General features: G+C 40.0%; 7 protein-coding genes, 1 long non-coding RNA gene and 1 other non-coding gene across 12 annotated transcripts; 5 read left to right on the top strand and 4 right to left on the bottom strand.

The window, feature by feature from the left end:
* Nucleotides 1–5,074: 5,074 nt before the first annotated feature.
* Nucleotides 5,075–10,785, bottom strand: cryz (crystallin, zeta (quinone reductase)). The gene is made up of 8 exons (XM_020660945.3): nt 10,534–10,785; nt 8,962–9,114; nt 7,686–7,849; nt 7,558–7,609; nt 7,320–7,469; nt 6,995–7,096; nt 6,236–6,331; nt 5,075–5,990 (listed from the first exon to the last, which is right to left on the bottom strand). The coding sequence occupies exons 1-8, from the start codon at nt 10,639–10,641 to the stop codon at nt 5,829–5,831; spliced, it is 987 nt and encodes a 328-aa protein (XP_020516601.2). The 5' UTR covers nt 10,642–10,785; the 3' UTR covers nt 5,075–5,828.
* Nucleotides 10,786–10,896: 111 nt separating this feature from the next.
* On the top strand, nt 10,897–24,056 carry dars2 (aspartyl-tRNA synthetase 2, mitochondrial). The gene is made up of 17 exons (XM_020629808.2): nt 10,897–11,222; nt 12,969–13,068; nt 13,455–13,521; nt 13,618–13,713; nt 14,521–14,616; nt 14,722–14,845; nt 14,948–14,994; nt 15,636–15,742; nt 15,908–15,977; nt 16,287–16,466; nt 17,295–17,402; nt 17,553–17,615; nt 18,961–19,113; nt 19,685–19,903; nt 20,882–20,992; nt 21,096–21,171; nt 23,389–24,056. The coding sequence occupies exons 1-17, from the start codon at nt 11,045–11,047 to the stop codon at nt 23,583–23,585; spliced, it is 1,992 nt and encodes a 663-aa protein (XP_020485464.1). The 5' UTR covers nt 10,897–11,044; the 3' UTR covers nt 23,586–24,056.
* Nucleotides 24,057–26,501: 2,445 nt separating this feature from the next.
* Nucleotides 26,502–36,040, top strand: bpnt2 (3'(2'), 5'-bisphosphate nucleotidase 2). Its single transcript, XM_020629785.3, has 8 exons — nt 26,502–26,998; nt 27,834–27,906; nt 28,560–28,706; nt 30,841–30,997; nt 32,121–32,216; nt 32,505–32,666; nt 33,220–33,354; nt 33,592–36,040. The coding sequence occupies exons 1-8, from the start codon at nt 26,856–26,858 to the stop codon at nt 33,732–33,734; spliced, it is 1,056 nt and encodes a 351-aa protein (XP_020485441.1). The 5' UTR covers nt 26,502–26,855; the 3' UTR covers nt 33,735–36,040.
* A 6,643-nt stretch (nt 36,041–42,683) lies between these two features.
* Nucleotides 42,684–78,612, bottom strand: LOC136179095 (protein NLRC3-like). The gene is made up of 12 exons (XM_065954384.1): nt 78,554–78,612; nt 77,156–77,482; nt 76,596–76,819; nt 74,441–76,325; nt 67,991–68,164; nt 63,233–63,406; nt 56,494–56,667; nt 53,363–53,536; nt 51,848–52,021; nt 50,372–50,545; nt 48,441–48,614; nt 42,684–43,586 (listed from the first exon to the last, which is right to left on the bottom strand). The coding sequence occupies exons 2-12, from the start codon at nt 77,422–77,424 to the stop codon at nt 43,577–43,579; spliced, it is 3,606 nt and encodes a 1,201-aa protein (XP_065810456.1). The 5' UTR covers nt 77,425–77,482; nt 78,554–78,612; the 3' UTR covers nt 42,684–43,576.
* Nucleotides 78,613–84,310: 5,698 nt separating this feature from the next.
* LOC136179094 (uncharacterized) lies at nt 84,311–87,354 on the top strand. Its single transcript, XR_010666380.1, has 2 exons — nt 84,311–84,459; nt 84,697–87,354. It is a non-coding gene; the product is annotated as an uncharacterized lncRNA (long non-coding RNA).
* A 97-nt stretch (nt 87,355–87,451) lies between these two features.
* ankrd45 (ankyrin repeat domain 45) lies at nt 87,452–90,228 on the bottom strand. Of its 2 annotated transcripts, XM_065954383.1 has the most exons (6): nt 90,008–90,222; nt 89,764–89,925; nt 89,066–89,233; nt 88,882–88,967; nt 88,424–88,562; nt 87,452–87,610 (listed from the first exon to the last, which is right to left on the bottom strand). In XM_065954383.1, exons 2-6 carry the CDS (start codon nt 89,876–89,878, stop codon nt 87,573–87,575), a joined length of 546 nt encoding a protein of 181 aa, XP_065810455.1. In that variant the 5' UTR covers nt 89,879–89,925; nt 90,008–90,222; the 3' UTR covers nt 87,452–87,572. The 2 variants fall into 2 exon arrangements, with proteins under 2 accessions (XP_065810455.1, XP_029132523.2); XM_029276690.2 differs by having other exon boundaries at nt 89,764–90,228.
* A 253-nt stretch (nt 90,229–90,481) lies between these two features.
* On the top strand, nt 90,482–90,553 carry trnaq-cug (transfer RNA glutamine (anticodon CUG)). The gene has a single exon. It is a non-coding gene; the product is annotated as a tRNA-Gln (tRNA).
* Nucleotides 90,554–92,242: 1,689 nt separating this feature from the next.
* Nucleotides 92,243–100,764, top strand: trnau1apb (tRNA selenocysteine 1 associated protein 1b). Of its 2 annotated transcripts, none has more exons than XM_020629616.3 (9): nt 92,243–92,402; nt 93,377–93,474; nt 93,926–94,025; nt 94,835–94,887; nt 96,423–96,551; nt 96,972–97,088; nt 97,846–98,134; nt 98,350–98,392; nt 99,859–100,764. In XM_020629616.3, the coding sequence occupies exons 1-9, from the start codon at nt 92,367–92,369 to the stop codon at nt 99,993–99,995; spliced, it is 1,002 nt and encodes a 333-aa protein (XP_020485272.1). In that variant the 5' UTR covers nt 92,243–92,366; the 3' UTR covers nt 99,996–100,764. The 2 variants fall into 2 exon arrangements, with proteins under 2 accessions (XP_020485272.1, XP_020485265.1); XM_020629609.3 differs by having other exon boundaries at nt 98,347–98,392.
* Nucleotides 100,765–102,664: 1,900 nt separating this feature from the next.
* fitm1l (fat storage inducing transmembrane protein 1, like) lies at nt 102,665–105,951 on the bottom strand. Of its 2 annotated transcripts, none has more exons than XM_065954381.1 (3): nt 105,322–105,951; nt 104,648–105,014; nt 102,665–103,574 (listed from the first exon to the last, which is right to left on the bottom strand). In XM_065954381.1, exons 2-3 carry the CDS (start codon nt 104,824–104,826, stop codon nt 102,911–102,913), a joined length of 843 nt encoding a protein of 280 aa, XP_065810453.1. In that variant the 5' UTR covers nt 104,827–105,014; nt 105,322–105,951; the 3' UTR covers nt 102,665–102,910. The 2 variants fall into 2 exon arrangements, with proteins under 2 accessions (XP_065810453.1, XP_065810454.1); XM_065954382.1 differs by having other exon boundaries at nt 105,553–105,951.
* Between the last annotated feature and the right edge of the window lie 14,163 nt (nt 105,952–120,114).

Genomic DNA, 120,114 nt, shown 5'->3' with positions numbered 1-120,114 from the left:
AAGGAAACATTGCTGGTATGAGTCATAATTGAATGTTAAACTCTTGTTTTTATTGCATCAATCATGTATTTGTTTGATCCAGAAACAAGTGAAGCTGCATCTAAAAAAATGTGAAAAGGGAGTTCCTGCACCTTGCCTGGTTGTTCTATGAAGCTGGACAAGAAGGTGGCCAGCTCCAGCAGGTGACAGGAGCAGTTCCATGTGTTGAGGTCCAAGTTGAGGTTCGTCAGCCAACCAAGGTAGTTGAAGGCATCAACAGGAGCAGAACTCAGACGGTTTCTGGACAGATCCAAAGTGTGCAGGCTCAATAACCCATCAAAGCTAAAATAAAACGACAGGATCAGGACAGTGAAGAGATCATGTTGGTGTTGATTAAACACTTCTCTTTCTTTCTCTAAAAGATTACAACCTATAAATGATATTGTAGCAAGAAATGAGAATAAATAGAGCTCAGTATGTAACCTGTTTCTATCCAGATGATCTATCAGGTTATCTGATAGGTCCAGACTCTTCAAATCTGTGAGGTCACTCAGAGGGAAAGATCCAGACTCGATGCTGGTGAGCCTGTTTCCCTCCAGTTTCAGGATCCGCAGGGCCTTGTTACCTTTGAGCCAGCCACCTTGGATCTGTGAATCAACACAGAGAATCATGTCAGAGGTCAAACTAGGTTCCAATTCACTCCCTCAGAGGATCTTAAGCAGTGATGAAGAACACCCACTGGATCACCCAAATCCCTTTGATACAAAACAAAATAACCATTTCAAATATAATTCCAGATATATTTCCCTGGACAAGTACACACCATGCTGATGAGGTTGTGGCCCAGAGCGAGGACCTCCAGCTGGGTTAGATTGGTCAGAGCTCCCTCCTGCAGTGCCAGGCTGGTCAGGAGGTTGTGGTCCAGCAGTAAGGTGTGGAGAACAGGCAGCTTTCTGAAGGACTGTTCACCCAGCGATGAGATGTGGTTATGACTCAGACCTGCATGGTGAACATTCACACTACAGGTTTATTATTTCTACGTTCTACACACACACACACACACACACACACACACACTGACTGACCTATGACTGTAATGTTGCTGAGGTCAGAGAGAGAAGCAGGCTGGACTGTAGAGATGGATCCCTCTGTCAGCAGCAGAGCTTGGGTTGTTTCTGGAGCATCTAGACACACACACACACACACACACACACACACACACACACACACACACACACACACACACACACACAAAGTTAAAACATACAGTATGTAAGTACCCAGGTCTCATCAACAAAGATGGCTGTGACCTGTGTGCAACATAGTTCTGCGATAAAATACAATTACTCTCATTTAAGACGGGATTACAAAAACAAAAACTGTCCGTGAGTGTGTGAGTGTGTGTGCAGTTTACCAATAATATGAGCCAGTCGATGGCAGATGATGGCATCTTCAGAACAAACCACACAGGAAGCAGGGCATGACGGGACAGGAGACACTATCAGAGCTCTGATTACTGACAGCAAAAACATCAGCAAAACCCTGCAGACATATTGTCCATAAAAATACAAAAACAAAACAAGAGTGTGAAAATTAAATAATCACACAATGAGGGGAAAACGTATTTTATTAACGAACGGTACCTTTCTGTTTTAGCCTGCAACAGACTGAAATGATTGGTTTATATGTTAATGAAGAAACATTGTTTTTAGAACTTACTGGTCATGTTGGGTTACAAGACAGGTAACATGGCGATGAGGTGACATCTTTTCCATTCTGCTGAAAGCTGATGTAGCTGCATCACGGGCATGATCTTCATCTGTTTGGCCAATTAGAACACATCATCACAAATATTATCACCTGCTGTGTCCTCTGTGAGGCTCTGTACAGGTCAATATAGACCTAGGAATTTCCCTGGGGATGAATAAAGGATATCAAAATCAAATAAAAATCAAATAAAAAAAAGGACAGCATCTGCTGTTTCTTCTTTTGGGCTAAATTCAAGTTTAAAATACAGCTTTAGTGATGCTGTTAGCCTGGCTCAGGAGTTCAGTAACAATATGGAAATCTGCTGATGTCTTTTATTTGGGCCTGTGAACTTAGTTTGTGAGGATGAAAATAAATGAATTGAACTCTTCTTCAGTGTTTCTGGGGGGCCATGAGGAGCTACATCGGGGACCTCACAAGTCCTTAGACCAAGTTTACAAACCTCACAAGTGAGCAAGTTGTCATGTGTGTTCTTTGTTTGTTCTGAGTTGCTAGGCGAACTAACAATGGTATATTTACTGTCACCAAGCTATTGTGTGTGTGTGTGTGTGTGTGTGTGTGTGTGTGTGTGTGTGTGTGTGTGTGTGTGTGTGTGTGTGTGTGTGTGTGTGTGTGTGTGTGTGTGTGTGTGTGTGTGTGTGTGTGTGTGTGTGTGTGTGTGTGTGTGTGTGTGTGTGTGTGTGTGTGTGTGTGTGTGTGTGTGTGTGTGGGTGTGTGTGGTGTCATCAGAGGAGGTGGAGGATGCTGACTGATGGATGGCAGCCAGACATTGTAACAGAATGAAGCCTATCATGTTTCTGCTGAAGCTCTTCTCCTAATGGACGTGTCTCTAGTGCACTGTCCTCCTCGATAAACAACATGAGATCTCCACAGCTGTAAATCCATGAAGCATAATCAGGATTTAATCATGTTTACTGTCAAAGAACAGAGGAACGATCTGCAGGAGTTCAAACAGACCGAGCAGTTTGTTGTACTCTGTTTGGGTCACATGACACAGATACTATATTCACTGAATTGAAGAATCCCATAAAGCAGGTCAAACCAGACATTTAAAGCAATCCAGCATTTCAAGGAATATTTGTGATGGTCAAATGGAGGGGCTGAAATCATCAACTACAACGTTAGGTTATTTAAGGGAACTCTATTATTGGATGGGTGAAATCATCTCCACTCATGGGGAATTAAATCGAGAGTTCAAAGACATCTGAGGGGTCGTGATGTATAGCTGACAACGCGCTGCTGACCCCAAACAGCCAACTCCATCCTACAAAGATCTAAACTAGACGATGTTCAGTTCAGAGTTCTTATAAGAAAAATCTGAAATCTCAGAATTCGGAATAAAACGTCTGACCTCATTTTTTTTCCTTAATCAGTGGCCTTAATCCTTTTCTGTGGAAATCAGTGATGCAGCAGGTTTAAACTCTTCAGCGGGTCAGAGCTCAGTTTCAGTACCAGGGCTCTGCTGGTTACTCATCAGCCTTGTTGGTTTAGATACGAGACAAGAGAACTCTTGGTAAGTTGAGTCATTATCTACAGCTGCTTATGACTCAAACCATTTCACTAGTGGCGCTCTCACAAAAGTACTGAAGTGTAACGGTAAATGGACTTGAGCTTGTTTGACATTTTTCTAGTCTTCTAAATACTCATTTTTACACCTCAGGTCACACCTACACATTCACACACTGATGGTAGAGGCTGCTGAGTAAAGAGACCATCAGAAGTAACTAATCCCATTCATGCACATTCAAACACTGCAGACAAAGCAGCGGGAGAGCTCCGTCATGTGGGGACTCTACCATTGAGCCACAGCCGCCCCACAAGTGTCCCATTATCTCAAGAGCTACAATGTGATTTGGACATATCACTTCATTTTTTTATGATTTACATGTGTGTTGTTAGTTTGTCCAATAATAATTTGGTCAATAAAAATCAATCTAACCACCTTGTCATTGGTTAATTAATTGTTATAGCACTTTTCTAGTCTTCTGACCGCTCAAAGCACTCTTTATACTACATGTCACATTACTGATGGCAGAGGCTGATACACAAGTGTCCCTATACCATTCAGATGGCTTCACACGCCTTCTGAGATGACGGACTCTACCACTGAGCCACAGCCAAATCAGCGTCTTCACAGCATACTAGATCCTTTCTTCATCCTTCAGATAAAGACAGGTAAAATGTTCTAAAGGAAAACTACCCACAGCTGATTGACAGTCACCACACAACACCAAACCTGAAAGCTTTTGTCCACAATTTCATTCTTCTGATTTCTTCATACACCTCTCGGTAACTGGATCACCTAGAGGTTATTCAATTGGAAGATCATTTGAGAACCCTTTACACACAATGCTTACCCCTCTTACTGAATCCAAAGGTTCACCTCTGCTGATGACATGATTCACTCCATATTAATCCATCAGGATGATCTGTAGCTCTCTGGGATGGTCTGCTGTCGGAGCTCCATCTTGAAGTGGTTGCCATGGCACTGTAGTAGTTACTGTGTCAATGTTTCTATCCAACTTCTGTTACCTGACCCCATCTGGAGCATGCTCAGTAGAGCCCGCTGTCACCCGAGAGGCACAGATGTCCTGTGGGACTTCATGAGTCAGGATTAAGCCTTCATCTTCCCAATTTTATTCTGAATGACTATTTTCTAAGCAAAGACGACTGCCACATAAACAATCAAAAACTAATATTTATTTAGATTTCCGTTATAGCCAAACATTAAAAAGGAGTTAATATTTGTGCTGTTTTGCTTTCTTTGGGATCTCGAACATAGAACACTTAAGGATTTTTTGATTATTGAACCATGTGAATTAGTTTAATTTTTTACTTGTCATAATGGTGTTTGTATTGCTTACCTGTCATCACATTGACATCAGTGTGTGAATGTGTATGAATGGATGAGTTAATACCGATGGACTCTTTACTCAGCAGCCTCTACCATCAGTGTGTGAATGTGTAGGTGTGACCTGTGGTGTAAAAGATCTTTGAGTAATCAGAAGACTAGAAAAGTGCTAAACAAGCCCAAGTCCAGTTACCATTTGTGCTCCATTACTTTATTTTTTCCTTCTGCCTGAGGGAAGGAGTTTGAAACAGCAAAGCAATGTTTTTCATATTTTTATCCCACAGTACTTGTATTTTTATCATCCATTGCTGTAAAATAAATGGTGGCATCTTGACTGATGTGTAATAGGAAAACATCTGTGTGTGTATGTTTAACGTTTGCAGAGATGAATATTAAACATTCTCTTTAAATGCTCTACTTCTACTGTTCGTAATGTGAACAGTTTGTTAGTAGATGAACCCACACTGCACTGCAGCATCTCTGTAGCCTTTTTTATTTTGTGTTTATGTTCCAAAACATTATTAGCCATGTGTACAAAAGCAGCAGGCTGATTGAAAAAAACAAAACAATTCCAACTACCTGCTCTGACTTAAATTTGATTTGTATTGTTATGTCATTACAGCACTAAAAGTTACTACGGATGATATTACTTTTAAAGGTCCTTCTGGATGGCCCAACCTACTTCGAGTCTAATCCCAAACTTACCAAAGTCAGACTCTCATGAACGTCTACGATGAACATGGAAACGTCCATAACTAACAAAGATAGCAGAGAACCAATCAGAATCAGTGAATAACATTATAGCCTAAGTTCTTCAAGGTAGCAGTTTTAATTCTGGAAAACACAAGACATCAATGATAACTTTGAGATTGTATATACTTTGTATATTCTTTTTTTTAAAGATTTATTTTGGTAGAGTTGGAAACCAGGGAGAGAGAGCGGGGAATGACATGTGAAAAGGGGCCACGGGTGGAGGCGAACCCAGGCCTACCGCTTGAGATGAGAGTCTCAACACATGGGACGCGCGCCCTACCACTGCGCCACCAGCGTGCCCCAATTCTTGTGCATGTTTTGTATATTGGCAGTGATGATTACAAAGGTTTAATCAGGTGTTAAAAGTGTTTAAAGGTCATTTCTGATATTTAATGATAACCATGGTTTGCTCTGACAGGTCCAGAGGGGTCTCGTGCTTTATGAGGATCAACACCTGACATGGTAACATGTGACAGGATCATATGATCAGAACCATCTTCCCAGCAGCCCCGGGTGACTCGATGATGTCGTGGTGAGCCTGGGCAGCTTTGTTGAGCGGGTACTTGGAGCCGACGACCGGATTCAGCCAACCAGCTTCCATCCCTGCATAGAGCAGCGCTGCACACTGCTTCGTCTCCTCCTGAAGGAGGAATATAAACATGAGTGTTGTAAGCATAGGTAGAGTCTAAACTTAGTGATAGCAGCATGCTGATTGGCTGTTGCTTGCAGTACAAAACAATAAATAATTAAGTTCTTCAACTTTTCATGGAGCCTTGATTTATGACAGCTTTTAAAATGACCAGACATTCGTCATCATGTTTCTGCTAAGTATGCATCCACTAGGTGTGTGTACATCGTCTCTCATGTGATGGCACTGCCTTGTACCGGTGTAGCGAAGAAGAGGACCACTCCAGTTACACTGCTCTCTTTTATCATGGTGTCTCTGGGGTTGATCTCTATTGGTCCTCTGGAGCCAACGATCTGAAAAGAAATAAAGATGAAAAAGAAGAATTTAAAAAATGCACTAAAATGAGCTACACTGCGATATGACTTCAAACAATACAGCAGCTGGGAGAGAGACAAAGTGCTACACTAGAGGCAGCTGTGATGCTACGAGCTGCTGTAGAAATCTGGTGTCTGATCCATAAAACTCCCAAGGTTAAAAGTAGCTGTACAAAAAAAGCAAACGGTACGAAAAAGTCAGCTAACAAAAGTGAGTTTTAAAAAAAGTGAGTGTGCCTGTCCGTGATCTCCAGGCAGGCAGATCCACAGCTGTGGAGCCCGACTGCAAAGTCTGGTGACTTTTAGTGACCACTCGAGTTTTAGGGACCACCAGCAGGGCCCTGGTGGAGGATCTCAGGCAGTGGTTAAGCTCATAGGCCAAGGTCAAGGTCAAGGTAACCTTTATTAGCAGATCACTGATATATTGTGGAGCCTGGTCATAACAGTCTTTAAAAAAACAAACAATAAGACCTTAAAATAATTTCTTAAAACGCCACTAGTGAAAGGGAGCAAGGACAGGTGTAATGTTTTTAAAGCTTGACATGAGGTCATCCATGAAAGCTGTGAGAATATCTCTAAAGAGAAAAACTCAAAGTGTTCAGAGGACTCCCGTTAAGAAGATCAGAATGTAACCACACAGACCGTAACACGACCCCCATGGGCCAGCATCTGGAGGTCTTTACTCAGGTTGACATTTGCCAGCATCTCCACAATCACATCTATGCCCCTGCCCTCTGTGGCCTCCTGTAACACACAAACACACACACATTAACACATCATATCCCAGCTGCCATTACTAAGATTAAGATTAGGAATAAGGAAAATAAAAAATATAATTCATTACTGTTAGCTTCTTGAGCTTCATTCTAGACACGTTTCTTCTTTCTGGTGTTCCTGAAGTGTGTGTGTGTGTGTGTGTGTGTGTGTGTGTGTGTGTATATATGTGTATATGTGTATATGTGTATACCATGATCTTGTCTGTGTAGCCCTCTTCTCTGTGATTAAAGGCCAGGTGAGCTCCGTTGTTGAGGACCACCTTCATTCCCTCTGGTGTCCCCGCAGTACCCAACACCTTCAGACCCAGAGCGCGGGACAGCTGGCAAGCTGCCACACCAACCTACTCAGACACACGCACACACAAACACTTTAGTGTGTACATGTGGTTAAAAATGAAAGACAGAGAAGAGGGGTGAAACAGAGCGTACCCCTCCACTGGCTCCATGGACCAGGACGGTCTCTCCAGCCTTAGCGTGGGCTCTGCAATGCAGAACACATCAGGTCAAAACATGTGTGATTATTACTAAACCAGACTTTCACAGTGTCTTGGTCTTACTTGTGCACCAGAGCTCTGTAAGCAGTGAAGTAAGGGATCCCTATGGCTGCACCCTGTGTGAAGTCTAAAGCATCGGGCAGTTTGTGCACACACTGCTCAGCTGCTACAGCGTACTCTGCGTAACCTCCAGACTCTGTGGCGGTGGTGAACACACGGTCTCCCGCCTGGAAAACACACATGTACAATATAAACATGTCTATGTTAACTTAATTCAATTCAATTCAATTCAATTCAAAAAAATGTATTTGTCCCCGGGGGGCAATTCAAAGGCACACAGAGCAGTAAATTAACAACAATGTTAATGTTCTTTACTTCACAAAGTGAATGTTATAATGCACATTTCTCTCCCCAGCCTCATATCTTTATCAGTGTCTCTAACTTAAAGGCAGGGTCAGGGTTGGTCATTTCCTCCAGATCCACTTTTTAAGATTTTGGTGTAAATTGTCTTTAGGTCCTGACAGAATAATAACTCATGTTCTCTGAAATAGGAACAAAGAAAATCCATCATCTGTATCAGTTTGTAAGTCTGTAAAAACTTTGACCAATGTCTGCCATGAGGTACCAATCTGATGAACCAATCACACACCTCCCTGTCTGCCTGCTCGTTCTCTACCACATGTGCGCACGAGTCCACACTCAAAGCATGAGCTGAGGTACGCTTCTGTAGGTCCGTGTATGTAATTGAGGGGAAGTGGCTTTAGAGGGAGCACAGAGGGGAGGGGGGGTGCAGACGGAGCACTGAGGGAATGCTACTTTCTAAATCATGCTAGTTTAAGATAATGACCAACCCTGACTTTAATGATAATAATCTGTTCTTTTGCATTCACATACTATTTTTATACTTTACAAATCAACATGAAACACAAATATTAGATTCATTGATTTACACAAGACTCATAATTGTTGCCGACCCCTCTCACCCCGGACACAGATTGTTTGAGACCCTCCCCCCTTGGTAAGAGGCTGAGGTCCATCAGGACCAAAACCTCAAGCCATAGGAACGGTTTCTTTCCCTCTGCTGACGGCCTCCCCCCACATAACACAGACTCTCATCCAGCCCCACAATCAGAGATCAGTACAGTAATGTGAGGGCTGAAACAGATTGTATGTGTTATATTAATGCTCACTACACTTGAGGATTTTCTGTTTACACTGCATACTCTTAATAACATCTTCATTATTCCTGCATAAACTGGTACATTTCAGTGACACATCAAAAGCTACACAGCATTTGAATAGTTCGAGTAGTTCCATGAACAATGATTTCCATTCACACCTTCAGAGCACTGACTCCTTCTCCTACAGTCTCCACCACTCCAGCCACGTCTGAGCCCGGTGTGTACGGCAGCGCAGGTTTACGGGAGTACGTCCCAGACCGGATGTATGTCTCAACAGGATTGACTCCACAGGCCTGGACACGGATCAGAACCTACCACACACACACACACACACACACACACACACACACACACACACACACACACACACACACACACACACACACACACACACACACACACACACACACACACACACACACACACACACACACACACACACACACACACACACACACACACACACACACACACACACGAGCTGTGAATCAAACCATCAAGAAAAATACAATACATCACTTACACACATATACAGAGATATGTGGAAATAATGAAAAAACATAATTATTAAAATAAATGAATTACTGTTCTAATCTTTTTTGGGCCCATATCAGTCATGGTATGAAACCCCCACACCCACCCCCACCTAACCAAACCCATGGCACCCCTGCACATATGGAAAAGGTATTCAAAATAGACAAATCATAGCAATAGCAACAGCAACAGTCCAAGCCAAGCACAATAAACAAAATCTTTACCTATATGTTTCTCTATTTTAACGTGGACAGTGGATGGTTTTTTAAATCCTTATCACTCGTTATACCTGACACTTTTCATACTCATTACATGTTCTGTGTCGGCTGTCCTGTAATGTTGTGGGCTGTGAAGCCGCCGATCACTTCACCTGCTAATTGTGGGGTCAGCCCTATGTTCCCACAGGGTAGGGTTATGGTGAGTTACCCTAACCCTACCTGATACACATTTATGAAAAAGGAAATGTGGGAACATAGACACACTCCCCTGTAATAAACCTCCTGCTCAGTGAGTTCCAGTCCAGTTTCAGAACAGAGAGGACTTTTGTGTTCAGCACAATGACTCAACAAAAAAAAAAACATGATCATCTTCCCTTTATTTAATCATACGACTCACTGTAAGCTAACAGTGAAGATGCATTACAACACCTTAAAGTTGTTTATGTTTACGTTTAGATCTTTTATTTATTCATTAAATGACTCACACCGCTCAGTTTTCAGGAGAAACATTTAATTGCATAAAAAAAACTTGTTGTACTTTGACCAAAATGAGACTAATGTGATTAATGACACTAATAAGAATAATACAATTGAATCTGATGTTTTTTTATATTCACAATAATCCAGACAGTTTGATTCAGAAACACTGTTAGATGAGCTCCGGTCAGAGACACTTTGTCCTACAAGAAAACCCGGACAGCAAACAAGATCCCATCCATCACATAATGTATAGTTCATGGATTTATAATCAGCCGGAATAATGAATACACATAATGAATTAATGCTGTTGATTAGTACAGAAACATCTCCTTTTGTTCAGAAAACGTGCTTTCAGTTCACTTTTGTTTGAGTTTACTTTGAAGTGACAGATTTTTCAATAACTTGATGATTTGAAAGCGATATAAAGAGCTTTAGAATAAAGTCTCTGCAGTGTGTACTGTGGCTGAACTTTAACCTGAGAGCTGTGTTTACACTCACCTGTCTGTGTCCCGGATGAGGGACAGTCACATCTGAGCAGAGCTTCAGCACCGACGGAGCTCCAAACTCACTCACTCTGATGGCTCTCATCAGCCTGCAGCCTGACATGTCTGCACACACACACACACACACAACGTGCAACTTCAAGAACTAACAAGACACTTCCTGGTAATCTCCTGGACTGGGGTAATCTCTAAAAGCACGACAGTTCAGTCCAGGGGAGCAGTGTTTTACGTCCAACGTAAGTAAGTGCCGCCCCCTTTAGGCAGTAGATGCTCCAGATCGACTACTTTGGTCTGAAGGTAGGCTGACGTCACATCCTCTGACGTAGAGAGGACTCATGCACACATGGATGTGCAACGACATGATGTAAGATGTGTTAGAGAGTCCATCCTTATGTTTAGAGGGTCAGTAGAGCCCCTCAGGAGGATCGTGAAGGCGGAACCACGACCAGAAGAACTGATTCAGAAAACACACCGGCCCGATCACACCTGTGAAGTCCGGACATCGGATGGCAACAAGAAGCAGATATCTGCTGCACAGGGTGCTGGCTGGAGTCAGAGCTCACACTGTCTGCTGTGACAGCTCAACTTTGAGCCCGAGCCAAGGACGTGTTCTGCTGCAGAGACCTTCACTCAGACATGTGAGCTGCTCACACAGTCTGAACAGGTCTAAGTCTCACACCACAGGTACTGAACACGACCCACTGATGTGATGATGTCATTACTGTGAGTTACTCTTTACAGATTGTATAGATGAACTTGGCAGGGGTGTGTCCAGACTTTTTTTTGACTGGTGTGGCCCAACTTCTGAAGTCTGTGTGCACACACTCAGGAATGAAGATCCTTTATTAACAGTTTCCATCTCCACTCATTTACTTTGACTGAAAAGGATGGAGGTTGTGTTACTTGTTGATGTTGTGTCAGCCGCTGCTGACAAAAGTATTATCTTGTCTTGATGGTGTTAGGCCTTACTGCTTCTTGAACTGTGTTTTTCCACCTCCAGTTCCATGCAGTCTTGGGTTTACCATCATTATAGTATTGCTTCTATGATTCAACACATAATGAAGTGATCCTGGTGGTGCTTATTCTTCCACTTTGCTTTTATTTAATTATATATGCATTGTCTCTGACAGTTTTGTAACGTTGTATGTGTGTGCTTTGCACTGAACTTATTCTTTCATGGCATCCTACCGTACCTAAACAAGTTCTGAAATAGTTTTGTGTCACAATATGAGTCGCTGTGTTTGTTTACATCTTAATCAGATGTTTGAAATGTGTCATGTGACCTTGACATCACATGACACCCTATTTAAGCACCTGTCTCATCTTTATCAATCATGTCCTGACGAAGCCCCAGTAGAGTCGACACATGTGGACAATCCCTGATGAATAAAGGATTTTTAATTGTTATCAGAGTGCCTCGGACTTTCAGTTTAATTTTTTCTCTTCTAAATCAGGACAGTCAAACTTTTTTATTAGCTATTTAAAAGTATTAACAAGTTCCACATTGTGCTGGAGATTATTTACATTTTTGATGAAGTCTCTCCTCTCATACGATCTCGTGTGGTCTTATGAAATTGACATGCAACTATTTTTTTCTTCACTAATAACTAATAAAATAGAAAATGTGCAACATTTAAATGCCATAACAACTACGAGCACTCTGCTGCACACAGCTCAATAGTTGATGTGAACACAACACCCTGCAGCCATGTGATGTCGGACACATCGGAAAAACTAGTTTCCAAGTTGGAAAGTCCCTGACTTGCCGACTTTATGTTATATTCGTCATCACATGGGGGGGGGGGGGGGGGGGCAAGAAATGTTTAGTTAATATAAAGATAATTTTTTTTATTGATTTTAGCTCAAACAAAACTTATAACAGAGACATTCCTCTCATCTTCCTTGTAGCATCTGTTTGTTGTTGTTTGTACTACATTCAGACTTTCTGAACTGAAAGCTCATGAACACACTGAAGTCGGAAGAGCGACTTCCCAATTCAGAAACTGGGACCATCAGAGGAGCTCATGAACGCAGCACAAGTCTCGTTTCTGACAATGCAATCTGTGTCTAGGATTTTGAGGTGGCGAATCATGCCACCTCTCTGGACACTCTGGTATTTAACCTAACCTAATCACCGTCCAGGCTCGTGCAATAGTTAAATGAAGATCAATTTAAAGTTGAACGTAGCCCAAGAACTCATGTAAAATAATGATTATGTATATTTATGAATCGAACCTTGACCTTCAGGTTAAGAGACGACCCACTCTACCAACTGATCCACAGCCGCCCCAGAAGACTTCAGTTGTTAACTTTACACACTCTATTTGGACAATAATGTGGAAGATAACCTTTGAACCTGTTGGACCACACAGTCACAACGATTAACAGCTTTCTTCACTGGTCATGATGTGGGCTGTATTTGTTTTCCAGGTCCCAGCAGTCTGTCGTTCAGGAGTCACACCTGTGGAGAACTCCGGACACATCATGTGGGGGAGAAGGTCACGCTGTGTGGATGGGTCCAATACCTCAGGTAATGTTTTTACTATTCTGTTTTCTTACTATGATGAGACAATTATATTTTAGACATGAAGTTTTAATACTAACAGGATGTTCCATAGTGTTTATGGCATTTTAATTTGTAGTGTTGTCAGCTGTGTTTCTTTATTGTCCTCTGTTATTGTTTGTCTAGCGTGCATGTTTACCTCTTTCCAGCATCACTCATAAAACAAAATAATCATTCAAATCAGTCGGCTTACTGCACGCTGTTTAAGTGTACACTGTGTATATCGTTGGAGCATTTTTATTCTTCACCTCTACAGATCGCTGTGTTTTCATTTATTACTTGCTGGTTGTTTTTTTTGGCAACCTTACTTTCTTACAGTTTAATATTTATTTTAATGTTTCTAACTCTTACAGGCAAGATCTGTTTGTCATCCTGCGAGATTTTAGCGGCTTGGCTCAAGTTCTGATTCCTCGGGAAGAAGTAAGAACAACAACAATTGATCACAACATTAAACGATAAAGCTCTCAATAAGCAACATGTGAACTCAAGGTTTTTGTTTTTTCTTTCTGCTTTAAGTCGGCCGGATCACACAAAAGTCGTGATCTCACAACTGAGTCTGTCGTCATGGTGACGGGGATAGTCAGACCGCGACCAGCTGGACAGGAGAACAAGGTTTGTGTTCATTAATGACTCCCTGTCAAAACCCAGACCATCTTATTTATATTAGGACATGGAGCACAGATAAACTTTGAAAAGGTTTGAGACATGTTGTGTTGTTTGTCCAGCAGAGGGCAGTACAGAGCTGCAGAACTCTGCTGTTAGTTTTTATGAGAAGGCGTAGGAAAGTAGACGAGTGTGACACCTTGCATGTTTTATAAGTCAACATAAACACAAAGCAGTTTGATGACAGTGTAGAAGTATAAAAGCTGTGGATCAGTGGGTAGATTCTACCTACAGGCAGGTTGGGGGTTTGATCCCCAGCTCCTGCAGCCACATGTCCGATGTGTCCTTGAGCAAGACACTTGGCGTATGAATGTGCAGCGTTTGGGGCACTGGTGGCGCAGTGGTTAGTGTGCGCCCCATGTATGGAGGCTGTAGTCCTCCAAGCGGGCGGCCCAGGCTTGAATCCAGCCTGTGGCTCCTTTCCCGCATGTCATTCTCCACTCTCTCTCCCTGATTTCCAACTCTATCCACTGTCCTATCTCTAAATTAAAGGCACAAAAAGTCCAAAATGTGCAGCGCTTTGAGTGGTCAGAAGACTAGAATAGCGCTGTACGAGTTGAAGTCCATGTACCTTTTATTTCCTGTATTAGTAGGAGAATCCTGATCCTCGCAGGTGAACACAAATCCTCATCACTAGACCATAAAGAAAAGTAAAGGGATGTTCAGTCGACTCAGATGCAGCATTTCGGCAGAGTTGTGAAAATGTTTTTTTGTTTACTCCTCCCTCCTCTCTCTCTGCTGTGTGCACACCAACAGGCCATGCCCACAGGAGACATCGAAGTGTTGGCAGAGAGTGTGGAGATTCTCAACGTGTGCCAGAAGTTACCTTTTGAGATTAAAGACTTTGTCAAGGTGAGTTTCCTATGGGGAAAGGAGTATGTATCATTTACAAATCTTATGCAATCAATATCATTCACGGCAATGATGAATGAATGTTTGTTTGTTTTTTCTGAACAGAAATCAGAGTCATTGCGGATGCAGTATCGTTACCTGGACCTCAGGTCCTCACAGATGCAGCAGAACCTCCGCCTGAGATCTGAGCTGGTGATGAAGATGAGGGAATATCTCTGTAAAGAGCATGGTAAAGACAACAAGGTTATCTTCCCTTACCAGTAATGATCAAACGTCTCCAGGGCCAGTGGCTCCTGAGTGTGGCTTTAATGAACTGTTTTCTCATTTACAGGTTTTGTGGATGTAGAAACTCCAACATTGTTTAAAAGAACACCAGGGGTAAGAAGGTCTTTACTGTTTTAATGGGCTCAGCTACACAGAGTCAAATATATAAATTAAATAAATTAAATAACACAAAATGTACAAAAGGTGCAATGTAGGAGCTGTGTAGTGGACTATGAGAAAAAAATCTCACAGTGCATGTGAAGAAAATACATTTTTAAAGTCCAGTGGATTTGTTTTTTACACATTATTATTATTATAATAATGATAATAATCCACTGGACTTTATATAGCGCCTTTCAAGGGACTCAAGGAGGCTTTGCATGGTGTTTGGACCAGACAAAGAACAAAAGAAAAATCAAACTGAGAGGAAGCAAAAGGATGGGAGACGGATGGAGGGAGGTTGGAGGCTGGGAAGAACAGACTGTGTTTGAGAAGTTTATTGAACGAGTCCAAAGATAAGGTGTTGATGTCCTCCCCTCAGACGTTGACTTAATATGACTTTGTCCCCTCCCCTCACTACGACCACATTTACATTTTGTTTTACTCTTAGATCACTTTTTCAGAATCAACATTGTGAAAGTACTCTATTGAACAGGCAATGTATGGTATCTTAAATAATCAGGGACAAATTGTTCTCTAGCAGCTGAAAACAAACTAGACACTGATGTGATCTTTGCTGATTTTCTGTGTTTCAGGGAGCCAAAGAGTTTGTGGTTCCATCCAGAGAGCCCGGCCGGTTTTACTCTCTACCTCAGAGTCCACAGCAGTTTAAACAGCTCCTGATGGTGGCTGGAGTCGACAGGTGAGCACTGGCACTAACAAAAGGAACAAACATGTTTTGTTATTCCAGTCATAGTAATAATGTGAGTGATGCTTGTGTTGTTATGGCAGTGACATGTTTTCCCTTCCCTGATTGACCATGCTTGTAGCTTAGAGTGAATCTTTGTCCTTCGCTGTCACTCTTCAGGTACTTCCAGATAGCTCGGTGCTACAGAGACGAAGGCTCCAAACCAGACCGACAGCCGGAGTTCACCCAGGTAACTTCATGTTTCACCCTCCTCCACTGTCAAAGAGCTGCTTCTCTGTGACTGTGGGTACTTCTAGACGTACTCAGACAGTTTCATATCCATGTTATCAGTGATAGATGAAATACTCTGACAAGGAAACAAGGTCAAAGTTGGTTCCCAAACTTCTACCCATTAAACCATGTGAATATATTACCCTGTTGGCTCTATCTTGATATCTGTCCTCTGATGTTTAAAATGGTTTCTTGTTCCTGAATGAGTTTGGACTTCTTTCAATTTTTCATCTGGTGTAAATGTTTGTCCTCTCGTCGTCTCTCCCAGGTGGACATAGAAATGTCTTTTGTGGAGCAGGCAGGGATCATGTCCCTGGTGGAGGGTTTGATCCAGTCCTCCTGGCCAGCAGAGAAAGGTCCCGTAAAAGTTCCTTTTCAAACCATGACTTATGAAGAGGCCATGAGGGACTACGGAGTGGACAAGCCTGATACCAGATTCACTATGAAGGTAACTGCAGCATACAGCATCTTCTTGAGGGAAATGAACTTTCACCTTTTGGGAATTTTAGAAACCTGATTTTAAGCCTCCCAGCCTCTGTTTGTAACTGTTTTACATAAGTCTGTTTATTTATTGCAGTTAATACTGTACTCATTTAATTATCTTAGTACATTTTAGACTTTTTAAACTGATTTTAGCAGTCTTGTATTATCAGTCTCCTGTTTTTCTTTTTGATTTAATGTCTGTTTTTTAATTATTTCTGTAATGACTCGATGTTGTTATAAATGAGGGTTTGCCCCTCAATGATCTTTTGAATATAAATAAAGGTTGAATGAATAATGGTTTTAAGTTATTTACTCCATTCATCAAAGTTTGATTGAATATCTTCATGATAGATTAAGATGGGCAGAAACTTACACAAAGCCAGTCTAGAGTTCTCAAACAGGTTATTTAATAAAAGATGATGTGAGACAGTTTGGAGAATAAATCCACGTGGAGTGGTTTGAAATCTGAGGCTAACAACATGCTTCACAAAGAGAGTTAAACTAAGGGGAACTTTAACATGTTTGTTTGACTAGTGTGAGTGCTCTGTACCGTTCTTAAGCATAGTGCATGTACTTAGCCTTGGCATGATTTGAAGAAGTGCACTTTGGCACGAGCACAAACACAGGAACACAATGTGGATGTGATGTAGGAATTTTAACCAGATTATACAAACTGTAAATATTCTGATTCCTCACTTGGAGTTTTTATCATCTTTGTGTTAGGTATCATCACATCTCTGTCACTCTGTCTTAATCCCGCCCTCTTCTTCTTTTTCTCTGTGTGTCTGTCCAGCTGATGGACCTCAGTGACGTCTTCTCTTCTACAGACGTTGAATTCCTCAGATCGGCTCTCAGCCAACCAGAAGGCTCCGTTCAGGCCGTCTGCGTCCCCAGTGGAGCGGTAAGGATGAAACCATTTCACCAAAGCAGCCTGTGCTGACGTGGTGAAGTACTTCACCTGATAATAAATGTTTCTCTTTGAGTAAACGTCTGAGAAGAAGCTGAGCCCATCACTTGGTGAATGATGTTTTCTTCTCGTGTTTGACTTCAGAAACTTTTGGCTGGGAAAGATTTGGAAACCCTGAAACAAACGGCAAAGACTCAGTTTGGTCAGGTACGTCTAGTATTCCTCTTTTTCACTTTTCTTCACTTCTATAGTTCAATTTTTTTTACACCATTTCATGTAATGTCTGTTTCTAATCATTTGTTCTCATAATAAAAAATATGATAATAGGTACAAGGAATAAGATTAAAAAAGAAACAAATCAGGATAATAATATATAAGAATGAGTGGACGCAAGACACAGAGATAGTTTCTCTTTCACCTGACTTCATGTAACACTTGTTAAAATTCTGCAAACCACTGCAGTCGACCTGTTACAAAAAAATACTTTTTTAAAGTCTGCATGAAATGAGAAATATATTTTCCCGGTTTCAGCGTTCCTATTAAATATTAATTTATCTGCCAAATCTATTTCAATAAAGACTTATCAGAGTATTTAAACATCATAATATCTGTATTTTATCGTCCTGTAAAACATTTCAAATGTTTGATGACTCATCCTGCACTCAGGGACGTTAACTCATTTTCAACCAATTATAAAACTGTCAAAGCTAACGATCCAATCAAATCCATCCCAACGACATTATGTCCCGCCTTCTGTCATTTGATTGGATCTCTCCCATTTCAGTAGAAAATACACCACAACACTGCAGTTAGTTACTCCTGATGTTCTGCTTCATGGAGACTTGAAGACCACAAAGATGAAAACATTACTCAGAGACGTCTGTGAAAGCCACAAAACATCTTTAGGTGTTAATACTTTTTAGCTTAAAGGCAGGGTTGGTAATTTTCAAAAACTAGCGTGATTTTGAAAGTAGCATTCCCTCAGTGCTCTGTCTGCACCCCCCCTCCCCTCTGTGCTCCCACAAAATCCACGCCCCCTCACTTACATGCACAAGTGCCGTCGGTCCAGAAGAGGACCTCAGCTCATGCTTTTGAGTGTGGGCTCGTGCATGCATGGTGTAGAGAACAAGCAGGCAGACAGGGAGGCGTGTGATTGGTTCATCAGATTGGTACCTCGTGGCAGACATTGGTCAAAGTTTTTACAGACTTACAAACTGATACAGATGATGGATTTTCTTTGTTCCTTTTTCAGAGAACATGACTTATTAATGTCTGTCAGGACCTAAAGACAATTTCAACCAGAATCTTAAAAAGTGAATGTGGACCCAAAATTGTGTCTCCATCTTTGGGATTGTGTTATGTGTGTCACATTTCTGAGCCCAGTCCTCTATTCAAACATAAAATGAACTAAACTACTCTGTCAGTAGCAGGGAATTGTTTTTGTTTCATATAGGACCAAATAAGTTTTATTGTAAACGTGCAGTATTATTTTATCCATCCACATATTCTCAGTGTGCCTTTTGTGTTCATCTGTGTTTATTTTCGTCTAAAGGAGCTTAGTGTGGTGCTGGTCAAAGCAGACGGGACGTTGAAGTCTCCTCTTAAAAAGCTGCTGTCTGCCTCGACCACAGACGAGCTGCTGCAGAGGACTGCAGCCAGCCCAGGAGACCTGCTGCTGGTAGCAGCTGGTTCCCTTCACACCGTGGTAAGACACAGACATTATGTTAGTGTGGTGGAATGTCTGTAGTTATTTAGATTCTAAAGATGTAAAGATGTAGAGATTCTAAAGATTGTAAAGATGTCACTATGTTTATTCACTGTTCTCTAATGTCAGTCAGACCTGACAGAGTTCAGTTGTTATTAGAACACCAAGTACAGCTTAGAGAGTGTCAACTGTTCTTCCTGATATCTCTAAGGATGTTTGGTAGACTTATTGTCTGCTCCAGTGTTATTGACGTCACAGATTAGTCTAGGTGGGTCAATGTGACCCTGGTAATGATAGTGTCTTTTTGGATATATGCGATGCCTTTCGACAAGTTCGGGAGATGTGGTTGAGCAAGACACGAGAACAGAAGTGTGATGTTGAATCATGTCTCCTCATGAGTATTCATCTTATCTATAAACTTTCATCAACGTAAGCCATCTGAGTCAACTGAGTCTTATTGTGTCAAGTCTTAGTCATTTCTTCAACAGTAAGACCGAAACATCAAAGTGAATGTAATGTTTTTTATTATTTATTCATTCCTTGTTTTGTCTCTCCATCTTTATCCTGTCAGCGGCCATTGCTGGGGCGTCTCCGCCTGCAGTGTGCACAGCTGCTGGAGTCTGGCGGCGTTTCAGTCCGTGACCCCTTGGCTTTTCACTTCCTGTGGGTTGTGGACTTTCCTCTATTCTTGCCAAAAGAAAACGAGCCGGAGCAGCTGGAGTCAGCCCATCACCCGTTTACCGCTCCTCTGCCGGAGGACGCACAGTTACTCTACACAGAGCCACACAAGGTAGTCACACACGCCCTGATCACACACCTGCACAAAACTCCTGAAGGACACAGCTGCATGTGTGAACGCAAACATCAGAAGTTATCACTCTGACTTTATCTAGAGTTTCTCCTCCAGCCAGTGTTATTCTGCAGAGTGAGTGAGTTGATGTTAGAACACAGCAGGATATAATCAGGAGAACTTGCATCGTGTGAGTGGGAGGGGGTGGTGGCGTTTATTCCCTGTAATCGCTACACCATCACAGATTGTCTGCTTGCTTCTGCTACGATTTCTGTTTGTCAGTATGTTTTTCTGTGCTCTTTTAGTATAATGGGATTCTGTTGAACTACACACAGCATTGGTATGAAGCTTTGTCTGCTGCTTCTGCATCGTTCTTTATAAACCATGTCTTGCCTCAGGAGACCCCCCCCCGCCCCCCATGTGACAGGCATAGACCCAACCAGATCAGGAGGATTTCAGGGGCAGTCCATCTCTAGAAATGTTTCAGAAGTGCATGTGTGAAAACGGCTAAAGACTCTCTTGTTTTTTTTATTTTTTTTTATTTGTAAATTTTATTTCATTCAAACAAACAATAAAGTTAAGAAAAAACAAACATAAAATCTCAAATTTTTAATGAAAAGGAGCCGAAAGAAGACTAATCTTATAATAGCTGCCCGTCTTTCACAAAGTATTCATTAAAACAAAACAAAACACTTAATTCAAAAACAATTAAAATTAAATTAAATTGGCTGCAGGCAAACACAGCCACCGTCAGCCCCATTGTAGATCCTCCTTAACAATTCATTTTACACCGTACAAAGCATATCACAATACATTTTTGTTACAGCATCACGAAACAGAACAGTAAATCTCACTGACATATTTCCACATATTTATCATCACTTATCATCTATGTGACCATGTTTTACATTTAGTAAGTAATAATCCGTCATCATGTGTGATCCGTTTAATCTTCTGGGCTGTATTCCGTCCCTCCAGGTGCGCGGTCAGCACTACGACCTGGTGTTGAATGGCTGTGAGATAGGAGGAGGATCCATCCGCATCCACAGGGCCTCAGAGCAGCTTCATGTCCTGAAGAATATCCTCAGGGTCAGTTGTTTTTTTATATTTTATCAGTGTGTGTTTTACATTTGGAATCACTTGAACAAATTGCTAATCATTACAGAGTTTGATTATTTTGATTCTGCTGCAGGAGGATCCCAGTCTTCTCTCTCACCTGCTCCAGGCTCTTGATTTCGGAGCACCACCACATGGAGGCATAGCTCTGGGTAAGGTCAACTCTGCAGCTGACCACAGCATGCAGCTCACTTTCACAATTACTTTATTTCTAAATGTGGTATGTGACATGTCATGAGAATGAGCTGCGACACACAAATAACAGAAGTTAGACTTTTATGTCCAAGTGGGAAACGTGCAATGGACTTCACAGTACTCTCATACACAATACACTCAGTGGTTTTAAAAGTGAAACCATCAGCCTGGGGTCGATTCCGTCCCTCTGCAGGTTTCTTGCATATCATTACCTACTCTCTCTCTCTCTCCCCCTGATGTCCCACTCTACCCAGTACCCACTGTCCTGTCCTCTAAATATAGAAAGAAAAAGCTACAAAAAAAGAAAAGAAATGGGGTGCTGGTTTATAGCTCAGTTGGTAGAGCAGGTGTCCAGGCTACACTAATGTTGCACTGGTCGCAGGTTCGACTCCTGATCGCTATTTGGTGCATTTAATTCCCTCCCCTCTCTCTCTCTCCCCACATTTCCTGTCTCTCTACAGCTGTCCTGTCAAAATAAAGGCAACCACCCAAAAATAATGAAAATAAATTTAAAAAAGAGTGAAGCCAATTTTGAAATGCCTTGAAGCTACATTCTTACTAGAGGTAATCAGGATGAGACTCCACTGGTTGCAGAAAAATCTGATTATTTGAGGGAAAAAAAGCCAAGATAATAATAATAATAATAATAATAATAATAATAATGATAATAATAGCTTTATTTATATAGCACCTTTAAAAACAAATGTTTACAAAGTGCTGTGACAGACAAAGCAAATACAGCAACACAACAACAGAACAGAGATCAACAGAGGGGCCAAACAGAGAGGGCAAAATTGTAAAAATGCAAATAACAGGAATAGGACAGATTCAACAGGCAGGTATGGAGAGGCAGTTCAGTACAGTGAAGGAAAATGAGTTTAAAATCAACCAGGAGAGAACAAAATTAAAATTGAGGGAGAGTGGGACGACATCACATCACAGGCTGTAAACACAGAATGAAGATATAAAGAAGGGATAAAGAGGACATTGGTTAAATGAATAAAGCAACAGAGAGCTGAAGAGTTAAATGATAAAAGGAGTAGGAATTTAAAAAGACTAAGAGAAGTAAAATAAATACAGGAAGGAATATATTTAAAGGCTAAAACATTTAAAGAAGAGAAAGATAAAAAGGTTAAAATCAATAATATTAATACAGGAAGGGATAGATCTTTAAAGGAGAAATCACAGAAAAGCAAGTTTATAAAAGTGAGTTTTAAGAAGTGATTTAAAAGATGCCACTGACTCTGCCCGCCTTATCTCCTCAGGCAGGTTGTTCCAAAGTCGAGGGGCTCTGATCACAAAGGCTCGGTCTCCTTTAGATTTGAGCCTCGACTTTAGTAGTTGTAGTAAGATTGTTGTGCCTTAATGAAAGGGATAAGATAAGCCCTTAGTGATCAAACCGCTCCCCCCTTATCATGACCTACAGATCAGTCACATAACTTACCACATGGCCTTTAGTGACCACCTCAACCAACACAGTATTAACCACTTCAACAGATCCAGGCTCTGTCTATGTGATCTTCCAGGTGGTGACTGATTGATATACTACCTGTTCTACTACATGGCCCCCAAAGGCCTCCACAACTCAAGCATGTAGATTGATGGGCAGTGAGATCCAGCACATCATCGGGGTTATCATGACATGAAAACAGATGAACCTATTGCTCGTCTGATTTGTTATCTCGTTAAACATTTTCCTCACGAGCTTATGGTCTCAATTTATAGTTTCAAGTCCTCTTCAATGCAGCATGATGTTCATTTTGTAAGTTATGTTCCCACATAAATCAAGGAGATGATAAAGCAGGGTATGCTTTAGGACATGGCTAACAGTGATGCCTACCATGATGACCATGATGACCTATCAACCAGGATAGAAACCTAACGATGCATATCAACTCTTTCATCCAAATATGGCCAAATAAGTGACGGCCAAAGACTCAACTTGAGGATTTGAAAGTGGGATTTGATGTTGATTTGATGACATTCTTTCCTCTCTAGACATTCTAGGATTTGATGTCAGGGATGAAGTAGCTCTCATGCACTGAGCAGAGCAAACATACTGTAAATCAAAGGTTAAGATATGTAGTTAGACTAGAGATAAGCACAGTTCTTGTGCTTTAAAGTTTGAATGATTTTGTATTTTTTCACACGTTTCCTGCTCACTTCTCTTCAAGGTTTGGACCGGCTGGTCTCTATCATGGTCGGCTCTTCCAGCATCCGTGATGTCATCGCCTTCCCCAAGTCATTCAGAGGTCACGACCTCATGAGCTGTGCCCCTGGCTTTGTATCAGAGGAGGATCTTAAGTCTTACCACATCTCGGTCAAATGGCCAACTGAGCGAGAAGGAGGAGGAGGAGAAGAGGGGAAGTGAGGGGGCAGAGAAAGGGTGTGATACACCAGTGGATGGGTTGCCTTCACAGACCTCTGTAACCCAGACGACTTCAGAAAGATTGTGAAGATGAAGTGACAGGTGAGCATGAGTACCAGCAGGCGGTCTATGAAGAGATCTGCCAGCTGGCCTGCGCATGTGAGCAAGAGAAGAGGAAGTGAAGAGGAAGTGAAGAGGAGGTGGTGTTGTGGCTGCAGAATAGAAATATAAAGACTGTTATGTCTGTGTTCAGTTACTGAACTCATGATATTATACAACCCTTTCTTAATACTTTCAAACTCTATTATAAAGATGAATGATGTCATGGATTTATTGACATTTCAAAGACACACATCTATACAGACTCTATCTCAATAAAATGATCATTTTGTTTTGGTTTGAGTGACATGTCTTACAAACTTTGTTCCAGTCTGTGTATTCTTGATCAGAATAAAATTCAGGAGAATCACTTCAGACCTGTCACTTATTGTACAAAGCTTATCTTCAGGGAGCTCTTTCATAAATACAGCCATTAGAAGCAGTATTGTTCTGCATATTCAAGTATTTTTGTTCTGGGTAAACACTTGATTTCTGAAGGGGAAGTGGGCACCCTTCAGCGTCTACAATGCCTCGCACCCAATGACAGCCCGCCTACAACCCCCAACAGAACAAGTGGTATAGATAATGGATCGATGGATGAACTTACCTCTACTGTTCTGCTGCATTTATGTGCTGCTCAGGTGGTCTGAAGTTTCCAAGCTGCGATGTCGTTCTTCTAACTTCAGTGTATTCAAGTGATTTCAGTTCAGAAAGTCAGAATGTTGTAAAAACTCTCCAACAGCGTTAATGCTACGAAGAAGATCTGTGGAATGAAACTGATAAATGTTATATTATAAATGAAAAAGTATGTTAACATTAACAAAACATATTTTGCCCCCCATGTGATGACGATTCTGACTTAAAGTCAGCAAGTCGGGCACCTAATTCTTTTCCAAGTTTCCAACTTTGTTTGTTGTTCCAACTTGAGCAGGCATTTTACAACTCGGAAACTTGTTTTTCCGACGTGTCTGACACCACATGAATGCACCATTATTTTAGCCATGTGTATACAGAATGCTGACAAATAAATATAATGATTGGCCACCCTAAAAATCCTAAAATGTGATTGGCTATTTGCCCTGTCAGAGGAGGGACTCATGTTAAAACCAAATATTGGGTCTTTTATTTTAGATTGTAAATAAATCTTTGCACATCTACTTAATAAGACAAGTTCATAGGACAGTACTCATCACTGTCTTAATTGTGATGTACAAACTGGCAAAGTGATGGGACCAAAACATTGCAAGTTAGACAGTGCAAGAGTTTGCACGCACTTTTATAAGTACTTTAAATTGTGACTTTAAACATGAATCTTCTCTTTTCGTCATTAATAAATTAAGCAAATTTATTCTCCATTATCTCATGTTAGAAAAGTTGATATGATTGGTGAGGTTAGAAAGGGTAAATAATTTATATTTATTTGTGTGTGTTGCAGTGTTAATCTTCACACCATTTTCTAATTTAGTCATAGTCTCCTGATGAAAATGTCTTTTATATTTAGTCAGATATTAGTCATTTGTTATTGATTTAATTTAGTCAATTATTCACTGACTAAAATTACACATCATTTTAGTTGAAGAAAATAGAAGATATTTTAGTCAACAAAATCAGACTCAAGCTTTTATTTTGATTAGCAGAAGCTCACTTATGCTGCATTCAGGTGCTGCTCGGATGGTCCATGTTTCCGAGTTGGGAAGTCGTTCTTCCGACTTCAGTGTGTTCATATGATTTAAGTTCGGACAGTCGGAATGTTGTAACAACAGCACAAATAAGGTTTGATGCTACAAAGAGCTGTGAAATGTAACTGTTAAAAGTTATATTTGATACAAAAGTTAATGTGCAATACATGAATTAATAGAAAGTAGGCTATGTTAACATTAACAAAAAATATTTTGCCCCCCATTTGATGACGATTCTGGCATCAAGTCGGGTACTTAATTCTTTTCTGAGTTTCTGAGTTGTTGGTCCGACTTGAGCAGGTGTTCATGTGCACTTTACAACTCGGAAACTCTTTTTCCCAATGTTTCCGACACCACATGAATGCATGAAAGCTCCAGGGGGCTTCATGGACCTGCAGGCGAGAGGCTCCAGGCTGCACATTGTTGCACTCACAACACACACACACCTTTGATGAAGTCTGCTATGGTTTACAATGATTTTAGAACAGCTGAGGGGGGTACGTGATAATCCTCACTTGTAATGTAGTTTTTGTTTCGTCACATTTTCGTCAATTAGACGATGAAGTAATATTATTTATCAAATCGTCAAATAGCGGAGTTTCGTCTCGTCATTGTCATAGTTGACTAATTTAGAAAGACCTTGGTCAACGAATATTTTCGTCATTTATTTAGTTGACAGGATTAACACTGGTGTGTGTGTTTGTGCACTCATCATACTTCAGGCCACCCCTGCATAAACAAGTGCCCACTACAGTCCAAAAAGTCTGGATGCACCCCTGCTTCAGGTGCTCCCTAGAATACAATGAAAGAGATCCTTAATTAAAGTGTGATTGTATTCATGAGTAATTGTTGTATAAAGTTTAAGTACAAAGAATTTCCACAGACTGCACAAAAAGGCTGGACCATCTCTAAGAAGAGCTACATTATTTTGAAATCATTTCATCATAAGTGGGGATTTGTCTTTACAGGCTCCTTTGGGTCATTTATAATTGCATTTGAGTCCTATGTATAAAATATGTTTATACTAATTTAATGGATTAGATTTGTAAAAAGATTTGTATTTTTTTTCCGGATATGAAAATGAAGGAACACAAAACCAACCAATCAAAAAGCATGACGTAGGCAGTGTTAACCCGGAAGAGAAGTGTGCCAGCCTGTGACCTCTGCTGTGTACGTATCGCGTTAGAAAGGAAAAATGACTGAACAGAGATGTGATTGTTCCGTTTTGCCCTCGACAGTAGTGAACACTTTGCTTTTTTCAACGAGTTAACAGCGACAACAAGGACCAGAGCCTCCGACATGTCTTTAGAAACAGCCTGTAAGTCGCTGTGTTTCCATGGTTTTCTCGCAGGATGCTAAACGACTCCACCACTAATATAACATTAGCTTCAACATAGAACGGTATCTTATCTCTTTAGTTTTTCTTGCGTGCACCTTTTTGTTGCTCTCGCATTGCCGTGTTTTTTCCTGATACTCCTCTAAAACGTAGACAGTAATGGCTCCGATGGGCATCCGGCTGTCTCCGCTCGGTGTGGCGGTGTTCTGCCTGCTGGGAGTCGGTGTCATCTACCACCTGTACTCAGGAGTCATCTCCAGCCGCCTGGCTGCTTTCAGAGCAGACTCCTCTTTCCTCGTCAGGTCAGACCCTCTCTAATTAACTTATATTATTATATAATCTACCATTGAACTGAAACTGTATCTTACCTGTTTCTATGTTTAACACAAGTCCATAACTGGTGGTGACTAAACTCTTAAATGTATGTATGAATGGATGAGTTAATACTGATGGACTCTTTACTCAGCAGCCTCTACCATCAGTGTGTGAATGTGTATGAATGGATGAGTTAATACTGATGGACTCTTTACTCAGCAGCCTCTACCATCAGTGTGTGAATGTGTAGGTGTGACCTGCGGTGTAAAAGCCATTCAAAGTCCATCTACCTTTTACCAAATGTTTAACAAATATTTTTTGAAATGATCAATCCAGCACAGGATGAACAACCTTTGTTATAAACAGTGTCATGTATGACTTGCAGACTTAGTTAGTGTGTACTAGGGCTGGGAATCTTTGGGTGTCTCATGATTGTATTTTGATTCACATCAGTCTCATTCAATAAATCCTCGGGGCTGTCATCAAGATCTCATCAACCCCGAGCTGTTGAGCTTTTCCACTTTCATCAGAACTGATGTGAAGGAAGAAAAAAAGCTTTAAACATTCAGTTTTGATGCAAACTCATGATTCATCTTGACACTTTGAATATCTTTTCTGTCTTTTCTACACCGTTGCACATTTATATATGTTCCTAAAATGAATCTTTATGTTTCTACATATTACAGTATAAATGTATCTCAGAGTAATCTTTGAGTGTTTTTATGGTATAGCTTTGTCAAACAGTTACACTTCACCTCCCTTCTGTATGAGCTCGTGGCAAATACTTGAATCTTGATGTTTGTTTTGCGTTTGTCCCTACAGACAGAAGAGGACCGTGGACCTGAGGGACCTGCTGGCTGTCTGTGTGGAGGCTGCAGTATTAGGCGGTAAAGAGGTAAAACACACAGCTCATTAAACAAATATTAACAAGGCTTCATTAGTAGTTCCGTTTATAAAGCTCCTAATGCCTCAGTGTGTTTGTCTTGTTTGATGGTGGTTTATAAATTAGAGGTATTAGAGAACCTGACAGTGATGACCTTTTTAAAATCACCAGGCTGAAGGAGGGTGTTGTAAGATGTATATTTTCATAAAATGAAATCACAAAACATGTTGACCTTAAAGACTTGTACATAGATTTTTATCCTGGAGATAATCGTTGTAGAAACAGCAATGTGTCTACGTGCTTCGACTCAACTGAGTCTTCATCATGATGACACAACTTGATCTGTTTGAGATACTTCATCAGAGTGCCTCAGACTTTCAGTTTGGATTGACATTTCTACACAATGAACTTTGTTTGTAATCAGGACAGTTGTTTATTTATAAGTCATGTGACCTCTCTCCCCTGTCCTTAAAGATCACCTGATTCTTCTGTATTTATTTCACCCAGTGCAGCACTCCCTTCAACCCTTTCCCTTAGATGAAGTTATTTTTTTGAGTAATGTTTGTACAGAAATCCAAAGTGTATATTTATGTGTCCTTCTTGTGTGGTGGTTGAGCTTCAGGATAAACTCAACTGAAGGATGTGAATGTGTTTTTTCTGCCTAGGTGAAGACTGTGCGTGAGGAAAACAACCTGAACGAGAAGTCGAAGGGCGAGACGAGGGAGGGAGCCAGCGAGCCTCTGACTTTGGGAGACCTGCAGTCTCACAGAAAAATGTTCAACCTCATAAAGAACACATTCCCTGAAATCACGGTGAGCCATCCACTCACTCAGAATGATTTCTAAGATGAACATTTCAAACTCTCTCACCTGAAAACTGTCATGAAGAAGCATTTAAGGCCTCTCAGGGCGACTGCTTCCTGGGCTGCATGAGTTATTGTGTCAGCATCGAAAATGCAACGTGGACATGTGCAATAGTGACATTGCAGGATGAGGATAAAAACTAAACTTGAACTAGTGCTGTCAATCGATTTAATTTTTTAATCACGTTGAGCACAAATTCAAATACTTGTATTTACTTTTTTTTATATTCAATGACACTTCCATGTGCAACATTGAAATCCAAACAAAGCTGCAAAACAGTCCAAAACAGCTGATTTGGGATTGTGGCCCAGGTCACCCCATGGATCCGCCCCTGCTGTCCAGTCAGAATTATGAGCCCATCCAGCTCATCTCCAGCTCCACTACACATACAGAGGTGTGTGTTCTGGATGCTAACACAGGATCACTCAGACAACTATGTTAGCACGTTGCACAATTTCAGCCACATGTTGCCACACACCCAACCAGAGCACATAAGCGTGTGTTAAGCAATTACTGCCTGAGAATTGAAGACAATGAATGGCTTATTTAGTGCAACAGAAGGAGCCTCTTGTAGTTTTTAAGTCATAAGTCTCTTTCTAATGCATAAGCTACATCCCCTACATGCTGTGAGTGTGGAAGACTCGATCAGGAGATGTGACCTGAGGTGAGCAGACAGAAGTTTCATCACAGGGGAATGTTTGTCAATGACACTGATTATTTAACCGGTTTATACCCAGCACAAAGAGACCGGAGGCTGCAGCTCTGTCCTTATAATTCACCAATTATCTGTGTGGTTAACTTACAGACAAAGAAGCAAAGTCAGATGATTAATGTGCATAAAACATAAGGTCTCTAGATACCTTAGATCTTACCGTCACATAGAAATTTGTGACTGAGTTTTTAAAGCTGTACCATCTCAGCCGAGCTCTTTATGTCCAATTAAAATGCTGTCAGAGATGGCTGACATTAAGATAAAACAAATACGACACACAGCTCACAACCCTTACTGGGCAGGAAAATACGTCCTTCTGCAAGAGCTCCGTTTACCCCGTATACACTGTAACTTTGAAATCTGGCAAAATTTGTCATAAACACTTCAGAAAGCGATGGTAACTCACACAAATGCTACTGGTTTGTGTTGGCTGAAAGAGTTAACAGGAGCTGAACTGGGTGCTCACGGATGTTTGAGATTACTGGATGAATGTTAAATTGACGTAAAGACACACACTTGTTAAATCAATCATCTGCTGGATAATGGCAGAACAAACACACACACACACACACACACACACACACACACACACACACACACACACACCTAAGACAAAAAGTGCAACAACAAACCTCTGGGCGGGGCGCTAATAGCCTAGAGGTTATGTCGCCCGCCCCATTGTGCAGAGGCTATAGTCCTCCGAATCTGACCTCGGCTCTTTGCTCCATGTCATCCCCCTCTCTCTCTCCTCCCAACATTTCCTGTCTCTCTTCAGCTGTCCTGTCTAATAATGGGGAAAAAAGGCCAAAGTAAAAATCTCTAAGCATGTTCAAAATTCTCTGATTTGAAAAGTTATTTTTTTTAGATTTTTTAAAGAAACTCTAAAAAATGGTTGTTTTAATTGACTTGTATTGTTCTTGTCTCGTCTTCTGACTACTCAAAGCGCTTTTCACACCGCCTGTATTCACACCACATTCACCATTGACCAATATCTTTCGTTACAGTCACACATCGCTGATGCAGCAGCAGGAACATTTTGGGTTTCAGTTTCTTGCACTTGAACAATGTGACTGGGGATCTGGGTTTCACAAACGACTGTACCACTGAGCCACAGCTGCACATCATTTGTAAAAGCTATTCTCACTTAATCTTACACTCAGAATGTTTTTTACACTGGTGTTGCCATCATGTTGCTGCAATCCCACAAATGATTGAGTATTGGTATAGATGTTTATGTTAATGTTGTGACAGGCTCAACAGCACTATTAGATTTAAGTTAAGACCAAAAATGTTTTTTTTGCACCTTTTCCCAACCTGTTTAAAGTTCAAAATACGCCCATGACAAAGGACTCTTTATGTGTTGGCTCTCAGGTGAACAGTGAGGAGCATGACAATGTGGTGGATAAGGTGACCTGGAGTCGAGACATCCCAGCGGACATACTAGACAAGATAGAGGGCGGCAAGGAAGCTACTCCTGAGAGCATCACTGTGTGGATCGACCCTCTGGATGCTACGCAAGAGTACACAGGTGTGCATGTCACTGAGTTACAGGATACTCTTTGAAGATACACTGGACAGTATTATGTCCACCTCTCCCTGAGAGAAACATTATACTGCTCTCTAGAATCAGACTGAGGCCTGCAAACAAAACATGAAAGCAGGAGGTAAGTGTGTCCACTTCAGCTGTTTGGATTCTTTGGATAAAAAACAATTTTCACTCCAGATTTGTTTTTCTGATTCTATAGAAGTAATTAAATCATTTTGATCCCAATGATTGAATATTCCTGCAGGGAAAAAATAAATTCCTCAAAAATAAATTCAAAGCAGAGAATTTTCAATAAATGTAAAACATAGCCAGAGGGTTAGTTGTTACATTTTGTCTTAGGTGTCATTGTGTGTGTGTCCATTATCAGCAGACGGCTGACTTAAGTATATATCCTTGTTTGCTGCAATGGCAACTTAACATTGATCAGTGAGCTCCCAGTTCAGCTCCTGTTAACTCTGTAACCAGTAGCATTAAACCATCTCTTTCTCCTTTTCTCTGGAGTGTTAATGGTACATTTTCCAGATTGCAAAGACACAGTGTATATGAGGTAAACTGAGTATTTACAGAAGGATGCACAGTAAAGGTTGTGAGCTGTAAAAGGACTATTCTGTAATACCTCCCTTTAAGTGTGTGAATCAGGCTCTCCAGAATGCATATTAATAATATACAGAGTATTCTGTTTAGTTTAGTAAGGCAAGTTTGGGTCCATCAAAGGAGCAAAATAAAAAATTAGACGATGAATCTATTAGTGCTATCAGTGAATGTTTAAAGTCTTCAACCTAAAGAAAGAATCTGACTTTTACTAACTTTTTTTATCACCCTCAAAAAATCCAAAAATACTCAAGCTCCAAACAATTTTACAAACTCTTGTTGAATTGGTAGTCACAAAGGATTTGGAACAAAGCACATGTATATTGAGTAATGTTGTTCTACTGTTCTATCTGGTCGAATCTATCTATCTATCTTCCTTGTTCATGTGTATGTATTTAACACCAAAGAAGCAGGAGTTAAATGTGCTCATTCAAACCCTTGTTTCAGTGTTATTTATCAAGATGCTGAGCATTGGCCCCGCCCTCTTTACCTGCTCTTCTTTCTCTCTCCATAGAAAATCTGGTGAAGTTTGTGACTACAATGGTGTGTGTTGCTGTGGATGGTAAACCAAAGATTGGGGTGATACACCAGCCGTTCTCTGGGTTCACAGGTAAACATGTGTTCTGTGTGTTAAACCATAATGCCTCCAGACATGAAATCACATGTTTACTGACATCTTTAGAGAACCCTCATACATGTTTCTTTTTTGCAGCTAAAGGATCAAAGTTCTTGTCTATTTTTTTTTTTTAAAGAACTACAACTTTATCTGTAAGAGGAATAGACAGAGACATTTGCTTTTAAGAGTTTTTAAGTTAAAACGTTGGTCGTTATATTTTACCTTTTCCTTTGTTAACCCTTTAAGACCTTTGTCTCTCTGCCTCCCCCCCTCCCCCCCCAGCCTGGGCGCTTGTAGGTGAGGGGTCAAACATGCGTGCTCGGTCCTCCTACAGTATCAGCCCTCCAAAGGTGATCGTTTCACGCTCCCACTCTGGAAAAGTCAAAAGTTATATCCAGGATGCTTTTGGAAACAGCACCACGGTGATACCAGCTGGTGGAGCAGGTGGGTGGAGTTAAAAAAGACTTTCTATATCCAGTAAGAAAGTTAACATTACAGCCTGCTTACATAAAGCCTGCTCAGGTTACAGTCTGCTGTAGTCTGTCGCTGTAAACGGGGCCAAACATGTGTAAAACGATGTTATCAGACAGTCTATTGTTTTCTCCTCCTTGTCTTTATACTCGAACGTCCCCGCAATGCAGATTTGAATGACGCCTGTGTTTCCTCAAACTACAGCCTCTCCTCACGACTCGTCATGATAAAGTAATCTGACACCTGTGTTGTCAGCTATCACTAACTTTAGCGCAAAGTTCTTGAATTTTAACTCAAGGGGAGGGGTGTCCTTTTCCCAGTGCGTGGACTCACAGGCTTACACAAACAAAAACAATTCAGAGAGACACATGGAGGTAAATCTGCTGAGCTCCTGTAAAGCTGACTGGCTCTTCAGTTAAACAAAAAGAGCTGTTAGGTGCAAACTTCTCTCTTTAACAGAACAACATGGAGGTTCATGTAAACACTATCTCATTCCCATTGACCTGTGCTCTTCTCTCTCACTTAGGATATAAGGTCCTGTCACTTCTGGAGATGCCTGTAAGTGATGCAGCTTCTACAGACCAGGCGGATGTTTACATCCACATCACCTTCATTAAGAAATGGGACATCTGTGCTGGTGCAGCACTTCTCAACGCACTGGGTAATGTAACAAAGGTTATACTTCACTGTGCTTTTTTAAATATTCACTTTTTGGCTGCTTTTGAAACATTCAATTTAAAGGAGCAATGTGTAGGGTGCAACGCCGCCCCCTAGAGGTTGACCTTGGAGCAGAGTTGAAGTCTATTCTACATTTAAAGAAAATCACTTTTAGCTTTTCACTATGAAATGGTTTGAGTGATGAGCGGCTAACAATGAGGTGTTTTCACTATGATTCTAGGAGGCAGCATGACGACCCTAAAGGGAGAAGACATCGACTACAGTGATACACCTCTGAACAAAGGAGGACTCGTGGCCAGTGTCGGTGTGGACCATAAGGCTGTGCTGGAGAGATTACCAAACTGGGACCCTGAAAAGCACTGAGAAACACAAAGCCATTAGTAGACGGGTCACAGTGTGGTAAAGACAACAGAGGTCTGCATGATTTCATTTCCTGGTGACACCAAACCTCCACACTTCAGATGGATCTGAGTCACTGTCCCTTACAGAGACCACAAAGACTGTGTGGCTAACCAGGCTCTGAATACACACTTCTAGACATGTGTACATAGCAAGGAGAAATGCTCCATCATGCATAAACACACAAACACATGCTCACAGTGATTACAAGAGAACTACTACCTGAGTCCCTTCACCTTCAGAAAACAGGATGAATCCACTGTGAAGAAATCTGAGGAACACAATGCTGAACTGTACAACAAAATCATGGAGTGACCGATCTCCTCGTCTTTCATCTTCTTAAAGCCCGACTTCATCACAAGCTCTTCCAGAGGAAATACAAGAACAAGGTACACCGTGTTTTTCCAGACAGGCTGAGAGTCATTGAACATCTGCCTCGTTTGGTCTCAGCAGCCGGTGTAACATGGTCTTACATGCAAAAAAACAACAACCCTGTTTACCAGCACCAGTAAAACCACCTCAGTTTACTCCACACCGTCTTCAGGTTTTCATCTGAAGTGGATTAGAGATTTATGTTTTTAGTAATTTAACTTTGACAGATCAATAAACTGAATCTTTGTCATTATTCAGATAAAACCAGCTCAAACTAGAACACCTTCCCAACAACCCATTTTTACCTGAAAGCAGTGCCTGCTGGGTAAGAAGATCAATGTGCTCTGACCAAACCAGAAGTTCATTAGAGGGAAACACAAACATTGATCTGCTTACATTGTCTTAAGTTTATCCAACTTGAAATACTACAATATTCAATTCTAAAGAAGTAGTCCAAAGTGTTTGGCAAGAGGTCTGCTTTACTAAAGTACATTTTTTTCTTAACTATGTTGCGGCCATGTGAAGGAAAATAAAAAGCGTTTCTTCAAAATTAATAAAAGTGAAATGATTAAAGGGAAGATGAAGGAAAAGTCCACTTTTTTAAATCTTTCATCTCTCCTCCCTGAGACTCATCTTTGGCCTGTTTAAACCTTTTCAGTGGGTGTGGAGTTGCTGTGATTGGTGCTTCCCTTACTCTTCTGTTATAAGAGGTCGTAAACACACAGACATGATAACTCCAGGGCGAGCCCATCACAATCAGGTGAAGTCAGAATCACTCAAAACCCGTCTGTCTGATGGTGGTTTTCTTCTGTAACGTGTTGTAAATATGACGTTCTACTCCTTCTCTTGATCTTCAGTTCACAGCTGTCACCTCTCTGTTACTGACAGCACTCATGGTTAATGATGGAGAAAGAGCTAACACGTTCACTGATATGCTCCTGGATCTGCCATCTCATAACTCATGACTTTAAAACTAAACAGTCTGACAATGTGCAGTACAGGAGAAGGTAAAGAAGTGTGTATCATCAGTGTTTCATCACTAAGAAGACGACAGAAGTTTAAAAGACTTACCACTTGGAAAGTGTCACATTGAAGACTGTCTGCAATGAGAAACTCCCTGAGACTATTTCTGTGAATGAATATTGTGCCATGCTTCATCCAAACTCACTGAAACTTTGGTACCAGTCACATTTTGTTGGAGAAGTGTACTTGTATTTGCATGGTTTTGAATATTCATTCGTCTTTGCTCATCTTAACATTTCTCAATCTGTGCGGATGATATTCCTCGCTCGATTGGCCTCTTGGTTCTGTCTTTTAAAGGAACATTTCCACAGACAACAGCTGTATTGTGTTTGACTACAGTCGGGTTTTCTTGTTGATGTGAAGCCATGTCTGATGGTAAAAGAAAAAACTACACCAGCATAATGTGAGCTCTCGTCCCTGTATGAAGAAGATACAGTTAAAGTGTGTTTCATGTTTGCTTTTGTGTCATTGATAAGTGTGTATAGATATATAAAAACAAGTGTGTGTGGTGTCTGGATGATATGCTTCTGGCATATTGAGAGCACAGCTTGACTCAGAGGAAGTACAGGTAACAGCGTTCAGTCTGCTGGAGGTTGGATCTCTGTGTGCTACATTTCTGTTTGATGATCTGAGTGCCTTTAATCTGAACAACATAGTCACAGGATGGTAGTGTTAGCAGGGTTTCTGGTGTTGCTATGGTAACACAGTGATTGCTATGCAGGGGTATACAGTGATGTTTTGTTATGATACATGAGAGAGAACGGGAGAGGGAAAGAAAACAGCATTTTATCACGTCGATGTCTGTTTGTAGGTCTTGAGAAGTACTACTGCATGTGTGAAGAAGTTCTATAAAACATTTTGTTTCTCAACAGAAAGCTGTGTGAAGTCTCAAACATTTTCTATAGCTTGATGCTAAATCTGTGAGGTACTTTTTTTTAATATACATCATTGTCAACCGGTGGTGCAAAGATGGTCGGCCTGACAACAGATAACGGTCAGGTTGTTAAAGGGGGCACAATGTATTCTTCTCTTCACCCCTGGAGACTGATGTTTCTGCAATAAAACCTAATAATGAGCAGATTTAACTTCACTTCCTGTTTCAGTAACCTGCAGTGAGACACACCTATGTGTTCCAGGTAAGTTTAGATACAGTCATGAAACCTGTGACGAGCAGTCGGCCTTCCATTCCTCTCATATTGGTGTTTTTAAGTTCCTCATACTTTTCCACTTTCAACCAGGTATACACTAAACACAAGTTTAACCCTTTCAGACATTTATTTGAACACTGAGATTTGGAGATATTTCCTCTGCGTCAGTCCTTTCCTGCTGTTTTTCCAGGCACCTCTGCAGCTGTGAAAAGAAACAAGATGATCAAACATACGACTGTGCAGTTGGAAGACGGGTAAAAGGGGAAAAAAAATAAAGGATATGATATGACTTATTATATTTATTTTTTACATTGTTATTACTGGATCACTCCAGGGTCGAGGACTCGTTGGATATGGAGAAAAAAAATCAGTTGCACACTGAAAATGACTTTACTGTCACTTTATTGTGGGTAAACAATGTTTCCCCTGTAGCATAATCACAGGCATACACAGGTGTGTTAACAACAAATAGTCACATGATCAACCCTGACAATATCGATTATTCAAGGTCATAAAATTCCGGAAGAGGATTAGGGCCACTGGAAAAAAAAAGAAAATCCTAATCCTACTCCATATAAAATCAAACAAGAACCATAGCGTGTATTAAGACAACATTATGTAACTTATACCATCAACATAGTAAATCAAAAAGCATATTTACAAATACAAAACATATCTACAAGAACAGGACAGATTCATGTCAAATAAGCTAACTGAATAAAATAAGATGAATGCAGTATATATATATATATATATATATATATATATACACACATATAGTACTGTGCAAAAGTTTTAGGCAGGTATGAAAAAATGCTGTAAACTAAGAATGCTTTCAAAAATGGACGTGTTAATAGTTTATTTTCATCAATTAACAAAATGCAGTGAATGAACAGAAGAGAAATCTAAATCAAATCAATATTTGGAGTGACCACTTTTTGCCTTCAAGACAGTATCAATTCTTCTAGGTACACTTGCACACCGTTTTTGAAGGAACTCTGCTGGTAGGTTGTTCCAAACCTCTTGGAGAACTAACCACAGATCTTCTGTGGATGTAGGCTTCCTCAGACCCTTCTGTCTCTTTGTGTAATCCCAGACACACTCGATGATGTTGAGATCAGAGCTCTGTGGGGGCCATGCCATCACTTCCAGGACTTCTTGTTCTTCTTTATGCTGAAGATAGTTCTTAATGACCTTGGCTGTGTGTTTGGGGTCGTTGTCCTGCTGCAGAATAAATTTGGGGCCAATTATACGCCTCCCTGATGGTATTGTATGATGGACAAGTATCTGCCTGTATTTCTCAGCATTGAGGATACCATTAATCCTGACCAAATCTCCAACTCCATTTGCAGAAATGCAGCCCCAAACTTGCAAGGAACCTCCACCATGCTTCACTGTTACCTGCAGACACTCATTATTGTACCGCTCTCCAGCCCTTCGGCGAACAAACTGCCTTCTGCTACAACCAAATATTTCAAATTTTGACTCATCAGTCCAGAGCACCTGCTGCCATTTTTCTGCTTCCCACTTCCTATGTTTTCGTGCATAGTTGAGTCGCTTGGCCTTGTTTCCATGTCGGAGGTACGGCTTTTTGGCGGCAACTCTTCCATGAAGACCACTTCTGGCCAGACTTCTCTGGACAGTAGATGGGTGTACCTGGGTCCAACTGGTTTCTGCCAGTTCAGAGCTGATGGCACTGCTGGACATCTTCCGATTCCGAAGGGAAATGAGCTTGATGTACTTGAGTTTCCTTGGCTGACCACTGCGTCTACGATCCTCAAAGTTGCCCGTTTCTTTGTGCTTTTTCAAAAGAGCTTGAACAGCACATCTTGAAACACCAGTCTGCTTTGAAATATTTGTCTGGGAGAGACCTTGCTGATGCAGTATAACTACCTTGTGTCTTGTTGCTGTGTTCAGTCTTGCCATAGTGTATGACCTGTGACATGAAACTGTCTTCCACAACCTCACGTTGGTAGCAGAGTTTGGCTGTTCCTCACCCAGTTTTAAGCCTCCTACACAGCTGTTTCTGTTTCAGTTAATGACTGTGTTTCAACCTACATGTGACATTGATGAGCATTAGCACCTGTTTGGCATAATTGGTTGATCATACACCTGACTAAATCCCTGACTTTTTGCAAGTGTACCTATAAGAATTGATGCTGGTTTGAAGGCAAAGGGTAGTAACACCAAATATTGATGTGATTTAGATTTTTCTTTTGTTCACTCACTTTGCATTTTGTAAATTGATAAAAATAAACAATCATTATTTATATTTTTGAAAGCATTCTTAGTTTACAGCATTTTTACACACCTGCCTAAAACGTTTGCACAGTACTGTATATATATATAGATATATATATATAACATGTTTGACTATTTCTTTTTGCATCGTTCACTCACACTAAAGTGACAGTAAAGTAAAGTGCCTCGCTTCATTCATTTTTTCATTGTATGTTCATGAAACAGACCGTCACCTGAGAACATCGGCTGGCTGTGCACGTGGTACTCTGTTTATGGTTAATATAATTAAGGGAGAAAAATGTGTTGAGTTCAAATATCAGCTCTGAAATGTAACATCAGTACTTACATCCTGCTGTCAGCTTAGTGAGGATCGGCCTGAGAGTGTCCTCTATGTCTTGTCTTTGGTCTAAGAAGTCGGAGACTGTTGGGTTTCTGACACTCTGAATCCAGTCCGACTTGGACGAGCACACAGACTTGCAGATTTTCTACACGTGAAAGACGAGAAGATAAAAAAACAAGAAGCTCCTGAGCTGATGGGGACTTAAACAATTAAATATTGAAAAGGTCAAATTATCTCTAATCTAAGTGAAGCCACTATTTCCTCATCTGTGTGAATATGAGAGAAACAGTGAGAAACTGTTATCTCTTACATACGGTGGCTGGAAAGTGCAAAGCAAAATTACAAAGTGGGAAACACTTTTACAAATTTGAGACAAATTTACATTTTGAAAAACATTTTTACTTTTTATTCCGCCAAAACAAACAAAATGACCTCTAACTCCTTCACTTTCATTTAAATGTCTCTCTCTATCAGGAATCTCTTTTCTTCTTTTCAGCTGCTCTAAAAAAAAAAGACAATAAAATCATAATCAGTGATATTTTGTGTACCACCCCATCACCGCCCACGTGGGTATATAATTAATAAAGCAATTTATTAATAAGGAAACCGCGCCCCCTCTCTCGAAGGGCTTGTGTACTCGGTGCTTTCTTGCTCCATGTCCTATTGTTTAAGGTGAGAAGGCAGACTCAGAGAAACGCCTCCAATTAACCATTTATGGTGACAACACACCTCTTTAAAAACCACCTGAATATATTTACCTCGCCGGAATAATGACTACGAGATAAATGATTAGTCGAAGTTACTAACAAAAGAACAAATGCTGCCTGAGAGAAGGTGACAGGTCAGAGGAGAAAACACCAAGATGAAGTTTGATAATAAGTTCAGTGCAAAAAATAACAACGCATCACGGCACAAAAGCACAGAAGTATCTGCTCCACAATTTCACCCTTGAACATTTACAGCGTGGTCGTGGGCACAGCTCTCTCTGGGGGATTAATCAAACAGTGACACTCTCCCAACAGAACAAGCTGGACCAAACGGATCAGTGCGCTCTTTTGAACTTACTGCGGAGCGCACACTTCACCAAATCATCTAATAATGCAAAACCAGCCATGATGTAACATTTCAAAGTAACGCCTGTCACAGCCAACTTTTTAAGGTTTTCAGACCGATTAGGCAACGGGTCTGTTTCAAACCACACAAAATCACTTATTTTGTGTTTTGAATTTTAAAAAACTGGGAACATGCATCTAGGTTGAGATGGATTCTGGCGTGCTGTGACACTCATGGTGCTTTTTATTTGTAGTTTCAATGTTCTACCTCTAGATTCTGTGTGTAAGCATGCTCAGAGCTCTGCTTATATTTACACACATTTCTTAGTAAAAGAACAAGTTGATAAATTCCACTCTTTGCGTGGGAATGTTCTTACACACTCATTATGCACAGATCCGTGCTCACACACTGTTGATAGATGAGCCATCTGATTTTGTGCTTCAAACGTTCGTACACACGGTTTAAGCACATATCTGTTAGTGAATGAGGCACTAGTGATGTGTAGTTCGTGAACGATTCGTTCAAAACGAAAGAATCATCTGGGTGAACGAACTGAACTGAATCACTGACTGAAAAGAGTAGTTCATTTCTCAACTTCAGTTGCGCTCTCCTCTCTCGGTCTCATGTCTCTCTCTCTAGACCGTAACAGTCGCTCAAAGCCCGCCCTCCCTCTCTCTTTCATGTCAGTGATACGTACTGACTGAACCAACAGAACGGAGTCTGTGTCTCTCAAAGCCCGTCCTCCCTCTCCCTTCATGTCAGTGATACGTACTGACTGAACCAACAGAACGGAGTCTGTGTCTCTCAAAGCCCGTCCTCCCTCTCCCTTCATGTCAGTGATACGTACTGACTGAACCAACAGGACGGAGTCGGTCGGGAGCTCTGTGTCGCTAAAGCCCGCCCCTACTTCTCCCTCTCATGTCTCCAAAATTGAGGAAGTAGCAAATATATTATTTAACATTTAGGTGTCGCGAAAATGTATGTGCTTTTTATAGCTGCTGTCAGTTTACAAACGGGTCTTATATCAAACTTTATTTCACTCAGCTGACTGTTTTAACATCCACTAACGATCGTGTTTCAGTCAGTACATTGTGTGCGTGTGTGACTGAGGCTGGTGACTCGAAGTCTCGCTCGTTCACGTTCAGTCAGTGGCCGTATCCGAATTGCCAAGTACATACTCAATCTTTCAGTATGCAGTCGGCAGTATGCAGTTCGTACTATCCATGCTGTATACTATTAGTACCTAGTATTCAGTATGCACACACAGTAGGCAGATATTTGTTCCTACTTCTTCTGATTCATTCTGTAAGGAAGTGACGTCATTTACGTTTCCTGAACCGGCCGCATTCACCCGTTTTTTTTTTGTTTCTTTTGTTTAGCTTTATTCAAGAAGAGTAATGCACATATACACTCAGGTAAACAAAAAAGCCAATATTACAATGTAAATCAAGTAAAAGATTAAATAACTAAATAACATACAGTACATAAAGGAAAGTACAAATGAAAGACAGTAATATACAGAATATAAAATAAACCAATAAAGACACATTTAAATAGTGAAATCATTATTTAAATAGAGGGGGAAAGGTTTTATAATAATGCAGACATTTGTTTTATTTTCTGTTGTTAATTAAAAGTAGTGATTTCAGTCGGGACTTTAACTCTAGATTAAAAATTGATTCAATAAATCCACGCTCGTTTGTTTTGATTTGGAGGCGGACGTGACGTGACGATTTACGTTTAATTTCGCACAGCATTGTGGGTAAAATACAATTCATTTCCTGAAAGCACACATCCGATCCATACTGCATGAAACCAGGAAGTTAGTATCCATACTGAAATGTTCAGTATACTGAGGTGGAACCAAAAGATGACCACTGAATGACCACGAAAGTTCAGTATACTGAAACTCCATTCTGAATAGTACGCACTGCATACTGAACTGTGACAATTCGGAAAGGGCCACTGACTGACTGAGAGGAAAAGCGGAGTTCTCCGCTCGGAGAGCTCCGCCTCCGAGTCACTCTCTTCCTCTTCTTGTACTGAACGTTCTGAACAAAACGGTCGGGGAAAATAAATGTGATTGTTTTAGCAGCTTTCAGTTTGCAAACTGTAGCTTTATCCAACTAAATTCTCAGCTCATTGGTTTATTATTCACCACCGACTGTTCTCAGTACGATCACGAGCAGAACTAAACGTTCGGCCATGTTTCAGCTTATTAAATTCTGATTCACAGGCAGAGCTGTGGAGAAGTACTGAACGATTCGGTGAACGAATCTTTTGAACAAATCACTTTACTGAACTGATTCTACTGATTCAGTACACTGAAAAGAACTGCTTTTCCCATCACTATGAGGCACATTATCTTTTGTTTCTCTGCAACGTTCAACTGGATGCCTCATTATAGAGAGCGTAATGCTGCAGCGCCCCCTGGTAGTGAACCTGTGTCAGTGCTATGGGAGTCCTTAAGACGTGATCATGTGAAAGCCTCCTCCAGTTTGAAGCAAAGGAAATAAATCATTTTAAAAGTCAGATATATTTATACAATTTACTATATTTATTTAATACCACATTCTACTCTAATTCTGTGTAGAAGCAGCATGTTTGTGTGGACAATATCACACTCTGAAGCTGAATGAAATGAGTCTGTCTCAGAACACTTTCACAAACACAGACCGCACCTTTACTGATTGAAATAAAGAGTAAGAGTTAGGTGAGGGGGGAGAAGGACAAATGTGTGGTTCTTTGTGGAAAACAAAGTTTTCTTTCAAATACAAGCGGAGAATAACATTACAGAGAGCAGACAGAGAAATAATCTCTTCAGATCGATCAGTCTGGGAGAAAGCAATGATAGCAGCAACAGAACCTAAACATGAATTATTATTAAAATAAAACCCTCCACAGATTGAATTTATTTCTTTTTAAAATCTGAGATAATAAAAACAGAAGGTTCAAACATCAAAGTGTAATAAACATCAGAAGTTAAAAATAAAGATAGTTTGATAACGTGTCCGTTGTTACCCTGACATGATGAATGAATATCAATGACTGAGTCTGCATGTTATTCAGCTCTTTTTATATCATCTCATATTACATTAAATATTCAGGTGCTGACTCTGCACCTGGATCCAGACATCCTGTTTGTAGTTCTTTTAAAAACTCAGTGAAGCCTCCTCTTTGTTTTGATCCAACAAAGAGACGACTTATTTATTATCAGACGACCAACGACTCGTGGTTAAAAGCAGAACTTCACACTTTAACTTGCACAGCTGGAATCAACTTCTACTGTTATCTGTGAATATGAGTCAATGAATAACCTGCACCACTACACATGTCCACAGGGTGGCGCTGCAACAGAAACATTTATATACAAATCAAAGAGTTCATCTTCGGTCGTTGAGTCATGAATCAGTTTAAATTCAGAATATGAGAATAGAAAAATGTCCGAGGTCATGGTCCTGTGTGTGACGGTGGAGCTGATCTCAGAGCAGCTCAGACTGCAGCACTGAGAGTCATCTGCGCTGTGATTGGTCCATCAGTCTCCCAGTAACACAGCCCAGTTAAAGACTCACCAACACACCAGCTGCTGCTTCCAGCTCTGTGATTGGCAGGATCCTCTCTTTAAAGACTCACTCCCACCTGTTGATATAAAAAGACATAAATCAGAGATTACACTCTGAGAGAGACTTCATGATTATTCTGATCATATAATATCATCGTTATCATAATTGTGGAATTTCTAAAAAAAAGTACTATTTATAATTTTTCCTTGTGGAGATTATGTCCTAATCTTGGGCATCTCTTTCTCGTATATCTTTCTCCTAGGTGGAGAGGACCTTTCCAGGTGCTACTGGTCACTCGAACAGTCCTTAAGGCAGAGGTCATAGCAGAATGGCTTGATGCATCCTGCTGCCAACCTGCTTCCTCAGAAGCAGGAAAATCGTTGAAGGCAGAGGGTCGAGTGGCCTCCTCTTCCTGATGGTCAATCTCTGCTGGGGAGTGGAGAAAACGACCTCTGGTGATTCTGATCTGGACTTCAAGAGATGGGGCGCAGAAGTGCCTCACAATGAGTACGAGGGCTCTCGTATTCACTCAGGAGTGCGGAGTGCTGATGACAAGCTGGATGTAAATGGACTGATGGCTATCTCTGAGCTCAGCAAAGACGTGAGACACACCACTCTGATGAGAATGAAAACTAAAAAAAATAAAGACTCGGTGGAAAGGTAAACCTGAATCACCCTTTAAAATAAGTTTATGGAACATTGTGGAAATGCCTAATGTTCCTCTAGAATGGGTTAGTTAGCGCAAGATTTTCTTTTTATATACAGTACATCATATTACTGCATGTATCTATCTGTAAATCTCAGTCACTAACCACTTACTTTCCTGAGAGCTCTTGAGCTCTCTTAGGCTCCTCAAGATCGTTGGTTGACGGCCTGCCAGAACAACCCCCTCCCCACCGGATTGTTGGTTGATGGCCTGCCAGAACAACCCCCCCACCGGATTGTTGATGGACGGTCTGCCTCCCCCCGCCCCCTTGCTCCCTATCCCTCTTCCTGCATCTTATCCCATCTCTCCCCCTATCCCTTTCCAAGCCCGGTGCAGTCTAGGCCTGTGAAGGCTGTTTCGTCATGAGCCGGGGATCCGGCCGAAGATTTCTGCCTTTTAATAAGACAGTTTTTTCTTACCACTGTAACTTTTGCTGCTTTGCTAAAGTGCTCATGATGGATAGGTCTTTGTAATATAGCAATAAGTAAGGTCTTTTACCTGCTTTTTGTAACATAACAATGATTAAGGTCTTTTTACCTGCTCTTTTGTAATGTTAACAGACAAAGAGTGAGGTCTTTTACCTGCTTTTTGTAAAGTGTCTTGAGATAACACTTGTTATGAGTTGATGCTATACAAATAAAATTGAATTGAATTGAATTGAATTGAATTTTTATCCCATTTCATAAATCAGCAAATCAAAACTACTAAATGAATAAGTCAGAGATGGGTTTTTGGATCTCTTGTTTGCAGGTAAGTATGTGATCTGTGACCTCTGCCCTGTAGTTCCCTGAATGCACTGGGTGTTCAAGGGACCTTATGATTTATAGTTTGTTTTTCAACAAAATCTACAAGCCCATGTTGGCCCTGAGGCAGAATTCCTAGATCATCATACTGTAGAGGTGATGGGTGATACATGATAATTAATAAGGTAATTATTGTGTGATTTGAAAATATGTCTTGATTTGTTTGCTTTAACATAAAATGAAAAAAATCTGAATGTTTTCAATGGTGTAAGCAAGCTCATATCTGCAGACCTTCTCAGGCTAAATTAATAATTTGGGTTTGGGTAGTTAGTGTTGATCTTGTGATCAAACAGGGATGATCTGTGGTGGAATTTCTGTACCTATGTATTACGATTTAAGTGTACAAACATCATTATGTTTATTCACTGTTCTCTGGTGATAGAGTTCAGCTGTGACTAGAAACCAAGGACAGCTTAGTGTGTCAAGGGTCTTCCCCTTTATATCTGCATGTTTGGTAGACTAAGTGTCTGTTCCAAATTGACATCACAGATTAGTTTAGGTCAGTGTGACTCTGACGTCAATAATGTCTTTTCTAAATATTCAAAGCCTTTGTAAGTGTTTGGGAGAATTGGCATAGCAGGGACACAGCATCAGACGTGTGCTTCCTACTCCAACTCTCCTCTGGGGTATTCTTGTATGTATAAACTTTCTTCAACTTAGCCATATGAGTCTCTGGAATCTTATTGTGTGAAGTCAAGTCTTAGTAATTTCCTCAACAATGATTATTCTGATCATATAATATCATCGTTATCATGATTATTCTGATTATCAGTGATACAGAACATCCAGTATGAAGAGCAGCAAGGACTTCAGTCCTGCTCAGAAGTGAAGTGGGCGTGTAAAGTAGCACGCCACCTTTCAACTCTTGTGGTCATGTGTTGGTGACTTGAAGCTCAAAGGGACAGAGAGTCCTTGAAGGCATCATTAGTAGTATTCCTGAGTTCCTGCCTTTGCTTTGTCCGTCAAAGCACATCGTAAACATCTGTTTTTAAAGGTGCTATATAAACAGTTATTTTCACACTCTCACAAAACTCCAGACGTTTTCACAGTGAGCTGCATGTGTGAACACAAACAGTAAATGAGTTTGATGAGGAATGTCTTCTGCTCTGAATCTGCTTCAATGTCACCGACACAGTTTGCATGTTTCTGTCTGTGTGATTGAGGAACTGACGGTTACTGCTCATGTGATGTTTACACTGAAATCAGTCTTCATGTTGTGAAGATGGAGCATAATGATGTAAAAAAAGTTCAGCTGGAACTAATCAAATGCAATCAAACTTAACACATCTATGTATCTAACCCTGAGCAGCAGGATGTGCATTCACAGCTGCACTTTGAAGTTACAGGCTGCAGGGACAATGTGCAGTTTAAATCAATACATCATAATCATGTGCAAAACTGCAGCACTTTAATACGCCGACACTTTACGTGCAAATGGCAGGATCCACCTCTTCCTTTTTTAGAAATCTAAAAAGGAACCTTGGAGGTTCCCCAAGGTTCAATACTAGGACCTATTTTATTTTCCATTTATATCAATAACACGTGTGAAAATTTGTCAAATGCCATGTATCACTGTTATGCCTATGACACTATCATCTATTGTTGCTCAGCATCTGTTGCTCAAGCTTTTGAGTTTCTGCAGTCAGCGTTCAATGTTGTCCAGTCTCGTTTGAGGGAACTAAGGTTGGTCACAAACACTGATAAAACAAAGCTCATGTTTTCACATTTAAGCGGTGAAACAACAAATGTCCCATTGATTTTAACTTCCCAAGGAAATTAAATCGAGCTTGTCAAAAGCTACAAGTACTTGGGATTTAGAAATCAAACTGGCCTCTAAACTCAAGGTGAAGTTATTATAGAAATAAATCCTGCTTCTCCCTCAGAGTGAGGAAACTCCTTGTTTCAGCAACTTTTCTTCCTTTGTTGGATTATGGAGATGTACTGTATATGGGCCCCTTGAACAAATGTTGACAGTCATTGGACGCCGTGTATCACTGTGCATTGAGATTTGTGACTGGTTGTAGACGCCTTACTCATCACTGTGACCTGTACACTCAATCTAACGCCATCCTTGAAGATGCGCAGGTATATCCACTGTCTGAAGCTTATTTATAAACCTCTACTTGGTTTAGTTCCTTCTTATTTATGTTCAGACCTCCAAAGAACCAGAAGCCACTATGCCTTGTGTTCCTGTGATGTTTTTAAACTGTCTGTTCCTCGTGTCAGCACTGAGCTCGGGAAAGAGCGTTCAGTGTTGCTGCTCCCACCGCATGGAACTTTCTCCAAAATGACTTCAAAGTGGCAGATCTCATTTCTCTTGAGGCCTTTGGCTCAATCTTAAAAGATAAAAAACATGAGACAATTGGACAGTGCCTGATGTGTTTCTGAATTGTAATCAGTGATCACCACTCTGCACTTTATCTGTGAACTTATTTGCTAATTGTAAATCGTTGTTTTCTCTTAACTTTATCATGTAATGCTTATTATGACGTGTGCTGCTGCCCCCTTGGTCAGGTCACATTGTGAAAGAGATCCTGATCTCAATGGGTTAATTACCTGGATAAATAAAGATTAAATAAATAACAATAAAAAAAAATCCTGTAGCAGAAACTTTAACTCTGCAGGTCACTTTCTCCTGGTGTGTTTTAAACATCACACAGACACTTTTTATGCTCACATAAATGTGTCTCAACTTATGTTCACTTTATGTTGTTGTTTTGTTTTATGTAAGTATGTCGATGTGTGAACCACCAACCTGTCGAGAGACTACAGATGGAAATTAACCTATGACTACAATCTGACATATTTACATGATGATGTTCATTAATGTGCACTGTCCTTATTTTTAATAAATACATAAATGAATAAAACTAAAGTAACAAAGCTGATTGAACACGTTAAGAGCAGAAAGAACAGATACCTGTTTTTAAACTTCGGGGTCAAAAGTGAAAAGATGCCATAAAAATAAAACCTCACGTAAAGAACAGAAACAAAGTCTCGCTTCTATGACCAAAAGTCACTGCCACAGCCCGCTGCTTTTTATCACGTTAGATATAAGACAAGTGAGACTTCACAGGTACAACACCTGCTTTAATGGAGATGCTAATCCATGCTGTGGTTGGCTAAAGGGACACAGAGTCAAGCCGTTTCATTTCCTGTTATTGTAAATACTGACATGAGGAGGAGGCGGAGCTTTGAGGTAAGTGAGCGTGAAGGACCACCTGATCATGAAGTCAGAGCAGAAGATCGGGATTCAATCTTCTCTGTTGTTTCCAGGACTTTTCCAAAACTTCTCAAGGCCTGGAAATGAATGTTTTCAAATTCCATAACATTTCCAGTTTTCATGACCGTACGAACCATGAACTGTGTTTAGTGACACCCTGTAGCAACAAGGATGGACTAAATTTAACCCTGTACTTACACCAGAGTCTCCAGTCTGTAGTCTGGATTCTTCTGAAGGTCACTCAGCAGCTTCACTTCTGAATCCTGCAGCTCGTTGTCACTCAGGTACAGAACTCTCAGATGGGAGGGGTTGGAATTCAGAGCTGAGGCCAGAGAAGAACAGCTGATCTCTGACAAACTGCAGCCACTCAATCTGAATAAAGAATAAAAGATGTGAATAAAAAGAATGATCAATCAGATGATAACATAACAACATAACTAGGTCCAATAAGTGAGTATGTCCCCAAAAAGTAGAGAGACTTTGTCATTCTGTTATTGTGGATCATTTAAATGTCAGCTTTCTACAGACATCATCCAAACATTCATACAGCTGTTCATGTCAATAAAGACACCAACATGTTACTGACCTCAGTCAATATTGAAAAAAAACTTCTTTTTTTTTTTTTTTTTTTGGGCTTTTTGTGCCTTTATTGTAGATATAGGATAGTGGATAGAGTTGGAAATCAGGGAAAGAAGTCATTTAAGGATACCTTTCTGATAGAAAAGGACAGCTGTCATTAAAAGTAACACATGAACACCAAGATTCCTTCAAGTGTTTGTGTCGGCGTCCATCTGCCCGCACACCTCCCACCCCCCCAAAGCTGTAAACCTAGGGGAAACACTGTATATATATATATATATATTTTTTTTGATGCATTAATGTGTCCCTCATTTTGTTGTCACTGCTACAGCTGGAGCTAATCATACTTAAGTAGCGGTAATTGAGTAATATAAATTTATTTTATTTATTTATTTACATAGGATATATAGTGAATTCACAGGGGCATATATTAAAGATATTTTTGACAAATAGTGCATTCATCCTATTTTGCATTATATATCTGAATCTGAGAAGTAACTAGCAAACAATTTTAAGATTTATATTAATTCAGTGGATTAAGAAGAACAAGAATGCTTTTTTAAAATGTGTACAGAACTTAAGTATTGTAGCCTACCTTATAACTTTCACCCACTCAGTCGTTAAAAGTAAACTAGTGCTAGCTTGTTAAGCTAATATAACATGTAAGAATTGTGTCATCACACGGTCCAGTTTAAAGGTGATTCATGTCGTGGTGCTCTGTGTGGGTAATGTGTTGTGTCACGTGTTGTCATGACGCGCGTTCCTAACGGAGTGTGTCCGGTAGCGCGGCACTCGGTGACTGTCTGCTCTGCCTGCACGTAATAAAACTTTAACGGTAAACTCCGTCATGTTACGGATTATCATTCTCCGGTATTTCACTTTGGATGGGTAAATAAATTGCGCACCGAAACAAAACAAGTCCGGACATGACGGGCGGTGCACACTGATGTTCTCAATAAAAGCCTCCTATACACCGAGCCGACTTCATGTCGGCGATACAAGTTCTGACTGTAGCCTACACTGAAATGCCACACTGATGCAAAATTACACTTTTGTTACAGGTATCAGATAAATGCCTGACATTAAAAACAGCAGTTTGCACATGAAGATCTGTCACTGACCCACATTCTGCTCGACTTTTTTTTGTCTGATCGACACCGACTAAAAATATTATATTACAATTGTGAAATCGACAGAAATCCGTCATAGCGACGGAGAACTTTAATCCCTGTGTGTGTGTGTGTCTCTCTCTCTCTCTGTGTGTGTGTGTGTACTTCATAATAAAATATATATCAGTTCAGATAATCTTGTGTCTTCAGTTTTGAACATTTAATAAATATCAGAAACTTTAAAAACTTAAAGAACTCCATTTAAACTATTTCAGTAAAAATCAGATTTTTTACGATGCAGATTCAAACAAGAAAAAATAAACATGAACAGCATTCAATCTAAAACTTCATTGACATCAGAAACATATGAACATGAAAATGTTTCAGCTGATAATCAAACACATGAGATGTAAAACACAAACAGAGAAGAAGAGAACTGACCTCAGAGTCTCCAGTCTACAGTTTGGACTCTGCAGAAAATCACACAGCAGCTTCACTCCTGAATCCTGCAGCTTGTTCTTATCCAGGTAAAGAACTCTCAGATGGGAGGGGTTGGACTTCAGAGCTGAGGCCAGAGAAGAACAGCTGATCTCTGACAAACTGCAGCTCCACAAACTGAATAAAGAATAAAAGATGTGAATAAAAAGAATGATCAATCAGATGATAACATAACAACATAACTAGGTCCAATAAGTGAGTATGTCCCTAAAATAAGTAGAGGGACTTTGTCATTCTGTTATTGTGGATCATTTAAATGTCAGCTTTCTACAGACATCATCCAAACATTCATACAGCTGCAGGCCAGGTTACATGTAATATTAACAAAAATGATGGATATTGACAGAAAAATGGCATGACCTGCAGGTAGAATTAGATCTCCTTACAACAACCGATGCGAAGCGACTTCGCTCGTTATTATGAACATGGCGACAAGCCAAGTAGGCTCCTGGCCCATCAACTGAAACGCCAAACCACCTCTCGATTAATTCCACAAATCAAGGACTCTGGCAACCTTGTCTCTGACCCCACATCTATTAATGACATTTTTATGAAGTTTTATTCCTCTCTTTATCAATCAGAATCACCATCGGACATGGCAGAAATGATTTATTTTCTCCAGAATCTTGACATCCCCACAGTCAATCCTGTTACCTCTAATGGGCTTGATGCGCCTTTAAATTTGGAAGAACTTATGTCCTGTATCAAATCAATGCAAAATAAAAAAGCGCCCGGCCCAGACGGATTACCATTCAAGTTTTTTAAAGAAATACATGAATAAATTAGCCCCTGTCCTCATTTCTGTTTATAATGAGTCTTTTGAATGTGGTTTGTTGCCCCAACTCTAACCCAGGCGTCCATATCTCTTCTTTTGAAGAAGGGTAAGGACCCTACGTCTTGTACCTCTTATAGACCTCTGTCACTTCTTAATGTTGACAGTAAGATTTTGTCTAAAGTATTAGCAACTCGTCTTGAAAAGGTCCTTCCTGTAATCATATCAGAGGAACAAAATGGCTTCATTAAAGGGTGTCAGCTGTTTTTAGATGTCCGAACACTTTTGAAGTGTGTGTGTGAGTGTGTGTGTGTGTGTGTGTGTGTGTGTGTGTGTGTGTGTGTGCGTGTGTGTGTGTCTGTGTGTGTGTGTACTTCATAATAAAATATATATCAGTTCAGATAATCTTGTGTCTTCAGTTTTGAACATTTAATAAAAATCAGAAACTTTAAAAACTTAAAGAACTCCATTTAAACTATTTCAGTAAAAATCAGATTTTTTTTACGATGCAGATTCAAACAAGAAAATAAACATGAACAGCATTCAATCTAAAACTTTATGGATGTCAGAAACATGTGAACATGAAAATGTTTCAGCTGATAATCAAACACATGAAATGTAAAACACAAACAGAGAAGAGAACTGACCTCAGAGTCTCCAGTCTACAGTTTGGACTCTGCAGAAAATCACACAGCAGCTTCACTTCTGAATCCTGCAGCTCGTTCTTATCCAGGTGAAGAACTCTCAGATGGGAGGGGTTGGACTTCAGAGCTGAGGCCAGAGAAGAACAGCTGATCTTTGACAAACTGCAGCTCCTCAAACTGAATAAAGAATAAAAGATGTGAATAAAAAGAATGATCAATCAGATGATAACATAACAACATAACTAGGTCCAATAAGTGAGTATGTCCCTAAAATAAGTAGAGGAACTTTGTCATTCTGTTATTGTGGATCATTTAAATGTCAGCTTTCTACAGACATCATCCAAACATTCATACAGCTGCAGGCCAGGTTACATGTAATATTAACAAAAATGATGGATATTGACAGACAAAATGCCACTGACCCCTCTGAGAATTTAGTGAAAAAATGGCATGACCTGCAGGTAGAATTAGATCTCCTTACAACAACCGATGCGAAGCGACTTCTAGTACATACTCGCGCTCGTTATTATGAACATGGCGACAAGCCAAGTAGGCTCCTGGCCCATCAACTGAAACGTCAAACCACCTCTCGATTAATTCCACAAATCAAGGACTCTGGCAACCTTGTCTCTGACCCCACATCTATTAATGACATTTTTAAGAAGTTTTATTCCTCTCTTTATCAATCAGAATCACCATCGGACATGGCAGAAATGATTTATTTTCTCCAGAATCTTGACATCCCCACAGTCAATCCTGTTACCTCTAATGGGCTTGATGCGCCTTTAAATTTGGAAGAACTTATGTCCTGTATCAAATCAATGCAAAATAATAAAGCGCCCGGCCCAGACGGATTACCATTCAAGTCTTTTTAAGAAATGTATGAATAAATTAGCCCCTGTCCTCATTTCTGTTTATAATGAGTCTTTTGAATGTGGTTTGTTGCCCCCACTCTAACCCAGGCGTCCATATCTCTTCTTTTGAAGAAGGGTAAGGACCCTACGTCTTGTACCTCTTATAGACCTCTGTCACTTCTTAATACTGACAGTAAGACTTTGGCTAAAGTATTAGCAACTCGTCTTGAAAAGGTCCTTCCTGTAATCATATCAGAGGAACAAAATGGCTTCATTAAAGGGTGTCAGCTGTTTTTAGATGTCCGAACACTTTTGAAGTGTGTGTGTGTGTGTGTGTGTGTGTGTGTGTGTGTGTGTGTGTGTGTGTGTGTGTGTGTGTGTGTGTGTACTTCATAATAAAATATATATCAGTTCAGATAATCTTGTGTCTTCAGTTTTGAACATTTAATAAATATCAGAAACTTTAAAAACTTAAAGAACTCCATTTAAACTATTTCAGTAAAAATCAGATTTTTTTACGATGCAGATTCAAACAAGAAAATAAACATGAACAGCATTCAATCTAAAACTTTATGGACGTCAGAAACATGTGAACATGAAAATGTTTCAGCTGATAATCAAACACATGAAATGTAAAACACAAACAGAGAAGAAGAGAACTGACCTCAGAGTCTCCAGTCTACAGTTTGGACTCTGCAGAAAATCACACAGCAGCTTCACTTCTGAATCCTGCAGCTCGTTGTTACTCAGGTTCAGAACTCTCAGATGGGAGGGGTTGGACTTCAGAGCTGAGGCCAGAGAAGAACAGCTGATCTCTGACAAACTGCAGCTCCTCAATCTGAATAAAGAATAAAAGATGTGAATAAAAAGAATGATCAATCAGATGATAACATAACAACATAACTAGGTCCAATAAGTGAGTATGTCCCTAAAATAAGTAGAGGAACTTTGTCATTCTGTTATTGTGGATCATTCAAATGTCAGCTTTCTACAGACATCATCCAAACATTCATACAGCTGCAGGCCAGGTTACATGTAATATTAACAAAAATGATGGATATTGACAGACAAAATGCCACTGACCCCTCTGAGAATTTAGTGAAAAAATGGCATGACCTGCAGGTAGAATTAGATCTCCTTACAGCAACCGATGCGAAGCGACTTCTAGTACATACTCGCGCTCGTTATTATGAACATGGCGACAAGCCAAGTAGGCTCCTGGCCCATCAACTGAAACGCCAAACCACCTCTCGATTAATTCCACAAATCAAGGACTCTGGCAACCTTGTCTCTGACCCCACATCTATTAATGACATTTTTAAGAAGTTTTATTCCTCTCTTTATCAATCAGAATCACCATCGGACATGGCAGAAATGATTTATTTTCTCCAGAATCTTGACATCCCCACAGTCAATCCTGTTACCTCTAATGGGCTTGATGCGCCTTTAAATTTGGAAGAACTTATGTCCTGTATCAAATCAATGCAAAATAATAAAGCGCCCGGCCCAGACGGATTACCATTCAAGTTTTTTTAAGAAATATATGAATAAATTAGCCCCTGTCCTCATTTCTGTTTATAATGAGTCTTTTGAATGTGGTTTGTTGCCCCCACTCTAACCCAGGCGTCCATATCTCTTCTTTTGAAGAAGGGTAAGGACCCTACGTCTTGTACCTCTTATAGACCTCTGTCACTTCTTAATACTGACAGTAAGACTTTGGCTAAAGTATTAGCAACTCGTCTTGAAAAGGTCCTTCCTGTAATCATATCAGAGGAACAAAATGGCTTCATTAAAGGGTGTCAGCTGTTTTTCAATGTCCGAACACTTTTGAATCTCATTTTCTCTCAACATTCTGCTTCAATCCCCGAAATAGTTATTTCGATCTACGTAGCAAAAGCGTTCAATCGGGTAGAGTGGCATTAACTTCTTGAAGCTCTTCAAAAGTTTGGCTTTGGGCAAAGGTTTATCTCTTGGATTCATCTCCTGTATACCTCTCCCCAGGCTAGTGTCCATACGAATAATATCAAATCTACTTATTTCACACTGTCACGTGGCACTACGCAGGGCTGTCCCCTCTCGCCTCTACTTTTTGCTTTGGCTATAGAGCCCCTGTCGATTGCGTTAAGATCTCCCCCTCAATTTTGCAGTATCCCTCGTTCTGGCATTGAATTAAAACTGTCGCTTTGTGCAGACGACCTTCTTTTATATGTATCAGATCCGCTGACTAGCATTCCACATAATTCATCTATCCTGGAGAGATTTGACGCTTTTTCAGGCTATAAAGTCAATCTCCGTAAGAGTGAATGTTATTTTATTAATTCTTTAGCTCTAGCACTAAAACAGTCTGATATTCCCTTCAAGCTCAGCCATTCAGGGTTTGAGTATTTGGGGATTAACGTGACCCGCACTTTACCATCTCTCTATTCTGCCAATTTGTCTCCCCTGCTCGCCCAGGCTGCGGCAGATTTCCAAAGGTGGAAGTCTCTCCCTTTATCATCGGTAGGTAAAATTAATGCAGTGAAGATGAACGTCTTACCCAGATTTATTTTTCTATTTGAGTGTGCTCCCTTATTTTTGCCAAAACTCTCTTCTCTTTTTCCATGTTATCATTCTCTTCCCATCAACCAACCATGGGATGATATTCTGACATTGAAACCTCATCAGAAATCACTGGTATCTAAGATCTATGATAAACTCATGACTCTTGATAATCATTCAACTGTCAAAACTAAAAAAGATTGGGAGCATGAGCTTGGGGCAGATTTGACTGATGAATGGTGGGAAAAAGCTGTGCATTGTATATGTTCAATGACTCTGTGTGCCAGACTCCAGCTTATACAATTTAAGGTATTGCACTGAGTCCATTTCAGAAAATCTCAACTATCTGAAATATGTCCTACTATATCGGACCAGTGTGACAGATGCCATGCCTCCCCCGGAATTTAAGTCATATGTTCTATTTTTGTCCCAGACTGCACAAATTCTGGACAGACTTTTCTACCATTTTGACAAAGGTTTTGGGAGCCCAGATAAAGGTGGACCCCTTTATTGGGTTGTTGCTTCAACAGCTTCAAATCAATTCCCTACAATCGGAAATATTAGCTTTTACTATCCTTCTAGCAAGACCTCGCATTTTATTCCTATGGAAGTCTCCTAAACCCCCATCTATATCTCTCTGGTTTGAAGGACTTTATATTCTTTCTTAAATTAGAGAAAATCAGTTTGACAGTGAAAGTCTGTTCTGATAAGTTCTCTAGAAAATTGGAATCCTTTCATTAACTACTTTAAGTCCTTACCAACCTTGCCCCTGGACTATATCATCCCCCTATTATTTTATTTTTCATCTTTCTGATGTAATTCTCTTTAGTGTGATTGTATTTTATATTTTATTTTTTCAAAGTAATTTATCTGGTTTTACTTATTGATATTTACTTACCTTTTTCTTTGTTTGTTTTTGTTTACTTTTCACCGGACTGTCTGTCTGTGAGGGAGTGTGTGTGTGTGTGTGTGTGTGTGTGTGTACTTCATAATAAAATATATATCAGTTCAGATAATCTTGTGTCTTCAGTTTTGAACATTTAATAAAAATCAGAAACTTTAAAAACTTAAAGAACTCCATTTAAACTATTTCAGTAAAAATCAGATTTTTTTACGATGAGGATTCAAACAAGAAAATAAACACGAACAGCATTCAATCTAAAACTTTATGGACGTCAGAAACATGTGAACATGAAAATGTTTCAGCTGATAATCAAACACATGAAATGTAAAACACAAACAGAGAAGAGAACTGACCTCAGAATCTCCAGTCTACAGTTTGGACTCTGCAGAAAACCACACAGCAGCTTCACTTCTGAATCCTGCAGCTCGTTGTTACTCAGGTTCAGAACTCTCAGATGGGAGGGGTTGGACTTCAGAGCTGAGGCCAGAGAAGAACAGCTGATCTCTGACAAACTGCAGCTCCACAAACTGAATAAAGAATAAAAGATGTGAATAAAAAGAATGATCAATCAGATGATAACATAACAACATAACTAGGTCCAATAAGTGAGTATGTCCCTAAAATAAGTAGAGGAACTTTGTCATTCTGTTATTGTGGATCATTTAAATGTCAGCTTTCTACAGACATCATCCAAACATTCATACAGCTGCAGGCCAGGTTACATGTAATATTAACAAAAATGATGGATATTGACAGACAAAATGCCACTGACCCCTCTGAGAATTTAGTGAAAAAATGGCATGACCTGCAGGTAGAATTAGATCTCCTTACAACAACCGATGCGAAGCGACTTCTAGTACATACTCGCGCTCGTTATTATGAACATGGCGACAAGCCAAGTAGGCTCCTGGCCCATCAACTGAAACGTCAAACCACCTCTCGATTAATTCCACACATCAAGGACTCTGGCAACCTTGTCTCTGACCCCACATCTATTAATGACATTTTTAAGAAGTTTTATTCCTCTCTTTATCAATCAGAATCACCATCGGACATGGCAGAAATGATTTATTTTCTCCAGAATCTTGACATCCCCACAGTCGATCCTGTTACCTCTAATGGGCTTGATGCGCCTTTAAATTTGGAAGAACTTATGTCCTGTATCAAATCAATGCAAAATAATAAAGCGCCCGGCCCAGACGGATTACCATTCAAGTTTTTTAAAGAAATATATGAATAAATTAGCCCCTGTCCTCATTTCTGTTTATAATGAGTCTTTTGAATGTGGTTTGTTGCCCCCACTCTAACCCAGGCGTCCATATCTCTTCTTTTGAAGAATGGTAAGGACCCTACGTCTTGTACCTCTTATAGACCTCTGTCACTTCTTAATACTGACAGTAAGACTTTGGCTAAAGTATTAGCAACTCGTCTTGAAAAGGTCCTTCCTGTAATCATATCAGAGGAACAAAATGGCTTCATTAAAGGGTGTCAGCTGTTTTTCAATGTCCGAACACTTTTGAATCTCATTTTCTCTCAACATTCTGCTTCAATCCCCGAAATAGTTATTTCGATCTACGTAGCAAAAGCGTTCAATCGGGTAGAGTGGCATTAACTTCTTGAAGCTCTTCAAAAGTTTGGCTTTGGGCAAAGGTTTATCTCTTGGATTCATCTCCTGTATACCTCTCCCCAGGCTAGTGTCCATACGAATAATATCAAATCTACTTATTTCACACTGTCACGTGGCACTACGCAGGGCTGTCCCCTCTCGCCTCTACTTTTTGCTTTGGCTATAGAGCCCCTGTCGATTGCGTTAAGATCTCCCCCTCAATTTTGCAGTATCCCTCGTTCTGGCATTGAATTAAAACTGTCGCTTTGTGCAGACGACCTTCTTTTATATGTATCAGATCCGCTGACTAGCATTCCACATATTTCATCTATCCTGGAGAGATTTGGCGCTTTTTCAGGCTATAAAGTCAATCTCCGTAAGAGTGAATGTTATTTTATTAATTCTTTAGCTCTAGCACTAAAACAGTCTGATATTCCCTTCAAGCTCAGCCATTCAGGGTTTGAGTATTTGGGGATTAACGTGACCCGCACTTTACCATCTCTCTATTCTGCCAATTTGTCTCCCCTGCTCGCCCAGGCTGCGGCAGATTTCCAAAGGTGGAAGTCTCTCCCTTTATCATCGGTAGGTAAAATTAATGCAGTGAAGATGAACGTCTTACCCAGATTTATTTTTCTATTTGAGTGTGCTCCCTTATTTTTGCCAAAACTCTCTTCTCTTTTTCCATGTTATCATTCTCTTCCCATCAACCAACCATGGGATGATATTCTGACATTGAAACCTCATCAGAAATCACTGGTATCTAAGATCTATGATAAACTCATAATAATAATATACATTTTATTTAAAGGCGCCTTTCAAAGCTCTCAAGGTCACCTTACAGAGCAGAGATAAAAAAAACAACAAAGTAACAACACAACGATAGAATTAACATTAAAAACACAAATGTACAGGATGTAAAGGAGTTATGAGAACGGGTGGAGAATGATCAGACTGAATATGCCAGTTTAAAAAGATGTGTTTTGAGATGAGATTTGAAAATGGAGAGAGTGTCGATATTACGGATTTGTGGTGGGAGGGAGTTCCAGAGGTGGGGGGCAGAGCGGCTGAAGGCCCTGGACCCCATGGTGGACAGGCGGGCGGGTGGTGCAGTGAGTTGAATGGAAGAAGAAGACCTGAGAGTGCGGGTAGGTATGTTGATGTGCAGGAGTTCAGAGATGTAAAGCGGAGCAAGGTTGTGGATGGCCTTGAAGGTAGGAGCAGAATTTTGAAGGTGATGCGATGTTTAACCGGGAGCCAATGAAGCTGCTGTAGGACAGGGGTGATGTGATAACAGAGGGCGTTCTGGTGATGATGCGAGCGGCAGAATTCTGGACCAGTTGAAGTTTGTGGATGGACTTGAGAGGGAGACCAAAGAGAAGGGAGTTGCAGTAGTCAATGCGGGATGTAACCAGGGTGTTGACGAGGATGGCAGTACTGCTGGGAGTGAGGGTTGGGCGGAGGCGATTAATGTTACGTAGATGGAAATAAGCAGACCGGGTGACGTTATTGATGTGAGCTTGGAATGATAGTGTGCTGTCAAGGATGACACCCAGACTCTTAACCTGAGGGGAAGGGGAAACTGAGGAGTGGTCAATAGCCAGTGAAAAACTGTCAAGTTTGGAGATTGTTGATTTGGTGCCGATGAGGAGAAGCTCGGTTTTGTCACTGTTTAATTTGAGGAAGTTGCAGGTGAACCAGGATTTGATTTCTTGCAGGCAATCCGTCAGGGAAGTGGGCGGGAGGGAGGAAGTGGGTTTGGTGGACAGATAGAGCTGGGTGTCATCCGCATAGCAATGGAACTGGATGTTATACTTACGGAAGATATGGCCAAGAGGAAGGAGATAGATGATGAACAGAAGGGGGCCCAGGACAGAACCCTGAGGAACACCGGTGGTGACTGGAAATGGTTGGGATTTGAAGGTTCCGAGTTGAGTGAACTGAGTACGACCAGAGAGATAGGATGAAAACCAGTGCAAGGGTGTGTCAGTGATTCCGATGGAGGCAAGTCTGTCAAGGAGTGTGTGATGGGAGATGGTGTCGAAGGCTGCACTTAGATCAAGGAGGATGAGGATGGTTAGAAGTCCGGAATCAGCTGCCATGAGGAGGTCGTTGGTGATTTTTACCAATGCTGTCTCTGTGCTATGGAGGGGGCGGAAACCAGACTGGAACTGTTCATAGAGGTTATTGTCAGACAAATGAGTGTGAACCTGAGATGCAACTGTTTTTTCAAGAATTTTGGATAGGAAGGGTAGATTAGAGATAGGACGGAAGTTGTTGAAGTCATTTGGGTCTGCAGCAGGTTTCTTAAGTATAGGGGTTATTGAAGCTGACTTGAAAGAAATGGGAACAAGACCAGAGGTGAGGGAGGAATGTATGATGACCATTATTAGGGAAGACAGAGGGGGTAGGCAGGCTTTTACTAGGACAGTAGGGAGAGGGTCTAATGGACAGGTAGATGGTTTTGATTTCTGAATGAGGTCAGATATTTCAGCAACAGAAGGAAGTTTGAAACTTGAAAGTGAGTGAGAGAGAGGAGGTAAGAAGACTGGGAGAGATGAGATGTTAGGAGTCAGTTGCTGGTGAATCTTGTCTACTTTAGCAGTGAAAAATGACATTAAAGAGTTACAATAGGCGGTGGAAAACAGATGAGAGGCGAGAGAGTCCGGTGGTCGTAGAATGTTGTTGACGATGGAGAATAGTGTCCTTGTATTCCCTTCACCTGAGCTAATGATACCTGCGTAGTGAGTTGATTTAGCTGTAGAGAGACTGTCCTTGTAGTGGAGAATGTGGTTACTGTACATTTCTCTGTGAATAAGAAGTCCAGTTTTCTTGTAGAGACGTTCCAGGCGACGACCTTTTGTTTTAAGTAGGCGAAGTTCAGGTGTAAACCATGGAGCAGAGTGGGTGAATGAAACAGTCCGGGTTTTTAAAGGAGCCAGGGTATTTAAGAGGCTATGAAGACCATCATTGTAATGAGAAACCAGTTCATCGGGGGTGGATAAACAGTTTATGCTGGGGAGGTTGTCAATGCCACTGGAGAGAGCAGTTAAGTTAATGTCCTTGATGTTGCAATATGAAATGACCCGTGGCAGATATTTTTTGGATAGTGTAAGTTTGACATTGAAAGATATTAACATGTGATCAGAAATGGGAAGGACATCTGCAGCGCAGTCAAGAGGAGTGACACCAGAGCAGCAGATTAAGTCCAAGATATGTCCTTTGGAGTGTGTAGGAAAATCAATATGTTGCTGCAATCCAAAGCTGTCAAGGCAGGATGTAAAGTCCTTCGTCAAGGCATTGTTAGTTTTATCCATATGTATATTAAAATCTCCCAGCAATATTATGTTAGGGGAGAGTGAGCACAGATGAGTTAAAAATGAAGCAAATTCATTCAAGAAATCAGTATTGGGCTTTGGTGGACGATAGACAGTGGCCACTATGGTAGGTGTAGGCCCATTCAGTTGTAAGGCAATAGATTCAAAAGACAACTGAACAGGGACAGAAACAGGAGACACTTTCCAATTCTCGCGGTAAACTATCGCGAGACCTCCCCCTCTGCCAGAGGCACGGGGTTGACAGATGTAAACAAACCCTGGAGGGGTACTTTCATTCAGCTGTGAAAAGTCATTAGGTTGTTGCCATGTTTCGGTTAAACACAAAAAATCAATCTTACGGTCAACCAGGAGCTCCTGGAGGAGAGGACCTTTGCTGGTAAGAGAGCGGGTGTTAAATAATCCGAAGTTGACATCGTTGTGGTCGTGTTTGACCCTGACGTTAGCCGACCTGGCTAGGCTGGCTAGGACAGTGTGGTCAACTTTCCGGCTGGAGTTTCTTCGGGGTTGGCGAGATGAGGACCAGATGGATTGTATTGGTGTGGAGTCGTCAATTTGAAAGCCCCGTCGGGAACCACGGTGGATATATTTCCGACGGGCATGACGAGCGATGTCCAGGTAGAGATGCAAAGCCGGTGGAGGATCGGACAGGTGGAAGCGTAGTTGCAGGAGCTCAGCGGCTGTGTAATGGAGTACCAACGACAGGGCAGTCCAGACGAGCACGGACCATACAAACATTTTATTAATCCACATTGTTGTTGCCGATGATGGACTGGATAAGGGCTCCGGCAGCAGAAGCAGCCCAGGTGAGGAGTGGGAGCCCTGCACGCAACAGGTAAGCTAATAGGCTACCAATCCAAATTAACTCACCGGGTAATCTGACCATTTGGAAGTATGTCCAGGGAAGAATACAACAAATGCAAAAAGGTCTGTAGATCAGCAAAACAGTCAGAGGAACCGGAGAGCAGCGGCAGCTAAACGCGCCAGCGTACACTCAACTGGACGTGTCATGACTCATGACTCATGACTCTTGATAATCATTCAACTGTCAAAACTAAAAAAGATTGGGAGCATGAGCTTGGGGCAGATTTGACTGATGAATGGTGGGAAAAAGCTGTGCATTGTATATGTTCAATGACTCTGTGTGCCAGACTCCAGCTTATACAATTTAAGGTATTGCACTGAGTCCATTTCAGAAAATCTCAACTATCTGAAATATGTCCTACTATATCGGACCAGTGTGACAGATGCCATGCCTCCCCCGGAATTTAAGTCATATGTTCTATTTTTGTCCCAGACTGCACAAATTCTGGACAGACTTTTCTACCATTTTGACAAAGGTTTTGGGAGCCCAGATAAAGGTGGACCCCTTTATTGGGTTGTTGCTTCAACAGCTTCAAATCAATTCCCTACAATCGGAAATATTAGCTTTTACTATCCTTCTAGCAAGACCTCGCATTTTATTCCTATGGAAGTCTCCTAAACCCCCATCTATATCTCTCTGGTTTGAAGGACTTTATATTCTTTCTTAAATTAGAGAAAATCAGTTTGACAGTGAAAGTCTGTTCTGATAAGTTCTCTAGAAAATTGGAATCCTTTCATTAACTACTTTAAGTCCTTACCAACCTTGCCCCTGGACTATATCATCCCCCTATTATTTTATTTTTCATCTTTCTGATGTAATTCTCTTTAGTGTGATTGTATTTTATATTTTATTTTTTCAAAGTAATTTATCTGGTTTTACTTATTGATATTTACTTACCTTTTTCTTTGTTTGTTTTTGTTTACTTTTCACCGGACTGTCTGTCTGTGAGGGAGTGTGTGTGTGTGTGTGTGTGTGTGTGTGTGTGTGTACTTCATAATAAAATATATATCAGTTCAGATAATCTTGTGTCTTCAGTTTTGAACATTTAATAAAAATCAGAAACTTTAAAAACTTAAAGAACTCCATTTAAACTATTTCAGTAAAAATCAGATTTTTTTACGATGCAGATTCAAACAAGAAAATAAACATGAACAGCATTCAATCTAAAACTTTATGGACGTCAGAAACATGTGAACATGAAAATGTTTCAGCTGATAATCAAACACATGTATGACACATGTGCACAGCACACATGATGTAAAACACAAACAGAGAAGAAGAGAACTGACCTCAGAGTCTCCAGTCTACAGTTTGGACTCTGCAGAAAATCACACAGCAGCTTCACTTCTGAATCCTGCAGCTCGTTCTTATCCAGGTACAGACGTCTCAGATGGGAGGGGTTGGACTTCAGAGCTGAGGCCAGAGAAGAACAGCTGATCTCTGACAAACTGCAGCCACTCAATCTGAATAAAGAATAAACGAACAACCATTAAAGACATTGGTAAGGTAAGGTAACATTATTGGTACCTGTAGGTAGACTCAGTGAGTGAGTCAGCCTCCTTTTAAGCACAAACGACAGCACAGGACAAAACATGATGAAGTGATAATAATAGCTTTATTTATATAGCACCTTTAAAAACAAATGTTTCCAAAGTGCTGTGACAGACAAAGCAAATACAGCAACACAACAACAGAACAGAGATCAACAGAGGGGCCAAACAGAGAGGGCAAAATTGTAAAAATGCAAATAACAGGAATAGGACAGATTCAACAGGCAGGTATGGAGAGGCAGTTCAGTACAGTGAAGGAAAATTAGTTTAAAATCAACCAGGAGAGAACAAAATTAAAATTGAGGGAGAGTGGGACGACATCACATCACAGGCTGTAAACACAGAATGAAGCTAAAAGAAGGGATAAAGAGGACATTGGTTAAATGAATAAAGCAACAGAGAGCTGAAGAGTTAAATGATAAAAGGAGTAGGAATTTAAAAAGACTAAGAGAAGTAAAATGAATACAGGAAGGAATATATTTAAAGATAAAAAGGTTAAAATCAATAAAATTAATAAAAGGAAGGGATAGCTCTTTAAAGGAGAAATCACAACAGTGCTCAATACTTAATAGAAAAGCCTGTCAGAAAAAAACTAGATAAAGCAACCCATCGAATGAATAAAATAAAAACAAGATAAAAATAAGAATATACCATCAATAAAGTGAAGTAATAGCAAGATAAGAATAAGAATTCACCACCGATCACTAAAGCATGGAGAGTAAAAGCATGGTAGGAATAAGCCGTAAAAACAAGATAAAAAGTGCAGAGATCAATAAATATACTTAAAATGCTCCTAAAACATGGCTGCTGCATTATATCTTGTTCATCTCACTGATTGCTGCTGGGACAAAGCTGTTTCTGAATCTCTTTGTTTTTCAGGGTTTTACTTTCTACCCACGTCCTGATGGGAGGAGCTGAAATTGAACATTTAACGGGTGGGAGGAGTCGTCTTTTAAAATGGAGCCGGATATTCTCTGTCCCTGTCCGATGTTCAGGGATTCTGGATTTAGCTGTGACCTTTTCACGATTTGATTAAAGCTGTTTTTGATTTTAAGAGACAGGATCCCAAACCATGACACCAACACCTCTGAACTTTACTCACAAAATGGAAAATGTACCCGCATTTGGCGGGTACATTTCAGTTCGTTTGGCCAGTGTGACCACTCCGTATCGTCCTAAGGCACGGTACACTTCCTTGGCTTCAGCACGGTACACTTCATGCACGAGCACAAGCACGCGGGTAAACAACACTGACAGCCTTCATTATGGAGAAATCCAGAGTTTCATGTCTGTATCTGACTAACATGACACAATATAAGACACAAAGTAGCTGTCATGTTCTCTGTGTTGTTCTTCGATGTGCGGCCGTGGACTCGCCTGTGGACTCGGCCGCGCATCTATTTTATCTTTTTATTTATTTATTGCTGTGTCTGATTAAAATGGCTTAAAATAAGCTGTAAAGTCAGTAAAGTAGCTGTAATGTTCTCTGTGTTTTTCTCTGATGTGCAGACGCGGACTCGACTGCGCGTCTCTCTTTCTCTCTCTCTCTCTCTCTTCCGCCTGTTTGTAAACTGAGCACGCTTCATAATAACATAAAGCCTGCATGTGTTGTATTACGACGTTTTGTACAAGAGGTAATCTTGCTTTTTTAGGCACGGTTAGTCCTGGCCAGTATGACCACGGGCCGTGCCGGCCAGCGTGAGGATGGCGCAGTGGGGGGGCAATCCTGCTTGAGTACAGCACGGTACAGGTGACCAGTGTGACCGCGCCCTTACACCGCATGTCACACCTACCCATTCACACACTGATGGTAGAGGCTGCTGTGTAAAGAGTCCATCAGTATTTACTCATCCATTCGTACACATTCATACACTGATGGTAGAGGCTGCTGAGTAAAGAGTCCATCAGTATTTACTCATCCATTCGTACACATTCACACACTGATGGTAGAGGCTGCTGAGTAAAGAGTCCATCAGTATTAACTCATCCATTCATACACATTCACACGCTGATGGTAGAGGCCGCTGAGTAAAGAGTCCATCAGTATTAACTCATCCATTCAATTGTCCCGGTTCTCCCGATTAATCACTGTGGGCCTGGCTGCGCCTCACTGCTCGCCATGCTAAAAGTAATGTTGTTGTCAGCGTCACCAAACTTTAGCGTGTGATTGGCTATTAACTCACTTGGCGAACGGGGTTTCCTCATCCCTGCGCTCTGACTCACAGGCACACAGACAGAGCCAATTTAGAGAGAAATACAATGCGCGAAAACTAGTTAAACGCCAAACCGTTAAAACCACAATTCACAAGTCACTATTGAACCGTGGATGCTGTACCGAACGGTTCAATATTTTATTGAGAATTGTTGCATGCCTAATTAACTCATCCATTCGTACACATTCGCACGCTGATGGTAGAGGCCGCTGTGTAAAGAGTCCACCAGTATTAACTCATCCATTCGTACACATTAGCACGCTGATGGTAGAGGCCGCTGTGTAAAGAGTCCACCAGTATTAACTCATCCATTCGTACACATTAGCACGCTGATGGTAGAGGCCGCTGAGTAAAGAGTCCACCAGTATTAACTCATCCATTCACACACACGCACACACTGATGGTAGAGGCCGCTGTGTAAAGAGTCCATCAGAAGTAACAAATCTTATTTTGGGGCGGCAGTAGCTCAGTCCATAGGGACTTTGGTTGGGAACTGGAAGTTGTTCTGGTAGCTGGAGAGGTGCCATTGAGCAAGGCACCAAACCCCCCAACCGCTTTGCTGTGCTCCTGTGTAGTAGTGTGTAGCAGCCCCGCTCTGACATCTCTCCACTAATAACAGAGTGTAAAATCTGAATTTCCCTCAGGGATTAATAAAGTAGATAATTTTTTGTTTTTAAAAGAATAATAATTTGTAAAAAATAAATTAAATTAAAAATTAATTCTTACACATGCATACGCCGCTTACGAAGCTGCGGGAGCAATTCAGGGTTAAGTGTCACATCGGACATGTGACTGCAGGAGTTGGGGATTGAACCCTGAACCTTCAAGTTGAGAGATGACTGACTCTACCAACTGAGCCACAGCTTCACGCCCCACAGTTGTCAGTGAGTTGTTTAAGATAGATAAATACAAGGACCAATAGTAGACATGGTCTCCTTCAGGAGCCTTGTAGGGACCACATCAAGCGGGCAAGTCGAAGACTTCATGCCTTTGACCAAATTTTTGTGTATGAGCATATTATGGTGAAAAAATTGAGAGGCGGAAGCTGGAGTGGTCTGTGATTTCATGGTTCTGGGACAGTGAGTTGTAATTATTGGTCCGAGATCTGAATTTCCCCATTTTATCAATAGAAAATACTTTAAATTGCTCAGGTGATAAGTGCAGGTTGCTGTTGGTGGGAGGACCAACAAGCCAGTCAAGGGTCTCAAATACAAGTTTTGTGTTTTGGGTGTTCTAAGAAATGAGGGTGGAAGTAGGTTGCTTTCGCATCCCTGACTGCATCATTGTCATCATTATATTTTCACAAGTTCTTTCATACACTCATAATAAACATGGAGGTTGGAGGTCTTCCACTAACGCTCCACTTTAAGTGCCTCTCATTTAATGGAGTGAGTTTGATCATTGAGCCATGGGAAGATTCTTGAGGAAGACCTTGAACAGGATATGACAGGGGATACTGAATCTAGTGTTCCTCTGCAGATGTCATTAAAGGAGTTGACCAGATAATCGGTATGATGGAGGAATGGCCGATCCGCTGACATAATTGAGAAAGAATATGAAAATGTACTTGCAGTAGTTGAATTGATGATACAGGAGCGAACTGGAGCAGGTGTGATTTTAGGAGTCACAGGAGCATAAAAGTTAAACCTCTTAGCCGTTAATTCTAAATATTAATCTATTATATTTCCTGCAAAGTGATACTTCTCACATCAGGTCAGGCTTTAAAAAAAACCTGCTCATACACTGAGGTTCAATCATTCAAGTGTTGTTCCATTACTAAATAATATTACGTTAATATTAGGGCTGGGCACGTTAACGCTTTATTTTCGCGTTAACTCATTAATTAATTAATTATCGCGGACAATTATTTTATCTCGCATTAACGCAGTTTTTATTATTTATTTTCTTATTGTAAAAGTCTGTTGCTCACTGGCTTTTATTTTGTAAAATTCCGTCGTGAGCGAGTCTAGTATGTTGCTTACTGCTGCGCATGTCTGCTGCGGCGCTCACAGGAAAGAGGAAACAGCGTTGCCAACTTGGAGACTTTCTCGCTAAATCTGGCAACTTTCCAAACCCCCTTGGCGATTTCTTTTGTCAACAGCTACTAGCGACAAATCTAGCGACTTTTTCTGGTGTTATTGGAGACTTTTTTGGTGTAAGAAACTGACGTGAAAGCACGTATTGCTCTGCAGTTACTGTCCACCAACTGTCGGTACATATCTCACAAAATTTAAGTTTTTACATCATATTAATCTGAACAGAGAAATTAAACCTGTTGTCTTACCTCAGAATCTCCAGTCTACAGTTTGGACTCTTCAGTCCAGCACACAGCAGCTTCACTCCTGAATCCTGCAGCTTGTTGGAGCTCAGGTCCAGCTCTCTCAGATGGGAGGGGTTGGACATCAGAGCTGAGGCCACGACTTCACAGTGAGTCTCTGACAGTCCACAGTCTGAAAACCTGTCATGACATTAATGTTACATAATATGTTGTTTAAAGGAATGTCTTAATATTTTGACATATTCTGATAATCTCTTTACATCAGTGGTTCAGCTTATCTGATTTAACTTTCGTTAACATGAAACATGTTAACATGAACATGAACATGAAAGGATAGAGAAGGAAACTGGGAAGAGAGTGGGAAATTACATGTGGTAAAGGGCTGAGAGTATGAGGGCTGTCTGCTTGGAGGACGATAGCCTCCGTATATGGGTTAAGTGTGCAAACCACAAAGCCAGCCTCAAACCTGCAGACTTTAAATCTTTGTTTGGTCTTCAGCTTGCAGAGGGACAAAAAAATGCACTTTTTATTTTTTAATGTCGACAGAATTATCATAGTAATCTGTCTCTACATTTGAATTTTAGGGGAATTTTACATACTTTAGTAATCCCTGAGGGAAATTCTGTTTTACATTCTGTTATTAAGAGACATATTCTTTAGAGCGGGAGCTTCAAATTTACGGCCTGTGGGCCAAATACAGCCCGACAGCAGGTTTCATCCGGCCTGGGAGACGTTCTGGGAAGAAGGGGAACATTTTGAAAAATATTTGAGTTTTTGTAATAAATTAAAGGGTAACTAAACCTAAAATTTTCAGCTGTAGTGCTCGACCCTGGAATTTCAAAAAATGCATTTAGAATGTCAATGTAACAACTTGGAGAGGGAGGGGGGCAGGGGGGTAAACTCGCCCACTCACTCCTTCGCACCGTTATCAGCCGCAACATGATACAATGTTTGCTCCACACACACAAATAAAAACAGTACCGGTAGGTTTAGCTAGGTTATTTAGCCATGAGTGACGACTCCGTAAGCAGGAAGGGAAGGTCTGCAATTGAAGTGGTTTTACATTGGTTTTGTTCCAGTTCTAGCAATTAGTTGTTGTGTTTTTCTTTTTTTTTGCGTCCATTTGAATAAATATTGTAATTGATTTCCCCTAGGTTTAAAGCATGGGGGGGGGGGCGACACAAGCACTTGAAGGAATCTTGGTGTTCGTGTGGTACTTTTAATGACAGCTGATCTTTTCTATTGTAAAGGTATCCTTAAATGACTTCTTTCCCTGATTTCCGACTCTATCCACTATCCTATCTCTACAATAAAGGCACAAAAAGCCCAAAAATAAATCTTTAAAAAACTTTTACTTGACCTTCGGGGGGGGCTGTTGCTAATATAATGTTAGGGGAAACACTGTACTTTGTACTCAAATGTTGAGATTTGGACTTGAATTGATCCATAACACTACTTAATACTCAAATACAGAGGTTTATAGTTGAAAAAAGTGGTTTTAGGGTTTAGTTACTCTTTAAATATTTCTAATACACATTTTCACCTACGCATGGATACACCTCGTTGCTAACAGGTGTATTGAAAATGCCATTGCTGTATGCAATTAGCGTAAGCCGCGATGCTAACGGACTACATGTAAAATGTCATATGCTTATGCTAATTAGTTAGTGTTTAGGGTGTGAAACATGCTGTATCCATTCAGGCTTTTTGTTATCTGTAAGTACAAAAGTGTGAGATTTTGGAGGTTGAATGTGACTCAGCTTAGCAACAGTATGTAAATTAGTAAGGAATAGTTTAATGCAAGTTATGATAAATGTTTTTTTCTGTTTAGTTCATTTTAAACTCCTTCATGGAGTCTCCCGCACAGAGCTTCAGTGAGTCATAGAACAGTTAATAAAACTTGGATATATGCATGTATTAATGTATGTATGAACTTATAAATAAGTACAGTATAAATGTATGTATGCAATGCATGAATATTTTATGCACATATGCATGTTTATATGTATGCATAAATGTAGTTTTCTATGTGGTTATACATACAAATGCATATACAATATTTAGGTATGTATTAGGGCTGCACCATATTGGGAAAAATTTACATTGTAATATTTCTGTTTCCTGCGATATATATTGCAATATTTTTGAAAGTTCACTGCTTCACTCTGTTCAGCTGAACTCTCCCTGAAATGATGATTACAGACTCTCACCTGACTGCCTCTGTCTCTCTCTGCCTCTGTGAATGCTATTTGCATTTGAAAAGAGTTGAAATGATGTTGATATCCATTAATTATCCATATTGATCAATAATATTTCCTGCAAGTGATTCTTCTCACATCAGGTCAGACATTTTAATAACGTGCTCATGCACTGAGGTTCCATCATTTAAGTTTCCCTCCGCGACCAAATAATATTAAGGCTGATATTTATTAAATATGTTAACGTGCTGCACACCTCCAGCATGCGCGTGAGAGAGACACACAGCGGGAGCGCGCACACACATACAGGCTGAGCAGATGCACAATGGCTCACAGAGTTTGTCCTCCTCCTGCGTTTTGCCTTTTTTTGTAGTCTTGAGTAATCAGTTGCCAGAGATGTGAATCAATGAAGAGTAATGTTTAGAGACATTTCTAGAACAAGCACAATGCATTTTGTGAAGATGGTCCGCCTTAGAAAAAAAGGGCGATTTCTGCAGGAAGCAAAGCAAACTTTAAGCAACGGATTACTTTATTATATTATAGACATTTACCTGTATGACTGTTTCAAGTTTTATGGCAGCTCATGAAATCGTAAGGCAAGGGAAGGAGGACGTGAAATAAACAATAAAATGGGCTATCAGGGCAGGCGCGTCTCACCCGTAGGTGTTGTGGGTGTTGCGACACCCACACTTTCACTGAAACGTATTTTCATCCCCTACACTTTTTTTTACCAGTGGAGTCATCTATGAAAACCTATTGGTCAAGTAATATTTATTAAGTGACAATTAAACCAATCATAGCTGTTTGGTTACAGTTGAAGCACGGTAAAGTTACGTGCATTTAATCCTCCTGTCACTCATCACTGATTGAGTCAGAGCTCAGAGCTAACAAATGGATACATGCTACATGTAGCATCCTTCTGAAAGAGAGTTAATCACCCAAACAGTTTTTAAGATAAATCCACCTCACAAAACAACTTAGGTGTAACATTTTCTCCTCTTAGTTGTTCTTTTAGCTGTATTTATTTACTCCCGTAACTTTGCCATGTAGCGGAAGTCCCCTTTGCAGTTTTTCAAAATAAAAGCACATTTTATATGAAGACCGGAAATAAAGAGACTGAGGCATAAGGCAATAAGAAAAGCAAAATAAAAGCATCACAAAGAACAGTTTTGAATCTGTTTTTTAGAGCTAACTGGGTTACTCACAATGGATGTTCATAAATTATATTGTATGATGCGTCAGCTAACATTAGTTATTGGACATTAAATGAAACAGAATGTGTTGATTTCCTAGAGGGTGGTAATATACTAGCATTAGAACACCCGCACTTTTAAAATCACTGCTCCACCCCTGTATCAGGGTTAGGGTACGGTCCGTTCTGACTGAAGACAAAGTTGAAAGCACAGATCTGGAGGGCGCTGCCTTTAACCCTAACTATTAACTATAAGCAAACTGTTTGATTGTCAAAATCCCTGCTCCTCACCGCTCACATTCACCGCTCCCTCTCTCTCAGTCGCTCGACCACTCACGCTGCACATCACTCTGCGCGACCCTGATAACAGCAGGTGAGATGACAGAGTGCTGAGAAGTTGTTCTAACTATGAGAGTTATTGAATGTAACGTGGTAAAATATATAAATGAATGTTCATTTAGATCTATTAGTAATGTGAATGGGCTTAGACAGGATACATAAACTTCATTGAAAGGCTCAAATATATTTTCCGGCTCCAGACAGATTTTTTTTTTTTTTTCTTCACATCGCATGTCCTTGCAATGTGACTATTGCGCATGCGCAGATCGCGATGATGATGCTGAAACAATATATCGTGCAGCCCTAGTATGTGTGTGTATGTATATGTTACATTATTCATATAAACATCGCACAAAAAGTAAAGAAAATTTGTGTTACGTAAATTCTTTTTTGTTGTAACAATGCTTCTTGGCAATAAATCTTATACCGTTGGAAAGTCTGTTTATTTCCCTTTTAAATGGTTCCACATTTGTGAGGAACATGCATTTGTGGAGATAAGCAGCAGAGCTGAGTATGTGGGTTGCGCCCATGAAAAAACTTGCCACATCTTGCCACAATCATTCTGCTGTTGCTATTGACTCTTGAGCTATTGAGCTTCTGATACCCCAGGTGCTGATAGTCAGGTGCTGTCAGATTGGCAGCTCCTGTGAGCATGGGCCCTGCTACAGTGGTCAGTTGGTGTCTGCTCTAAGCCAGCCACTGATCTGGATAGGGCCTGTGCCACAGGGCTACTTCAAGCTGGTGTTCCGCACAACCAAGTTGCAGCATTATTTGGAGTGAGCCCTAGAACCATCCCCAAACTGAAGGCCAAGTTCCATATAACGGGGGATGTCAGAGACAGTGTGGGCGTCCCAAGAAGACGACACCCCAAGAAGACATTTTTCCTCACCCTGTCTGCACATAGGAACTGTAGGCAGTCTTCTACAGATTTGCAGGACAAGATGGCCGACGGCTCTCTACCCAGGCAATCCGGAACAGACTGCATGCATTTACATAAAACGGTGGTATATTGTTACGTAAATAAACCTTGTTGAGGGTTCTTTTGATTGAAAGATTCCCATATATAAAGTTAAAGAGTGACCAGCGGAGTTGAGCAGAGAGCTCGCAAGCTAGGAGTCTGTGCTTCACAACATTCACAACAGGCTGAGGGCTCAACTATTGTACTGTAGCTAGTAGGAGTGCAAAAAGAGAAAACAGACGGAACTAAAAGAGCGACAAAGCTGAACAGAAACTGCATGTTGTAGACTTCGCTGAACTGAATAGAAATCGTCATGCAAGAAGACAGTAAACTTTTTTTTCTCTCAGAGAGACCGTCACAGAGTGCGTCTGTTGGAGGAAGGACAAGTAAGTGAACAGTCATAAACCTTAAACAAACATTAATAAAAACGGTTGTCTAGTGAAATGACTTAGCTGTAAACCTCACGACATGCATCTGAATTAACACCTCTATCAACCATTTAATATTAATTAGTTACTTAATTTAAATGCAAACCCTTAATTAATGTTAACAACAGACCGTTGTTAACTGTTAATGAATGCTTATTATTGTATGAATGAACTATAAATCAAAGGTGCACTATGGAGGTTTGGTAGAGAAATGTGAAAGTTGGAGAATTGTACAGATTCTGTGGTATATGTTCATAACTCTAAACACAAACTTTCCTCAGAGGAACATTACAGTAAAACCATTACTCTCCTGGTAGCTTTTGAGCTCTAAACAGTGTTCAGTGACCCATTTTGTTCTTTGACTAAAGTTTGTGTATTCAGTTCAGAAAATGTAGCACAGAATTATTTCACTTCTCCAACTTTCAAATTTCACTACCAAATCTACATAGTGCACCTTTACTGCTCATCACTGTGTTAAGTAATGTTAATAACATCTTTATAAAATGTTAAATTATTACTACACACATTAGTTAACTGTGAGTAACCATTATTTTATGCTTATTACTGTATTACCTTATGTTAATGAATGTACCCTTATTGTAAAGTTTAAGCTATAAAAGTGACTGATACTTTTTTGAATATTTCAGTTGAACAGAGATTTTATAGCGGTCTTTCCCACACATAGACAATACTTGGGTGGTCCGCCCAGGCCGCCCGGGTAAATTTGTGGCCGAGTATATTTCTGACCTGTTTTTATGTTATTATTATTTTTTTTTTATCAAAAAATTGCTGTGAGCGTGAGCAGGGGAGAGAGAGCGCGCACAAGTGAGTGCAGACACGCTCATGGCTTCGTGCAGCAAAACTCCTATCTTGACAGAGATAGGAGTTTGCTGTCCGCACACCCCTTTTGTAAATGTACCTTGCGCCAATAAAAACTGAAGCTTCTCATGGCTTCGTTTTAAAAAAGTTAATATACAGCTGCTTGCTGCTGATTCTGAACTCCTATAAATGACAGAATATCAAGAGGAACTTTACAAAACGCGAGAAATACTCCTGGTGTTTGTGTCTGTGGGCGTCCGTGGATAAATTGAACAGATTAAAGTAGTTTGTTGCAAAAACAAAATTAATTTAGAGGGGAAAACACCTTTGCTATAAATACAAACCCAATATTAAAATATACCCTAAGATAAGACTAAGAAAAAAAAACACCCCCCTCGCGCGTACTCCACCGCCCAGGTACCTCGTCATTCTGTGCGAAACACTGTATAGTATATATATATATATATATATGAATAAATGAACAGTTTATTTATACTCCTATATAATCACATCTGGACTTACTTTGCCTTTCTGCAGTTCCTCACAGCTGGAATCAGTCTCAGTCGTCCCTGGTCTGATGAGTTGCACTCCTTTGGGTCCAACTCATCCAGAACCTCCTCTGACATCTGCAGCATGTAGGCCAGAGCAGAGCAGTGGATATCAGAGAGTCTCTCCTCTGATCTGTTCCCTGATTTCAGGAACTCTTGGATCTCCTGATGGACTGAGAGGTCGTTCATCTCCGTCAGACAGTGGAAGATGTTGATGCTTCTGTCAGGAGAGATACCTTTACTGTTCATCTCCTTCAGGTTGTTGATGACTCTCTGGATCATTTCTGGACTGTTGTCTGTCTGATCCAGCAGGCCTCCTAAGAGTCTCTGGTTGGACTCCAGAGAGAGGCCATGAAGGAAGCGAACAAACAGGTCCAGGTGACCATTTTTACTTTTCAGGGATTTCCCCATGGCACTTCTCAGGAAGACTTCCAGAGATGGGCCAGGAGTTAGAACTTTAGAAATCTTCTTTAAAAAAATATTTCCAGATGAGTCCCAGAGGTTGGTGTCTTTAAGGAAAGCCTTCACTACACCTGTGTTCCTGTTTGTCAAACAGTGGAACATGTAGACTGCAGCCAGGAACTCCTGAACACTCAGATGAACAAAGCAGTAGACTGCTTTCTGGAGGATCACATACTCTCTTTTGAAGATCTCTGTACAAACTCCTGAGTAAACAGAGGCCTCTGTGACATCAAGACCACACTGCTCCAGGTCTTCTTTGTAGAACATGATGTTTCCGTCCTCCAGATGTTCAAACGCCAGCCTCCCCAGCTTCAGAAGAACTTCCCTGTCAGATTTGGTGAGTTCCTGAGGACTCAATTGATGTTCCTCATCATACTTGTTCTTCTTCCTCTTTGCCTGAACCAGCAGGAAGAGTGAGTACAGGTCAGTCAGGGTCTTGGGCAGCTCTCCTCTCTGTTCTGTGCTCATCATGTGATCCAGAACTGTGGCAGTGATCCAGCAGAAGACCGGGATCAGACACATGATGTGGAGGCTCCTGGATGTCTTGATGTGTGAGATGATTCTGCTGGACCGATCTTCATCATCACTGAACTTCCTCCTGAAGTACTCCTCCTTCTGGGCGTCAGTGAAGCCTCGTACTTCTGTTAGCCTGTCAACACATGAAGGAGGGATCTGATTGGCTGCTGCAGGTCGAGAAGTTATCCAGATGAGAGCTGAGGGAAGAAGATTCCCCTTGATGAGGTTTGTCAACAGTATGTTTAACTGTGATTTCTTTGTGACATCAGACACAACCTCCCTGTTTTTGAAGTCCAATGACGGTCTGCTTTCATCCAGGCCGTCAAAGATGAACAGAACTTTACAGACAGCGAGCGTCTCTGCTGTGACCTTCTGTAATGTTGGATGGAAAACACGGAGCAGCTCAAGAAGACTGTACACCTCATCTCTGATCAAGTTCAGCTCCCTGAATGAAAGCAGGATCACCAGACTGAGGTCTTGGTTCTCTGAGCCCTCTGCCCAGTCCAGAGTGAACTTCTGCACTGAGAAGGTTTTTCCAACACCAGCAACCCCATTTGTCAGAACCACTCTGATGGGTTTCTGTTGGTCGGGTTGAGCTTCTGTCTTTTGGTTCTGTTGGTCGGGTAAGGCTTTAAAGATGTCCTGACACTTGATTGGAGTCTCATGGAGGGTCTCCATCTTGGAAACTGTCTCAAGCTGTCTCACCTCATGTTGAGGTGAGACACCTTCTTCACTCTGTCCCTCTGTGATGTAAAGCTCAGTGTAGATCCTGTTGAGGAGGGTTCTACTTCCTGTTTCATCACTTCCTTCAGTCACATGTTTACATCTCTCCCTCAGACTGACCTTATGTTCATCTAAAACCTCCTGCAGACCTCTATCTGCTGAAAGAGAAGAAACATATCCAGAGACTGGATTTACAAAATGATCAAATACACAATTTTCATTATTACACATTAAGCACACTGCATGACACAAAAACATCCCTGTGCTGCTACAAGAGAAGAAGAAAATATTGAATATAAACTTACAGCAAAAATCAGACTAAATTAAAATGACAAATTTAACTATATTAATGAAAATATTAACAGCAATACCAACAAATGTAATGAATTTTAAAGTGTTGTTTTTAGACACAATGACTTCAGTCTTACTGGTTACACTGCTGGACTGACTGGATATCTGCAGTCCTCGTCTTATTTTAGATCGTTCTCCACACTGGGGACAGGAGGACTCTCCTGATGAAGTAGACTGGTCCCAGTATAAGGTGAGGCACTGTCTACAGAACCAGTGTCCACAGCTGGTAGAAACTGGATCACTCAGGACGTCCTGACACAAAGCACAGCTGGACAGCTGCTCCTCCACAGAAACAGACCCCTTTGTTATTCTGTGGAGATAAGGGAAAATTAGATTATTACCAGGTATGGGGAATCAAACCCGGTTCTACATTTGTCAAAACCTGAAAATCAACATGTTTATCAATGTGTTGGAAATCAAATCACTGGTTCACAAACATCCATCACTGATCTATTACATTCTGCTATTGTGACAACCCTTGTTCTTCAAAAAAGCAAATTTCTGTAGCTTGATATTTTGGTGATCCAAAAGGATCTCTTACTGTGGATCTGAGGGTCCTGGTTCATTACTGGTTCGAGGGGGCAAAGAGGAGGACAGAGCAGAGTCTCCTCTGTCCTCCTCTTTGCCCCCTCGATCACTCATCTTCTGATCTGAGGGTCCTGGTTCATTACTGAAGTCTGGATGATGATCTTTAGACCAGTCACTCTTCATAGAGAGACAGCTGGACAGAGGAGACTCTGCTCTGTCCTCCTCTTTGCCCCCTCGATCACTCATCTTCTGATCTGAGGGTCCTGGTTCATTACTGAAGTCTGGATGATGATCTTTAGACCAGTCACTCTTCATAGAGAGACAGCTGGACAGAGGAGACTCTGCTCTGTCCTCCTCTTTGCCCCCTCGATCACTCATCTTCTGATCTCAAAATTTTCTCAAGGACAATAAATGACATCCATGCAGGTAAAACAACCTGAGGACAAGGAAGACATACAGGTAAGATACAAAGAGGAAGACATACAGGTAAGATACAAAGAGGAAGACATACAGGTAAGATACAAAGAGGAAGAATGTGTTAAATGGAGATGGTCAAGCCTCCACATCTCAATGCCTACTGTGGTCCTTTTATGTCTTTATTGGAGATACAGGAGTAGAAAGATTCAGAAATCAGGTAGAGAGAGAGAGTGGGGAATGAAATGTGGGAAAGAACCACAGGTTGGATTAATTGGGCATGCGCAATAACCACTTGGATACCAGCGCCCCCTGAAGTGACTCTGCCTCTCTTCCCGTCTTCCTTAGTACGTGATCCAACACATCAGTGCAGCTTGTTTGTATCTTAATCTTATTTGTCCGTCTGATCTGGCTCCCTGCTTGGTATTTGACCCTGGTCTAGTTTTAGGATTTAATCTAAATGTATTTCAATTATTCTTCCTGTGTCTCTTCAATCCTGCACTGAATAATGACAATAACAAGGTCTTGAATCTTAAACCTCAAACATTAAAGCAATATGTTAATATTTAACAGAATTTGTGACCTTTGGACCAACAGTTTTATATCTAGAGGGATATAAAACAAAGTCCTTCATGCCTGTAGGGATCAAACCCCATCATAAAACCGACCTTTGCTCAGATAGATGTTTTATTGAGGCTGTATTTAGTGATTACATTTTATTAGGATGCAATATCTACTTAGAGGAAGTGGAGAATATCTAGCTTATAAAATCAAATACTGTGGAACATAAGCACTGTTGTCCCCAGGACTTTATTTAATCTGAGAGAAAACCAGTAATGCTGACTGCTAGTTTAGACCGCAGGAGTCATGACAAACATCTCTGATTAAGGACGATTTAGATTTTTAGCTACACAACTTTTACTTGACTTTACTTTTTGAACAAAAGCTGAGAAACAACAAGTACTCCACATTCACAGAGCTGATCGTGTACTGTATCTGATCCGTTTCCTTTGCTTTTCTATTCAAAGTGTATTACTCAATTTTAACCTGAGGTTTTAACAGTAAAGTCATATTAAGGTTGAATTAAACTCACCCTGTCTCAGATGTTTGTCCTTCTGCTCTGTCAACTCAAAATGGAGTCTTAGCTCCAACTGACAGAAATTTTCAGTTTTATTGTTTTATTGTAAACCCATATCAGCACAGAGTTTCTCCTCCCCTTGTTACTAGAAATGAAATGAATGGTTAACCATCATCAGTTCAGGTTTCTTCATGACCTCTCTGCTGAGCTCACAGTAAAATGCATTAATTCAAGATAACTAGGTTGAGATAGTCAGTCAGAAAACTTTAAAAAGTAAGCTGGGATCACCTACCTTCAGCAATGTTGTGGATGTCAGACGTGTGGAGAAACAGTTCCCAGATGATCCATGATCTGTTCAGATCACCCCGCATGGTACCGGGCAACATGTGATCCATGGATCAGAGGAAAATGTATCATCATGGTGTAAAATAAATACATTGGTGTTATATCCCAATTCAATATCTGAGTGAAAAGAAGTCAGTGTTAAAGTTGTTCAGGTGGGCACAAACAGGAAGTCATTTCAGTCTTTTAAAATACATTTTATGTATGTTTTTTTTCACAGACTTTCAGACAGAAACAGGTCATAACGTGTCAATATTTTATTGTGAAAGATAACGTTTTAATTGTCTATTAGATGTTAGAAACATTAAAAGAAGAATAGTAGAAGTTGATCTGAGTGATAGGGCTGGGCCTCAAATCAACATCACGATTAATTGAACAATTTACCTTGATTACGATTCATGAACGATTATTTTGTTATTGTTTTTTGCCCTCATAGTTCACTGACATATGCGCAACTGTTATAGCTGGAATATGTTTTTCTAATGAAAGAGTGCATAGTTTTATGATTTTAAAGAAATTAAGGAAACACAGATGAAATATGTATGGATGCTTATTGAATATTTAAACTGAAATCAAAGCATCAGTTGAATTGAAAATTTCACATTTTAGCTTTAAAGTAAAAATCAACTTCTCTAAAACAGTGGAAATAAAATAACTCATATCGCCTTATTGCAAACAAAATCCACTTTAAACATGTGAAGGTGCCATGTGTTGCACCTTCACTAATGCTTCCTTTTCTTTCAGCTGTAAGAAAAAGCATGGACTATCTTCTTACACACCCATTGCCCTCTCCATAATTGATCTTTCATTTTTTGAAATAAACAAAGAAATTATATTATTGATGGATTCAGTGCCTAACAACAACATCAGTACTGAAAAAGGAGAATAAACATAAGGCTCACAACATAAGAAAAACATTTAGACATTATCAGAAGTCTTTTTATCTGGTCTTTTTTCTTGTGTAATCTTAGATAGATATTATCCTGATACTTGAGACACGATACGATTCTATTGCAATTTTAAACATTTTTCGATATGCTATGAATTGCGAGACAATATATTTCGATTAAGCTTTTTAACTGCATATTATGTCCACTACACTAAACTAAATCAAGAATCGTTTTGTCAAATAAGATAAAATTCTCAGTCCGTTCATCTCACTTCAGTCTTTTTATTTGTATTTCAGTCTGAACTTTAACATGAATTCTTAACAATGAAACTTGTTCAAAAAGAATTGTGCAACCCCTTCAGCAGTTAAAAAATAAAAAAGTATAAATAAAACATCATATAAAAAATATGAATACTTGGCTGCCATGAGACTATATAATATCGCCACATATAATATCGCCACATAGAATATCGCGATACAATACTGTTTTTTTACCCGACCCTTGCTATATGTTGTGTGGCGTCGCACACACTGGCTGTCCACACTGCATCCGTTTACTATTTCACTATTTGCTCTGTAAATTTCAGTTTCCCCCTGCAAACAGTTTGACATCTATACTTTTGTATTAAAGGTGGACACGCGGATGTGTGGTGCTTTGTATTGACGAGCAACACAGCACCCAGAGGATCATCGATAAACGGCTCACGGTGAGCAGAAAAAAAGTTTATCCGGTGTTGTTGACACATGTCAAAGCACAACATTTAAATCACAGATGTGGATATTATCATTACATCACTATCTCCACTTTGTACAACAAGCTGAAGAAACAAAGAAACATTAAATTTGGGCTGCAGTAGCTCAGTCTGTAGGGACCTGGGTTGGGAACTGGAGGGTCAGCAGTTCAAGGCCCAGCACGGACCAAGTCCAGAAACTGGCCTGGTAGCTGGAGAGGTGCCAGTCCACTTCCTGAGCACTGCCGAGGTGCCCTTGAGCAAGACACTGAACCCCAAAACTGCTCTGGAGCGCTTGCTGTGGGCTGCCCCCTCACTCTGAGTCCAGATCCAGAGGATCCTGTTTGTTCATGTTTATTAAACAGAGTGATTAATAAAGGATAAATTAAAAATGAAATATGAAACACACTTGTCAAACTGAAACCAGACATCACAGCCGTTTTTTACATCTGCACTCCTGAAAACATGGAAATCACTTGAGGAGGACTGCTCCTGACTGCAGACGCAGCACTGAGGGAATGCTACTTTCAACATCATGCTAGTTTTAGAAAATGACCAACCCTGCCTTTAAGCGTGATATTGATTTGAGGTCACATCGCCCCACCCTACTAACCAGGCTACCGGAGCAGCAGTACGGCGCCATGCTTCCTCTCCTGAACACAGACAGAAGAGAGGGAGTTGTTTTGATACAGCTGATCATTCAAATATCTAAAAGAAGTGATCATTCAGATTGGGAAATGTACCAACCTTCATTATTTGTGTGAAATTGAGAGACATGCCCAGAAAAGTCTGAAGTAGATAAACTAAGCAGACTACTGTATTTTCTGATGTTCTTACAGACTTTTTGTTATTCTGCATTTAAAGATATTTTGTCTGCTTTTCAGTGGTTGACGCAACATATTTTCCGATTCGCGCTCTCCGTCCACTGGTAGGAGCGTGCTCACCTGTGTGTGTGTGTGTGTGTGTGTGTGTGTGTGTGTGTGTGTGTGTGTGTGTGTGTGTGTCTCTCAGAAAGAGGCTGCATGAGGTGCAGCTGTTAGTGCTGCTCTGTAGGTTTTAGGTGGAGTTAGGGACAGTCGGTCAGTCATCCAGAAAAGACAATATTAGTTAATCATTTTTAGACTTGGACTAGGCAGAGCAGTAAAACTGAGTGAGTTGTCAGCTGCTGCCACCGACCTCCGGGGGTTTGTGGCCTGCCTCTGCCCCCCCCCCCATCCCTCCTCCTCCCTGTGGCTTTAGAGAAACCTCTAAATAAAAAGTCTGTGAAGATATTTAAAACCTGAGCAGTATTTCGTTATCGAACAACAGAAGGGCTGCAGCAGGTTCCAGGTGCTGCACCATTAAAAACAGCTGCAGAGACTCTTGGTGTAGATGTATTTTAAAGATAAGAATGAGTTTGCTCTCACAAGTCGGAAGTGCAATTATTGGACGAGGTTGCAGGAGGTTGGTCGTAATCCTCATGGGTTACTAAAGTGAGAGGATAACACAGAATAAAATAAGAGGTCAGTTATGGAGACACAAAAGGAATAAACATTCAGTAGTTAAAAACATATTCTCCCTTTCTCTGTCTCTGTAATCTCCATTTACACAGGGTCTTGATTTTCAGCATTAAAGGTCTTCGGGTTTCCGTTTGTAGTTCATTTAAAGTCCCCATGATACTGACAGCAGGCAGAACATTATCTGCACTGAGGACCACCTCCCACTGACGGGATTCTGACAATGATTTGTTTGTCTTAAGAAGCAGATACATGCAGTAAAAAAGTCTGTTCTACATAAAAACTAATTTACAGCCACAGATCTGCTCGACTCTGTCACAAAAGCTGATGATTGTTAGATTCCCTGCATTCCTGAAACGCATCAGAAACGATCGACCCGACCTCCATGGAGGACAGACCTGACAAAGCTTCACTTTTCATTTCTTACAAATCTGCACAAGGATGCTGCTTTTTCTGCAAACTGCATTCCTGTTTATTGGGAGTCAATCAAAAGAAAGTTTTTTTTACGTACGACGGAGGATTAGGGTGCATGTTAAATTATTATTTTATTTTTTTCACCTTCTTTCGTTTTTTAAACATAAAACCGAATAAGAAATGAAAACACACAACTTTCTTCTTAGTTTAAACTCCCCTGAAGAGAAAAAACGTAATTCCTGTTTATTGGGAGTAAATCAAAATAAAGTTTTTTTTACGTACAGCGGAAGTGAGGCGGAGTGAAGTCTATTTAAATCTCGTATCTTCAGGCTTGTCTCTTCTTTGTTTTTTGATTGGTTCTTTCTTCGACTGGCCCCGCCCTCTTTACCTGCTCTTCTTTCTCTCTCCATAGAAAATCTGGTGAAGTTTGTGACTACAATGGTGTGTGTTGCTGTGGATGGTAAACCAAAGATTGGGGTGATACACCAGCCGTTCTCTGGGTTCACAGGTAAACATGTGTTCTGTGTGTTAAACCATAATGCCTCCAGACATGAAATCACATGTTTACTGACATCTTTATACAGAGAAATCTTTCTTTTTTGTTGCAGCTAAAGGATCGAAGTTCTTATCTTTTTTTTTTTTTTTAGATAACTAAAACTTTATCTGTAAAAGGAATAGACGGAGACATTTGCTTTTAAGAGTTTTAAAAGTTAAAACATTGGTCGTTTACCTTTTCCTTTATTAACCCTTTAAGACCTTTGTCTCTCTGAGATGTGGAAAACATGTATGCTATGCTAACAAAATGCATCATAGTTCATAGAAGAACTAATAAAAATCAATCAATAAAGCAACACATCCTCTATCTTCTGATGAGGGGTTGAAGGGGACCTTACAGTGTAGCCAGCAGTCACTCAGGTGAGATATGAAAAGATATCCTGGAAAAGGATCCTTGTCTGTGAAGTGCACTGCACATCTTTATTATCAGTTCTTGCACCTTGAGAAAGATTTGTAGTGAATTGTCCTGATTTTGTTATATTGTATACATACTATATGTCCTGTTTTGCTCTATTTTTATGTTGTCTGTTTGTTTGTAATTTTCAATTGGGTACATTTTATTTGTGATAGTAAATATTCTTACTTTGTTATTTTTACTATATTTTATTTTAACTTTGTTTAATCTCTTAAGGTGAGGTTTTTTTCTACCTCACCTGCATGTGTTTGATTTTTTATTTGTTTTAGTTTTCTGTTTGACTCTTCTTTCAAAAAAATGTGCAAATAAACTAAACCAAAAGGAAGCTGGTATTGAGATATAACATCTAGGGATGAATAGTCAGGGGCATTTTAATGCAAATACTTGACAAATAAAAAGCTAAACTGTCATCAGATGATGTCATCATCTCTTGTGCTCCCCATAAGGACAGCTTTCCTGCATCGATGTCCAGTGCCCTGATAAAACTAATGTTAAAGTCATGTAATCAAAGTACTTCTCATATATATCAAAGAATAAGCATGTTTACATAATGTGTCAGGAATGAAAAATACTTTGCACATCTATTTCATGAGACAGGTGTAAAGGAGAGTAATGTGTCGGTCATAATTCACAAGCAAACTCCCTCAAATAGTTGCATCAATGCATTTTTTTGACAGCGTTTGTGACTAGATCCTCAGCAGGCAAACAGTTTGTTAAAACAGTTTTTGGTTTGTGCATCAGAAGCACGACACATGGAGGTAAATCTGCTGAGCTCCTGTAAAGCTGACTGGATCTTCAGTTAAAAAAACAAAAAGAGCAGTCAGGTGCAAACTTCTCTCTTTAACAGAACAACACGGAGGTTCATGCAAACACGATATTTTTGACATAGTGTAGTATTGCTCTAGAATCATTCCCATTGACCTGTGCTCTTCTCTCTCACTTAGGATATAAGGTCCTGTCACTTCTGGAGATGCCTGTAAGTGATGCAGCTTCTACAGACCAGGCGGATGTTTACATCCACATCACCTTCATTAAGAAATGGGACATCTGTGCTGGTGCAGCACTTCTCAACGCACTGGGTAATGTAACAAAGGTTATACTTCACTGTGCTTTTTTAAATATTCACTTTTTGGCTGCTTTTGAAACATTCAATTTAAAGGAGCAATGTGTAGGGTGCAACACCGCCCCCTAGAGGTTGACCTTGGAACAGAGTTGAAGTCTATTCTACATTTAAAGAAAATCACTTTTAGCTTTTCACTATGAAATGGTTTGAATGATGAGTGGCTAACAATGAGGTGTTTTCACTATGATTCTAGGAGGCAGCATGACGACCCTAAAGGGAGAAGACATCGACTACAGTGATACACCTCTGAACAAAGGAGGACTCGTGGCCAGTGTCGGTGTGGACCATAAGGCTGTGCTGGAGAGATTACCAAACTGGGACCCTGAAAAGCACTGAGAAACACAAAGCCATTAGTAGACGGGTCACAGTGTGGTAAAGACAACAGAGGTCTGCATGATTTCATTTCCTGGTGACACCAAACCTCCACACTTCAGATGGATCTGAGTCACTGTCCCTTACAGAGACCACAAAGACTGTGTGGCTAACCAGGCTCTGAATACACACTTCTAGACATGTGTACATAGCAAGGAGAAATGCTCCATCATGCATAAACACACAAACACATGCTCACAGTGATTACAAGAGAACTACTACCTGAGTCCCTTCACCTTCAGAAAACAGGATGAATCCACTGTGAAGAAATCTGAGGAACACCATGCTGAACTGTACAACAAAATCATGGAGTGACCGATCTCCTCGTCTTTCATCTTCTTAAAGCCCGACTTCATCACAAGCTCTTCCAGAGGAAATACAAGAACAAGGTACACCGTGTTTTTCCAGACAGGCTGAGAGTCATTGAACATCTGCCTCGTTTGGTCTCAGCAGCCGGTGTAACATGGTCTTACATGCAAAAAAACAACAACCCTGTTTACCAGCACCAGTAAAACCACCTCAGTTTACTCCACACCGTCTTCAGGTTTTCATCTGAAGTGGATTAGAGATTTATGTTTTTAGTAATTTAACTTTGACAGATCAATAAACTGAATCTTTGTCATTATTCAGATAAAACCAGCTCAAACTAGAACACCTTCCCAACAACCCATTTTTACCTGAAAGCAGTGCCTGCTGGGTAAGAAGATCAATGTGCTCTGACCAAACCAGAAGTTCATTAGAGGGAAACACAAACATTGATCTGCTTACATTGTCTTAAGTTTATCCAACTTGAAATACTACAATATTCAATTCTAAAGAAGTAGTCCAAAGTGTTTGGCAAGAGGTCTGCTTTACTAAAGTACATTATTTTCTTAACTATGTTGCGGCCATGTGAAGGAAAATAAAAAGCGTTTATTCAAAATTAATAAAAGTGAAATGATTAAAGGGAAGATGAAGGAAAAGTCCACTTTTTAAATCTTTCATCTCTCTTCCCTGAGACTCATCTTTGGCCCGTTTAAACCTTTTCAGTGGGTGTGGAGTTGCTGTGATTGGTGCTTCCCTTACTCTTCTGTTATAAGAGGTCGTAAACACACAGACATGATAACTCCAGGGCGAGCCCATCACAATCAGGTGAAGTCAGAATCACTCAAAACCCGTCTGTCTGATGGTGGTTTTCTTCTGTAACGTGTTGTAAATATGACGTTCTACTCCTTCTCTTGATCTTCAGTTCACAGCTGTCACCTCTCTGTTACTGACAGCACTCATGGTTAATGATGGAGAAAGAGCTAACACGTTCACTGATATGCTCCTGGATCTGCCATCTCATAACTCATGACTTTAAAACTAAACAGTCTGACAATGTGCAGTACAGGAGAAGGTAAAGAAGTGTGTATCATCAGTGTTTCATCACTAAGAAGACGACAGAAGTTTAAAAGACTTACCACTTGGAAAGTGTCACATTGAAGACTGTCTGCAATGAGAAACTCCCTGAGACTATTTCTGTGAATGAATATTGTGCCATGCTTCATCCAAACTCACTGAAACTTTGGTACCAGTCACATTTTGTTGGAGAAGTGTACTTGTATTTGCATGGTTTTGAATATTCATTCGTCTTTGCTCATCTTAACATTTCTCAATCTGTGCGGATGATATTCCTCGCTCGATTGGCCTCTTGGTTCTGTCTTTTAAAGGAACATTTCCACAGACAACAGCTGTATTGTGTTTGACTACAGTCGGGTTTTCTTGTTGATGTGAAGCCATGTCTGATGGTAAAAGAAAAAACTACACCAGCATAATGTGAGCTCTCGTCCCTGTATGAAGAAGATACAGTTAAAGTGTGTTTCATGTTTGCTTTTGTGTCATTGATAAGTGTGTATAGATATATAAAAACAAGTGTGTGTGGTGTCTGGATGATATGCTTCTGGCATATTGAGAGCACAGCTTGACTCAGAGGAAGTACAGGTAACAGCGTTCAGTCTGCTGGAGGTTGGATCTCTGTGTGCTACATTTCTGTTTGATGATCTGAGTGCCTGTAATCTGAACAACATAGTCACAGGATGGTAGTGTTAGCAGGGTTTCTGGTGTTGCTATGGTAACACAGTGATTGCTATGCAGGGGTATACAGTGATGTTTTGTTATGATATATGAGAGAGAACGGGAGAGGGAAAGAAAACAGCATTTTATCACGTCGGTGTCTGTTTGTAGGTCTTGAGAAGTACTACTGCATGTGTGAAGAAGTTCTATAAAACATTTTGTTTCTCAACAGAAAGCTGTGTGAAGTCTCAAACATTTTCTATAGCTTGATGCTAAATCTTTGAGGTACTTTTTTTTAATATACATCGTTGTCAACCGGTGGTGCAAAGATGGTCGGCCTGACAACAGATAACGGTCAGGTTGTTAAAGGGGGCACAATGTATTCTTCTCTTCACCCCTGGAGACTGATGTTTCTGCAATAAAACCTAATAATGAGCAGATTTAACTTCACTTCCTGTTTCAGTAACCTGCAGTGAGACACACCTATGTGTTCCAGGTAAGTTTAGATACAGTCATGAAACCTGTGACGAGCCTTCCATTCCTCTCATATTGGTGTTTTTAAGTTCCTCATACTTTTCCACTTTCAACCAGGTATACACTAAACACAAGTTTAACCCTTTCAGACATTTATTTGAACACAGATTTGGAGATATTTCCTCTGCGTCAGTCCTTTCCTGCTGTTTTTCCAGGCACCTCTGCAGCTGTGAAAAGAAACAAGATGATCAAACATACGACTGTGCAGTTGGAAGACGGGTAAAAGGGAAAAAAAAATAAAGGATATGATATGACTTATTATATTTATTTTTTACGTTGTTATTACTGGATCACTCCAGGGTCGAGGACTCGTTGGATATGGAGAAAAAGAAAATCAGTTGCACACTGAAAATGACTTTACTGTCACTTTATTGTGGGTAAACAATGTTTCCCCCGTAGCATAATCACAGGCATACACAGGTGTGTTAACAACAAATAGTCACATGATCAACCCTGACAATATCGATTATTCAAGGTCATAAAATTCCGGAAGAGGATTAGGGCCACTGGGAAAAAAAATGTTGGTTCTAATTTTTTTTTCCTCCGTATAAAATCAAACAAGAACCATAGCGTGTATTAAAACAACATTATGTAACTTATACCATCAACATAGTAAATCAAAAAGCATATTTACAAATACAAAACATATCTACAAGAACAGGACAGATTCATGTCAAATAAGCTAACTGAATAAAATAAGCTGAATGCAATATATATATATATATATATATATATATATATATATAAATATGTATAAAATGTTTGACTATTTCTTTTTGCATCGTTCACTCACACTAAAGTGACAGTAAAGTAAAGTGTCTCGCTTCATTCATTTTTTCATTGTATGTTCATGAAACAGACCGTCACCTGAGAACATCGGCTGGCTGTGCACGTGGTACTCTGTTTGTGGTTAATATAATAAAGGGAGAAATATGTGTTGAGTTCAAATATCAGCTCTGAAATGTAACATCAGTACTTACATCCTGCTGTCAGCTTAGTGAGGATCGGCCTGAGAGTGTCCTCTATGTCTTGTCTTTGGTCTAAGAAGTCGGAGACTGTTGGGTTTCTGACACTCTGAATCCAGTCCGACTTGGACGAGCACACAGACTTGCAGATTTTCTACACGTGAAAGACGAGAAGATAAAAAAACAAGAAGCTCCTGAGCTGATGGGGACTTAAACAATTAAATATTGAAAAGGTCAAATTATCTCTAATCTAAGTGAAGCCACTATTTCCTCATCTGTGTGAATATGAGAGAAACAGTGAGAAACTGTTATCTCTTATAGTAATCTTTAAAAACAACTCATTTTTTATTTTTTATTACAAACCATAAATCCCCCTGCTAGAAATACACCATAGCTTTATTCAAAGTCATGGCAATGATCATTTAATTAAAATAGTATAACTAAATGATCTTGATGTCAAAACAATGCGTTACCTTCTCCTCTTTTGTCAGGTTCCTCTTTGAATCAGAGGTCATGTCTTTAATGAAGGTCACATATGACAGAAAGTCCTGTTGAGCGTCTGCAGCACACACACAAACACAAAAAGCTTCTTTTTTAATAAAGTTTTTACTTTACTGATTCATTTTGCCAAAGATACTGCTGTAATGTCACACACACCTGCCAGGATGAGACAGTCAGCACAGTCAGTCTTGGAGTATCTGTGGGCCAAGTCTAAAGGCCTCTCCCCTCTGAAGGTCTTTGCCTGTGTGTCGGCTCCCAGCTCAAGTAGAGTCCTCACTGTTTCCAGGTGGCCCCAACAGGCCGCGAGGTGTAGGGAGGAATAACCTGTGGAACAGAGGAGGCTCTCGTGAATCCTTTCAAATATTATTAAATCACCTGAAGACAACTGGAACAGAAATATGAGTATACTGTATTGTTTTATTTGACTTTTTAATCAGATAATGTGCAAAAATACACTCAGGACAAGATGAATGAAGATACACATGTTGACAAGGTAAGACATATCTGTATACTGACTTATTCTCATGTAGTCATTTCATCAGTAGGCTATCTGATAACTGAAATATTTCAAAAAGGTGTTTCAATACTTCACTTCCTGCAAAATAAAAGCATATATTGATTAGTTCAAAAGTAGGTCTATTCCTATTATAAGTTTTTTTTTACCATTTTAACTTTACTAAATGTTGTTTAGTGCTCATGATGGATTAATGTTGGGTCTTTGTAGATATGATAACCAGTAAGGTCTTTTAGCTGCTCTTTTTTGATTGGTTGATTGATTGATTGATTGATTGATTGATTGATTGATTGATTGATCGATCGAACAGTTAAAGCCCACTCAGCATCATTTTTCTTACCTCTGACAGTCTGCTCGTTGACCAAAGCTTCGTGTCTGAGCAGTTCTGGGACGATGGCGCTCCTCCCCAACATACTGGCAGTCAACAGGGCGTTCCTCCCAGCCTCGTCCTTCATACCAAACAAACCGTCTTCCGGCACCTCCTCCTCTGTGACACCCTCACCTTCAAAAAGCTCCTTGATGGTTTTCAAATCTCCAGATAGCACACAATTAAAAATGTCTTGCTGCAACGATGTCATACTTACTGCACTAATTTATTGTTGTCCCGCACTACACCGGGTAGTAGGCTATGTCTTGTTTCCATGGTTACAGCGTCACACGTTCTGTAAACTTAAGAGATGACGTAAATCAGAGAGTGAGAGCCTCTTTCTAGGGCTCTGGTAAACCTGTGTGTTAAACTTTTCCGCCTAGCCTACTTCTTCAGCTTTGTTTATTACTTTAACCCTCGTGGAGAAGGACAGAACCCTTTAGCTGCAACTAAAGACCGTTTGTTTATCTTCCCTTTGCTGAAAGAAGATTAACTAGGAATAACCGGGAATTAAGCCTTTTTTTAAATATAGCTTGGAATAAAAAAATTAATCCATAGGCCCTATGTGCTTTCAAAATCTTTATTTATTCCGATACGTTATAGTAAACATGAACTGTTTCAAACCTGAGATAATAGCGTAAATTCCTACTCACAGCAATTGGTTTTGAACGCGTCGCGGATCACCCCCAGTGGTTCCATGGTGTAATGGTTAGCACTCTGGACTCTGAATCCAGCGATCCGAGTTCAAATCTCGGTGGGACCTGATTTTAGGCCCCTTTGTAGGACTTTAAAAATCACATTATTCGAAGTTGTGACCTCTCATCACACAAATGAGATCCCATTACCAACCTTTCATTGCTCTTGACAAAGTAATGGCAGATCCTGCTGCAGCCAGAAAGACCTTATGTACCCTTATACACTGTACCATATGTTAACTTTTGTCGATGTCTTTTACTGCTACAAGCATACTTATATGCTTATATGCTTTTATTATTGTATAAATGAATACATTTCAAATATACCTTCATTGATGTTAATATAGCCTAGCAATTTTAATACATCTTTAATATGGTTTATTTCTGCCCACACTCTTCAGAATCCAGTAATTTCATTTATTTATTTATTTTATTTTACAGCTTTTGGCTTGACATGGCTATCATGTGTAACAATTATTCTATCGGGGAAAGGAGCACCAACTCTTTAATTTTTATTATTTATTTTTTTGTTAATCAAGAATGCATATGCAAACAACATGGCACTAACATCTTTCAAAATATCATAATGCACAGTTGCATATCCAAAACAGTAAGGATCAAAGGACAGACAAATTAAATAGGTAATATTAAAAAATAGAAATAAATAACTTTACGGAATTGGACTTTTCTTGTAATTTGTATTATACTTAAAAGTGTCCTCGCATCCCTTTAAAGGCTTTTATGTAAGACAGAAACTGTCTATGCTGTTTTCAAATCCAAATAGCAGATGCAACAAGTTGGATGGGATAGTGTTAATCAGATGGATATATACAACTACAAGATTTCCCATTCTGTAATTTGATATGTCAATCAATCAATCAATCAATCAATCAATCAATCAATCAATCAATCAATCAATCAATCAATCAATCCATCCATCCATCCATCCATCCATCCATCCACCCATCAATCAATCAATCATTATAGTGCCAATTCATAATATTGTTATCTCAAGACATTTTTACGAAAAAGCAGCTAAAAGACCTTACTCTTTGTTATCATATCTACAAAGACCCAACATGAATCCGTCATGAGCACTAAACAACATTTAGCAAAGTTACAGAGGCAATCAAAAACTTCCTGGCAGAAACCTCTAACAGAACCACACCCATGATGAACAGACATCTGCTGAAACTGTAGGCCTATTTGGGGTTGAAAATTGGGATAGAGGGAGATGCAGAAGGAAGCAGGATAGAGACAAATAAAGCAACAACAATGAAAAAGATAGATTTATAGCTACAATGTCAGTAATAAACTTCACTTCCTGATTGATTGATTCCCTTCACTTCACTTCCACTTCCTGAGCACTGCCGAGGTGCCCTTGAGAAAGGCACCTAACCCCCCTACCAGCTCAGGAGCGCCCACTGTGGGCAGTCCCCTCACTCTAAGACCTTTCCATTAGTGCATGTCCATAGGATCATGTTTGTGCATGTGTGTGTATTTCGGAATGTTTCTGTAGCATGTTTACTAGACAGAGTGTAAAATTTACCTTCGCGGGATCAATAAAGTATAAATAATAATAATAATAATAATAATAATAATTATTATTATTATTAAATTATTAATATTATATAATAATAATAATAATAATAATACTTATTATGATTAAAAATATGTGTTAGAAACCGACATTATTTAATCAAATCAGCTCCTTGGTGATCCTCAGCATTTCACCGGAAGTGACGTCTGGTTACCTGGAAACGGAAGAAGATTCGCGAATAGATTTGTGTAGCGTGAACCTGTAGATATTTAGCATCTCCATAAAATTAAGGAAAAACAAGGAAAGCTTCTACTGTACAACTCCCTCTCACTGACTTCAAGATGTTTAACAGACAGACAAGTCTCTGGATGGGTGATGTATGTTTGAAGTCTCCGTTTTTTGTCAATATGATTTATGTTAGCTTCGCTACGTTAGGTTGTTGCTAGCTCAGTTACGTAAAGTTAGCTCGTATATGTGACCACTGTCGAGAAGGTTAGACTAATAAAGTATATAATAAGTATCTAATTAACATGACTCAGCGTGTTTACCTACGTTAGAGTCTAGTTTAGTCCATATACTACAACGTAATAAACGCACATCCATATAATTGTTGTATGCTTAGCTAGCTCTTCCTCTCATTAGTCCTGAATGCTAGACGAGATGCTTCAAACGAGTCAACATTTATAGAGAGTATTTATTTAACGATTACACATCTAAGTCATCCTGTTGCAGTAAATATTTACAAAGAGAAGTGACACAAGTGTGTATTGTTTACTCATATCGTTTGAATAAATGTCTCAAATAAACAAAATGCACAATGATATCAGTTGCACTAAATAAAATATACTATTTCTTTACCACGATGGACAGAATAGTCACTTGTGTCAATGATTACGGCCATAATATCCAATATCCATATATGTCCAGGTGTTTTGATGTTCATGTATTTACATTCCGGTGTGACGCTACAAACCTTATTTCTGAGGGCAGATATTTGCTGACAAACTATATCAAATTTATAAATAATAAAGATACGTGTGTCTGCCAAATTTTGCATTGTCCTGAGAGGTGCATGCATTTCTCTGCATAACACAGGCTCTTTCTCTGACACCTAAAAGAAACAGAACCAGCATGATACAGTTATAAGTCTGGGAATTTAAGTTGTTTTACTCAATACTATTGTAAAACATTATGAGCTGTAGTTTGACCAAAGCATTTTAAAACACTAGACCTGCTTACGTAGCTTGACCAGTAATAGAGAGGACCATGCATGTTTGTGCACATTAATCTACTGTTGTGACTTTCTTGAGGTGAAAATCAAATCTGAACTTGTCTTTCATGTTGTGTTTAGTTGGACCCATACATGGATGAAAGCTTTATCAAGCAGGCCTTCAGTGCTATGGGAGAATCACCCTTTGGAGTCAAGATCATCACTCACAGGATAACAGGGTAGGACATTCAAAACATCTAATGAGTGGGAAGCTGACTGTGGGCTGCACTGTCATGAAGACATCTGTTTATAGAGATTTTTTAAAGCTAGATCTATATGGGATGATGGCTGACAGGAGACAGGATTGTGTTTTTACCCTGCTGCTCGAAACATTGTTTTCCTGTATACAGCCATGTCTGCTGCAAAGCTAGTACGCTTAATTCTGGGACTACTGACACTAAATAATCGCTCCTTACTTATGGATGATACAGATTTGGCAGATAGAAACCAAAAGGTTTATGTAACTCATTGATTAAAGTGACTAGAAATGTCTATAGGATACCATGAACGTGCTTCCTTTAATAATAATAACAACAACAATAATTACTGCCAACTTGGTTGTTTTAAGTTTAAGCTGTTTAGATTCTTTAAATGTAAATGCTTCCCTAACATCTTTGTCCACCTGTCCAGGGGTTCAGCAGGATACTGCTTTGTGGAGCTGGCAGACGAAGCGAGTGTCGACCGCTGTGTCCAAAGACTGAATGGAAAACTGGTCCCTGGATCAAACCCGGTCAGTTTTATGGTGTAATCGCAGAATCATGAATCTTTGATTTCAATCTTTACCGCAGTATGTATATTTTAATGTTTCTCCACAAATACTTGAATATATACAATTACTATTGACAATTTAATACTGCCTTCCTCTTTTCCCAGTGTTTAGAGTAATGTGATCAAGCAGTATTTAATTGTTGATTTGAATGTGGATAGTGGAGCTCAACTTGTCTCGCTCTTCCTTTGTTACAACAGTGACTCGAGTTTATTGTTGATAAATGACTATGATATGGGTTTGTTAATCTGCTCTTCATAAAGATTCTTGTTAAACAATGAAGTGTGTCAAATCTGTAGGATCTGCTAGTGTTGCTATTGCTAACACTAAAATACATGAAAGCAGAAGTAGTAACTTCTAAAGTGGAATGCTGCAGAGACAGCTCGTAATGATGAGGGTTTGTGAATGTAATCAAAGTCATGCGTGCACAGTTGTGAGCTTTAGCTGCTTGCTGCTGGATTTGAAATGCTGTTGGCACTGTGAGCTGGCCAAGCTACTGGGCTCCCCTGTCCACTGGCCTGTACCTGCTGCTGAAGGTGGCTGAGAGGCTGCTTGTACATGAATGTACTTTGTTTGAAGCTGGTGAATAGAGTCTCTGGTAGGAACTAACTGAGGAATGGGCTAAAGGCTGGTCTGTGTGGTGGAGGAGGTATGTAAACCCAAATAACAACCATAATAACTCCACTTTTTATTTCCAGCAATATCAGTGTAATACTACACGTCTTTTGGTGTGTGATGCCGGCTTAGTGTGTGTTTTTCTCTCCTCTGTGCAGCCCCGGAAGTTTAAGCTTAACTATGCCACGTACGGGAAGCGACCAGAGGCAGGGTAAGATATGATTCACGTTACTTTGAGACATTTAAATGCTTCACACCAAACACACATGGTGTCCATGTAACCTTATCTCAGGCCAAAACTGTTGTCTTAATCCAATTTCATTCAATAAAATACTCCTTTTCCTGTAATGTTGTATCAATTATGTTAACAAATGAGCTATTATGTAAATTTGAAATTGATTTCCAGTGCACTTTAATTTGTATTAAAGGGGAGATAGATTTTTATTTAAAATGGACTTCACAATTGGCCGGATTCATTGTTTGAATGTTTTAGCACACATGCTAATTCTCAACAGTTGTCCACAGGAGGCTTTTGGCTAATTGTCTGTAAAAAAATGCAATTCCATTATCATCCTATTATCTTTGTCATGTAGGGCATGAATGGGGAGAATGACTGAAATCAATATCCAAATATAAAGATTATTTTTTACTTCATGGTTAGTGTGACAAAACTACATCTGAAAAAAATCAGCCCATGTTCACTCTGCCTGAGAGACAATTAGACAAACTAATCTAGAAAACCTGTGAAACACCTTTAAATTTAGGGGAGCCTCACCGATGTACACGGCAGAGTTGATTTCTTGAAATAAGAAAATGTTAAAAAAAGTTGTTTGTTTGTTTCTAAGTTAGTCAGGACTTCAAATTCAAAGAGTACAAATTTAAACCTGAGAAATATGTAGGGCGTGGGGGTATGAAGAAGTGAGATCATCCAACCCCTCTGGTCTGATCTTCATCTTTTTATTTTAACCGTGCAGTTTGAGACATTAGCTGTCAAGTCAGCTGTAGGAAGTCAAGCTGCATTGTGGGTAATGTAGTCCCCATGTTTTGACAATAAAGATACGTTTAAGAATGAAAAAAGTTGATTTTGATCTGTTTTTAGAATGCATCACAAGTCAAACTTTCTTGTCAGAGTTCAGTGCTGTGGGGGAGTTTTTATTTTTATTTTTAATCTGGCTACCTGTTGACAGAAAACACAGATGGTGATTTTCAAGGGTTGTCTCTTTTTATATTTTCATTTGTTAAACTCTCCAAGTACAGTTTACTTAAAATCAAGATGTTACACTACAAAATATTTATTAAATGACAAAAACAATTTCATTATTTTCTACATTTCCATTATTTTTGGATTTACAATAGTAACACAAAATGACTTTCTCTTACCCTCCATCAACAAGCGGTTAACATTTCATGTTTGTTTATTTTAGAGTGAAAGAAATGTGAATATTTTAGACTTCTTAAATGTTCCAGCTCAAACAAAAACAACATGAAGACAGACATGTAGGTTGGCTGGATTAGTCATCATTACGTCTGCTTTGTTTACTCTACAACTGAAACACATAGACAGAAGAGAAGTTCTCATTTGTCTTGTTAGACAGAAGAGAAGTTCTCATTTGTCTTGTTGGGTTTGGGTCAACCATACAAATGGCATTTCCCCCAATAAGACATCCTCCCTATCTAAAGCATGTCAGTACTAACATAACATCACAAAGAAGACAAGTCTTTAATCAGTGTCCTCACTTTTCTCAGGCCGGAGTTCTCTGTGTTTGTGGGCGATCTGGCCTCTGAGGTGGACGACTTCCAGCTTCACCAAGTTTTCAAAAAATACCTTTCCTGCAAGGGAGCCAAAGTGGTCACTGACCAGTATGGATACTCCAGGTACGAGGGCTCATGAGGGTAGAGGTCAACTAGACATGGATGTGGCTTCAGAGACATTTAAATGTGTTTACTATTCTTATTGTTAGAAATCTAGAATAATGTGTCCTGGACTCTTGTTGTATTGATACTTTAGATAGCAGTGATATGGACCACCAGTACATCTTCATCTGTTTCCAACAAAAGGCTGACAAACTGTTTTCTGTACGTCTTATGCTGAAACTATTGTTTTCCCCATATAGGCTAAGCAAGAGCAACTCACAATTCAAGTGATGCTACCTGTTAAAAGTAAAACAACAAGTTTCAGTTCTACCATAATAATACCCATTATATTCTGTTTCTCATTATAAGTGGCTGTTGAAATGCCCAGTATAGAGCACGACGTGTTTTGGAGGGGAGATGTAACTGTTGTTTGACCCGCAGAGGTTATGGCTTTGTCAAGTTTGGAGAGGAGAGCGAGCAGAAGAAGGCGATTGAGGAGTGCCAGGGTACGATGCTCGGGGGGAAGCCGCTCAGACTGAGTATAGCTGTGGCAAAGAGGTGAGAACCATGACGACGGAACAAGTCACATTATCATCACTGTTCATCTTGTGTGGGTTTTCTTGTCATTGAATTCAGTGTGCTCGCCAAACACACAGTAAATATACCCTGTTTACAAGAATAGTTTGTCTATCAAAGCCTGGTACATATTTTATCAGCTTCATCTGTATCCAAAAACTTTTGAAAAACCACTCATAAATGATACTCCTCCCTGCTGTCCCATAAACTCACATGTGAAATAATCTGCATCTGAAAATAGTCCTCAACAGATACATGTTGTAGAAATAACTCACAAAAAAATCAAGACATGCATTAAACTTAAAGGGATATTTCACCAATTTGCATTAATCTTTGTATCATTAGAAACCTGGTAGTATGTTTGAATGGTCGTGCATCCAGCCCTCATTTTCCCCTGAGATGTGAAATCTTTGTATTTCTAAGTCTGAAAAGGAGCTTCCAGTGACACAAAATGAAAATCAGTGGGTGGGAACTCACTCCCAGAATCGAAACTTAACGTCTGCCATATTGCTTGGAAGCTATGCTAACAGGCTCTATGGAAAAAGCTGATAATGGCGAAAAATCTAAATATAGCGGCGAGATGGTTGCTGCCGACAGGCCGGTCTTGTTTCTTGGCTGCTGCGTGTGTCCGGGGCTGTAATGGTGCTATAATGTTTTCTGTGGGAGACCCCCAACCAGATATTCTTTCATTGATCAAGTTTCATATGTTAATGATAAGTTTCTGTGTATTATGTTGCAGCCAGAAGATGAGCAGCTACCACGGGAGCCAGGGCCAGAATTACAACAGCAACTACAACCAGTCCCCGTCCAGTTACTACGGCAGCAATAATAGCGGGGGTCAGGGGGGTTACTACTCTCAGTGGGGGGGCTATGACCAGTACAGTGGTTACAACACTGGCTACAACACTGGCTACAATAGTGGCTACAACTACAACTACGGGCCCTATGGATACCCCCCTCCAGGCAACGTGATGCCCCCACCTCCCACGGGGGTGCCACCCACATCCACTGACATGTCCGCTGTAGAGGTGAGGGGGTCCATACTCATTCTTAGAGCAGTAGATGATTCAGTATGTTTGTGGTGAGTCAGTCAACCCACAGCGTCACCAAAATTGTCTGGATGTGTTTTGTATGCTAGCTGAGGTTTGTTCACAGTGACTGCAGTCTTTGAGGGCGGGGGGGGGGGGGGTCTTGAAGAGATTCTCAGAAATATTGACCAATATGTGATGTCTTTCCACAGCAGAGCCACGAGGAGACTGAAGGTGTAGATGAGGAAAATACTGAAGGTAAAGAGACCTTCATTTGTTTCATCTTACCCATATCTTGTTTGAAAATATATCGATAAATAGCCCAGCCCTAGTAGCAGCTACACGACAGCACATGTCTCAGCATTTCATACAGGTTTATAGGTGACACCGGTTCAAAAAAAAAAAGTGCTTCTCATGCACTGATTTTACAATAAATATGAACCCTGTCTGATTAAAAGTGTTAAAATGTTCAAGCCAATAAAAGACTGAGTACAGTTATTACAGCAAACCCTACATAAGACTAGGGCTGGGCTATATATCGATATATTTTCAAACAAGATATTGGGTAAGACAATATGGTTAATATGGATATAGTTTATGTTGCATTAAAATAACGTTATAGAGGTTCCAGTTCACCTTTTTCTCATGACTGTCCCTCTTAACCCTGCTCCTCCTCTCTCTCTCTCTCTCTCTCTCTTTTATTGTATTTAAGGAACATTTTTATTTTATAATATGACTTTTTAAATTCACAAACAGGTAGTTTATTATTCATGTGTTTTCACTGTTAATAATATACATATAGATATATATCGAGTATCGCCATTTAGCTAAACAATGTGGAGATATGAGTTTTGGTCCATATCACCCAGTCCTAGCTGCTACCATCAGTCACTGCTCGCGACCTGACGCAATTATAAAATTCATCCCGTCATTCATTCTGTGTTACAAGCGGGCACTTTTGTGTTGTTGTAAAGCGTGGCTGAATATATGTATGGTGATGAGAATCAGGCTGGCAGCTTTTCTCCCTCATTAGGTCACAGAGTCATGCATTAAAGAAAACAAAAATACTGTGAAGTTAGTAAACTGCACATGTGGAAATGTTGTTCCTCTTCAAACAGGCTGCATCTCATACACTGGTGCCATTTATACTCTGTATTTTACTGAACTGTAACTGGTTATTTTTATGAAATATCTGGTGGTTTTTAAGGTGAAACAGCTGATGAGGTGTTTTCTGTATATGACCTCTTAAACCCACCACCTCAGAGGGGTCTGGTGCCAGAAATGGGCTCTGTCTAGCCCTATTCAGACTGCTATTTCAAGCCCTGAGTTCATGCCCCCGTGACCTTTCACCTTCAATCTGAAGGTCACAGAGGCATAAAGGGGGACGAAGTCATCCCCCCTCTGTACCGTCTTTAGATCTTTAGAGGTAGTACAGAGGGGTTAAAGAGAGCGAGACGATATCAGCCGAGCCAGCGGGGGAGCACAGCGCTGGATCATTGAATCAATAGGAATGCCCAAAGACGCGATGACGGCTGAGCTTAGTTTCACTTTTGTGAATAAAAGAAGTCTTAAAAGAGCTTCTGTTACTGTAGGATAACTAATGAGGCGTCCAGTGTTTGCTCTATGATAGACTTGAATTCAGTCCATGGATGTTGTATGCATGCACACATGAATGCCTTACACTGTGGATCTGTTCAAGTCATTGTGTGTTTTTTTTCTTCCAGAGCCCATAGCAGAATGTGACGTGGAGCAGTGGAACAAAGATTTTATGCAGCGCAGTGAGGAGCTCTACGATGCCATGATGAGCTGTCACTGGGAACCCCTGGACTCTGTTAACTCTCCTATTCCCTCCCTGTCTTGATGGTTCCCCACCCTTCTACTGACCCACACCTGACCCTTCAAATATTTAATCGTCTATGGTTTTTTGTACTACCCATAATCTGCCACGGCCTAACAGCAGACAGAGGATCTTGTTCCTCTTTAATCACTGACGTCCACACAGACACTCACTGAGTCATATTACTGATTCTCAACGTGCTCTCTCTCTGAGGAACAGACACAGTAACTAAAACAGACTGAATGCCTCTTGTCAATACTCACCTTGTGATAATGTCAGTGAAAGAAAAGCTCACTTTCATCCTCTCCAGATGAGCCGTGTTAAATGGTGACACCAGCAGAAGATAACCTTATTATGTGTGATGACCCCAACTGTAAGAAAGATTGTCTAGAAGACAAAAGTTACGACTTAATGCCTTAATTGTCTTTGGCCATGAACTTCTCCATCTAAGAGCGTCAGTAGAATGATATTGTAGACGCAGAAAATCATTCTTTCTTTTTCCTGGGAAGGAAATGTCACCGGCTTTAAATGTGTCTGATTGGTCTTCTAAGTGGAGGTATATGAATACGATACTTCTCAGTATAACCAACAGAATGCAATCACCACTCTATCATCATCATCATCATCACTGTTTTCCAGACAAGAAGCTGTAGATCTTTCTATGTTAAAGACACATGGTACAACCCGATCGTTCAGAGCGGACGTCCAGGCAGCATTTCTCTCCTGCTGTTGTTATGTTTTGTAGATATTTTCTTTCCTGAGACGTTTAATCAATAAAACACATTTAGGAGGAGCATGTTCTTGTGTTTTCAGAGGAGAGTGAACATGAAGTGTTCCTCCTCAGAGGCTGATGGAGTTTTGCGTCACTATTTTAAGAACTTTTTATTAAACATATGAAGGTATCTTATTTGGTTTCACATCTGCACTCCTGAGAATATGTAGAGATAATTTCAGGAGGACTGCTCTGGATGTTTTCTTGACCTGACTGTTCACATATGCTCCTCACAGAGGGAGAGGGGGGGCGGGTGTCCCTGAGACTATCAGAGAGCAGATTACTTCTTATCATCTAAAACAGTTGCTGAGGGGAAGGTGACGGATGAATTGATCAACAGCACGCTGCACAAACAGTTTCTTGTTTTATTAGATTTTCTCACAGCAAAGATTCCCGCTGAGTGAAACATTTGACTGTTTAAAAGAACAGGAAGAGGTTTTGTTAAGAAGCCATACTAACCCCATGTACCTTACAAAACAGAAAATACTATTTGTACACAAGGGGGCGCCAAAATTGACAAATGAAAAGTTACTTTCAGCAGCTTTAAAGAAAACAATAGAAAGACAAAAAAAGGGATACATCTCTCACTGGATCTCCAATTGAATGTTTAATAATTCTAACCAGCTGCTGCTCAAAACGCTCTGAATCTTTTTCTTTTTTTTTCTGTATCTTTACTAAATCTAAGCGGTCTGTTGTAAACTTTCTTTGTCCCTGATGAAAGCTTGTTTCTTAAGATATACTTCCTCACAACTTCAGACCTCAAAGGATTTAGACTCACCGTTCTTTTGGTATCCAAAGATTGACTGAAAAAAACATCCTTCATCTTTAATCACGTTACCCAAGCTAGGCCTGGTCTCCCAGTTATCCTGCACACCCTCTGAAATAGTCTACATGTTAATTCACTACCGTGTTTATTCATCCAGTGCTCATCGTTTCATTCAGAATAAAAAGGCTTCATTCATTCTGTCGCTCTTTAATTGTTCAGAGGAAACATTATGCATTCACAGCTTGCAACCCAAATAATCAGACAATTAATTACCTGTTTGTTTTTGGTAATAAATCACCTTTTGTTTACATATATTTATGAAAAAGAAGTTTACAATGCTTCACAAGGGAAATGTTTGGGCAGTCGGGGTTGCATCTGAAGTATGACTCACTAAATATTCAGACCTCTTAAACAGAAGCTCCGAGTTACTCACACTCATCATGCTCTCTGTTGAGAAGCTTTTGGGGCGTTGGTGGTGTTTTTTTAACGTGTAACTACCGTTGTACCACAGCAAAGAGTCGGTCAACCTGGAAGATCAGGAGTACGATCCCCAGCTCCTGCAGCCTCATGTCCTTAGGCAAGACACTGAACCCTTGAATGTGTATAATGGGATTACTTCTGATGTTCACTTTACACAGCAGCCTCTACCGTCAGTGTGTGAATGTGTAGGTGTGACCTGCGGTGAAAAAAGCTTTGGGAAGTCAGAAAACTAGAAAAGAAAGAAACAAGCTCAAGTCCATTTACCATGTAGACCTACTGAGGCTGTACTGTAGTCCTGGAAGCGGGCACCCCAGGTTCAAAATATGACCCCTGGCTCCTTTCCTGCATTCAAGTCATTCCCCACTCTCATTTCTCACTCTATCCACTGACCTGTCTCTAATAAAGACAGACAAATCCCCAAAATAAATCTTACAATCAAATAAAATAATGTTCCAAATGAATCCAATGAGTTTCTCTTTTTACAGTAATGTCCCATTAGTGTTTGGTTAGTTTACTTAGTTTACTTCTTGATTATCACAACACCAATCCTTCAAATCATTTAAGTTATTCATATCTTTGTATTGCAAACAAACTTTAAGATGTGAGTCCTGTCACAGTGTGTGTGTGTGTGTGTGTGTGTGTGTGTGTGTGTGTGTGTGTGTGTGTGTGTGTGTGTGTGTGTGTGTGTGTGTGTGTGTGTGTGTGTGTGTGTGTGTGTGTGTGTGTGTGTGCGCGTGTGCGTGTGCGTGTGTGTGTGTGCATGCGTGGCTTCCTTCAATGATTGTGCTGTTTTGGAAATCATTAAACTACACTGTTCAGAGTTCAAAACAGTAGCTCTTGTCTTCCTGTGAAAAGAAGACAGCACACTCAAACATCTAATAGAGCTTAAAGTCGTCGTTCACCTTCATCTCTTGTTTCCTGTTAATTGCAGGAGTCTTGGCTCAATTTTGCATCCTCAGTTTTGGTGTTAAGCAGTCCCAATCCAGGTCTCCCAGGAGAGCACCAGCTGGGCCCGAGGCGGTACCAGCCCTGGTACAGTCCCCTCCAGCTCAGACACCCCAGAGCGCCCCCTAGCAGCTGGGTGGGGAACTGAGGGAAGTAAGCCAAGAGGCAGAGCAGCAGAAAGATCCAGAGGCCGAGCAGGAGGACACAGAAGAGGAAGAGGATCCTGAGAGGGGCGTCTGAGACCCCGCCCAGGCTCAGGTAAGGGCCAAACACGGACGTTTCCTCCGCCAGCAGGAGGCAGCAGAGACACAGGAGGAAGACGTCCTCTGAGACTTCATAACCCCTCCACAGCATCCCAGCCCTGAGGCACTCCGACTTACTCTCGCCTTCTCGCAGCACCAGCAGAGGCTGCCCGTTGGCGACCTCTGGACCGCCGAGTAAAGGTTCATAGCAGCTTCCTGTGGTGTTCTCCAGCAGGTCCAGGAGTTTACAGAAGCCGAGCCACAACCCGCCGGCCACCCCGAGCCGTGACAGGTGACGCATGGAGAGGGACACGGAGCGACGGATGGAGAAGGAGAGGAGGAAGACAAACGACCCAACAAAGATGCAGGTCCAGCCCCAACCAGAGCGCAGGAACATCCTGGAAGAAGGAGAGCAGAGAGGTGTGAACAAACTTCATAGCAAGAAAGACGAGGAGACGGAGGGAAAGAGGGGAGGAAGTTAGATCAGTGACATCATGTCATACTGACATTTTGAGTCATTAACATCCAGGTCAAAGGTCAAAGGTATCTTTATTGTCCCCACAGGGAAACATACAAGACACTGAGAAATAATCCAACTAACAGTAGGTGCATAGATACATAAAACATGAAAGCCCAGCTGAGATGCTCCAGCATCCAGATAAAAGTGAAAGTACAGTGTGCAATGAGCAAGAAATTAAAATTCAACTGCGAGGTCATATCATGTCCTGTGAGAAGTATAGTATACAGGTTTCTGGTAAATTACTAACTAACTAGTGACAAGCATTACATTATACAGACTAGAAGATATTTCTTTTATTTGGTATTAGTCTGTGGATACAGCTAATAATGACCTTCAGACCACCTGAGTAGAACAATCTGCAAAGACACATTGGAGGGTTGGTAAACACATAACGCAGTGAAACCATGACTGCTGGTTGGATGTTTAATATGTGACTTTCAGTCAGAGCAGAGACTACTACTGAAAACAGCTCAAGAAACAGGAATATAATTATCAAAAATAACAAGAAGTTAAAAATCAAACATATGTACATCAGTTAAATAAAGGGAGTAAAATACAATAATAGAATAATACAAGGTATGTACACTTCCACTTGTGGAAAGAGTTATCATTAAAAACACACACAGTGTGTAGCATTATTGATATGAGTGGAGATGCTGTTAAAGAGTCTGATTAAACAGTCTTTATTATACATCTAACATGACTGACATTTGGTCAGCTGGTTGATACCCCAGTCTTCTGTTATTTAACATATAACACAGCATATTTGACCTTTAAATACCAGAAGAGGCTGGCATCAGGGTTACAACAAAATCTAACCACAGTGACACGTCTTTGAGCACAGCTGTCACTTTCTATTAAGAGCAATGCAGGAGTGCATTGTGGGTACTTCAGTGGCATAATAATAGCAGTGGTACAAAGAAGAGGGCAAACAGAAGAAGGCCTGCTCACCTGTAGAGGAAGTGACTTCTCTTGGCAAAGATGCTGTGCTGCGAGACCCAGAGGCTCAGTGCAGGACCAAACATCACCACTGCTGACAGCAGCAGGTGGAAGTGCTGCCGGACCGCGGTGTTACCCAGGAACCGGGCCGCCAAGTCCGTCAGGACCACCAGCACCGTGTGGAGGAACATCTGGACCTCAGAACCAAACCTCTGCTCTAAATTAACTTAACTTAACTTAACTTTAATGGAAGGTTTGCCGGCTTTGAATGCAGCAGCAGGTTTTGTGTAGGTTATCCACTTCAAACTAAGTACTGCATTCACTGCTCCATGTGATAAGTCTGTAATCCTCCCCAGAATGCACTTGTGCTGTGGATTACCTGTTACATATGGGAACAAGAATCCAGTTGGTTATGAAGACAAAAAATAAGTCCATCGGTCAATTCAATCAGTCAGTCCACTGAAACTGATTTTCCAAAGATTGAGTAGTGGTTGACGCCTCCTGATGTTAGCTGTTAGTGTTGGGCGTCCACGTGTAAAGTTATTGTAAGTTATGAATGGAATGGCAGCTGGCCCCCCTAGACTGCAAACACATGCACGCTGTGAAATCCAAGCGTGACACATCAATCCAGATCCTGACTCAGAAGAGAATCTCTGCTGTTTAGTGTCAGTGCACGTTGTTCTCACCGTTCAAACTTCAGCTATGCAACCATTCCATACCATCTGACTATTTTTTCTTGTAGCTGCAGGAGGGTGAGCTGAGCTTCATTCCTCACTGACTCTGTTTTGCAGGTTCTTCAAGTGTCATGTTCTACAGCAATTATCTGTAACCTCTTCTGGATCAGTTCTGCAGAAATACAATGGCTGCTGATGTATTCCACTCAGCGATGGTCAAAGAGTCAAAGCTGCAGGATATACCTGTCCTATTCGATCTGCGTCTTCTGCTCTTCTGTGTCACTGATGCCCGCTCTCTCCACACATACACACACACTGCATGAAAATACAGGGTATGTTCTCGCCCTGTCATACGCCTCATGGGCCTAGGTGTCACATTTCTCCTTCTGAGATGACTGAGGATTCAGAAGGTTGAGCCAATGACACTGATTCCTTGATGTTGACAGGGTTTCTTACTCTCTACTATCAGCAGAGGCTGAGGGTAAGATGAGCAGAATCAGAGTCACTGTAAAGTGGTGAATTAAATGCGTGAGCGATGAGTCACATTAGATATTAATATACAAACTGTTACATTACATGTGTTTAAGTTCAAGCATATTAATAGCTGTAACCTTTGTTCTGTATCTGAGCTAAGACTCAGCTGTTGCTGCGGCAGGCTGCTTCTGTCACTCATTGGTGACTGACACACACACACACACACACACACACACACACACACACACACACACACACACACACACACACACACACACACACACACACGCACAAACACACACTATTAGGCTATATATCGAGCAACAATGTGTTAGATTGTTAGATGTATATAACTCTTCTTGAAATGTATATCTAGCCTAATGTTATGATTATTTAGGGCCAATGTTACAGCTTCTATCCTCCTAATGTTACCTGCTGCATGGCTGTTGAAGCGCAGGCTGAACTGCTGCATTACTGCTAGGAAGGGGCAGGGGGTCAACTGTGGGCTGCTGACTGATTTTGAAACCAAAATAGTCTATTTTAGGGAGCTTTGCTACCCTCTCTTCCTGGTCCTTTTTCTCCTGTCATTTTTTACTTCTGCTTGAAATTAATTAAATTAATATTGATATTTTGTTTTCTATGTTTGCTTTATTTTTTTCTAACTTCTGAGCTATGGGACACTCCTGAATTTCCCCCAGGAGATGAATAAAGTATTTATCTATCTATCTATCTTGAAAGGCATTTTGAATCGCTCGGTCGGCTCGGAGAGGTACACAGTGCTCGCCACCAAATTTTGGCTGTAACAAGCCACATGACATGATCACATTATTACCCAGCAACCATCACAGCACATTTGGATATGACGAAAAGATCAAATGAAATATTAAATTATTCATTTAATGGAATTGTTTTCTTTAGTCTGTTTATAGTTTATGTAGAATAAGAACATCATTTTGTTCTAGACTGTGACTGACTATAACACACAAAAGAAAACCATGATGGAGATCGGTCTGCCTCTTCAAGTCAGTATATAACGAATGGCACCATTGGATTGTTAACATGTGCTTCTCTGGACTCAAATGTATCTCCAACAAAATGGTTTAAATTAACATTCATGAAGTCAGAATCTAGAGGGGGGTCCACTCCTCCTCCTCCTCCAGGTTCTTCAAACTGGTTTGTGTATGTTTAGTGTTTTCCTCACACCAACAGCTCTCTGCACTCATTCTTATGATGCATTCATCACTGATCTACCTGACAGTGTTTTTTAAGTTTACAGTTTTGTTAAATGTATCACTCTCTACATGTCCCCTATTTTTTTTAAAGCAGGATCTGCTGTCATTTCCTGTTGTGTGTTTTTACTCCACTAGATGTCACAGTGAGGTTAGAGCGTCACCATGATATTCCTGCACTTACTCTGACTAACCAAAGAGTTGTGCTCTTTCTCCTTAATGAGTCCTGTCAGCATCAGCAGCAAACACAGACATCTTCCATCTGAATTTGTTTTCATTTTGAGTTTCTCTGAAGTCTGCATTCTGTCAAATAAAAAAATGAAGTTTATTTGTGACTTTATGCCTCTGGACTCTCTTCTGTTACACCTCTATCTCAGTGGAAAACTTCTTGCAGACTCAGCGAGAATTGAAATCCAGCAGAGAGAGGGAGAGGAGTCGATGAGTTCATACAGCAGCAGATATGTTTCTGTTCTCAGAGGTTATCTTATAAAACAATAGATGATCAAACACAGCAGACGAGCTCTGTGGGTTTCCTCTTTGCAGCCTCCTCCTCACCGTTATCTGAGGTATTTCATATTAATAACACAACGACAGTTACAACCTTTCAATGTGATTTAATAATTCTTTAGTTTGTGCTGAAAACTTTCTCAGGTCTAATTGTTGGTATTAATCTGTGAGAGAAAAACTGTTTTATAATGAACTCGGAAACCGAAACGCTGATAATGTGAAACAGCAGACAGTATTGTCCCGTCTACATGGGTCTTCATTTAGATTTCTTTTATACGACTACAAAAAAAGTAAAAGGAGCCATTAATTTAAAAGAAAAAAAACTCAATTTTTTTTTTTTTTTAAAGTACATTTTCTAGAAACACAACTGGTTTATTGTGTGAGATTATAAAGGCACTAATGTCCCCCATAAGAAAAGCAAACGATGCTGCTGTTTGGATCAGGCCTGCAGTCACTGACCTCTATAATCACATTTAAAATCTAAAGAGATATTTTGAGTTTTATAGTGAATTTACTTTATAATCTCAAGAACTCTGAGTTTGTCTTTGGAAATGTTCCCTTTTCTGTTTTTTGTTTGTTTTAGAATGGCTCTGATACGCCGTCATGCTGTCATGTGTGAAGCTCTTTGTTCTCCTTGTTTGAAAAGTGCTACACGAATAGAGTCATAATTATATTTTTGTATTAGGCACACAAGGTACCTTCCTTTTTTTGCATTACTTTGTGTTGCATTAGAATCATTCATCTTACAGCCAATAAAATGGATTGAAATGCGATGAAATGAAGAAGGTCGGAGTCGAACCCAGGCCGCCGGCCTCGAGGGAAATAGCCCTTTACATGGTTCTTAACCACTGGGCTACGCAGCAGCATGCACTGAAAACTAATAAAGTATAAAGTCGGGCTCAGAAGGTAAAGGGAACGCTTTGTTCAAGATTCATTTTAAATCAAAACATTGTGTTCTTAATTATAGAAACGACACAACATTGTTTATTATATGCAGACTACTTTATTCTTTCAGCTCGTCAGTTCAACATACATTTTTTTTAATTTTTATTGCATTTACTTTAAAAAAACAAACATTTTTACAGGCACACTGTGAACTAGCTAAAATGTAAAATCACTATATTTTAAATACATGAGATCTTTAGTAACTTCCGCCTAAATTTGTGATTCTGTATTGATTTGTTAAAAACATTTTACTGTAATTTAGCAGAAAAAAAGCAATCTATGTAAAGTCACTACCAAAACAAAAACATTCTAAATCCTCCATAAATGAGAAAATAAAATAAGAAAAGCACACAGCATGTTTTTTTCATCATTCAGCTTCAGCTCTCCACCGATAAAGCTGCTGTGTAATGTTTTGTTTCTACATGTAAACAAGAGTATCATCATCTCAACAATGACACCACCATTTAAAAGGGTCAACAGTGAACCTGCAGACAAATCAACACACTGAATTTTTACAAGTTTACTTTTCTTTGTGAGCTTTTTGTTCCTGGTCAATGTGTGTGCTTGTATTCATATCTTCTTGTACATTTTATTCTCAGCGGTGTGTGAAACTATAAAGAGAGCTTGTTACGAGAGACTAAGGGCCTGATTAATTAAGAAAGAATCTTAGCCGCTAATAGCTCTAAAAATTGCGCATCATTTAATAAAGTATTATACAAAACAATAACATTTACTGTATATAATATAGGATTTGTTTTACACTGCTGCAAAATGTTGTTTGATCATAATTGCATATATATAGTCATGATTGACATTGTTAAATTCATCTAAGTGATAAAGGAGATACATTTATGAGATGATGGTGGGATAGAAAATAGAGTAAAACATAGTCATCCAGCATGTGTGCAGTTTGTGGACGGACTCTTGTTCCTGAGGACGGTCAGCAGGAAGAGTCCACAGCAGTACACCAGACTCTTCACTGTCAGCACTGTGTAGAGCAGCAAGAGCAGCTTCACCTTGTATGGAGACGGGACAGAGGGATCCGCTGCAGGTGATGGAACAGAAAAAGAATAAAATCATCAACAACGTCAGTCCTCTGTTTTTCTCTCTTTTAACAGAATCACTAAATGAAGATAAATCTACGCTGCACAAAGTCACCAAAACCTTCATTACCTGTATCTATCAGAGCCTCCACTGTTCCCCCCTCGTGCTGCACGTAGCAGCTGTATTCATAGCTGAACTTTGTCTGATAGATCTGTAAGACTGAGGCAGTACATCCAGACTCTCTGAGCTCCAGCTGCTGGAGCTCGTCTCCAGGAGATTCTGACACACACACACACACACACACACACACACACACACACACACACACACACACACACACGAAGATACATGAATCTGTTTTTTATAATAACAGGTGTTGTCACAGATATATTTTAAAGTTTAAGAAGAAAAAAAAACATTTAAGCTAAATTAAATACATAAAAATAAAAACAAAGAAACAAAGTAGGATTATAGCAGCAATAGAATACCATTTTATACTTTGTTATATTTGGTATTTATACATTAGATTATATTTTATCTTGCAGTTTATAATTTCATTCAAATATATTTTCACACAATTTAAACAACTCTTATCTTTATCAGGATTTGCATATAATTATGAATTACAAATTAACCTTCAAGAAAACTCTTTAATCATTTTGAATAAATTAAAAAATAATTATATATAAATATATTTAAAACCATGTTGTTTTCTCTAATTAATACAGATAAATAAAATCTATACAACAGTTATTTCAGAGTGTTTGTTATTTATTAAATATTCAGTGTTATGTTTAGAAATGTCGAATAAGGTCAAACTTGATTTACAAACTAAAGACAAAGGTTTCATAAATCCCAGAGAAGACATTTAAATAGACGTATGATAACGTGTGATATCAGACAACATATAGTTCAAATGATTGTCTCTGAAAAACTGTTTTTCATTCTGTATTAAATATATATAATGATATAAATGTGAATCATTTGAGCAAGTTTATTTGTAGATTCACACAGAGAAGTCAACGTGTGATAACAAAGAGTGAGCTCTAGACCTGCTCTTTTTAAAGTGTCTTCAGATAACATTTGTTAGAAATCAGAGCCATACAAAGAAAGATTGATGAGTTGATTCACACAGTTCAAAACAGAGCACTAACAACATGTTCAAGTTTGAGCCCAACAATCATTGGTTTGACTATTTGATCCTTTTTAAAGCGTTTCATTCAAACAAAGTCTTTTTCTTCTAATGTGGCTTTCTAAGTCGTTAAAGATCAGAAACTCTTTGGAGTCGCCTTGTCAGTCGCACTTGTCCTTAAACCTTGTTAGTTATTTTACCTCAAACACATTTCTACTTCAGCGTCTCTTCCTCTTTTTCTTCCTCTCAGAATGTTTCTCCTTTAACGGTGATGTCTGTTGTTTCATTTGTTAAGTCCAAAATGTTTGAACTGGAGCTGAAGGATGGATGAATGGACTGGTTTGAAGTGTGGTACAGACCTTCTTGGTCCCCTGAGGAGGAAATAAATGAATTCACTTTGTTGATCGAGCACTGGGGATGAACTGAGCTCTCTGTTCTTTTGCTAGTTTCATTGATGATCTCATGATAGAAAGCTGTGTTCTCACTTCACTTTGCCATCGAGCACACTGATATTAATACAGACTGTCCAGTGTTTATTACCCACGTAGTACAAAATGTAGTTATGTGATCCAGCAGAATACAATAAAAAAATTATTTTTATAGCCTAACTATCTTTGATGATAAGCACACTGAGGGTCTGTTATGACCACCTGGCAGTCTGCTTATATGTGTTTGGTATGGTAGCTATGTTGATAGCTACTAATGCAGGAGGTCAGCAGCAAACAAGCTGTTTTATTCAGCAGTGTGAGTAATGGTTACACAGGAAAACGGCTATGCCCATATAAGGGTGATGATAGATTTGATTGACAGCCTGTACAGTGGCAGCACCGCACACTAACTTAACATCCCATTCCTGACTTTGAACCGTTGGCATTCTTTCTCTTTTTTCCTTCGTTTGAAGTGCTTCATTAGCAAATATCTGACAACAAATACGACTTTCTGTGCGGTTAATTGTATTAACAGACCATCCAAGAAGTTGATGCTTCAGTTTTTTCGGTAAGTGATATACATATACTGTAAATATTAATGATCAATTTTATACTCCACATAAATGTCGACATTATGATATGGTGATCGGCAGGTGTAGGCATCCATTTTCGCGGGCCTGGCTTTGTTTAATGTTAGCTTGTAAACCAGCCGACTAATTATACAATTTGCCTCAGTTTTGTCCATTATTTACGGTCAATGGTTTGGCCGATCAAGACGATCGGGACCCCCATTCAAGCCAACGATGCTAATGATGACATAGCTAGACAGCACTATTAAACTGGGAATAAAATGAATTCCGAAGTATTAGTCATTTTTGTGGATAATATGTTGAAAATAATGAGTTTGTATGATGTTAGAAACTAAAGGTTCACCGCGGTGGTTAACCGACCTTACGATCAATTTTATACTCCACATAAATGTCGACATTAATACACAAACTCTGTGTATTAATTAGGCATCAGTACTTTTGAACAATAATGTCATATGTCCTTATTTTTTAGATAAAGTTCAACATTAACCTGACGCAACTGTACCCAATATGGCGTTGGTTGAATGGGTTATATATTAACATGTTAATAAGAAATGAGCTACTGTATGTTCTGTACATAAGCACAGAGAGTTGGAACCTGATAATGATTTAAATAATTAAAGTAGTATTTGTTTCATGTTAAGATGTATGTGAATAAGCTATACTGACATATGTGTTATGTAACTAATTTTCCCTGTAAGTAGTTTTCCTCTAGGTGATCCAGATAGACTGGACCAGTGGATGTTCAACCTGAAAAGACAGAACTGGACTCCCAACAAGGCCTCTCGTCTGTGCAGTGAACACTTTGAAAGGTGTCACCTTGGCACTGCCTTTGTTGTCTGGGTAGTACACTGTTGAATTTATAAATGCACTCTTACACACAGATGAGTACAGACAATGCACAAAAAAATTCTTTAATGAATACCTGCTATTTTTTGTCTATTTGTTGTTACATTTTAATAGGGGAGGACATGTCTGAAAAACACCGCTGTGCCTACCATTTTCCACTTCTCTGAGGGCCAAAACAAAGAGCAAGGACGAAAGCGCTTGCGGTTAGGTACCAATCAGGTGACATCAGCATTAATGTTTTAAGTAGTGGTGAGGAGGTTGCAGATGTAGATGAGGGTAGCAGTGCTGTAAATCTCATTTCTGATCAGAGCAATGTCATTATGGAAGACGCACCCCAAGTCTTTGTTGCTCAAAATGTAATCCATGATGACATTACGCTGACAGTGAATGCAAGGGAAGATGTTGGTCTAGGTAGCAGCAATCAACCCAAAAATCAAAGCATAAATTGGACAGCATTAGATCACTGTTACATAAGGCCAAAACAGCTGAGTATCTTATCTCAGGGTGATCATTCTTAAGGTGTTTCTCATTCTCCAAAAACACTGATGAGGAAGGCTTCTGCTACAGAGGTAATGCTATGTGCAGCTCGAACAAAGCTGACGTTGAAAATTCAGCACACAAGAAGACTGAAGGCAAAAGTTTCTTCTATGAAAGGTTTAATTAAAGTGCTTCAGAAGAAACTTCTAATTTCATCGGAATGTGCCTCTCTTTCTGATCTGGAAGATGTTCCCAGAGAGCTCTTTCAAAGACTAAAAAAGAAATCTGTGTTTTCAGAGAATCTGAAACAATTTGCTACAACACTGCACTTTTACTCTCCAAAAGCCTATGACTATGTTAGAGAGAAGTTTCTTTTGGCTTTGCCTCATTCACAAACCATAAGAAAGTGGTATAGCAGCATCTCTGCAGATCCTGGATTTACTGTTGCTTCTTTCACAGCTTTAAAAAGTCATGTTGCTGATCAGAAGGGATTAGGTAAGGACACAGTTTGCTCATTGATGATGGATGAAATGTATATTCATAAGCAGACTGAGTTTGGGGGGGACCAAATTCACGGCTATGTTGACATCGGAGCTGGTGAAATTGAAAATGTTATCGCAACACAAGCATTGGTCCTCGTGGTTGTTGCAGTTAATGCATCTTGGAAGATTCCCATTGCTTACTTCCTCATCAACAGCATGACAGGACAAGAGAGAGCAAACATTGTCCGAGAGAGTCTAATTAGGCTTCATGCAATCGGTGTTAGGGTTGTCTCATTGACATGTGATGGACCATCTCAAAACTTTGGAATGGTCAAAGAGCTTGGTGCCAAGTTGGACCTCATGGACATGAGATCCTTCTTTTTCCATCCTGAAGATCTCACACAAAAAGTCCATGTTCTCTTGGATCCATGTCACATGCTCAAGCTTCTTTGGAATGTCTTTTCAACAGCTGAAGTTCTGGTAAGAGAAAATGGCCAGCAGATAAGATGGCAGTACATCAAGGAGCTCAACAAGTTTCAGCAAAAGGAGGGTTTGAGCCTTGACAACAAACTGAAGATGGCACATATTCAGTGGCGCAATCAAAAAATGAAGGTACATCTTGCAGCCCAACTCTATAGCAGCAGTGTGGCTGATGCCATTGAGTATTATGAGAGGGGGCTTAAATATCCCCAGTTCTTTGGATGTTCAGCCACTGTTCAATTCTTGCGCACCATTGATGCTGCCTTTGATGTCCTTAACAGCAGGAACCCACTTGGAAAGGGATTTAAAGCCCCCCTGAAACCAGCAAACAAACACCATGCCAAGGCCATTTTAGATGACGCAGAGTCACTCCTTTGTGGGCTCAGAATGACAGGAAGAGACAACACACTTATACATGTACACTCTACACAGAAGAGAACTGTCATTTATGGTTTCATTGCTTGTGTAAGAAGTGTGTTAGGCATCTATGAAGATCTGGTAGAGCAGCCAGCAGCCCCATGCCGGTACCTTCTGACCTACAAACTCAGCCAGGACCACTTGGAGCTGTTCTTCTCTGCAATCAGAGCACGTGGCGGTTTTAACAACAACCCCAATGTGAGGCAGTTTAGAGGAGCTTACAAGCGCCTGCTTATAAGGCATCAGGTAAAAAGAGGCACAGGTAACTGTCTCCTTTGTGACAACAAAACCATCCTTGATTCAACACCCGCGACTGTGAATGTTGCGTGCAGGTTGGATGTGAAGCCAGTTGAAGTGCTTGTGCCTGAGGATGACAGTCTGTCTGACCGTCCAGATGTTGACAGTCTGTCTGAGTACAAAGAAGCAGCAATTTCTTACATCACAGGCTTCATCGTCAACAAGATGAAACAGAAGATAACATGCATGCCTTGCTCATAATCATTAACCTCAGATGACTCGGTTCACCATTTCATTACTTTGAAGAACAGAGGTGGCCTCCAGAAACCATCACCCGACATCACTGCAGTTTGCCAAGCTACTGAAAGACGCTTTCAGCGGCTTCTAAAAATCATTGAGGGCAAGGCTCCAGTGGGAAGAGGAACAACTGCAGCAATTGTCACCCAGGTTCTGTCAGATTGTTCAGAGAAGAATCTCTTTCCCCAGCTGCACAGTTTGACGTGTGTTGAAGCCAGTCATGTCCATGTTTTGGTAAGGATGGCTTCTGCATGGTACTGCAAAATTCGACTGAACCACATAGCAAGAAGAGAGGCAGAAAAAATAAAGGAAGGTAAGGTGGTTCGCAGAAAGCTCACTAAATTAATACATTTTTATGGAGATTAAATAAAAGATGTTTGGTCAGTTCTGTGTGTAGTTAATATCAGCTATTATATACTTTGATATTGTACATATGTATATGTGTATATATTTGTATCTGTTTCTATTCCTGTAGTGTGTGTTCTTCTTCCTGCATTTCTTTGTTTGTGTGTACATCTGTATATATTTGTATCTGTTTCTATTCCTGTAGTGTGTGTTCTTCTTCTTGCATTTCTTTGTTTGTGTGTACATATGTATATTTGTCTATATTTTTCTATTATTGTACAACACGTTCTATTTCTTGCATATCAGAATGTGGCCAAATTCTTTTTGATGTTTTTTCTTGCTAGAACATAGGAAATGGTTGGTATAATAATGCTATAGAACAACATTGAAACTGTTACTTGGAGCCTGCATGAACGGGGCACAAGTAACTTTCAATGTCTGCCGTTAAGCAAGTGTACATGTTGTCTCACTAACTAATTGAACTTAGAGCCTGCATGAACGGGGCCTGAGTTCTTACTGAAAATACTTTTCTTTTTTCAAAGAAACCCACCGGTTACATAGATGATTATCAGTTGGAGTCTGCATGAACGGGGCCCAACTTTTCCATTCTGGGATGCTACTCCAAGACAAACTTTCAAAATATAATTCTCAAAACTGTACATAGAGCCTTTAAAGAGAAACCTCACCTCACCACTACTTAAAGCCAATGTCAGATAAAAACTGAACACATGAATGACTGGTCAATGTCTTTTAGAGTCTGCATGAACGCGGCCTAAGATGATGTTGATCTATTAATCATGTTCAGTGGGAGATTAATTATAGTTTTTATGTACATAGTTTACAGAATTGTTTGTTTGTCCAGTTAAAAAAGTTCACTTAAATTAAACATTTATATAAAAAAATATTATAAAACTTACTTACCAGTATCTAAAAAAAAAATCTTGTTCTTTTATTTAACAAAATGTTAAAATGTATGAAAATGTTGCTGTTACCTTGTTGTTATAAGATACATGAATATGTGGAGTTCATAGTTAAAGTTTTGGAGTTAAGGGGGGGGGGGGGGGGGGTATTTTTACATACTCTTGCTTTATTTCCTGATTTACTTTGTTGTTAATTTTATCCCCTTTGCTTACCCTCAGGTTCATTAATTGTACATATGTTTTCCATTGTTGTTGTATGTTTTCTCTTTGTTTTAACATGTCCCGTGCTTTATAGTTTCTTGTACGTTTGTCGTGTTATATGTTCTTACTCTTAGCCTGCACCTTGTTGTGGTGAGTGGGCTTTCAACCAGTGTTAACTTATTTTCTCTCTCATATAGTACAATGTAGGACACTAGGGAGTGTCATGGCTGTCTTTCTGTGGGCGCGGTGATCCAATTAACACTCTGTGGCTCAAAGACTGCTGTTTATTCCATCCAACTCCTCAGACTTGCACACCTACTCTCCATCAACTCATCAACTCAACAGTATATATACCCTGGCTCTCAATCCACTCGCCAGATCGTTCTTTCAGCTACGGTAGAATACGGCTCAGGCATAGTTTTTGATAGACTTTTAAAATTCTTGTGCTAGTTTTGTTCTGATATTCATCCTGTTTTTATTTTACTTTAGGTTCACCCACCTGCCTTCTTGGATTCAAAGCCTCTCAATCAACTAGGCTCACATCGCAACTCTGCTCTGATCAGCCGTCTCCCTTTCACTCTGCAGACCTTGTGAATCATCGTCTCATCTCCCTTCCTCTGCAATAAACCTCATTACAAGTCAACCTGTTGTTCTTATGAATTCCATATTATATTTTTTTGTTTGCCAATATAGTCTTATAACTTAGGAATGTCTCAGAAGATATGAGTGGACTCTCCTGCTAGTTCCCATTTCTTAACCTCTTAAAACTGTAATCCATTGGTTCTTTTTTATATATGTTTATAAATATAAACAATCCGCTCTCTTTTAATACTTCCCTTAATTGTTAACATTAAAACACTTCTATATTTGATGATAAAGCACATCATTTGTCTAGTTTAGATGGGTAAACTAGACGATATTATGTGACATTGATCTTGGAAGACCACATTTGTGAATGATTTTTAAACATTTTTCTAATCACATTAATGTAATTTACTCTGGTTGAAACTTGATTTTGATTGTATTGAATGTGTATATGGGGAGCTCTTGTGGCAGATATTGGAACACATAGAGCAGAAATCTCTCCACTTAGCTTTATTAGAAATAAAGGATGGGTTTTTGTCTCTAAAGCAAGTAACAAAAGGCATGCTCTAAAACTCTAGCTAACAATAGCTCTGTTGTCAGGGACATTACCGGTAGTTGTCTTTAATTTAAAAAGGTAAATACCGTATTTTCCGCACTATAAGGCGCACTTAAAAGCCTTTAATTTTCTCAAAAAACGACAGTGCGCCTTATAATCCGGAGCGCCTTATATATGGATCAATCGGTTAATTGGTTGATCCATACTGGTTGTACACGGCGCTCAGCGACACTGACTCGGATAATGACGAGAGGGAGCCGGGCATGTTGGATGCCGTACTCGCCCAACTGTTCCATTCGGACACTGAAGAAGAAGAATTCGAGGGATTCGTGGACGGGGAATGAACTGAAAAAGTGAGCTTTACGTGTTATACGTAACTGAACAATGTTGAGTTATGCACTAACGCAGGGGTGCCCAACCTTTTTTGAACCAAGATCTACTTTTAAAGTTACCAGTCTGCCGTATGGAAAGCCGATTGAAGATTTAATAGATATCCTTGATATCAAAGCTCAGTTTCCTGTACTAGTCAAGTCTTTGGCTGCACTAGTTTACTAGTAGAACGTTGAAAGACTTACTAGTAAACTAGTAGAAGGCAAAAAGTCCTACATGTTAACTAGTAAGGTGCAAAATATCTACTAGTTAACTAGTAAGATATATTTTGTGTCTACTAGTTAACTAGTGAGCCTAAAAATGTTTACTAGTTAACTAGTAAGAGCCAAAATGTCCACTAGTAAGCTAGAAAGGCATATATATGGACCATACTAGCTAACTAGTTAGGATAAAAAGTTTTTACAAGTTAACTAGTAAGAGCAGAAAGGTCCACTAGTTGTACTAGAGATGGCTTTATTAGTCTTACTAGTTAACTAGTGCGGCTCTAAATGTTCACTAGTTAACTAGTAAGAGAACAAATGTCCACTAGTTGCACTAGTATCATCTTTACAAGTCGTACTAGTTAACTAGTGAGACTTAAATATTTTACTAGTAAACTAGCTAGATCTAAAATGTCACTAGTAACACTTGTTGCACAAAATGGTAACGAGGAGGTGGGGGATAAGTGTGGATTGAGGCTTATGATAGGCTCTAAAAATCAAGAACAAAAATAACATCAAATCAGGACCCAGGATTTGGTTATAATCCCACCCACTGCATTTACATATTGCACACTAGTCAACTAGTTGGATTGCAGGATTAGAACTATCTTACTAGTCGATATCTGTTTTCATTTTACTAGTTAACTAGTTAGACACAAATGCTAACTAGTTAACTAGTTAATCTCATAATGGTAACTAGTAACACTAGTGAAGATGCATTTTACCTTTCTAGGTCACTAGTAAGATAAAATGTGTCAACTAGTAACACTAGTTGGAATATTTTTAAACCTACTAGTTAACTAGTGAGGCTCGGAAACGTTTACTAGTTAACATGTAGCAGCTAAAATGTCAACTAGTCACACTACTGAGGGCGGTTTTAACCTTACTAGTTTACTAGTAAAGCCCTATACAGTTTACGAGTAAACTAGTAAGTGCCTTTTTGTCCACTAGTTAAACTAGCTAGTGTCTTTTTGGCCTCACTAGTAAACTAGTTGAAGACTTTGTGTGGCACTAGTAAACTAGTTGCAGGCAAAACAGCATACTAGTGGACATTTGCTTTTGACTAGTAAACTAGTTGAATGATATAATTTGACAAGTTTACATGCTGAACAGTTAAAACCCTTTACTAGTTAACTAGTTGAACACAGATGTCAACTAGTAGTCTGATCTGTTGACTACTAGTTAACTTGTGACTGACAATTTATCTAACTAATTAACTAGTACTGCCAAAAAGACCCTTACTAGTACAACTAGTGGACATTTTGCAATTACTTATTAACTAGTTAACTGTGTTTGGCCTCACTAGTTAACTAGCAAGGTCACACATGGTCTAACTGGTAAACTAGTGGACATTTTGACTCGTTCTAGTTAACTAGTATGCATTTAAAGCCTCACTAGTTTACTAGTAAGGCCTTGAAGACCAAAGTAGTGATACTAGTGTGCATTTTTCTTTCACTAGTACTACTAGTAAACATCTTGAGCCCTACTTGTTAACTAGTAAGGTCAATTAGACTGCAACTAGTGGTACTAGTGACATTTATGCCCTTAGTAATAAACTAGTTAAGCTTTTTGAACATCATTAGTTTACTAGTAAAGTCGAAATGTGTTTTACAAGTGTAACTAGTGGACATTTGGTCCTTACTAGTTTACTTGTAAATGTCAACTGGCAGTCCACTAGTAGTACTAGTAGCACTAGTTGACCGCATGATAATGAAGCAGGCGGGACAAGGATTTTGATTGGTCAATGTCAAACCTGCGATTTTGCCAGCCTTAAAGGGCCAGATCTGAATAGTACCTTCGGTTAAACCAGCACTAATTTCTGAAGGTTTGTTCATTTGTGTCATGTTATATTATCACTAAATGGTAACTCACTGAATGCCCTTTGATAGAATTTTATGACCCATGCACAGATTAAATCCAAATCTGATGTTACATTGTTATTCATCTTTTCAACTTTTTTGTTTTTTAAACTTAGTATTATTTGTTCTAAAAATCACTAATGATTATTCATTATTGCAGT

This window comes from Labrus bergylta, chromosome 4 (assembly GCF_963930695.1).
Source record: "Labrus bergylta chromosome 4, fLabBer1.1, whole genome shotgun sequence".
Taxonomy (NCBI): Eukaryota; Metazoa; Chordata; class Actinopteri; order Labriformes; family Labridae; genus Labrus; species Labrus bergylta.
Note: the sequence above shows the minus strand (reverse complement) of the source record. Positions and strands in the feature narration are given on the sequence as shown.

Bases quoted from the DNA above. Each gene is read 5' to 3' on its own strand.
- dars2 (XM_020629808.2), top strand. From the start codon at position 11,045: ATGGCAACAAGAAGCAGATATCTGCTGCACAGGGTGCTGGCTGGAGTC. The intron at 13,714-14,520 runs GTTTGTGTTCAT...GCACACCAACAG, and splicing joins CAGCTGGACAGGAGAACAAG to GCCATGCCCACAGGAGACAT. The intron at 19,904-20,881 runs GTAGTCACACAC...CCGTCCCTCCAG, and splicing joins TCTACACAGAGCCACACAAG to GTGCGCGGTCAGCACTACGA.
- ankrd45 (XM_029276690.2), bottom strand. From the start codon at position 90,001: ATGACATCGTTGCAGCAAGACATTTTTAATTGTGTGCTATCTGGAGAT. The intron at 89,234-89,763 runs GTAAGAAAAATG...TCTGTTCCACAG, and splicing joins CAACGAGCAGACTGTCAGAG to GTTATTCCTCCCTACACCTC. The intron at 88,563-88,881 runs GTAACGCATTGT...TTTCACGTGTAG, and splicing joins ACCTGACAAAAGAGGAGAAG to AAAATCTGCAAGTCTGTGTG.
- LOC136179095 (XM_065954384.1), bottom strand. From the start codon at position 77,424: ATGAGTGATCGAGGGGGCAAAGAGGAGGACAGAGCAGAGTCTCCTCTG. The intron at 56,668-63,232 runs GTCAGTTCTCTT...TTCTTTATTCAG, and splicing joins TGTAGACTGGAGACTCTGAG to TTTGTGGAGCTGCAGTTTGT. The intron at 53,537-56,493 runs GTCAGTTCTCTT...TTCTTTATTCAG, and splicing joins TGTAGACTGGAGATTCTGAG to ATTGAGGAGCTGCAGTTTGT.
- bpnt2 (XM_020629785.3), top strand. From the start codon at position 26,856: ATGGCTCCGATGGGCATCCGGCTGTCTCCGCTCGGTGTGGCGGTGTTC. The intron at 30,998-32,120 runs GTGTGCATGTCA...CTCTCTCCATAG, and splicing joins TGCTACGCAAGAGTACACAG to AAAATCTGGTGAAGTTTGTG. The intron at 32,217-32,504 runs GTAAACATGTGT...CTCCCCCCCCAG, and splicing joins GCCGTTCTCTGGGTTCACAG to CCTGGGCGCTTGTAGGTGAG.
- trnau1apb (XM_020629609.3), top strand. From the start codon at position 92,367: ATGTTTAACAGACAGACAAGTCTCTGGATGGGTGAT. The intron at 93,475-93,925 runs GTAGGACATTCA...CCACCTGTCCAG, and splicing joins ATCACTCACAGGATAACAGG to GGGTTCAGCAGGATACTGCT. The intron at 94,888-96,422 runs GTAAGATATGAT...CACTTTTCTCAG, and splicing joins GGGAAGCGACCAGAGGCAGG to GCCGGAGTTCTCTGTGTTTG.
- fitm1l (XM_065954381.1), bottom strand. From the start codon at position 104,826: ATGTTCCTCCACACGGTGCTGGTGGTCCTGACGGACTTGGCGGCCCGG. The intron at 103,575-104,647 runs GTGAGCAGGCCT...TCCTTCTTCCAG, and splicing joins AGAAGTCACTTCCTCTACAG to GATGTTCCTGCGCTCTGGTT.
- cryz (XM_020660945.3), bottom strand. From the start codon at position 10,641: ATGTCAGGCTGCAGGCTGATGAGAGCCATCAGAGTGAGTGAGTTTGGA. The intron at 9,115-10,533 runs GTGAGTGTAAAC...TGTGTGTGGTAG, and splicing joins CTCATCCGGGACACAGACAG to GTTCTGATCCGTGTCCAGGC. The intron at 5,991-6,235 runs GTACAAGGCAGT...TTCCTCCTTCAG, and splicing joins TCCTCTTCTTCGCTACACCG to GAGGAGACGAAGCAGTGTGC.